The sequence below is a fragment of the Balaenoptera borealis genome, assembly GCF_965194805.1.
Source record: "Balaenoptera borealis genome assembly, chromosome: 21".
Lineage (NCBI taxonomy): Eukaryota > Metazoa > Chordata > Mammalia > Artiodactyla > Balaenopteridae > Balaenoptera > Balaenoptera borealis.
This window is the reverse complement of record NC_138880.1, coordinates 23797082-23927706: the sequence shown is the minus strand read 5'-3', so window position 1 is coordinate 23927706 and position 130625 is coordinate 23797082. Positions and strand designations below refer to the sequence as shown.

At 40.1% G+C, this 130625-nt stretch overlaps 2 protein-coding genes, 2 long non-coding RNA genes and 1 pseudogene across 8 annotated transcripts; 3 read left to right on the top strand and 2 right to left on the bottom strand.

Annotated features, from left to right (window-relative positions):
• Positions 1-28924: 28924 nt before the first annotated feature.
• On the bottom strand, positions 28925-59997 carry LOC309619780. 2 transcript variants are annotated; one of them, XR_014239220.1, is made up of 4 exons: positions 54078-59997; positions 47415-52405; positions 41037-43110; positions 28925-32327 (listed from the first exon to the last, which is right to left on the bottom strand). It is a non-coding gene; the product is annotated as an uncharacterized lncRNA (long non-coding RNA). The 2 variants fall into 2 exon arrangements; XR_014239221.1 differs by having other exon boundaries at positions 52250-52405.
• On the top strand, positions 43107-47326 carry LOC309619740 (beta-citrylglutamate synthase B pseudogene; annotated as a pseudogene). Its single transcript has one exon. The product of its transcript is annotated as a beta-citrylglutamate synthase B pseudogene (transcript).
• A 2062-nt stretch (positions 59998-62059) lies between the features above and the next one.
• Positions 62060-66150, top strand: SLC25A4 (solute carrier family 25 member 4). Its single transcript, XM_082375396.1, has 4 exons — positions 62060-62293; positions 63902-64388; positions 64916-65056; positions 65961-66150. Exons 1-4 carry the CDS (start codon positions 62183-62185, stop codon positions 66116-66118), a joined length of 897 nt encoding a protein of 298 aa, XP_082231522.1. The 5' UTR covers positions 62060-62182; the 3' UTR covers positions 66119-66150.
• Positions 66151-79075: 12925 nt separating this feature from the next.
• CFAP97 (cilia and flagella associated protein 97) lies at positions 79076-126540 on the bottom strand. Of its 3 annotated transcripts, none has more exons than XM_082375286.1 (5): positions 125414-126540; positions 108875-109932; positions 89275-89528; positions 81722-81872; positions 79076-80590 (listed from the first exon to the last, which is right to left on the bottom strand). In XM_082375286.1, exons 2-5 carry the CDS (start codon positions 109926-109928, stop codon positions 80463-80465), a joined length of 1587 nt encoding a protein of 528 aa, XP_082231412.1. In that variant the 5' UTR covers positions 109929-109932; positions 125414-126540; the 3' UTR covers positions 79076-80462. The 3 variants fall into 3 exon arrangements, with proteins under 3 accessions (XP_082231412.1, XP_082231411.1, XP_082231410.1); XM_082375285.1 differs by having other exon boundaries at positions 89275-89543; positions 125312-126537; XM_082375284.1 differs by having other exon boundaries at positions 89275-89543; positions 125414-126536.
• LOC309619784 lies at positions 109940-125301 on the top strand. Its single transcript, XR_014239227.1, has 3 exons — positions 109940-110978; positions 119146-119636; positions 122904-125301. It is a non-coding gene; the product is annotated as an uncharacterized lncRNA (long non-coding RNA).
• Positions 126541-130625: the final 4085 nt, after the last annotated feature.

Genomic DNA, 130625 nt, shown 5'->3' with positions numbered 1-130625 from the left:
TCTGGAAAGTATAATGAGAAAAGTACTAGCCTCAGAGCTAAGAGTGAGAGCCCTGCACCTTAACCTCTCTGAATCTCTTATTAAATCTGTAAAATGGAGATAACAATACCTGCCCTTGCCACCTCATAGACCTATACTAAAGTAAATGATCATTATTAAAATAATGATTTTACTAAAATAAAATTGTAAAGCCAGAAATGACAGTGACCCTCCACACCACAAAAATATTTTGTGTATCTGGAGTTCAAAGCTGCACGTCAATTTGCTAAAAGAAAATAATAAGTAAATGCTTCAAATTCGTATTTAAGCTAGATTAGCTACTTATTTATATCATTCTTGCCTTCTTAGATAATTGTCTAATTTTCTGTAAACAGTGTGAAAAATGATTCATAATTACTTTTGCTCAATTTGTTAATTAAATTAAAGTTGTGAGGAAAAATTTTTTTCTATCACATTTTACAGATAGAGAAACTAAGGCACAGAGACTTTAAGAACTGGTTTATTTGAAGTCAGACAATGACTGAAATAACTCCTTCTTCCCATTATGCTGCCTACTCTAATTAGAAAGATTTGCTGTCTAATTTAGCACCGTCCAATAGGAATACACTGCAAGCCCCATAAGTAATTTAAACATTTCTAATAGTATATTTTAAAAAGCTTTTAAAAAGTTTAAATTAATTTTAATAATTTATTTTATGTAACCCAATGTATCCAAATAATTATCATTTCAACATGTAATCAAACATAAAAATCATTAATGAGATATTTTAACATTCTTTTTTTAATGCTACATCTTAGAAACCTGGTGTCTTACACTTATAAAAAATATCAATTTGGGTCTAAAAAATCATAACAATAAGTGGCCAGAAAACATTATTTCCTTGGAATCTCTGACTCTTTTATTTCATGTACTCAATAGCCACATGTAGCCTTACCGGTTAGTGCAAATTGCTCCTACTTACTGCCCACAGAGGCAGGGTAGTATTAGGAATCAGCCAGGCTGGGTTTGCATACTGGCTCCATCACTGCTAACTGGGTGACAACGGGCAACTGACTTTCTATGCCCCAGGCTTCTTACACATAAAATATTTAATAGGGCTGTTTTAAGAATGAAATGAGTTAATATTTAGTGCCTGACAAGTCGTAGGCATTAAATGTTAGTTATAGCTGTGGCTATCTCACAGAACACATGGGAACTAACTCTTATTTGTGCCTTCCCCCAAAGAAATTAGTAAGACATCCAACACATTAGGTCTGTAACAGGATTTGTCATGTGTTGAATTATCGCCAAAAAGATATGTTGAAGTCCTTACCCCTAGTACCTCAGAATGGGGCTTTATTTGGAAATATGGTAGCTGGAGATATAATTAGTTAAGGTGAGGTCATACTGGAATAGGGTTGGCTCTTAATCCCATATGACTGGTTTATAAGAGGAAAAATTAGAGACAGAGACATGCAGGGAGAACACCATGTGACAACAGAGGCAGAGACTGGAGTGATGCAGTGTCAAGATAAGGAATGTCAAGGATTGCCAGTCACCACCAGAAGCTAGGGAGAGGCAAGGTAGGATTCTACCTAGAGTCTCAGAGAGAGTAGAGCCTTGCTGTCACTTGATTTCAGAAATCTAGCCGTCAGAATGATGAGAGAATAAATTTCTATTACTTAAAGCCACGCAGTTTGTGGTACTTTGTTATGGCAGCCCCAGGAAACTAATACAGGGTTCTTCACCCAAAAGGAAGCACTTTGTCTTACAAACCGCCAAGGTTTGGATGACTGACAACATGGCAATTGCAAAGTCTCCCAGAATCAATGGAGGCTTTTATAAAGTCTGGACAGTCCCATGTTCCAAAGGGATCTTAAGCTGGTCCCTAGCTCCAGAAGGAGAATCCTGCCCTTGGAGATGGTATCTTAGTGGGACAGCTGCCTGTAAAATGAATGAGCTAAGTCACAAACCCAGAGAAACAATTCCATTGGTTCCTTGGGAATTATACTGGTGTGAGCACATCACAAAGTCTAGCTTTTGTTTTTAATGGACTTGGTAATTTTTTGGCCACATTTTTTTCCAGTCTATTTTCATCAAAACATATTAATTTTAATTGGGTTCTTTACGAAGTTTGAGTATTCCTGTATATCCTTAAAAACTAGGGCACTAAAAGGTGGGGCATACAAATAAGTTAAAAAGAATAATCTAAAGTGATATGGATTTTTATATTTTTAATACTCTTGGCACTGTTAACTGTTCTATATACTGTTTTCTACAGTTCTTTGTTCTCCTAAATTATTGACAGCTCCATTCCTTTCCTCCACATTAAAAAAATTTAAAAATTATGCAGGTTTTGTGACAAAATTAGCAAAGAAATAATTTCTTTAAAAGAAATATTTGTTTTCCCGATTCAGGAGTGCTTGACTGACTGAAAACACAGAAAACACTCAGTATATGTTTACTGTATTGATTTTAATCTGGTGATTCTAAAATACTTTTATTTCAATGTTATGTTTTGTTAATTCTTTGTATTTGCCAGGAAAACATGTTTCTACTAGAGCATCATTTAAGTATATTAAATGACCCCTTCAAATCTCCATTAATATTCATAAGAATATAAACTGCTTCAATCCTTGTTTTCTTCCAAATTTGAATGTAGTTTTGGAGGTGTTTTTTGTAAGAGGAAGAGAGGTTTGAGACAGGTTTCCCAGACCACTCCATGGGAACAGATGAAGATTATCTATAAAATCTTTTTAAAAATTAAAATATACGTGTGTGTATATTTTATATATAAATGTAAGGAATTTTTGAATAAATATGGTAAGGAAGAAAATAAATAAACTGCTTCAAGCAGAACTTTAAACCTAGAAAGGACTTCGGAGATATTTTGACCTAAACTTTTCATTTTACAGATGAGAAAACCAGAGCAAGGAAACGTTAAAGACTTGACCAACGTCATAGAGTTATTAAATGAAAGTTCAAACTATAACTCCTATCACCCAAGTCTCCTGAAACCCAGTTCAGGGGCCCTTATCTGACAACACCAAGAAATAAATATGATCATCCTGTCTGGCAGATGAGGTGGATAGTTAGCAATCAATCAGTGAATTTAAGCAGAATTTAGAAGAACGGTCTCTACCATTAAATGAAATAATGCATGTATAGCTCTTTGCACGATGTGGGGCAAATTACAAACGCTAGTTAAATGGAACTATTCTCGTTGTTGTTGTGTAATTCAGAGTTACACTGTGGAATAGTAGAAAGCCTGTGGACTTTCAAGTCAGATGGACCTGGGTTCAACTGGCAGTGTCTACTCACTGTTTTATGTCATCTGGGAAAATCACTTAATCTTTCTGTACATCTGTTTTCTCACATGCAAGATGGCAATAATAATGAGATAAGGAATGCCAAATATCAGATTGGTAGAAGTATTTGTTAATATCAATAATGAAGCTACAGTCTGTTATTTGGTATCTTTAATCAACAATATAAAGAATTAAGAGAGCTGTCTCCTGTCATTAAAACTTATCCACCCAAAACTGAATAAGCCAGGCTGACATCAGGTGTATCGTTATTACCCCTCTACTTCACTCCTTCGCCACCTCACACCGTTCCTTTGGCATTGACACTTCAGCCTAAGTGCCCTTACACTGCTGCCTCTGAGTGTTCAGGAAACACCCCCGAAGCACCCTGCTTGAGTCTCTCTCTATAAGGCTCCATAGTTTTAAAAACTCTCTGCCTTCCTTCACTTCATTTTCTCAGACACCTGATCTTGACTTTCTAAGGTAAAGACTACTTAACAGATTAACTTATCTAACTACGGTAGCTTTCCCAAATTATGTTCTGTGGAAAACTAGCCTCTAAGATGCTCCATGAAAGAAGGTCAAGTAAGTTTGGGAAATGCTGTTTACTAAATCCCGCTGTAGCAGATGCCACCTTTAGATGAGGCCTACCCATATCTCCTCAACACCCCCAGTACCCTTTTACACTGAGGGCTTTCTACTGCAAGCACCTATGGACTCGGCCTCAGGACATTCTCTGACTGGGAGCACGTTCTGCCAGACTCTGTGCAGAGCCAGGTATTTATGCTGCCAAGAGTAGCCCTCAACCAATGTGAGGTGGGAGTTGTTGGAGATCTACTCCAGCTTTCTTGTCCTCAGCTGGCACAGCTCTGAGGCGGTTCTATACAGTTTGCCAGAGGTCGTTGGCAAGAGAGAGCCCCAGATGCCCACACCAATAACTTGCTGTTTAATGAATCCTACATTGGCTTTCTCCTCTTCCCTGTCACTTTACTTCCCTGATAACTTACTAGTATTTCCTGGGATCCTCGTTGACAAAAACTACTTGTCTTAGGATCTGTTTCTTCTCCCTTGGAGATTCACAACACATGCTAGCAATATTAAAGGTTATGTGAAGCCTTCGTTTTCTTTCAGGAAACGAATTCATTTTTAGAAACTTCATTTAATAAGTTTCTCAAACTTATCTGGCCATGGGAACCTTTTTAAGGGTCAGAGCTTTGACCATCCTAGGAAACCAGTGTTCCTCTGATACACTTTGGGAAATGCTAAACTAAACATTAAAGACTGACAAATTAAAGTATCACCCCTCTCAGAGATATTAGTATCTTAACAGCTTCTTCTGCAGATCAGTACCTTCTGACTCCAAGAACTGGGTCTCTTAAGGTGAGAATTTCAGACCCTATGATAGGGATGATGGAAAATAATTTTGGAGAGATGTGTCTTGTCATACCCTTCAAATCAAATCAGGTCTACTCTGCTATCAAAAAGCTAACAGGAGGGCTTCCCTGGTGGTGCAGTGGTTGGGAGTCTGCCTGCCAATGCAGGGGACACGGGTTCGGGCCCTGGTCTGGGAGGATCCCGCGTGCCGCGGAGCAACTGGGCCCGTGAGCCACAGTTGCTGAGCCTGCGCGTCTGGAGCCTGTGCTCCACAACAGGAGAGGCCGCGATGGTGAGGGGCCCGCGCACCGCGATGAAGAGTGGCCCCCGCTTGCCGCAACTGGAGAAAGCCCTCGCACAGAAACGAGGACACAACACAGCCATAAATAAATAAATTAATTAATTAAAAAAAAAAAGCTAACAGGAAATGATGGGTGGGTTTCATGGTTAAGGAGTACAGTTATGTGATTTGGAAGATGGTGTAGGAGATGTATGGGATGAAGACAGTTATTTCCTGAAATTGCCTTGGAGAAAAGAATTGCCTTTAGGAAGAAGGAGACCACCTTTCAGTGGTCTCAGCCAAAAAACAGCAGATGTCTGGGATTGCAATATCCCTTACAGTATTTGAGGAATAATGGTCAATACTAATCAGAATTTTTAATACTTAAGCTTTGAACTACTCTGTAAAATAAAAGATTTTAGAAAACAGTAAAAACTTGGGTTCCATGATAGAGAATTTAGATTGGGAATATTTTAGATAGCATTCTTGCTCTGCTTTTAACACAATCATTGGCAATAGCCATGTACTCTACTGTCCATGCTGGACCACACTGGAAGGAAGTAGTAAGAAGTCTTGTAAATGGGCAGCACCTGGGAGGCAAGTGAGGGGGCAAAAGGTCAGTCACTGGGTGGGGGGGGGGGGAGTGTGTCTAATGCAGTTTGAGAAAGTCCATCTCCAGGACTTGACTTTTGCCACTTACAATTCTCTTCCCAGCTCTGCAGTTTACACTCCTCTCCCTTTGTGATCTCAGTTACACTATCCCTTATCATGTCAGTTTTTCAGATGTTGAGGTATTAAATATTTTTAAATGAATTGCCATGAATCGATGTTAAAAGATTCTACTTTTTTGTTAACATTGCTATTTCGAAAACCTTTGTCACTTGTAAAATATTAATAAATGAGATACAAATCCATAAAGAGAATTTTTAAGTAACTTTAATTCTTTTGGGGGTCTATTCTCTGAATTAAAAACATCAAGAATAGGGACTTCCCTGGTGGTGCAGTGGTTAAGAATCCGCCTGCCAATGCAGGGGACATGGGTTCAAGCCGTGGTCCGGGAAGATCCCACATGCCGCGGAGGAACTAAGCCCGTGCGCCACAACTACTGAGCCTGCGCTCTAGAGCCCACAAGCCACAACTACTGAGCCCACGTGCCACAACTACTGAAGCCTGAGTGCCTAGAGCCTGTGCTCCACAACAAAGAGAAGCCACTGCAATGAGAAGCCCACGCACTGCAACGAAGAGTAGCCCCCGCTCACTGTAACTAGAGAAAGCCCGCATGCAGCAAGGAAGACCCAAAGCAGCCAATAAATAAATAAATAAATAAATAAATAAATTTATTAAAAATGAAAATAAAAACATCAAGAATAGAAAACTACTAAGGAATGAGAAAATGTGAAAGAAGAGCACCGCGAATCAAACATGGCCATGAACTGGAGGTATCTGACATTTCCATCTTCATCAAGGGGGATTCTGTCAAGTAGCAACTCAAACTCTTCATCAGTAATCTCCACACCAAACGTGAAACAAATAGCAGTTAGCATCAGTCACCCCCAAGTTCACATTTGGGTCACCCATACCCACAATACCCTAAGCATATGGCTGCCATTAACGCTTTGTGACTGCTGCAGTCCTCAAGATCAAGAGCACCACGTGAATATCAGAGGTTAATCAGGGTTTTGATGGCTTCAGCTTTCTCAAAGAATGAGAGTCTACCACAGAATCCCTGCATTGGTGGTGCACAGAAATAGAAATACCGGCATGCTGAATTGTGTGTGATTGTCTTCTATAAAAAGTTATTCATTACACTAAAACACTGGTATTGCTTAAACAACTCTGAAAGGCCTTTCAACTGGACTGCTTAGCATGAAAGAAAAGGTAGGGAAAAAAAGTGCCTTTCGAAAAACAGCTTCCTAATGCTTTTGCAAAGCATTTCATAATGGCTTTAAAGACATTCTGCATACAAATATTTTAAAACTGGCAGTGTTTATTCATCAGCAAGAAAGTGTTTTCATCTCTCAAGAACAATCAAAACATAATCCTTGAATTACTGGCATAAATAAGAATGACCTAAGCAATAATAATGAACAAGGCATTCATTCATCATTTTGCAAAGCTGATAAGACCCAGCTGACTTTTGGAAAAGAGTAGAATATATTTTCTTTCGGCAAAAACATGAAAAAGTTTTTTTCCATTTTCCTTATTAATTCCTCAATAATTATAAAACAAAACATATGTGTCATCAAGAATAATGCAACAAGCAAAAATGACTTTCTCATAGGCTGCAAAGAATTAAGTTATCACATATTTGTATTTCACAAGTACGTGAATTTGAACAGCATCTCAGGGACTTTGCAATTGGGTGTCCTTTTTTCACTCGCATAAAATTAGAAAAAAAAGGATAGAATCAAGTATTTAATGAGACATATAACACTTCTTATCTTAGTCTCTGTTACTCTCTTTTCTTTTTCATTTCTTAACAGTGAAGTTACCAGTACTAATGAATAAACATTTGGCACTTTGCCTGAGAAATTAAAATTAATTCTCAGGTTTTATTTGGACTTAAACTCAGTACTTAAACTCTTAAATTCAGTACTTAAAAAAGAAAATAAGTTTTTCATAGACACACTGGAAAAAATACCAGACTGAAAGTCAAGAGAACTGAATCTAGTCTATATCCACCATTACAGAGCTGTGTAATCACGGCAAAATCACTTAACTTTCATATTTCAGTTTTCTCAACTCTCAAATGGTCTACAAGGTCTCTTTATCTTAATTAGTAGTGGTCACAGGATAATGAGATAATGAAAATAAAAGTGCCTTGAAAAAACAGCAAGTATCATATGAACATTATGTATTGTGCATTTTTATTATTGATATAGAGTACGGGTTTTTAAAAATCCTCAAAAAAATATTAGAATAGATTGCTTAAACCTAGCAGTGACGCAAGGAGCCCTTTTCCTCAAGAGGCCTTCTTTTTGGCTGGTAGTATCATATGATGGAGACAGCATGGGTTCAGGGTAATTGGGCCAGCAGCTGAGTCCCAGGTCTGCTACTTAGCAGCTATATGTGGCTTCAGTGATTCACTTAATTCCCTGAACCTCGGTTTCTGTATCTATAAAAAGAAAGGTTACTTTTAAAATTGAACAAGCAAATATACATATATATAATATGCACATACTCTCTTTAATGGGAAATGTATTTTCTTAACAGTTAAACTACCTTCATTTTATTGATAGATAAAATGAGGCTTTCCCTAACACTTAACTTCAATCCCACCTCTGTGTCCTAGTCACTGCCATGTCACACTGTTTTCATTATTACTTTCTTTATCACTGCCTGAAATTATCTTATTGGTTTACTGACTACTTGGGTACTGACTGTCTTTTGTTTCCACTTCTCATGTAAGCTACATGAAAAGAGGTACCTTATTTGTCCTGCTCACCACTGTATCCCCAGAACCTATAACAATGACTGGAAGGTGCTCAATAAATATTTAATAAATGAACAAATGAATAGCTCATGTCTCCCATAAGGGTATATGTACTTCTAAAGAGAGGAACTTTTTAAAGCTACTATTCTATTACCCAGTCTAACAAAAGGTATCTGGATGACCCATAACAGTGAAAAAAATTAAAGTCAGATACGTTTCATTTGGAATACATTTTACACTTCTAATTAAGTATGGATATCTTATATTCACAAATTTAACCAGACTTCTAATGAAATAATAAAACCATATTTAGTCATTCTTCTAGCTAGTCAACAAATATTTGGGGACCACCTACTATATGTTAGGCACTTGTATTAAATGCTTGGAATACAGAGATAAGATATCTTACTCTGTAGCAAGGAAGACAAACAATAAACAAGAAACCCTTATTTAAGGAATGAACAGAGAACGAGGTGCTGGCAAGAGAATCTAAGAAGTAGTAGAATGAATGACAGAAAGGAAGCAAAGAGAAATGGTAATGGCAGCCAAGAACACTTCCAGAAGGAGGCAGTGGTCAGTCATTTCAAAAGCAGTCAAAAGGTTAAGCAAACAATGAGTTTTTATTGAATTGGGACATATGGAGCCAATGACTCTGGTGAGAGCAGTTCTAGTAGAGTGATGGGGTTCAAAAGCATATTGTAGTGGATTAAGGGGTGAGGGGAACTTGAGGGAATAGAAACAGAGAATGAAGATCTCTTTCAAGAAGTTTAGTTATGAAGGGGAAAAGAAAGAGAAGACAAAGAGAAAGGAGAGGTGGAGTCAAAAAGGGAGTCTTTTTTTTTTTTTTTTTCCTTTAGACGAGTAGTACGAGCACTGTTAAACTGTTAAATGCTGACAGGGGCAGTATCGAGGCAGAAGTTAAAAACAGAGAAGAAAGACAGGGAATTACTGATGGATCGGTGAAAGAAAGATCAAGAACACAGGGAGAGAGAGGAAATTAACAAACAATAGGTTTGTAAGCTTTTAAATATCAGCTTCCCTTTTTCTTCCCTTTTTACTGTGAAGTAAGATGCAAGGTTATTTACTGAGAGTGAGGCAGGGAAAGAAGGTAAGTGAGAGGGTATGTGTTTTGAAGAAATTGAAAAAAGTCTGAAATAAGCACAGTGGAGAATGGGATATTGAGCTGACTAAGAGAACACAGTAGGGAGGAACAGAAAATGTTGAGAGCACAGGTGAGGTTGGTGACACTGAATTTATAGTGATATAAATCTACTCAGTAGTGTGATTTTCCCCAGCAACCTGAATACAGGTGACGACAAGATGGACAGTTGGGCTCATCTAGGTCTGGGAATCTGCCAGACAGATGTCAATGAAAGACAACAAAGCAAGAGAGTCTGTAATATTGACAAAAAAATGATTAACATGTTGGAGAATAAAATCTAAGTGGTGTTCCAGCTTAGAGAGGGAAGCGGGAACAGGTGCAGAGCGATAGACTCGGGGAAAAGCAGAGCGGTCAAAGGACTAGAACAGATAGAAGATATTAGCCAGGAATAGGCTGAAAGTATGATTTCATAGTTGCAGTTATTTTGGATGATGGCACTCTCTTGGGCGAGGCAAACAGACATAAGAATAAAAACTAATATTCACTTAGAATTTAATGTGTTCTTGGCACTGTGCTAAGCATTTTGCATGCACTGTCCCCATATAATCCCTACAACTATCAATTAAGTATTATTACTGTCCCCAACATTGTCCTGGTAGTGTCAGTGAGATCTGAGGTGCCTAAGGAGGGTAGAAGAGACATGGTCTGGAATTGGCACTGAGGAGTGAGGACAACGAGCAGCTTGCTATTGAAAGGCTTCCGGGGACCAGATTTCGGTTAAACTAGACTGTAACACTTATAAGAGGTTGAGGATGTAGCAAAGTTTATTCCTTGTGCACTGGGTGTTCTGACAGGCACAGTGGGAGGATTTTAGAGGGAAGGGAGGAATGAGAGTTTGGAAGAGGGAACAAGAAGCCCAGATGAACATTAGGATAAGAGAACACTGAGAGGGTATATAGGTTAGATAAGTGAGGGGGTTACATCATGGGTAGTGTGATAAGGAAAATGGGTGTATGGCCACATGGATTTAGACTTTAGAAGAAACCTTCAAACAGAACCATCCAGCCCCTATTTTTATTTTTATTTATTTTTTTTTCTGTCTTTCCAATGTATCCTTTTTTTTTTTTTAACATCTTTATTGAAGTATAATTGCTTCACAATGGTGTGTTAGTTTCTGCTTTATAACAAAGTGAATCAGCTACACATATACACACGTTCCCATATCTCCTCCCTCCTGCATCTCCCTCCCTCCCACCCTCCCCATCCCACCCCCCCAGGCGGTCACAAAGCACTGAGCTGATCTCCCTGTGCCATGCGGCTGCTTCCCACTAGCTATCTATTTTACATTTGGTAGTGCATATATGTCCATGACACTCTCTCACCCTGTCACATCTCACCCCTCCCCCTCCCCATATCCTCAAGTCCATTCTTTAGTAGGTCTGTGTCTTTATTCCCATCTTGCCACTAGGTTCTTCATGACTTTTTTTTTTTTTCCTTAGATTCCATATATATGTGTTAGCATACTGTATTTGTTTTTCTCTTTCTGACTTACTTCACTCTGTATGACAGACTCTAACTCCATCCACCTCATTACAAATACCTCCATTTCATTTCTCTTTATGGCTGAGTAATATTCCATTGTATATATGTGCCACATCTTCTTTATCCATTCATCCAATGATGGACACTTAGGTTGCTTCCATGTCCTGGCTATTGTAAATAGAGCTGCAATGAACATTTTGGTACATGACTCTTTATGAATTATGGTTTTCTCAGGGTATATGCCCAGTAGTGGGATTGCTGGGTCATATGGTAGTTCTATTTTTAGTTTTTTAAGGAACCTCCATACTGTTCTCCATAGTCAGCCCCTATTTTTAGCTCATATCTCATTCTGTCTCTACAGGCGACAATTTAAATAAGTAACTTAAATTCTCAGACTGTAACAATAGCCAGTACTTGCTGACTGTTCACTACACGTCAAACCCATTACATGCATTAACTTATTTAATCCATACAGCACCACTGTGAGGTATGCACTGTTACCACCATCTCCAGTGTACAGTGAAACCTTAAACAGCTAGTATCTGGTGGAGCTTGAACTTGAGCCCTGCTCACTGACTCTGGAGCCCTAAAGCTTACCATGCTGTAATTCTTACTACTTGATCAGGGCTGTCATTTCTCTCCCTACAATTGTCTTTCCTATACTGTACACTTCCTCTAGCAGAAAAAGGTCTCTCCATACATTAACATTTAAGAGAAACTTAATGACAGATTATGACAATATCAATACATGTGAAACTAACCTTTAACAATATACTCTATAAGTGGATTCTGAAAAAAGGACAGTCATCTTGGACTTTATCCAAGAGAGCTTACATTCTTCAGTACCCAAAGATACACCTTACTAAGAAGATAGTCTTAAGGCATATGGCCCAAACATAGTATTTTAGCACAGATCTAGTGTGTTTAAAAAAATCGTCTGTTGCACAATAACTTTACTCTGTCCTCAGGGTGGAAACTAGTCTCTGATATTTCTTGCTGAGGACAAAAAATAAGTTACTGTCAGGCTTGACATTTTAAATTCTGTAACAGACGATGTCTTGGGTTGTTGTTGTTGTTGTTTTTAGCTCCATACATTTTTATGTTTATAACAAAAAACACTATCAAAGTAGCTTTCATACTTATAAAATGAGCAGAAAACCCATTACAGAAATCCCTCTTTTTTGTTATTTAGCAGTTTTAAAATATCAAAGCACAGCAGTTTCCCCTTATCCAAGGGGGATATGTTCCAAGACCCCCAGTGGATGCCTGAAACCACAGAACCCTATATATGCTATGTTTTTTCCTATCATACATATCTATGATAAAGTATAATTTATAAATTAGGCAGAGTGAGAGATTAACAATAACTAATAATAAAATAGAACAATTATAACAATATTCTGTAATAAAAGCTATGTGAATGTGATCTCTCTCTGAAAATACCTTATTGTACAAATTTAATACCTTTTCCATTTTAACTAAGCACTAATTGTGCTCTGTGGCTGTAACTTTTGCAGTCTGAGGTGTGCCTGCAAAACTAGCACAAATTTCTTTTCCCTTCTTCACAAATTCATGGATACAAGATTCATTCTTACCGTAGATCTTAGCAACCTCAGCATACAATGTCTTTTCTTTCCTTATTAAGTCGAAAATTTTCACCTTTTCATTTAAAGGAAGCCCTTTACGGCTTCTCTTAGGCATATCAGAATTGCCAGCATCACTACTCTTCGTGCTTTGGGGTCATTATTAAGTAAAATAAGGGTTACTTAATAATACAAGCACTGTGATACCTTGACAGTCGATCTGATAACCAAGACAGCTACTAAGTGACTAACAAATGGATTACACTGGACAAAGGGATGATTCACGTCTGGGCAGGACAGAGAAGGGTGGCAAGAGATGCCATCACACCACTCAGAACATTGAGCAACTTAAAATTTATTAATTGTTTATTTCTGAAATTTTCCATTTAATATGTTCAGACTGAGGTTGACTTCTGGTAACTGAAACCATGGAAAATGAAACTGTGGATAACAGGGGACTACAGTTGTCTGTGTATAGAATGCAAGAAGTAATAAAAAGTAGAGATTCAGTACTTCCCTGGAGGCGCAGTGGTTAAGAATCCACCTGCCAACGCAGTGGACACGGGTTCGAGCCCTGGTCCAGGAAGATCCCACACACCGCGGAGCAACTTACCCATGCACCACAACTACTGAAGCCCGCGCGCCTAGAGCCCGTGCTCCACAACAAGAGAAGCCACCGCAATGAGAAGCCCACACACCGCAACGAAGAGTAGCCCCTGCTTGCCACAACTAGAGAAAGACTGCGCGCAGCAACAAAGACCCAACACAGCCATTAATTAATTAATTAATTAATTTTAAAAAGACGTTAATTAAAAAATAAAGTAGAGATTCAGCAAAGAAACAAACCACATTTGGATTCTAACTATCTTAATGTTGATTTAGCAATCAGACTTTGCTTTAAGTGGGTGGCATTTCCAAGGAAACTAAAGGACTTAAATAGAAATGTGGTGTGAGGCTTCACACTTCATGAAGATCTTTTATTTACTCCAACAGGTAACTACAACAGGAAAGCTTAAAATTGAAGTATTTATATACCAATTACTTTTGAGCTCTTCAGTAAGGACTGTAATTTTTACGAAAAGAGTAGAATCTATATTAGCTAAATATATTTTGAAGTAGAGATAATATTATGTCTGCTATCATAAATTTAGGTTTGTTTCATTGTATTTTAGCATTTATTCTTCAACCAAATACCTGGGGATGGAACCATATATTTTCCTGATTAATCTATCTTTAACTGGATACTTAAATTATTTTAGTATGATTAAATCACATTCAATATTCAAAAAGTACTTAAGAATGATACTCTTTTCTTTAAAGGCAGTATTTGGTGTTTGTTTTTACAACTTTAACTTCTTACATCAAGCTTTCTTCCAACTAGACCACTTTATCTTTAAAATATCAACAAGGATATACAGTGCAGAAAAAAAAGTGTTCATCATCCCTGTTCCCTTCATTATTGTCAAAATCTTTAATACCATGTTCTCTCACAAAACATCTGTGTACTATTATAAAATAAATTCTCGGGCTCCAGAAAAAATATCTTAAGCCTTTACTTCAAAATGGAGAAATAATCTAAGGTAATGTTCCAGGAATATATTTTGCTAACATTATTACACGTTAAAACAAAAGCACAATATCAAAAAACACTGATCAAACCCAGGGTGACGGAAAACCCATTAACCCAGACCAAGTATGCCAGATCTCCTGGCACATGACATACCTGCTACCTGTCCCGAGTAATATGTATTGTCTTTTCTCCATCCTGTATTCCAAAGTCAAGCTGAACTACCCTAGGAGATCCATGGGATTGAGCTTGAAGGGTTCGGGGGAACAGACGGAACTGAGCCTAAGATGTGCGAATCACTACTGTGATGCTTGTATTATCAACCCCAAGTGATCAGGGTCATTCCAAATCCCCAGAGGAGCTTCCAGGTGCTTTTTGAGCCATATCACATAGACAGATAGATAGATAGGCAGACAGATAGGCAGACAGACAGAGATAAGAGATGTATATGTATCTGGGGGGGGGGGGGTGTTGCTGTTTGCCTTTTCTTTTTTTTTAATCAGACTGCCCTCAAAAAGAAAAAGATATTTGATATTGTAGGGTAGTCTTTTACTGATGTTAACCAAAATGAACACCCGTGAAGCACTTTGAATAATGGCTTTTTTTCTTTTAAGGAATTTCAGCATGGGTAATAAAGTGGGAAGTCCTGGGTTTCAGTCCTCGGTTCTGCCACTTACTAGGTGTGCGACTTTAGCAAGTCTCAATCTCTGACAGATTGCTTCTTCATTTGTGAAATGAGCAAGATAATCACACTTAACCTACCCACCTACAGGATTATTTCTAGGGTCAAACTGGTTAATAAACATGTAAAACTACTCTATAAATTCTAAAGCAGTGTCTTGATGTCCGACATTCATAATCTTAACAATACCATTGGAAAGTCTGCATCCACTTCAACACTATAACTGAAAGTGCGTGGCTAGTTTCCTCACACTCCCTTTGCATTCCCTGTTCCTCCAGACAGAGTAAAACCTGGTTCCTGAAGAATATGATTTAATTTGAGTTACTGGGAAACAAAGCAATTAGACAATGAATAATAGCCCAGACAGGATACAGCTGAGGATCTGTGCAAAAGAATGAGAAGCTCTTTGATCCTGAGCAGGTGTTCTCCCTAGACTGTCTAACCTGAAGATGATTTAATTTGGAAAATAGGGCTTGTTCCCGGGCGGGTAAGCCTTGGGGCCTTGGCTTTTCGGGACTGGGACCGTCACAGGAAATCCTGTGGGAGGAGGTCAGGGAGATTTTCCAAGTATTAAGGGCCTGGGTGGAACTCTTACCTTGAAGAAGTCTTGTTACCACACACAAGCCCTTTTCCTGAAGTAGCGGCATGAAAACTCCAGTCTGTGCCGGACCTGCCCAGAGACTGCTGCGGAGAGACGCCCTTAAGCCTCTGAGAGAGAGTCTTCTGCAGCGGGGCATGCCGGGAAGACGCGGGGAATGCCGGGAAGGTGCAGGGCATGACGGGAAGGTGCGGGGCCTACTGGGAAAGTAATGGGGTATGCTGGGAAGTCGCCGTGCTGGCCCTGAGGGAGGAAGAATGGTATGCAGGGCCCTGGGACTTTTACGGGACAGAGATGGCCCTGGAGCAGCACGTAAAAAAAAAGCAGCAGCATTTATCCCAGAAGTAAAATTGGCCTAGTAGTGTCCATTTTAGAGCTGTTCTCACAAGACAAGACAGCTTGGATTGTTTTCGACTAGCATCTCTTCTCCAAAGATGTCTCCTCCTTTGGGTTTCCCTAGTACCTCAGCTTGGTCCAGATGGCCCAAAGGGGACTGTTTCCTGTGGCCTTTTCCCACTGTTCCGAATGTTAACGATCCCCACCTGTACTGACTTCCTCATCCTGGCTCGTTAAGCCTTCTCTACCTGGGCTCTAAGTTTTTACAACACTGCGGGGAGAAATGTCTCTGAAGTTTTACTTTTCCACCTGAAATGGATAGTCCAGGCCCTCAAAACTTTCCAAACTCATACTTCAAATCCCAGTGTCTTTTCATTTTAGAAAAATTCATTTTACACTTGCGTTAATTTGGGACAGAGCCCCAGCCCTATGTGAGTGGATTATAGATGAAATCCTATTAAATAGAACTCTATCGGACCTGACTGCAATATGCAAACAAATTGGAACACAGCTTCTGGGTCATTTTGAACACAACAAAGGATAAAGGATTTACACTTTTTCCTCTCTCTCCTACTTGCCCTCCCAGCAATTTTTTTTTTTTTTCTCTCTCTCTCTTTTTCTATATGACTGTGCCTGAGATTGACAATGCACTGGATAGATTCTTGGTCTGATTTCACACTGGAGGTTTTCCTAAGTAAGTGGAAGAATATCCTAACTCCCAGGTGGAATTATCATCATTACTCTCTTTTTTATATGTAATGTAATCTAGTTAGTTCAAAATTTAGGGCAATTAGATCCATCTGTACAGATTAACCATTGCAATCCAGTTAGCATTTTCTTTCTTTTCTTCTGTTTCTTAAAATCTGATTTAAAATATTCTGTTCAGTGTAGTTTAATACACTTTTTAAATGTTTCTTGTTTTCCCTTTCCTCTTAGTGCTTTGTAATTTGTGGGAAGGACTGTCTTTAAGTTAAAAGCAATTAGAGTTGCTTTATGAGATTTAAATATAGCAGAGGAGTTGAAGGGAATAATCCAAGTTAATCAGAAGAAAATATTCAATCATTGACAAAGTATTGAGTACATCAATAGGTAAGTTATGGATTATGTCTAATATTCTATTTTAGAGTGAATACAGTATAATACAGAACACATTTATAATCATAATCATCATCTATTAAAAGTCTATCACTTGTGGGCTTCCCTGGTGGCTCAGTGGTTGAGAATCGGCCTTCCAATGCAGGGAACATGGGTTCGATCCCTGGTCCAGGAAGATCCCACATGCCGTGGAGCAACTAAGCTAGTGCACCACAACTACTGAGCTTGCGCTCTAGAGCCCACGAGCCACAACTACTGAGCCTGCGTGCCACAACTACTGAAGCTCGTGCACCTAGAGCCTGTGCTCCGCAACAAGAGAAGCCTCCGCAATGAGAAGCCCGCGCACCGCAACGAAGAGTAGCCCCCGCTCGCCACAACTAGAGAAAGCCCGTGCGCAGCAACGAAGACCCAATGCAGCCAAAAATAAACAAATAAATAAATAAATTTATTAAAAAAAAAAGTCTATCACTTGTGTCATTTTAAACTAACAAACAATTTTAAATGCAATTAAAACTTTTACTTTGGGATCACCATTTCATGGATAAAAATATAGATATAAGTATAGATATAGACACACCTCTGTATAAATTACTTCAATGTTAAGTTTTACTGCAATATATCTCTTCAACTTTACATGTACTGTTTCTTCTTTGCAATGTAACTTATTTCTATACTTGTTATTGATTTTTTTCCTAATATACAATGGAAATTATATGAATTTTATAAAAACTGTCTGGAAAAGCACAAAAATGTGTAATGTAAAACATAACACCCTTCCACAGTAAAGGTTCCCTTCCTCACCCAGAAATAACTATTGATACCTTTGGCTGCTTGATGCTTCATCCTCCCGATTTTTTATCATATATATACTAACATACATTATTATTTTAAAATCAAATTATACTTGACAAATTATTCTGTCATTTTATTTTTTCCACTAAATCAGTCTCCAGATACCTGTGATAATATTTGTATACTTAATTCTCTTTAAAAGCCTATATAGTATTCCTTGTGTGGATGTACCATAATTTACAAAACCAACCCCTTACTAATGTATATATTGGTTGTGTCTAATTTCTCCTTACATTTCAGCCTCTTGAGCTGTGTCTTTTTTCCTTTCCATTGCAAATCACCACCACCCCAAATTTTGTGTTTTCTAGTGACCAGGACCACTTCATTCCTTTTTCATTTAGCCTGTTTTCTGAAATGTTTTTCTGACTTTCAGGTCTTGTCCTTTTGTTTTGAATATTCTCTTTTTATTCTCCTATTTTTTTTTCCCCATTAAGGACAAAAAACCTCTTATACAAAATCTCTCCTCTCTAGTACCAGTGTGCTGTCTTCACACTCTTCCCAACCCCAGCAGTGAAGAAAAAGAGGTGCTTAATATCAGGTTTCTGATAAGAAACAAGGGGCTGCTACCAGCAGGGAGCCTTGTCAAGATCTCCCTCATTCTGAGCACTCCATTCCCACGTGAACCACAATGAATGGAGATTTCACCCGCCCACCCCACATTGTTCAAGTTGTCCTTTGCCCTTTCTGTCAAATCTTGGCACCCAGGAGACAGCAGAACATGTTCTGAATTCAACCCTGGGGAGCTACCAATCAAAATCACTTGACTCTTCTTACCCATTAGTTGTTCTCTTTCTATGCCTGATGTGGAGTGAGGCCTATGCTGTTCTTTGTCATGGCCCCTTCTCAGTGGGCCCAGCTAACCCCTATAGGGTGGGATGGCTCTGCCCATCCCCTAGGCAGAGTGCCACAGGCAGAGAGTAGAACAAGGGCAAAGTACAAGGCTGAGTCTTAGGACATAGGTTCTCTTATTGCTTCAGCTGTAGGCTCAGAGTCTGTGCAGAAAGTTAGTATAATTTATCTTTTTGTGATCTTAGTTATCAAATACCAGTTAAGAATATTAACTGTCCACTTAACTCACAGAACACTATAAGAATGGAAATCTATAAAACACTTTGAAAATAAAATTCCAAAGAAACAGAGTTTCTTATTTTATATGTCTCTTCTTTTTTGTACATATATTTTAACTGACTTCCTTTGTTTATATCTGCAACTCATTTCTGGTTTTTCCTGCTATACATACCTATTCCTTCCCATGAATTAGTTCTTATTTATGAAACACAACAGTATATCTATATTTATTTCCAATGAGACCTTCTTCCAGTGAGACCAGCAGAGGTTTTGTTGGCTTTTTGTTGTTGTTGTTTGTTTTTGAGGGGAGTGGGGTGGGTTCAGAGGGAGAAAGACATGGCTGTTGTCATTTTTTTAATGTAAAATTTTTTTATGTTCTTCAAATTTTATATCTGAAACATTCTCTGGAATTTTTATATGATTATTAAGGCCTTAGTTTCAAGTGGCAACATTCAAATAAGCAAAAAACTTTATAGGGAGACTAAACTCCTGTCTGATAGTAAGTTAGGTACTTAGAAAATTAGACTAATTCTTCTAAGCCATAGATAAGTTGGTCAAGAAAAACCAAAACCCTAAACCAACTCGGTGTTTGACTCTGGGCCAATGTCTTAATCTCTCTGTATTTGAACCTTCCAGCTTTTTTCTTTTTTTTTTGGCTGCATCGGGTCTTCGCTGTGCCATGTGGGATCTTCATTATGGCATGTGGGATCTATGTTGCAGCACCGCAGGCTGTTCATTGCAGCGCGTGGGCTTCTCTCTAGTTGTGGCCTGCAGGTTTTCTCTCTCTAGTTGTGGCGTGCGGGCTCCAGGGCGTGTGGGGTCTGTAGTTTGCGCCACGTGGGCTCTCTAGTTGAGGTGCGTGGGCTCGGTAGTTGTGGTGTGCGGGCTTAGTTGCGCTGCGGCATGCGGGATCTTAGTTCTCCGACCAGGGACTGAACCTGCGTCTCCTGCTTTGGAAGGCAGATTCTTTACCACTGGACCACCAGGGAATTCCCTGAACCTTCCAACTTTAACACTGGTGGAACTTTGATACCAAATGCCAATTGCCTTCTAATAATCAAATGACAGATTGTGGGATGGTTAGAACAAATCTAAATGACACTGAACTCCTTAGGAAAAAGGTGTTTTAATGCTTTTCAGGTTTAAAATAAAGAAACATTTTAGGAATTTAAAAGGGACAAAATTTCAGAAAGTTGCAGCTCTCGTGGTAAAAGAAAAGGATGAGAAATTCTGTTTTAACTGTCATTAAATTTGTTTTTCAGGGCTTCCCTGGTGGCGCAGTGGTTGAGAGTCTGCCTGCCAGTGCAGGGGACACGGGTTCGGGCCCTGGTCTGGGAAGATCCCACATGCCGCGGAGCAACTAGGCCCGTGAGCCACAATTACTGAGCCTGCGCGTCTGGAGCCTGTGCTCCGCAACAAGAGAGGCCGCGATAGTAAGAGGCCCGCGCACCGCGATGAAGAGTGGCCCCCGCTTGCCACAACTAGAGAAAGCCCTCGCACAGAAACGAAGACCCAACACAGCCATAAATAAACAAACAAATAAATAAATAATTTTAAAAAAAAATTTGTTTTTCAATTATAAAAAGAACCTTGGCTATGTATAACTGTTCTTTTTTTTCCTTAGTTAAGAAAACGGCCCATTTCTAAGCATCCAATACTATCACTTCCTTTCTAATTTAGTTCTTCCTTCCCCAGTGAATTTTAATACCACATCAATAAATTCCAACAATACACTATTGTTTTGGCCTTTGATTCTTAAGGAAGGGGGAAAATGCAAATTTGTCTTTTATTAATAAGTGCATAACTTCTAATAGATTATACACAGTCTCATAACTCATCTCAGTCTGAATAATCAACATCATTTGAATTTTCAAAGGTAACACTTCACTGTAATGAAAGAAAGCCCGGTGACTCAGCATTCAGTAGAACTATACAATAGTGGATATCATATTGCTGATTAAAGTGATTATAATTTAATGATCCCACCAAGTATTTCATCTTTGCTGTGCAAACTACAGAGACTCAGGCCATCAAGTAGAAGGAAGGGCCTTAATAGAATTTGTGACAAGTAACATGAGACTGCCAATGCCCCAAACTTACAGCTCCAGTAAACTATAGAAACCTCATATCTGCCAAATTGGAAAACATTAGTGTATTAAAGATTTCAGAAGAGAGTTGAGTGTAAATAGTGTTAATCACGAGGATAAGGTTCCAAATAACTACATGGCTTTAATGAGGAGATCTGAAATAGGCGGTACCAACAAAAGAGTTGATTACAAGAGTTGATTACATGTAAAATTATAAATCAAGTCCTCACATAATAAAGGGTTGAGGAAGTCACTACAGAATACTCTTTAACAAAAGGAAGACCTTATGAAATGTTGGCAGAGGATGTGGTAAGCCAAATGGCCTGCTAACTGGTTAGATTATCTGAGGCAGTTATGCTTCTGGATTTGTATTTATATTGGTCTAATTTGGCTTAGTTACCCTGGACCCTCCGTGAAGTTACCCAGGCTATCTAGGGGATTAGGAACTGGAAGCGCGAACAGCTCCTACCAAAATAAGTCCTGGCCCTAACCTCTCTCCTTTCCTCCCCTCCCCTCCCCCCAGCCCCTGCTTTCTCCACCCCCTGCCAAAATCTATATTCAATATATCTGAAATCAAATGAGGCCAGAACATGAACGGAGCATCCATGAAGAGCGTGAGTTTGGGAGTTAGACAAACCTGCCTTGGAATCCCAGCTCAGCCACTTACTAGTTGTGGGATCTCAGTCAAGATATTTAATTTCTCTGAACCTCATTTTCCTCGTCTGAATATCTGAATAAGGAGGACAAAAATCTCTATCAATACTTCACAGAGTCACCATAAGGAGTATTTATTTTAGCCCAGTTCCTGGAATGTAGCATCCAGAAGAATGTACCACTATTATTATTGTTTCCTGATTGGTCTTTATATGTCTTCTCCCTCTCTCCCCACCCCCTCACGCACACACACAAATAGAATAGAACAGAAGATAGAATTAATACCTAATTCCCAGAAAGTACTCACCCTTCCCACCAAAGAAGGACTTTGCTGATAATAACATATGAGATACTGTGTAATTTTACTATTAATACCACCTTACTTCATCAGAAAAAAGGCTTTGTAAGTAGATACATCCTCATAATACATCAGTTGGATAACATTTGTAGAATTTTTGGATGGCAGCAAAATAGGCTTAAAATAGTTGGAGTTCACAGCACTATTTTAAAATGTGTTCTTTTGTTTCATTAAAATTAACACTTCTACTCTTCAAAAGATATCATTAAGAAATGAAAAAAGCAAGCCACAAACATATGTTTGAAAAAGGACTTACATTAAAAAATAAATATATAAAGAGAAAACTGGACAGCTACATGTAAAAGAATGAAATTAGAACATTTTCTAACATCATATACAAAAATAAACTCAAAATGAATCAAAGACCTAAATGTAAGACAGGAAACCATAAAACTGCTAGAAGAAAACATAGGCAGAACACTCTTTGACATAAATTGTAGCAACATTTTTTTTTGGATTTCCTAAGGCAAAGCAAACAAAAGCAAAAATAAACAAATGGGACCTAATTAAACTTAAAGGCTTTTGTACAGCAAAGGAAACCATTAACAACACGAAAAGGCAACCTACTGAATGGGAGAAAATATTTGCTAATGTATGACCAATAAGGGGTTAATATCCAAAATATATAAACAGCTCATAAAACTCAACATCAAAGAAACAAATAACCTGATTACAAAATGGGCAGAAAAATCGAATAGACATTTTTGCAAGGAAGACATACAGATGACCACAGGCATATGGAAAGACGCTCAACAAAGTTAATCGTCAGGGAAATGCAAATCAGAACCACAATGAGCTATCACCTCACACCTGTCAGAATGTCTATCATCAAAAAACCCACAAATAACAAGTGTTGGTGAGGATATGGAGAAAAGGGAACCCTCGCACACTGTTTGTGGGAATGTAAATTGCTGCAGCCACTTGTGGAAAACAGTATGGAGGTTCCTTAAAAATGAAAAATAGAACCACAGTATGATTCAGCAATTCCACTCTTGGGTATATACCCAAAGAAAAGGAAAACACTAATTCGAAAAGATACATGCACCCCAGTGTTCATAGCAGCATTATTTACAACAGCCAAGATATGGAAGCAACTTGTGTTCATCAACAGATGAATGAATAAAGAAGATGTGATATATATATACATATATATATATATATATATATATGTATATATATATATATATATATACACACACACAATGGAATACTACTCAGCCATAAAAAGAATGGAATTTTGCCATTTGCAACAACATGGATGGACTTGGAGAGAATTATGCTTAGTGAAATAAGTCAGACAGAGCAAGACAAATACTGTAAGATATCACCTATTTGTGGAATCTAAAAAATAAAACAAACTAGTGAATACAACAAAAAAAAGGAACAGGGGCTTCCCTGATGGCGCAGTGGTTGGGAATCCGCCTGCCAATGCAGGGGACACGGGTTCGAGCCCTGGTCCCGGAAGATCCCACATGCCGCGGAGCAGCTGGGCCCGTGAGCCACAATTACTGAGCCTGTGTGTCTGGAGCCTGTGCTCTGCAACAAGAGAGGCCGCGATAGTGAGAGGCCCGCACACTGCGATGAGGAGTGGCCCCCACTTGCCACAACTGGAGAAAGCCCTCACACAGAAATGAAGACCCAACACAGCAATCAATCAATCAATAAATAAATCTTTAAAAAAAAAAAAAAAAAAAGGAACAGACTCACAGATATAGAGAACAAACTAGTGGTTTCCAGTGGGGAGAGCAAAGGAAGGGGGGGAGGTAGGTGTAGGGGATTAAAAGGTACAAACTACTATGTATAAAATAAAATAAATAAGCTACAAGGAAATATTGTACAGCCAGCAAATATAGCCAATATTTTATAATAACTATAGATGGAGTGTAACCTTTAAAAATTGTGATTCACTATATTGTACACCTGAAACTTACATAATATTGTAAATCAACTACACCTCAATAAAAAAAGAAGAAAATATAAAGAGCTTATAACTCAGTAATAAGAAGATAGACAATCCAATTAAAAGTGGGCAAAAGATTTGACCGGATTCACAAAAGGAGATATATGAATGGCCAATAAACTCATGAGAAGATGAACAACATCCTAAGTCATGAAGAAAATGCAAATTAAAACCACAATGAGTAACTGCCCTATACATCCATTTAAATGGCTACAATTAGAAGGACTGACAATATCAAGTGTTGGAGGAATTGGATTCTCAAACATTGTTGTGGGAACATAAAATATTACAATATTACATTTGGGAAAACAGTTTGGCCGTGTCTTATAAAGTAAACCAATGCTTATCATCCAACCCAACAATTCTACTCCTAAGTATTTACCCAAAGGAAAGTAAAACATATGTCTACACAAAGACCAGCAGCTTTGTCCATAACAGCCCAAAACTGGAAACAACCCAAATGTTCAACAGATGAATGGATAGACAAATTGTTGCATATACAGGGAGTGGAATACTACCCAGCACCAACAAATTACTGCCGAACGATGGATGAATTTCAAAAACATGCTGAGTGGAAGAAGACAGACATCAAATAAAACATACTGTGATTCTCTCTCAGATAGATAGATAGACAGATAGATAGATAGATATAAATTTTAAAGTATATGTCATAGGGGACTTCCCTGGTGGTCCAGTGGTTAAGGCTCCATGCTTCCACTGCAAGGGGTGCCACGCTGCACGGCCAAATAAATAAATAAATAAAACACCTTTAAAAATAAATAAAATATATGTTATATATAAACACGTATCTAAATACATATATATATTCATATATATGATTTTTGCTGGGTCACCTTTGCTCTTTATTGGCCATAGTCCCTCCAGCCTTCAGTCTCATCAGCACACAAGTGGGGTGAGGGGTGCAGGGGGCATGGGCAGGCTGCCCCTTGCTGGGCGGGGTGGTGAGGAGAAGTGGCAGCCCCTCTGGCTGGATCCTTCCTGCCCCCTAGGCCTGGATCCTTGCCTCCTTTCAGCCCTCTCATATATGTATGCATACACACACACACACACAAACACACACACACACACACACACACCATTGCCACACAGGCAACCAGTCATGCCAATGTAATGGAACTTGAGTAAGAACTCTGAACCACAAGGCTCAGGCAGGCTTCCCTAGTGGCAATATTCCACGTGTTACACACAGGTACCAGGAAAATAATGCATACAAGGCCCCACAGAAAGAGGACCATGGGAGCTCTGTATTTAGTACTTTTCTTGGACTCTGCCCTGTGCTCTTCTTCCCTTGGCTGATTTTAATCTGTATCTCCCCCCCCAAAATAAGCTATAACTGTGAGTTTAAGAGCTTTCAGTTTGTTTTTTTGAGTCCTGCTAGCAAATTATCGAACCTGAGGGTAGTTTGGGGAACGCTCCCACTCCACACGTGCAATTAGTGTCGGAAGTGAGAGTGGTCTTTTGGAGAACTGTATTCCTGTTAATTCTGCAGTTTCCAAAACTCCCAAAGAGTTAGCTCTAAATTTTAGCAATATCATAAAGGTGATTTTTTTTAAAAAAGTGGTCGTTTTCCCTCATCTACTATGTATGCATGTGTGCGTATGTGTCTGTGCATCTGTGCATGTAATCAAGTATACACACACATACCCACAATGGAACACTGTTCCATTCACTGTTCCATGTGAATCTCTTAAAAAGGCAATTTTGGAAGCACCTCAATATTTTGTACTTCAAATTTTAAAGGTATAAGTAGATCTTTATAAACTTAGAAGAAATATGAATGAATGAGCATCAACTAATTAACAGAAGGAATCTAGACAAAGTAGGGAGAGAGAAGATAACAGGGGTTGCCATTTACTGTTCTCTAAAAATGTTTAAGTGGTATGATTAAGGGTCATTTTTGTGTTTTTATGTTTTTCAGAATTTTTCAAATTAATGAAAGAATAAATGTATCCTGGACAAATTTAGAAATATATATGTATGTATATTAGAAATTTAGAAATATAAGAATTTCACACATTACTTTATGGTCACAGGAAATATAAAACAATTTATTTCATTTATACACATAAATGTTGTTCTCTTCTTGTCGCAGAGAAGAAAAATAGGGGGATCAAATCTTTTAAGCATAAAACACTTTCTATTAGTATAAAATTCTGTGAAGGAAATACAGTGAAAAATAAGATGCCAAGGAGAAAAAGGTGTGATATTAAGCATCCAACTGTAAAAGACAAGCTCATTTTGGAATTTTTTAAAATAGATGATGATGGCTATCAAACCCCTACAATATTTTGTATTCAATTAGATTTATTTAAAGGAATGACATAAGTTTTATTTTTAAATTTCAGTATTTACAGTTTGCCAGAAGTTACCTCTCTTTAGTTATTTAAACTTTTGTTGAATACTTTTATACATAAACTTAAAAGTTTGTGGAGGGTGTATATGATTTAAAAAATATTTTAGGCATACATGAGTGAAAGGTTTGTAGGCCACTAACATTAGCTATAAACTACATTTGGCGATCAGTGGAAAAATGCAATACTGTTTAAACTAAGCCAAGGATACTCTGCCACCTGGTGGCTTAGAAATTTTCATGGTCACTAGACAGGAATAAAAACCTCTCCTCAGACCAGGCGTGATGATGAATTGATTCATAATATACAGAATCAGGGAGATGAATTCCTTGATTACAAAATGTATGGATACAGAGAAGGAAGCAAAATGATTCTGAATATTATCACTGCAAATTCTGAATATTATCACTGCAAATCCAGGGAATTATCACTGGTAGTTTTTTACAGGGTAGGAAAATATCTAAAATCTCTCACCTAAGATCAACTGATTTCAGAAATGCTTAAAATGATAATTAATACAGTTTTATTCTGTGAACTTGAGTAAAAGCAAATTTCTCTGTCATTTTATTGTGGAGAAACAGAAAAAAAATGTTTTGACCCATTTCTGTGCACTGTAGAAAACTGAAATTACCAAAGATTCCATACTTTATTGAAAAAATATATATGTAAATTCTTACTACCTGCATTTTTTTTTTTTTTGGTACCTTGCTTTACCTTGGTTAATTTTTCCATTGTTTGGATTTCATAATGAAAACAAGAACTCCATTCTAGAAGTTGGTGGGGGATTTTTGGTTTATTTGTTTTGGGTTTTGGCTTGCATTATGGATAATCCTTAAAAGAAAAAGCCCAATTTATTTAAACATATTATGTTAATAAAATAAGATACTAATATATGTGTATATAGTGTTATATAGTGTGTGTGTGAATATAAACAAGCTTTGAAGGTATAGCTCAGCACTAAATGGGGCTAACATTACAAAAATACACCGGCAAAAATAACTGAGAAAGTTTTAAGGAAGAGTAGTGAAGATGACCAGCCCTACCAGATAGTAAAACATAAAGTTACTGTAATTAAGCTGGTCATACTACACGTGACTAGACACCTTAGCAATAGTAGAAAAGGAATGGAGTGCATGTGGAAGTGAGTACATGATAATGCTGGCATTGTTGAGTGAAAACAAAGCAGAAAATAATGTATTGGCACATATTCATTTATGTATGTGTAGCTGTATAAAGGGAATAATATTTTTAAATTATTATTGGACTCTTCTCTTTGTCTTTCTTAGTACAGGCCTAGGACACTTAAGGTATCTACCTGCCCAGGAGAAAGACTGGGATCTGCTTCCTGTGGTAGATGCTACTGTGACTTAGCCAGTTACACTTTATCTTCCCCTTCTTCCACGGGGACAGATAGTCCCACAATAGATCCTGTGGAAATGCCTGACATTTTCTTCCCCAGTCTTCCTTTCAGCTGTGGGTATCCATGTGACATGGTTATGGATAATATGAAAAACAGAGAAATCTGTTGGAACTGCTTCTGGAAAGATTTTTCACCATGATAAAAAGTAGAGAGACATGGGGAGATGTTTCTCCACTATGAAAGCCCCATTTCTCTTACCTTTGAATGAGGCTGTCTGAAGTGATGTCCAGAGCAGCTGCAGCCATCCTGCGACCTTGAGGTGATAAACCTGAAGATGAGACATCAGCACGCTGAGGATGGCAGAGCACAAGATCTGGGCCTTGAATGGCATTGTGGACTTGACAAATCAACTCTGGAGCCCTTAACCCTCAGAGTTTTTGTTTTGTAAGATTATTAAATGTCTTCATTGTTTAAGCCGCATTTAGTTGGATATTGTCACTTGTAGCCAAAATCATTCTAACTTCTACATTACAGAGGAATGTCTAAAGACTGACAGAGGTAATGTGCCATTACTGATATATAAAAACAGAAATTTACCGAGAAAAGAACGTTCAAACTCCCTTATCTGTCCCTTGAGTATATCAGCATCCAAGGTCAGAGGACCCATGTTCACTGGGTTCCCCACATGGTGAAGAAGTTAGCACATCTGTCAGGGACAATCAGACCATGTGTTGTCTTTTAATAAATGACCTCTGGTGCGGGGGTGGGGTTAGACAAGCACGGGTGACAGTGAGGGCAGGGGGAGAAGCTGCCCCCACTCCACAACCCTCTGTCTGACTCTGGGAGGCGCCACCTCACGGGGTGTCCCATTCCAACCTGGTGCGGCCACATCAGGACAAACATCATCGTGCTTGTGGTCAGGTGGAAGGTCTAATGCCAGGGTTAGCTTTGTGGAGCCGCCCTTGGGTCTCACGTGCTGACAGGCCCCACAAGTAACTGAGAACCTGGCTGGGCAGCTGAGCCGAGGCAGCTGCCAGGCAAGAGCAAACTGCTGTGGGGAAGGCTGCAGAATGGGGCATGTCAGCCCAACCCAGGAGGGCCACAGGGCCATCAGAAGCCAGGCTGCAGCCACCAGGAGTGGTGCGCCAACAGCAGGCCACTGACCCCCCTCAAAGGTCTGCCGGGTAGCCCTGACCAGAGGGATAAAGCTCATGGCCCAGAGGCGGGAGCCAGAGGCCAGCGGACACACACCAAATGGACTTGAGAATATTGGCTGAAGGTCACATAAGCTGCCCCCCTCCCCCTGCCCCCCCCGCTGCCTTCCTGAAAGGTACAGGGTGAAGGACAGGCTATTGAGAGACTGACATTTTTCATCCAAGTAAGGCTGAACACCTCTTCTAAAGGAGCAGCTTAAACTACCAGGTAGACTAGGGTTTAAATGAAACTGGACACCGGGTTAGTTTTTTTTGCCGTTAGCCCATGAGTAGGGGCGGTGGAGAGGTGGAGCCAGGGCGGGAGCAGAGGAAAGCCAGATTCATTACAGGCAAAAATAAAGAGCATACATTTCATCAACACATCTAAATTGTAACGTGAGCTAAATGTATGACCTTGCTACACACAATATTTCATTAAAAAGACCTAGGAAAGTGACAGCAGTTGGCCCTGGGGGAGGGGACGGGGAGGCTGAGAGTCCGGAGGAGGAGGCTTACTTTCCTCTGAACACTTTGTGCAGTCTGAATATCTTTCTGTGTATATATTACTTTTTCAATTAAAAAACAAAAGAGTGCTTAGTAAAAACCAGCGAAAGTAAATGGTATGGGACTTCCCTGGCAGTCCAGTAGTTAAGACTCCACACTTGACTGCAGGGGGCACAGGTTTGATCCCAGGTCGGGGAACTAAGATCCCATGTGCCATGCGGTACGGCCAAAAAAAAAAAAAAAGCAAATGGTATGAAAACGGTAAATAAACAGAAGATAGATAACTAATCATTCTTTTTCATAGAAACATTGTTTTAAAAGCCTTAGTGGATCAGCCAAGAAATTATATAACTTGAAAACCACATCTAGCAAGTAAAACTAAACAGTGGTGGAGGGCAGCACAAACGCTCATCGAGTCACCAGGGCACAGGGAAAGACTCCTGCTCGCCATGCACTAAGGTGAACAGTCACTAGCGGGAGTGAGTACGTCTAACTGCCCAGGCCGTGTGCGGAGAGGCAGCGGGCCAGGCGGCTGCACCGATGGACTTGGACGCCACCCTCCTTTGGTTTGATCTGGGCTGCCACTTGCTAGCTGATAACTCTGGGCGAGTTACTTAACCTCTCTTGCCTCAATTTCCTCATATGTCAATTGAGAATAATATTAATATCATAGGGTTGCTTAAGGATTCAATGTAAAGCACTCAAAATTGTTCTTGGCACATAGTAAGCACTCAGCTATCACAGCTATTTCTGGAATTGACTGAGGGGGGAAAAGGTGCTGAGACTTCCACCTTCTAAGCTCAGAGAAGCGCCATGTCTTGGGGCCAGTCATCACCCCAAAGGGGCCAGTCAACAGAACTGGCATCAACACCCTCCCCATCCCCTCAATCCAGCCCCGTCAATATGGCAGAGGACTTGGGTTAAGGAGAAAGCACCGTGTCCATGAAGAGAGGCTATCCCCATCACCTCATCTCACCTGCCCAAGGAGAGGGGGCAGTTTTGTGCATGGGTGGCCAAGGAAATAACATGTAGAGCTGTGGAGGCCCAGAAGCAGGGGGATCCTGACATCTCATTTCCTGGTGAGGCTGCGGCTTGGCCATGGGACTTACAAGAGAAGGGAGGAGATGGCATGGTGTGACAGTTAGAGAAGGGGGCAGTGAGTGCACCTCCTGGCTCTGAGAAGTGGAAGACGGATCCTGCTTCTGTCTCCAGGCCCCTGGAGCTATAGAAGGCAAGTAAAATTGGGGGCATAATCACCCTGTGCTCTAGATAAATATGCTCCATTAATTGGAAAAATTAAAGTAAAATTTGTAAATCCAATATAAATAGACCAAGCCAAAAATGAATTCAGTCTTTAAGGAGTTTGCAATTTAGACACAATTATAATAGAGTATGTAGTGAGTTTTATGAAAGAGTTACAGGAACATGGAGCAGGGTGTCTAAATCAGATGGAAGAATCCAAGAAGTCTTCCTGGAGGAGGTGACACTTAAACTGAATTTAAAGGATGAGAATGAGCTAACTAGAAAAAAGGGGAGGGATGGGAGAGTATTTCAAGAACAGCACATGGAGAGAAGTGGAGGTAAGAAAGCACACACTACATTTTAGAACTTACATCTGGTTTGGAGTGGCTGAGAGGGAGGGTGGATGTGGGAGTGAAAGGAGATGAGGCTAGAGAGGAACGTATATCCAGATAATGCAAGACCTGGCATACTAAATCAAAAGGTTTTAAATTTGTTCTTAAATCAGTGGGGAGTCATTGATTTTGAACAGGGAAGCAACACAATTACATTTGCAGTTTAGAAGCATCATACATCCAGCAGTGTGGAGGCCTCCAGGCTGAGGCAGGAAGGCCAGCTAGGAGGCTACTGCTGCCATTGAGGCAAGATGACACAGTGACAACACGGCGCCTGAGTGAAGGCAGAGATGAGGGAGACGATCAGACTCTATCCTTGGTGACTTTAAATGTGAGATGAGGAAGAATGGGGAGTCTAGGATGCTTTCTAGTTACATGACGTGGACAGATGCCCAGACAGGAAAAGCAGAAGGGGGAGCAGGGGTTTTTTTTCTTTTTAATTTATTTATTCATTTATTTATTTTTGGCTGCTTTGGGTCTTCATTGCTGCGAGCAGGCTTTCCCTAGTTGCAGCGAGCGGGGGCTACTCTTCATTGCGGTGCGCAGGCTTCTCCTTGTGGTGGCTTCTCTTCTTGCAGAGCACGGGCTCTAGGCGCGCGGGCTTCAGTAGTTGTGGCTTGTGGGTTCAGTAGTTGTGGCGTACGGGCTTAGTTGCTCCGCGGCATGTGGGATCTTCCCAGACCAGGGCTCGAACCCCGTGTCCCCTGCATTGGCAGGCGGATTCTTAACCACTGTGCCACCAGGGAAGCCCAGTTTGGGGTACTTTTTGTCCAAAGAATATTATTTCGACTTTTGGAACTCTACAGAACAAGGTATCATAATGACATAATTTTTTCCTACATTTCTGAGAATTATGATCGTTTATTTGTACATATATCCACTAAGTTTCATATCAGTAATATATACTCACAAAGTCATCAAGTAGTACAAAGTGTGAAGCAGTCTTTACCAAAAAAATTCCTGAAGTCATTTTCACCGTGCTTCAGAGGATGCTGTGGGAGAATCACAGTAAAACATTGGAGAGGCCCCTTTCCCTCAAATCGTAACAGGTAGAATGTTGTGTTTCTGTTAGAAAGATTGCCAGAATGTACTGTAACCTCACACTTAGAGAAGAACTCCTACCTTCCAGTCGTAAACAAAACTGAAAGCACCAAGCCAAAGGCCCCTCTCAGAGCAGATTTTAGTCATCCTTTGACATCAACCAAAGGACATGCATGATATATCACAGGGCCCAGTCTCAGGTGAGGTTTGGAATTTCCTTTCCTGATTCTCTCTCTTGGAGAGCAGAAAAAATAATCCCTCAGGGTTGGAACACACTGTCAAGCTTGACATCACTTCGGGCTGGAAACCTCCAGAGTTTTCTCCTCACGATTCAAAACCAGGGCAGGTATTAAGACTGAAAATCATGCTGACAAGTTAATTAGGGGGGAAAAAAAAAAAAAAAACAACTGTTAATAAAAAGGCAAGCTGAGTGAGATTCTCCGTGTCCCTCTTCAAACAAAGCCCACATACGATCCGGGACTGTGTGACATCCTCCGTGATGGATGTACTCTTCTTGGGAGCACTGCCCAGAACCCCGGCCAGGAAGCCAGAAGCAGGCCTCTCAGTTCTAGAACGTTACTAACTAGCTGTTTGACTCTGAGTCCCTCTCTGGGCTTCAGTTTCCCATAAATAAAAAGTCAAAAAATTGACTATGTGATTGCTAACAGCCCTTAACCCTTAGCTCTAAAAATCACTGATTCTTTTTTTTTTTTTTTATCATCTCAGGATATATGTGTATTAAAGTGTCTCTAAATGACAGTAGTGCACATGGTAAACTCATAATACATGTTCCGTGAACTAATTAATTAATTTGGGCACTAAGAAAAAGAGGCTCTTCTTTGGCAATTATTTGATAAATTATAACTACGGACATTTTTCTCTTTCAGACTAGGAGGAGAGAACGCTACATAATAGCAAGCAGCTGAACTGAAATATCTCTGGTACTCTGCTGGTGACTCCACCCCATTAGATTTGTGCGGCTCAGGAATCAAATTCCCCCATTAACCTAAAAAAATCCGTTCTCCTGCCAACAGGAGTCCCATGCCCAGAATGGAAAGTCTTGACCATGCGTGGAATGCGTTTTACAAACAAAACTGAAGAAGCACAATCCCTAACAAAGTGCTGGGTACTTTCTGAACAAAGAAATAACCTGGGCAGATGATTTTGTTTCAAAGATGAAATGGAATATTAGAAGACACAATTGTTTTTAAACAGCTAAATACAGAGGAGAAAATAAAAGCATTAAAAGGGCTGTAAATTGTGTGAAAGGACTAAACATTTACCTCTGTTACTTATTTTTATATTTGTTGGGCTCACTTTTGCCGTTATTTAACGTTTAACGTTGAACGAGTTACTTTTCTATTTCTGGGTCTCTCGTCTAGAAAAAGTAAAGTTAGGGGTGGGGGAAATTGGTCTCGATAAGTTCTAGAGTTATTCTAGCTTCTATGAGTCTATGCAAAACTTCTTTTCTGGTTACAGAGGTAATAGAATTCATATCAAAAATTTGATTTACCATGGATGAACCTCGAGGACATTATGCTAAGCAAAATAAGACAATCACAAAAGGACAAATACCGTACGATTCCTCTCATATGAAGTATCTAAAGCAGCAAAAATCATAGAAACAGAAAGTAGAAAAGTGCTGGCGTCAGAGGGGAGGAGGAATCAGTGTTCAGTGGGTACGGAGTTTCAGTTTTGCAAGATGAAAAAGTTCTAGAGATCTGTTACACAACAGTGTGAATATAATTAACACTACTGAAACGTACACTTAAAAATGGTTGAGATGGTAAAATCAATATTATGTTTTTACCTCAATAAAAATTTTTGTTTTAGTATAAGAAGAAAGAGGAAATGTTAAACCATCCAATATTCAATCACTCAGAGAAAACTTCTATTAACCACGTGATACTTATCTGCCAGATATGGTCACGGTCTATTTTTCACCACTTAATGAGTGCCTACACTCTGGTACAGAACAAAATAGTGGACATGACAGACATAGACCCAGCTCTCATGGGTAAGGAAATCAGCAATTACACTAAAAAGCAATATGTTCTACCATAAGGGGGCATACAGAAGGCAGTGGAAGCACGGAGAAGGAGCTTTTCCAGGGAAATCATTTTTTAAAAAATTTATTTATTTTATTTATTTATTTTTGGCTGTGTTGGGTCTTCGCTGCTGCGCGCGGTCTTTCTCTAGTTGAGAGGAGCGGGGGCTACTCTTCCTTGCGGTGCGTACGCTTCTCATTGCGGTGGCTTCTCTTGTTGCGAAGCATGGGCTCTAGGCATGTGGGCTTCAGTAGTCGTGGCATGCGAGCTCAAAGTTGTGGCTCGCAGGCTCTAGAGCGCAGGCTCAGTAGTTGTGGCGCACGGGCTTAGTTGCTCCGCGTCATGTGGGATCTTCCCGGACCAGGGCTCGAACCTGTGCCCCCGGAATTGGCAGGTGGATTCTTAACCACTGCGCCACCAGGGAAGCCCAGGAAATCATTTTTAAAGGCTGCATGGTAGCTCATTGTATGGATATTCCATGATTTATTTAACTACTCTTCTATTTTTGAAGGGAAAAGCTTCTAAGTTTTTGTTGTTCTAAAACAAGTGGGAAGCAGCCGCATAGCACAGGGAGATCAGCTTGGTGCTTTGTGACCACCTAGAGGGTGGGATGGGGAGGGTGGGAGGGAGATGCAAGAGGGAGGAGATATGGGGATATATGTATACGTATAGCTGATTCACTGTGTTATACAGCAGAAACTAACACAACATTGTAAAGCAATTATCTCCAATAAAGATGTTAAAAAATAAAATAAAATAAAATAAAACAAGTGGGATACATATTTTGGTATAAGAGCCTTATCCACATTTTAAAAATATTTTCATGAATGTTAGGATTATATTAATCTCTTGCAGCAGATGGCAGAAGAGATGTAAAAGAAAAAACATTGTCTTACCAGACACGCAAGGCAATGTTTTTTGTTTTTTTTTTTTAAATTTTTTGCCCCCCACCCCTGCACCTCACGGCATGTAGGATCTTAGTTCCCCAAACAGGGATCAAACCCGTGCCCCCTGCAGTGGAAGCGCACAGTCTTAACCACTGGACCACCAGGGAAGTCCCTAGACACGCAAGGAAATGTTACCAAAGAGGTATGTGTGCATGAGTATCTCTGTGTGTGTGTGAATATAAACCATTTTGCTTTGTCCTAAAAGACCATTCTGGATTGCAGATCTTCCAAAGAAGGCATATCTAACACATACATGCCCTACATTGCATGGGACAGGGAGGCTTATGGGTTTGAGCTCCACAGTACATTGCTCTATACAGGCAAAAGGTCAAGTGCTGCAGAAGACCAAAGCTAAAAATAAAGTGTGGCATTGGGAAAATTAAGGAGTGAGTCAGACCAGATTAGCACTTCTGTATCCTCCCATGCACTGTGGTAACCTCCTCAGCTAGCGAAGGCAGACTGATCCTTCCATGAAAGTCATTGTTATAATAATACTAATAATTTTAGTAACAACGCAGAGTAGTTTCATGTTAACACCTTTGTTCCTAAAGGCCAACTTCTCGTGGACCATCTATGGACCAGACTGCCCCTTGTTCACAATTCAAAGTCTCCAGGAAGACATAGCACCACAAAGGTGAGGAACCTAAGGAGCTGAGTCTCCTTGAAAGTTTATCAGTAGTCTGGTAGGACTTAGTGGATTAGAAGAAAGGAAGTAACAATATGGAGCACGTGGATGGGCTTAGGGAGGATTTTGCGTGTGATCCCTTCCTTCATCATTGTGATCCTGCACATTTCTCAGAAGATCCAAATAATTAATGCCATTGGGACTATTTACAAGGTTGTATCTCTACAGGAAATTGTCTGAATATTCCTCCTGCAGATGTAAGTCAAACTTTTTCAGGACTGAAATCTTTCTTTCCAACCTCCGAGAGAATGAAAGAGAGAGATAGAGAATCACACACTGCTACTTACAGAGTTGCCATATAAATCATAGGTCTGGGTTTTTTAATTTTTTCTTCCTGTTAAGAGTCATGGGGAGGATGGTGGGGAACAATTTGGGGACTGCATTTAGCATATTTTTTTAGAGTATCTACTGTGTACGTATAAGACACAATAGGGCTGTAAAGTCATAGTGACTATCTTCTTGGGGTTTATATTACAACTGGAGAATTAAAACTCCATGTTAATAGTCATTTATATAAGATAACAACTACATATAAGGTGCTACAACAGTCCAGAAGAGGGAGAGCTCATTCCCTGCTAAAACATCCAGAAATAGGAAGGCAGCTGTGAAATTTTTTAGTGAAAGATTATTTCTTTCTAATTAGAACCTGTATATTTAAGACTAACTTAATTTAAAATTTTATAAAATAATGTCATTCATAAAATGATGAAAGAATATATACAAACAAATGCTCAACACTTAAATCAAGTTATCTTTTCCAATTGATAACTTAATCTCTAGGTTCATTCTCAATCTTCATTTAACTCAACTGATTCATACCTTTGGCAGAACTAAAAACCAAAGCAAATTAGGTTGACTTTGCATTTTGTTTACTGTGTCCCCACCTTGCCTAGGCTTCTTGAGATTTCTAAAAATCAGGGAAATGCTTTTCAGAGACTCACAGTAAAAGAAGAAGAAAGCAGAACTCCTTGATAAGATGCAAACTGGATAATCAAGACAGGGAATTATTTACATGAATGACAACTATGTACCTTATGAATCTTGAAATTAAAAAAAACAACTTAAGAAATTTAATAGACTTTTAAGAAATTAATAAAAACAACTTAGAAGAAAATAAGAATTCTAACCAGGCTAAGCCTGCAGAACCTACTAGCTTCTTTGTCTTCAAGTTGATTTAAAAATGTCATTCAAATGGTAAGTATTTACTAAATGCCAATTATGCATTGCCCAGTGGGGTCACAAAGATCAGTAAGACAAAGGCCCTAGCTTCAAGAACTACCGTCTAGTATGGAAAATATAGACATGTCAATACAGGTGAAATGACACAATACCATTTACAACCATTAAATTGATTTTAGAAACCATTGAGATTGATAGACCCAAGTATTGCAAGTGTTAGGGACTGAATTGTGTCCTTCCAAAATTCATATGATGGGGCTTCCCCGGTGGCGCAGTGGTTGGGAGTCCGCCTGCCGATGCAGGGGACACGGGTTTGAGCCCTGGTCCGGGAGGATGCCGCGGAGCGACTGGGCCCGTGCGTCACGGCTGCTGAGCCTGCACTCTGGAGCCCGTGAGCTGCAGCTGCTGAGCCCACGCGCTGCATCTCCTGGGGCCCGCGCGCCTGGAGCCTGGCTCTGCAACGAGAAGCCACCCCGTTGAGAGGCCCGCGTGCTGCAATGAGGAGGAGACCCCGCTCGCCGCAACTGGGGAGGGCCCGCACGCAGCAATGAAGACCCAATACAAACAAAAATAGTAAGTAAATAAAAATTTTAAAAAATAAAAGAAATAAAAATTCATATGATGATGTTGATGTCCTAGCCCTCAGCGCCTCAGAATGTGTCTATTTGGAAAGAGCATCTTTAAAGAGGTAATTTAGGTAAAATGAGGTTGTTAGGTTGGGCCCTAATCCAATATAACTGGTGTCCTTATAAGAAGAAATTAGGACACAGACTCTCACAGACGGAAGACCAAATGACATCACAGGGAGAAGACAGCTATCTGCAAGCCAAGGAGAGAGGCCACAGAAGAAACCAACCCTGAAGACACTTTGATCTTTGACTTCCAGCCTTCAGAATTATGAGAAAATAAATATCTGTTGTTTAAGCTACCCAGACTGTGGTATTTTATTATGTCAGCCCTAGCAAACTAACACAGCAAGGATATAGGCAAAGCAGAAAATTTTATACATTGCCGTTGACTAAATTGCACAATGATTTTGGACAATGATTCCATTTGAGGTGTCTACCCTGGAGAAAGTCTTGAAAATGTGCTCAAGAAAATGTATAGAAAGCTGTTCAGTGTAGCATTACCTCTAATGTGAAGAAATTGAAACTAACCTTCCCTTATGAGAACATTGATACAAATAAGTAGAAATCAAAACACTGCAAATAACCTATAAGATAAACCATTATCTTTAAAATCTCTAATAAATAATACCCATGTGAATATGTTTTTAAAAAATAGGAAATGAGCTAAATAAATAAATGATTCGTTCACACCACAGGATACTACACAGTAGCCAAAATGACTGAACTAATGTATTTGCATGTATCCACTTGGATAAATCTCCAAAGCAATGTTCAGCGAAAAAAATTCAAAACTATTTGTACAGTATGATATGTATGTGTAATTTTAAAATGAAGTTGTATATATTATTTATGGATATATACATATGTATAAAGTACAAATACATACATGGGCATGAGAAGCATATAAGACAAGATTAGTTAAGGGCATGGACTGTGGAGCTTCCTTACCAGTTATATAATCTTTGATAACAAAAAAAAAAAATCTGTCTCAGTTTCCTCATCTGTAAAATGGGATTAATAATAGTGCCTACATTATTGGATTGTTGGGAAGACTGCATGAAAAAATGTACATAAAATGCTTAGTTCAGTGTCTGGCTAATTGAAAATGCTCAATAAACATTAGCTTACTAGATAAGATATTAACTTAGAAAAAAAAAATGTGTTCAACTATACAGGTAATCAAATGTAAGCAAACTAAAATAAAATTGAGTTGTTAGTTTTGGCAAAGCTTTATCAAAATGAAAATATTGTGATAGTCTCCAGATCTTGGTGTGCATGCCCTTGTATAATGCCCTCCCCTTGAACATGGGTTGGACTCAGTGACTTGCTGTAACAAACAGAATATGGCAACATCATGGGACATTACTTCCAAAATGAGGTTATAAAAAGACTGAGGCTTCGTTCTTGGGTACTTTCTCTGTCTTGCTTGCTTGCTCTGAGGGAGGCCAGCTGCTGTGTTGTGAGCTGCCCTGTGGAGTGGCCTACATCACAAGGAATGAATGTGTCTGGTTAACGGCCAGTGCCTGAACTTGGAAGTGGATCCTCCCCGGGTTGAGGCTTCATTCAGCAGCTCTGGCTGACAGCTGAACCATGTCTCATGAGAGCCTCTGAGCCAGAGACACCCAGCCCAGCTTCCTGACCAATTGAAACTCAGAGATAACAAATGCTTACTGTTTTCAGCTGACAAATTGGGGTGGAGGGGGGTTACTTGTTATACAGCAATAGATAACTAATACACCCAATGTAGGCCAGGGAAGCTAATGCTGGTGTATAGTGTTAGTAAGAATGTGAATTGGAATTTCTAAAGAGCAATTTTGGCAAAATTCCTAAAGATATTCAAAATTTTTTTGCCCTAAAGAAATAAATACACAAAAATTGATGCATATTCATTGAACTATTAAATATAATAAATACAATAGTGAATAACTGGTAATAACTTACATGCCGAACACTAGTTGGAGAATTGTGATGTGATATAATAAGAAACACATATTTTGGTCTTTATCCCTGGTTCCTGGCCAGAGCTTCCACAGCCTTTGTAATTTCCTAAGTGATAAAAGTGCTAGGAGCATCTTTTGTTCTAATATATGGTCTTTGACCCCGGTTCCTGACCCAGGGCCGCTGATGAACCTAATTCTTGGAATGTCCTGAGTGATACGAATGTCTTCTGTTCTAATGAGGCAACTCTTGCTGGGCTCCTAGATGGGGGCTGGTCTCCAGAAAGACCAAGCCATGATTAGAAGCTTGGGCTGCTCAGCCCTGCCCCACCCCATCTTCGGTGGAGCGGGGGCTGGAGATTGAGTTAATAATCCATTATGCCCATGTGATGAAGCCTCCATAAAAATCCCTAAAGCACAGGGTTTGGAGAGCTTCTGGGTTGGTGAAAACATGGAGGTGCTGAGAGGGTGGCATACCCAGTGGGGCATGGAAGCTCCGAACCCCTCCCCCATACATTATCTTCTGCATTTCTTTCATCTGCCTATTCCTGAGTTGTAGCCTTTTATAATAAAGTAGTAATCTAGTAAGTAACCTGTTTTCCTGAGGTCTGTTAGCCATTCTACCAAATTCTTGAACCTGAGGAGGGGTCATGGGAACCTCCGATTCATGACCAGTTTGTCCGAAGCACAGGTGACAACCTGAACTTGCACTTGGTGTCTGGAGTGGGGAAAGGCATTCTTGTGAGACTAAGCCTGTAACTTGAGGGCTCTGATGCTATCTCCAGGTAGCAGAATTGAATTAAATCACAGGACACCCAGTTGGTGGCACCCACAGAGAATTGGAGAATTGGTTGGTGTGGAAAAAACCCACACACATTTGGTGACAAGAAGCGAAATATTGGAGCATAGAGTGTTGAGAGTAAAGTAGAAAAAAATAAGTTTTTTTACGGTATGTCATTTGATAAAATCTTGAGCAGACTAAAATTCATGTGAAAATTCTAGTTAATGGTTTGTTGAAATATTCACAATGTAATAGTAACTGTGTTCACAAATAAAAGTAATTGGGGCTGACCCTAATTTTTGTTTTATTTATTTGTTTACTTTTTAAAGGACTTGATAGAAATATACCAACATGGGGACTTCCCTGTTGCAGCAGTGGTTAAGAATCCGCCTGCCAATGCCGGGGACACGGGTTCGAGTCCTGGTCCTGGAAGAGCCCACATGCTGCAGAGCAACTAAGCCCATGCGCCACAACTACTGAGCCCGCGTGCCACAACTACTGAAGCCTGCGTGCCTAGAGCCCGTGCTCTGCAACAAGAGAAGCCACCGCAGTAAGCAGCCTACGCACCGCAATGAAGAGTAGCCCCCGCTCGCCGCAACTAAAGCCCACGCACAGCAACGAAGACCCAACACAGCCAAAAATAAATAAATAAAATTTTTTTTTTTTAAAAGAAAGAAATATACCAATATGATAATGGTGATGGTCACCAAGTAATGGAATTATTAGGTGATGTATATTTTCTTGGTCGTACTTTCCTGTAGGTTCTAATTTTTCCACAGTGAATATGTATTATTTTTAATCTGAACTATTCTTAAGTACAAAATAATTAAATGTGGGCCTAGTATGATTCTTAAAACACATTTACCTTACCTATTTTTTCTGGGTCATATTTTTCAAATTCTTCTCTCAAGTTTCTGAATCCTTCCAGCCACTTCTCAACATCAGGTAAATCTTCTTGTTCTTCCTCTATTCTTGATATTTTCCAACACGGTCTCTAGATATGACTGAAAAGGAAAAACACCAAAGTAAATCTTGATTTAAAATTATATAAAATCTAGGGGTTCCCCGGTGGTCCAGTGGTTAGGACTCTGCACTTCCACTGTAGTGGGCCTGGGTTCAATCCCTGGCTGGGGAACTAAGATCCCACATGCCACGTGGCCAAAAATAAATAAATAAATAAAATAAAATAATATAAAATCTCAAAAAGGTAATTGGATTTGACCCTTTGCATAAAGTATGATTTTACTTCAGGAAATAAAGATTTAAATAAGTTTACATAAAAATCCAAAATGTATTTATATAAGTCTGGATTTCTTAACCCAGGCTCCATGAACGTCTGGGGCTTCACAAGTGGGTTTCAGGTAGTTCATGAAACTTTACACAAAATATCAAATGTATTTGCCTCTTCCTTGGAAGAGAGTTCATAGTTTAAGTAGGTTCTCAGTCAGGGCTGTAATCAGAGTGACAGCTGTCCTGGTTCGACCAGCACTGTTGCTTTTAGCACAGAAAGTCCTGAGTTTAGGAACTTCTCAGTCCTAGGTAAACCAGGATGGTGGTTACTCTATCTGAAATCCAAGAAAGACCGATGAAAAATAACACAAAGATTAAATTAAACTCAATTGAATGTACAAGTAAAAATTAGAAGACTACTTCTTAAATCAGAATACTGCCATTTCTTCTTATTTAACCTATGTCCTGATAATTATTTTGTATATAAACCAAAGCTCCTGGTATCTTTCCTACTTAGTTTCTAGACTAACTTCAATTTGCAAATGACCCCCGCCTTGTTACCATGAACTTTTACCTTTTGTCCTGTGTATTTGGTGGCTCCTGCATTACTAGGTTGAGGTAGGACTGCCCTGGCATGATCACCCCCAGAGTCAGTCCTGAAGGGAAATGCATGTCATCACATAAGAATCCAGATCTGTGGCAGAATGGGGAACTCAGGTGCTCTCCATTGGGTTAGGTGTCGGGGCACTCCCAAATGGTGTATATTAAGCTAATTTCTGCCCTCATTGGGGGTAGGCTAGAAATCAGTAGAAAGGACCCAGGAGAGGCCTTTCCATTTCTGCAGAATTCCATGTAAGGAAGGATGGGGCCTATGAACTCCGGAGATAAGCTCTATCTGATTAGGAGTACTCAAATTATGGTATATCTTTTTATTTCTCTTTTGTAATCCATCGACCTTTGGTAAAGTCTTTTTGAACCATCAGCTTTGTGTCAGCTGTGCCTCAGAGAATCATAGGGGGACTTTAGGCCACAGCTGGGGAGAGCAGTTCTTGTGGAGGGCACAGTGGCAGCAGCAAGAATTAATGAGACTTCGATGCAAAAGTGCGTCTCAGGAACAGAGTCTCTGACTCAATCAAGGAGAGTCTCTTTCCACTCTTCACCTTGGAAGTTCTGGTTTTGTTCTACTAAGAAAAGTGACTTTTGGACTTCCCTGGTGGCACAGTGGTTAAGAATCCACTTGCCAATGCAGGGGACACAGGTTCGAGCCCTGGTCCGGGAAGATCCCACATGCTGTGGAGCAACTAAGCCCGTGCGCCACAACTACTGAGCCTGCTCTCTAGAGCCCACGAGCCACAACTACTGAGCCCACGTGCTGCAACTACTGAACCCCGTGCGCCTAGAGCCCATGCTCTGCAACAAAGAGAAGCCACCGCGATGAGAAGCCTGTGCACCACAATGAAGAGTAGACCCCGCTCACCGCAACTAGAGAAAGCCCATGCACAGCAACAAAAACCCAACGCAGCCAAAAATAAATAAATAAAATAAATTTTTTTAAAAAGGTGACTTTTATTATATGATACTTTACAGTGTCAAATAATCAACATAGGTAGCTTTCTTCCTCTGCTGGTGTTTTTGGATGATGCATTGTGATCTTCAATCCCCAATTTTTTGAGTTCCATCTCTTTTGAGAACACCTATTCTGTTCTCATCATACCTGCATTAGTAGAAATGATACATGTGATGTAACATATAAGTTTTATAAAACTGACAAGTACATGATCTTGAGATGGCAAATGTGAGCCATGTGGGCCACAGATTTCGCCTCCTGGGCCCATACCAGCAACTCTATTAATCACAGAATTATTTCTGTTAAGCCCAGACTCAACCTCAGAAATTTTCACAAGTCCTACCAGACATTTATTTATTTCTGTGTTCATGAAATATATTTATTTATGTGTATATGTATATACATATATGCATACACACATATACATATACATAATGGATTCATCTATTCTTTCCATGTAAAAAATGAATAATTCTTTAAAAATTCTTTGGCAGGGATTTCCCTGGTGGCGCAGTGGTTAAGACTCCGAGCTCCCAATGCAGGGGACCCGGGTTTGATCCCCGGTCGGGAACTAGATCCCACATGCATGCTGCAACTAAGAGTTTGCATGCCCAGGAGATTTTTCAGCAGAGGACTGAAGCTTTGGCCCTAGAGTTCTCGCCTGCCCTTCCTGCCAGCCTGCACTACAGATTTCAGACTCTGTGAGAGCTCCTACATTCCTAGAAAGAGTCTATATTCAGGAGGAAGTAATCCCAGAAAAGGAAGAACAGGCAGATCAAGATGTGTAGCTCTGTGGCCGCCAAGTTGTGGTTTTTGACAGATCGTTGAATCAGGGAAGACTATCCTCAAAAAGAGATCTTACGAGCGTTAAAGGCCAAATGTTGTGAGGAGGAACTGGACTTTAGGGCTGTGGTGATGCATGAGGTGGTGCTAACAACTGAGCAAGGAAACCTGGGTCTTCGTACCAAAGGAGAACTAATTACTGCTTACCCTCAGGTGGTGGTAGCGAGAGTACCAACCCCTTGGGTGCAAAGTGATAGTGACATTACTGTTTTGCGCCATCTAGAGAAGATGGGATGCAGGTTGGTGAACCGACCTCAAGCCATCCTGAACTGTGGTAATAAGTTATGGAAGTTTCAAGAGTTGGCAGGTCATGGTGTTCCTCTGCCAGATACTTTCTCTTATGGTGGTCATGAAAATTTTGCTAAAATGATTGATGAAGCTGAAGTACTGGAGTTCCAAATGGTAGTGAAGAATACACGGGGTCATAAAGGCAAAGCAGTTTTCTTGGCTCGCGATAAGCACCATTTGGCTGATCTAAGCCATCTTATTCGCCATGAAGCTCCATACCTGTTTCAGAAGTATGTTAAAGAGTCTCATGGAAGGGATGTACGTGTCATTGTTGTGGGAGGCCGTGCGGTTGGCACCATGTTACGCTGTTCAACAGATGGGGGGATGCAAAGCAACTGCTCACTAGGTGGTGTACGGATGATGTGCTCCTTGAGTGAACAAGGGAAACAGCTAGCTATCCAGGTGTCTAATATCCTGGGAATGGATGTGTGTGGCATTGACCTGTTGATGAAAGACAACAGCTCCTTCTGCGTCTGAGAGGCCAATGCAAATTTAGGTTTCATAGCCTTTGATAAGGCTTGTAATCTGGATGTAGCTGGTATCATGGCGGACTATGCCGCCTCCCTTCTGCCCTCTGGCCGGCTCACCTGGCGTGTGTCCCTGCTCTCCGCGGTGTCCATGGCCAGTGAGACTAGTGAGCAGGAGCTGGGTCCCCCAGCCAACACTGCTGTCGACAACATGAGCGCAAGTTCCAGCTCTGTTGACAGCGACCCTGAAACCACGGAGCGAGAGCTGCTCACCAAGCTCCCAGGGGGCCTATCCAACATGAACCAACTGCTAGCCAATGAAATCAAACTCCTGGTGGAGTGATTCCACCAGTAAATAATTAACCAACAAAACCCTTGTAAAACTTTCTTTTTCTTCTTTCCTTTTTTTTTTTTTTTAAACCAAATTGCAATGCTGTTCATGGAAAATGCTCAGGAAGATGAGAGAAAATTGAGTAGGATTAGTTAGGAGGGAAGGAGGGGGAGACAGACGAGACCTTTGCTACTAAGATGTTACTGACTTTGATTTACAAATCCTACAGATAGAGGCAGAAGAGGTGAGATACAGAAAAATGTCAGGCTCTCACAGTTACCCTTTTAAATTACTCAAAAATGTGTAGGCTCTCAGGCCACGAAGAACATAATTTTTTCATGGTCTCTTGCTTTCGTTTTTGTACAGCTGGTATAAATTTCAGAGTAGTGTAACTTCACATTGTGTTGTAATCCGTGAGGAAGACATCTACCTAAATTATAATTTTTTTAATACAAATCTGAAAATTCAGCCCATACGCTCTTATCTAGGAGCTTTATGTTCATAGTTAGGAAATCGTGAGGAGCTCTTTTATTGACTTTTTCCCCCTTAATTTGGGTAGGAGGGCAACATGAATGTGACCCAATAAAGGTTTTTTTAATGATAAAGTTGGCATGTTTGCATGATAAAAGGGAGATGAACAGTATTGCAATGTCTGGCACACAAAATAACATTTACTCCATTGTAGACACAATTGCACTAGTTAAAAATATGTGCATTGACTTGTATCTGTTAGTGTTTTAGCCTTTTTTGAAAGATATATGCTCTGTTTATATTGCTTTTTTTTTTTTAATACATGCTAGTCTTAACATTCCCTGATTTATGCCTGCCTCTTTAACAATGCAAAGTGAAGAAAATGCTACCTTTTTTGTTAACAAGACACTGACTTGAAACATGTGCATTTAAAGCCTTTTATTTTTTTCCTTTTTTCTTTTGGTGGTTGGGCATTTAAAGAATAAGGACAAGGAAAAATATTTTGGGGGGGGAGTCAAGGGTCTATAAGTTCCTAAGTATAAAGTTGAAGTGATTTCTAATACCAGAGTTATATATCTGCATTTTTCACATTTTAGGTGGGTGTGTGTGTGTGCGCGTGCGTGTGTGCACGCGCATGCACGCTTGCATGTTTATGTGCTTTGCTTTTTGTTTACACCAACCAATCAAAAAGATTCTAGAAAATGGAGCATGATGGGAAACAGTTTTTTACTTTAAAAAGAAAAAACAACTGAGTTGTTTTCATAACTATAATCTACTGGGTAGAGGTACTCACCTAAAGACATGAGGAGAATAGCTGCTTCTTAGGCTTTTGTGTATATGTACGTTGTTTGCTTTTTTTTCTTTGGTTCTAGACTGTTCAGTGTGTGATTTATTCCACGCTACATGCTTTTCCTCTGCTTCTTGCTGTGCATTTTCTCCTATTACACATAGGTTTTGGGGCGGGGTGGACTGAACATTTTTGTTTGGGGACTTATTTAGCAGTATTGAGTCTTTTATAGCCCTACTCTGAAGCCTTCAATATTCTACTCTTTATATTACTTTATTTCTGAATTTATAAAAGCCCCCAAACTGCATATAATATGAGCCTTTAAACATGGGTAAAACTATCGCAATGAATGGTTTGGAAGGTGTGTTAAGAAATGGAGATGCTCCAGGGCTCAACGTAATTTTTTTAAGCAGCAAGTTCCATCTCCCTACAATCCTCTGAAGCTTTTTACCCAAGTCCCTTCTTGCCTCTCCAGCGCTTTTTTCCTTCAGATGGACCTTAAACATAATTTCTTGGACCCTACTAGAGAGACTTTGAGGCAATAAGATCAGTATTAACCAGCTCTAACAGACGTTTGATCATGCTTACTTGCACAGTTTTCCCCCCATTTTAAAAAAGGAATGCAATAAAACTTGTTTTTTCCATAGAATTAAATAATATTAAAATGGAGTGAAAGGTTGATTGTTGACAAATAGAATAGTACCTCTGATCTGTGCAGTGTCTCATTTCACCTTAGAAAAAGATACATAAGAGGAGTTTCTAATTTATTTTAGGATATTCTCATCTCATCTAAAAGAATTTGACTTGTACAGGGTTATTGTGTGACATATTGTGGAATATATAAGTACCTCTGGCTCACTTGGTACTTCTTTTACTAAATGACCATACTTTGGAAGATGCACACTATTCAGGATAGAGAAATAAACAAGGGAGAAGGAATCGCTTAATTAAATCATCATTCATAAGTGTGTAGAGACCATGTGGTTGCCACAGAGATTATGATACATATACTTTGAATAGTTACATATCACATGTATACAGCTTAGTGAATTTTAAAACACAAATAGAACACCCTCTCTATTTGATGAAAAACTCAAGGTTTCTGTTGGGTGGGATAAGGCACCAGGAAAAATGTAGGTAGCCTTTTAAAAAAATTATCAAATTAACCAAGTACATTAGAAGAAATATCTGAGATTATTTCACTGTTAGTTTTACTCACTATCCATCTTTTGTGCATACACACTATGTTAAAACATAGCCTTACCAAACTATTTCTGGATCGTACTGAATGGACAGGAATGGACATCTTAGAGTTTAAAAACATGAATATCCTCTTGAATTCCCTCAAAAAGTAAGATAAAGAATATGAGCAAACGATATTGGAAGAACCCAAATAAAACAGCCCAGATATTAAGTGAAAGTTAAATATATTTTCATATTGTTTAGTAACTTTCTTAAAATCTTTATTGCTATTATGAGAGGTAAAAATGTGTATTTATCAAATATGCATAGCTGTTATTTTATCATGCAAAAATCTGAATTATTGTAAAACTATTGTACATTGTTAAAATTGTAATTCTGAATTGTATTTAGAAGTAATTCTTTCTGATATTGTTTTTATGTCACCCATGATGAAAAGCGGACTATGTATATACACAAACACACAAATACGAACTATTCCATTTAAAATTTTTAATAGTTATTTTCTTTTGATTGGTCATTTCTGCTGGCTTTAACTCCACTGAACTCTGAAATATTTCTCTATATGCTATCAAATAAGAAAATACCCTGGAACATTAGAAAAATCCATCAAGAGATTTGCTTTCATCAAGCGCTTTATGAGACTTTTGAAAAGGTATCGAAGGCGTTTAAAGAAGTAATTGACTTTCAAGATCATCTCTTCTGGGGCTTCCCTGGTGGCGCAGTGGTTGAGAATCTGCCTGCTAATGCAGGGGACACGGATTCGAGCCCTGGTCTGGGAAGATCCCAGTTGCCGCGGAGCAGCTAGGCCCGTGTGCCACAACTACTGAGCCTGCGCATCTGGAGCTTGTGCTCCGCAACAAGAGAGGCCGCGACAGTGAGAGGCCCGCGCACCGCGATGAAGAGTGGCCCCCGCCTGCTGCAACTGGAGAAAGCCCTCACACAGAAACAAAGACCCAACACAGCCAAAAATAAATATAAATAAATTAATTAATTAAAAAAAATTTCATTTAAGATACATTTAGGTGCCTTTGAAGCTTGGATTTTGGAATGTTTCAGTAGTGGCCAGAAATCTGTTGTTGGAATCTTCTAGTCTTCCGGGTTGAATTTGAAATGTTTTTAGTTTTGTTTTGGATTTTTGTGCGGTATTTTATTTCCTTTATACCAATGCCCTTTTGCCATGCTGTTTTGGGGTGGCTGCCTAACTCTAGGGAAAATTCTTTCTATGTTAACGAAAATGTGGTGTTTTAAATTCCTTAATGTTTTGCATTTTTAAAATTGTTTTTAAAGAAATATTCTAACTGCTTAAAAAAAAAAAAAAGGAGTTTGCATGCCACAACTAAGGAGCCTGCCTGCTGCAACTAAAGAAGTCTGCCTGCTGCAATTAAGGCCCGGTGCAAGCAAATAAATAAATAAATAAGTAAATATTAAAAAAAAATTCTTTGGCAGACCATGTGTCCTGATTTGGGGCTTGAAAAAAACATATTATCACTGTATGCGGGACCACATATACCTTTACATACATAATTATGGAGAAGTACAACTAACTGTTCCTGCCTTGCCCTTAGAGGGTGACTAATAAACCTTTGGCTTGTTAGTTGGTTCATTCTGCCCTTCCTGATATCCAATATATATATATGTGAATCATTTTTGGCTTGAAGTCATGATCAGAAATGCAACATATGAAGAATCGGTACCAACATGGTGGTTGAATAGCACAAGCCCTGGAGTTTGACGCTGAGTAGGCTCTGAATCTCTGTCCTGACTCTGCAGTTTGTAACTTCTAATTCTCTCTCTCTGAGTCTCAGTCTCTTCGCTTATGAAACGGAAGAAATAACACTCACCTCATAGGGTTGTTAAGAAGTAAATGGTACATTGTATAAAGAGCCTAGGACAGAGTGTGGCCATTAACAGGCCCTCAACAAATGGCCTTCATGAACACTATGTTGGAACTAGACTAGAGCTGACAAGAGCTCGAAGCTGAATGTAACACAGGGGCAAAAGCTGAGAGAATATTACAAAGTAAGGCTAGGATTCATCCGTTCAACCAGCATTCACTGAGGGTCCGCCATATGCCAGGTACCACGCTGGGCGCTGGGGTCAGAAAAGAGAAGGGAGGAGTGAGAGCAGAGGCCAGAAGGCTCCTTACCCCTGGACCACCCTCCCTGTTATTACCTATCTGGATGGGTATGTTCACACTCAAGTCACCTGCTCGGATCCCTTGTGACAATGACAGGGACCTGGACAGCCAAGGAACTGACAAGGAAGATAAAATTAGGAGCCAAGACCTCACTAGTGAATGCAGCGTGGATGAGAAAACACGGACTTCAGAATCAGACAGACACAATTGTTTGTTTTTTAATAGTTTATCTGCTTACAGAAAAAATGTTAAATTTTTGGTAAAAATTCATTTTAATAAAACTAATTTTAATAAAAGATTAAAATAAGAAAAGTAATAAATGTAATTTCATTGCCCAGAGATAATTGATGCTAACATTTTGGTGTTTAGCATTCCTGTTCTTTTTCTGTGCATATTTTTTAATGGTTGAGATTATTATGTATATTATCACAATTCATTACTAATAACTATCATCAATTCATTATTATAATTGATATAATAGATAAAAATATATCCTAACATCTTGTTCTTTTCACCTAACCTTATTACATGAACATTTTCTCACGGTTTTACAAACTTTGGGGGAAGGATTATTTTACCAGCTGTGTAATATTCCATCACATGGAAGCTCCACAGTTTACTGTTTCCTTAGCCATTTCCCCAGTATTGGTTACTAGGTTCATTTCAGGTTCTACCTGTTATGAATAACTCTCTAATGAAGAATTTTATTCAATAAGCTGTTCTCTGTATTTCAAACTATTTTCTTAGGATAACTTTACATTAGTAGAATAACTGAGTCAGAGAGACTGAATATTTAAGCCTCTTGATAACATTTCCTTCCAAAAGTCTATAAATTGGTACTTTCTCCAGCAATGTCTAGGAGTGGCGGGATATGAGTTTGAATCTAATTCTACTTCTTATTGACTGAATGATTTGAGGCAAGTTATTTACCTTCTCTGAGCCTCAGGTTTGTCATCTGTAAAATGGAGATGCCTACCTAACAGATTTATAAAATTTAAAAGATGTGACATGTGTAACTTGGCACAAGTTCTGGTACACAGTCTAAGTTCTCAACCAAAATATTAGTTCCCTTCTCACTTTCCCCTATTGCTTTTTCCACTGTTGAGTAAAAAGGAAATACTAAACTTCACGTTTGTTCTACCTCCTATTAGTCAGTCATTTAGAACATAGTTGAAACTTCTTAACCACAAGGCATCTGAAGTAGTTAACTGTACAAATACAGGCACATTGTTTGTATCTGCTTTATAGAACCCACTAGATGCTGTGTCACTGAACCAGTAATAAATATTTGGTGCATCTGTTACTGTTACTGCATTTCTGAACAAGATTAGTGTTTTATATGTTTTTCTTTTTTTATTCTTATGCAAATTATTTACCATCTCTGTTCCCAGTTTCCCCATCAGAAAAATAAAGATCATACCTGTCCTATCTTATTTGTGTAATGAAAGCACTTCTTACTAACCACTGAGGTTTTCACTCACAGATGGACTATATGCACACTGAGTAAGATATGGGTGGGATTCGCCACACATGTCGGAGAGACATGGAAGGGAAGAGGAAGGAAGGAGCTGACCTTTAACCAGAGCCTGCATCTCACACACATTCATCACACACACACACACACATATTCATCACACACACACACACACCAATCATGACAGGTGCTTCAGTGTCTCAAATGTTACAGGTAAAGAAACTGAAATGCAGCAAATTTAAGTAATTTCTTCAAGGTCCCAAGCTACCAGGAGGTGGAGACACAATTCAAATACTAAACTGTACCCTGAGAAGCAGAAGGGCATTTTTATGCTTTAGCAGCTAAGTCATTATTAACACCGTTGTGGGACTGAATGAGAAAATCGTTTTTTTTAACTTCCACTTCTTTGCTTAGAGAGAAAAACACAAGGTAAATTCACCTGCAAAATTTATTTTGTTAGTTCTGAATATAAAATATGTAAACAAACTCCATCTGGAAGACAGTTCTATTACTGTAGCAAGTACTGAGTATGACCTCTGTGAGGGCATCATGTGCCTGTGACCATGTGTAACCAACATGAGCTTCCTGCTAAGATGACAGTCACATGCAGCTCTTGGAAAGGAGAGGCACAGAAGGAAAAGGATTCTTACAGTACCCAGGGCTCCCTTCACAAAAGTATTCTTAGACCAGTCAGAGTGATTTCCCCACACCCCAAAAGGAAGAAAGATGCAGGCCAAAACTGGCCAAGACTGTAAAATAAAATAACTAATATCGCAATAAGTTAAGCCATATGAAATTACGGTTTTGTAGGCCAAAATCAGTCAAATACCATCATTTTCATATGGTTCAACATATACATATGACATTGTTCCAGAAATCGAGAAAGGATTGTTTCTGGAAGTGATTTCAAAAGTGACACTTGGTAGATAGGTTTTGATGAGCTATTCCCTCTAAATTATATCCATCACTTTTATAATGGAACTATGAAATATTTTGATGGATATTTCAAACTACACAAAAGGAAAATAACTTCCTTACAACAAAATCTCTTGTTTTCTAAGTCCTAAACTTCTTTAACTTCTGCACCTGAAAAATTTGCATGTAGAATAGGTGGAATAGTATTTGTGTACATTGTGATGGCTGAAATGTGTGATACTTTATAGGAACTGCAGATATGGGGGGCATTAAATAAGGAACCAACTGCCTTATAGGTGTGTGACCTTGGGCAAAGCTGCTGACCCTCTCTGGGCTTCAGTTTACATCCATGTAAAACAAAGAGAATCACCTGCTTCATGGAGCAACTTGTGATTATGACATGAACTGTAATAAAGTAAGGGAGAGAGGACTTCCCTGGCATTCCAGCGGTGAAGACTCCAAGCTTCCACTGCAGGAGGGCGCCCGCTGGATCCCTGGTTGGGGAACTAAGATCCCACATGCTGAGCTGTGGCCAAAAAAAAAAAGTAAGGGAGAGATCTTTACAATGATAAAGTGTTATTAAAAGTTGGTTATTATATGTCAATAAAGTGTGATGCTATAGATGACTGATGCATTATATCTCTGGTTTGAAAGGAGCTTAAATAGATTGTTTCCAGTCCCCTCTTGCAGGGTAAGGAGAGAGCCACCTACAAAGACAGGCTTCTGCTAGATCCCAGTTGCTGAATTGAACGAAATTCACCCTGAGGATGAACGACGGGGCTTTTAACAGCTACACTCTTGTGGAGGCTGAGACCAGGCCACGGCTGGAGGTGCTTTACATTTCTGCCCTGGCCTGGAGAGGTCACACAGGGCAAGGGCCTCTTCCCAGACTCGAGCAACTTAGTCTCAAAACAGAGGTAGCACCGCCTACCTGGGTTTTCTGAAAGAATTAAACGCGATGATGGATTAAGAGACAAGTACGGTGCGCAGCACAAAGTCATGGCTAAATTAAGTTTGTGGGAGATCGGTGTCCTGCAGGGCCCTAGACTCGAAAACCGAATAAAAGAACCTCTGGGGATGGGTGAGGGGCCGGTAGGGAGCTGGATTTAGAGAGTTCGTGATGCCGTTCGTGATGTGTCGGTGTCTCACGGATGCAGGACGACCCGCCCCGGAGGGACCGCGGAAGCTTGGCGGCGTTGACCCCAGGATGTCGCACGCCCGCACCTGTGGGCCGGGGCCACTGGGGGTCAGCCCGCGGAGGGCTGGGGCCACTGCGGGGCTCTCCGGGCACCGTCTCTCCAGGTCGGTGGCTGCGCAGGGTCCGGGCCGGGCGTCGCGGCGGGACTATGGGGGCGGGAGGGGGCGCGCGCATCCCGGGCCCGCGGTTCCAGGTTGACCCGGGCTCCCTCAGAGGCCGAGAGGCGCCGCCGAGAGTCCAGGCGCGCTGGGCGGCTTGGGCTGCAAACCAGGCACCGAGAACGCAGGGGGCGCTGATCCCACCCGGCTTCCTTCCAGCCTCTCTTCGGCCCCCGCCGTGCCCCTAGTCCACACCCTGGCCGCGTCCCCGCAGCCGCGCGGCTCGGCTGCTTTTCCCCCGGACTCCGCTCTCCTGTTCCGGAGGAGCCGAGAGGCGCTGGGCTCGGCGCCCTGGGCTCTGCTAGCCGCCGGGTGCGGGTTGCCACGGCAACGGGCCCAGCCCCCAGCACCCCGTTCCGCCTCACTTCTCCAGAAGCCCGGGGCAGAGCCCTGGGGCTGAGAGGAGGGATGAACGCAGGAGGCCGACCCACCGCACCCAGGGCTGTGTGTCCGCCGCCCCCAGGCCCGACTTCCCCCGGAGGCACGGGGGAGCGGACAGCAGAGCGGGCGCCAGCCTGGCCCTCCCGGCGCAGGGACCTGGTCGCGCCCCTGCGCCTCGGGGTTGGTGGCCCGGTTTGGGGGACCGCGCTTGAGGCGCCTCCAAACGCAGGGATAGCGGGGTTGCCCGAACTCCAGAAAAAGGCCTAGCAAGAGAGGGTAACTGCAAGAAAGGGGTTAATCTAAAGACAGCTCCGTTCTTTCTACATTAAGCAAATAACCCCGCTGCTCTCTGGGTAAATCAGCCTATGTGGACCGAGTACTGTACCAGGTGCTGCTCGGAAACGCTTTCTACCGCCATCCTAGCCGTCTCTGCTTTCTCAGAACAAACTCTGGGGACTTACTGTGTCCCTCTGTACCCAGCTTTTCGGACGAAGAAGGTTAGAATAGTTAAACAGATCTTCTCTTTACCAGGCCATTCTGTTAGCATTTCCCTGCGACGTCTTTTGTATTTTCTTTTGTTTCTCAGCGGAATGGTGGTCGGTGGAGTTAGCGCATGCGTAGCGTTAGCGGGTACGATCAAATATTTTTCCAAAGTGGCTGTGTCGTTTTACATTTCCACAAGCAGTGTCTGAGGATTCCATTTGTTCTGCATTCCTGCCAACGTTTGGCAGTCTGTCTTTTTCAATTTTAGCCTTCTGAGATGTGTGGTGGCATCTCACTGCGGAGTTTTCTTTAGGTTAAATCATATGAAATTGCTGAAAATTGACTTACAGAAAGGGCAATGTTATACGATTGAGCCAAATTTGCATTTCCCTGGTGAGTAATGATGTCAAACGCCTTTTCATGTGCTTATTAAACTATGAATATAATCCCTTTAGCGAAGGCTATGTTTCTGTTCAAGTCTTCATCCATTTTCAAATTGGGCAAAGTCTTTTTTTTCTCTCTGATTTGTGGTTTGTCTTTTCACTCTTATTGGTGTCTTATGGACTGAACTGTATTCTTCCAAAATTCATATTTTGAAGCCCTAACTCCCAGTACCTCAGATTGTGATCCTATTTGGAGATAGAGCCTTCAAAGAGGAAATTAAGTTAGAATAGGGTCATTGGGGTAGGCCCTAATCCAATATGACTGGTGTCCTTATATGAAGAGGAGATTGGAACACAGATACACATAAGAACAACCCCATCACAGAGGAGCGATGTGACCAGGACACAGCGAGAAGGCAGCCATCTGCAAGCCAAAAAGAGAGGCCTCGGAAGAAACCAAACCTGCTGACATATTGATTTTGGATTTCTAACCTATAGAATTGTGAGAAAATTAATTTATTGTTTAAACCACCCAGTCTGTGGTATTGATACTCTGTTATGGCATCCTTCACAAACTGTTACATGGTATAATAGCTACATGTGATCCCCCCCTAGTGGCCACATTGAATAATGTTATGAAATTCAAGCAATTCTTCCAGAGAGCATCTTATGCACAGCAAGCTGAACGTATTTGACCACTGTGTCAGTTCCTAATTAATTTGACGTTAGTGTTTTCTGCAGCAGCAAATAAACTGGCGTCACAGTCCAGAGAGATACTCAGTGCCTAAACAGACCAAGAGAGGAAACTTGGCATTCTCAGAACCTGGCAAAACAGTAGCCACCTAAAATAATTAATAACCATTATAGTGTTATTAGCACCTTAATATGTAATTCAGAAACATATATAATGGTTGACATAGGATATTCATGGTAGATAAATAATGTAAATGGTAACTTTCAAGGACATAAACAAGGAGGACAAATAGAAATTATAAAATAAAATGGCACAAGTAAAAATTTTAAATGTGTAGTGATTCCCTTGCAACTTCCTGTGAATCTATAATTATTTAAAAATAAAAATTTAAAAATACCAATGGTCACAACAAATGGAAATGGGTCCAAACTCTCCAGCTAAAAGAATGAGTATCAACTTAGACTTTTTTAAAAAGGGGAAAAGAAGATATAAAAGTTTATGGAAAACATACCTCAAATATACAGAATGGTTGAAAGGAAAGGAGTAGAAAAAGATAAACTAGGCAAATACAAACCAAAGAAAAGCAGGTATTGCTCTGTTCATTTAGGGGGTTAAGAATTTAGGGCACAAATATCACTACAGATAAAGAGGACTAAAACTTAATGATAAAAGTTAAATTCACCAAGAAGGTATAACAATTCAAATTTTCTTTGCCTTTAAGAACAAAGCCTTAAAACGTATAAAGGAAAATTTGTCACAGCTACAGGAGAAATTGACAAATCCACCACTGAAGTGACTATGATTTTACATGGCGGACACACATTAGAGACAATCATATTTCTGCTAGTATATTTACTCCTACTTTATATGATGAAATTCTACATACCCACAGTTCATAGTGCTACACAAAAGTTAAGGTGGGTTCTAGGTGCTCCATTATTGAAAAATTTAAGAACTAGTACACTAGACAGAAAGAAAAAGACAAATACCATATGATATCACTTATATGTGGAATCTAAAATAAGACACAAATGAACTTATCTACAAAACAGAAACAGACTCACAGACATAGAGAACAGACTTGTGGTTGCCAAGAGGGAGGGGAGATGGGGGAGGGATGGATTGAGAGTTTGGGGTTAGGGTATGCAAACTATTATATATAGAATGGATAAACAACAAGGTACTACTGTATAGGACAGGGAACTATCTTCAATATGCTGAGATAAACCATAATGGAAAAGAATATATATATATATATATAACTGAATCACTGCTGCACAGCAGAAATTAACACAACATTGTAAATCAACTATACTTCAATAAAAATAAAGAAATAAAACATCATACAGGTTCACTGTAAAAAAAACAAACTAGTGCACTAGAAATTGAAGCTTGATATTTCCCTACTCATTTAAAAAACATTTATTGAACAACTATTATGTTTAATACATCATGGAGCTTGTATGTTAAACGAGTCAATTACTGTGCCTATTTAGTTTAGCCATTTAATAGAAATGCAAAAGTTGGAGTCTCACAGAGATTTATAGAGTAAACTGCCCTGAAGGTCCTCCCTCTCAACACTCCCTCCCTCTCTCTCTCCCTCTCAATTAAGTCTGCATCTCCTTCTTAAAGAAATGTGCTTGACAGTATGAGCAACAGTGGTTTCCGAAACTGTGATATGCCTTTAGTATATTGTTTTTTTTAATTAAGAAAATACTATAGCAAGTACAAATACTGCCCCACGAACTCAGCTGTGCAAAGCAATTTAATTTCTATGAAGAGGCTCCCTTTCACCAAGTGGTAGAAACAGTTTGGGTCCCCTTTTTCTCTCCACCGCTTTCCGGTGGATTCCATCTACATTCCAGGGATGTCTGTAGCACTAAGGCTGGGGAGGAAGGGCACGTGGTCTGGATCACCCCGCGCTGGCATCAGCTGCCAGGTTCTCCCTTATTCCCTTCTGGTCTTCAGTCATTGCCCCGCCAAGGTCACGCCTGACACTTGCCTCATTTCCAGCCACAGGGCTCTTCAGGTCGGTCTTGCCCTCGGCTGACTTTCATGTCCTTGGTTACAGAATGGTATTCTGGTGCTCCCACACCACACAGGGGCAGGAGGAATGTAATGGGTTTTTCTAGGGTCCTTGACCCGAGCAGGCTAAACTGCAGGTGCCTGGGATTTGTTCTCCTGCTCCCTTTCATGCTGGATGAACTCTGCAAGGCTGTCTCTGACTGTGTCCTAAACAACCACCCAGCCATGTCTCCCTGGCTTCTCACAGCCACCCCGGGCTGGGGAGAGTACAGGGCCCCGTCTCCTCTAGACCCAAACGAACACATCACTCCTTGCTTTCTCTCTAAATAACTCTCTTCCTTTCACCGCAGGTTTGGGAAAACTTGAGGTAATCTTTGGAAGGATGTGCTGGGCAGGAAGTTCTGCTTTCCCTCAGGTATTCTACCAAATCTCCTGTGTAGACGTGAATTATTTCTCTTCCTTTGGAAATTCGAATGCCAAGAATAGACTCTTTATTTTCTTTGCTTTCTGAATGTTTTCTTTTTCTGAGGCCATGACACAGAATGTCTACCTGACAGAAAAAGGAAGGGTCATGGGGTAAAAGCAAGCATATGGGGGAAAAGACTTCCTATATTAAAATAGCAACATATTGTTATTCAACAGTACAGATGAGCAAAAATGGCCTCTTGGATAACATTTATTAAACACTGATTTAAATAATAACAGGAATAAAGCAAGTATTAAAAAAAAGCAATTCTAGGATAAGGAAACACTAAATACTGGGGAAGGCAGTTCAAAATGTACAACACTTAGAAAACCAGTCAAGACAACTCCAGGTGAGTATTGGCTTTATTCATAGAGGCTGTAGTTCAGTGAAATCAGAAGCCCGTAAATCATGAAGGGTGGACGGTTATGATCAGAAGACTTTATTACACATCCATAAAAATAAGCTTGACTGTATTACAGAAGACTGAAAATGCTTACTGGGGTCGCGGATAAAGTAAAGAGGGGGTACTAAGATTGGGTGGGAGAGAAGAGGTTATGGGTCTCTTTAGGAAGGGGGTGTCCAACTCTGTGAGTGGGGGACAGTCTGCAGGGGCTGAAAGCTTGCAGGCTCCTCCCGCCAGCAACAGCTGAGCCAACTTCTCCAGCGAGGAGGGACTTCTGGGAGAAGAAATCCCTCTGACCATCTTTTTGATGATTCAGGGGCTCCTCTGCCCCAGAAATCACCTCCTTTAAGTAATAATGCCTAAGATCCTTCTAACAAAACTTTTGTGTCCTAAGCATTCCTAAAATAAAAATACAAGTTCTGACTCAGGTAGCACATTGAAAGTCACTCACCTGGAAGTACAACCACAGCCCTACTTGGACCCTTGTCTCACCACCTTGGAACACCCTTATAGGCAGCACAAGTATGTCTGTTCCTGCCGTGTGAGCTTCTCTAGGGCAGCACTCTTACCTTTCTGATTTTTGTATCACCAGTGCCCAACAGTGTTTGGTGTCTAGAGTAGGCATGCAATAATGCTTGTTGAAAGATGAAAAGGAAATGAATGAATGAATGAATGGTGAGTGAATGGTTCAGATCATTTCTATTTTGATGGATAAAGGAGGAGAGTGGATACCCAAGGGAGTTGATCACTAAAGGGTAAGCAGTTTCTGCAATGAACAAATAGGTTAAAAAGAAGACACATTTTGTAGTTGCATAATTTTCTTGGCATGAGCTAAGTAGGAGCTGGTAGTTGGAGTGTTTTGCATGAATACACATGATTTCTGAAGGCATGTGATGTGTGTGTGCACTTTAATAAGGGCTTTACTATTAAGACGCTTTCTTATAAAGAATTTGTTAATTAAGGTATCGTTCTAATTAATTAAGCTACCCCGAGCGAGAACTGTGGAGAAATATAGCATTTGTTTTGTTTGGTCTTTTGGAAACGATGCATCAATGAATGAAAATGAATGAGTCTACTTCAATCTTTGACTGAAATTCAGCAATTCATGTATGGTCTTATATGATCAAAAAATAAATTTTCAGAATTCATTCCTCTTTGTTTAAGGCCGGAGTTTACCACATGAACAAATAGTAACAGTGTGTTCTACTTCCTTGCAGTTTTAGAGATACACCTACACACAGGCAGTGCATTAGCCCCACCATCACCAAGTCCTTAAGTGTTTTTTTTTGTTTGTTTTTTTAAATTTCTTGTGCCTTTTTCTCTTTAGCAGCTCCCGTTCTCTAGTCCCAATTTGGTAAAAAGAGACTAATTCTTTAAAAGCTGCCACTAAAATCCAAAAAACCGCTCAATACCCTACTCTCATTTCTACATAGCCCTCCCCCCACCCCACCCCAGTCTCCAGGACACCATGCCACATTTGAAAGCAGAGTTTTCTCTCTTATCTCAGATGCCTTGTCCATCCTCAGGCTGGCAGAAAGCCACCAAGTACCGGGATTGGCGGGCAGACGCATGTTCTACTGAGCGCCATTTTCACCCCTGCCTGTGTAAGTGATACCCAGATCTTGTGATCACAGGCAGCTCATGCTCCTGGGGGCATCTGAGGCCTCTCCTTTCTGAGAAAGCCCATGGAGGGAGAGGACAGTGTGCAGATGTCCATGGAAAACCTCTTGTCAAGGATTCCAGCTACAGCTCCTCTGACGTGACAGGATAATTGGACAGAAGCCAAGGAGAGATATGATATCTCCCACTTAGGAAATACTAAAAATTCTGATTGGTAAAATTAAGGGTAACAAAGATGATAAAACTTCCTGAATTAATATAAGTTAATATTTAACTTAAATGTCTGTTTAAAAAAATCTTCTTGTGATGTTTTGTTTTTTTTTTTTTTTTAAAGAAATTCACATTCTTTTATTTATTTATTTATGACTGTGTTGAGTCTTCGTTTCTGTGCGAGGGCTTTCTCTAGTTGCGGCAAGTGGGGACCACTCTTCATCGCGGTGCGCGGGCCTCTCACCATCGCGGCCTCTCTTGTTGCGGAGCACAGGCTCCAGATGCGCAGGCTCAGTAATTGTGGCTCACGGGCCCAGTTGCTCCGTGGCATGTGGGATCTTCCCAGACCAGGGCTGGAACCCGTGTTCCCTGCATTGGCAGGCAGATTCTCAACCACTGCGCCCCCAGGGAAGCCCTTGTGATGTTTTAATAATTGAACAGCTCGACAGTAAAAATAAATCCAGGCATATAAGCAGACAAAACTTTTTTTTTTTTTTTTTTGGCCACATCTCACAAGTTGTGGGATCTTAGTTCCCCAAGCAGGGATTGAACCTGGGCCCCAGCAGTGAACGCATGGAGTCCTAACCACTGGACCACCAGGGAATTCCCAACTTTTTGAGTTTTAAGTGGTTGTGGACTTTTCTGTTTATGCTGAATCCTTGACCTTCTGCCTGCTCTGACCTTGGTAAATTTGCACTTTGCTAGCTTTCATACAGCTCACCTGGATTTCTGAACTCTAGTCTTCTCCAACCTCAGATAAACACGTACCCTTTGTGGTCCTGGCACCCAGCTAAGTGACCTCAGCTCTACTGAAGCCTCCAAACCCAGAGTGACACAAAGCTGCAGCTCACTCAATGCCTAACATGATGTCTGTCTGCATTCAACAGCAAGCTTGTGAAAAAAGTGAATAAACTTTGTCCAGTGTACAAAGGAACATTAACAAACATGGCAAGAGAATTGGATAGTGTAAAGAGTTTAGAGCAATCATTCTAGGGGAAGGAACAGCTGTATTTGAAAACCTGTATGATTATATGAACTGTCTAGAAAAAATGTTAAGGAAAATCAAAGCTCATAGTAATATATTTTCTTAAAAAAAACTCCACAAATTAATTGCAATCAATTCCTAGGACTAGATAGCATATATCTCCCCCACCCCAGGTGTCTATTAAAAAGAGGCAAATACAGTCAAGGATTCGACCTTCTCTTACTTAACATCCCGGTCACCCAGCTACTCCAATGGGAAGGGTAACAGCACTGACCCTCAGAAAGCCACCAGCTGCCTGAGAACATTCCGCCCAGAGTATGTGCTGAGATTCCATTGAGAGCAGAGTGGAACATTAAGCCCTTAAGGGATTTAAAAAAAAAAAAAAAAAAAAGGTATCCTGTATCCTATAAGGTCTTTGGGGCTATGTATCATGGGGTTACAGGCTGACCCAATAGAAAAACAGCACACACACACACAACTTGCTAAAATAAGTATTCACCTAGTGGCCCCCTGCACTCAGCCTGTCCTGGTGGCGCTGAGTGTCCGACACAGAAACATTTGATAGCAGAATGAAGGACTGAACGATTGAATGGTGAGAAGAGGGGATTCAGCAGGTTGCCAAATTAGATGAAGCAACCACAGCATCAAGTGACGTTAGTGTATTTATTTTGGCGGATCTTATTTGTGAACGCACACAACTCTTCAGAGGCCCACATCCAGGCAGGGAGCTCTGGTGAGGGACACAGTTACAAGGAAGAAGAAGAAAAAGTAGCATTTCAGGCCTTGGCCAGGGACGGGTCGCGTGCAGGCCCGAGGCTAAAGCGAGCTGGGCTGGAGGCTGCAGGTCCTGTGTCTGCGTCCAGGTAAGGCCCGGGACTCAGCCTCCTTGTGCTATAAATACAGCGGCCCACATGCTGCACAGACACGGTGTTCCCTCTGCTCGCGGGACAGATAACATGAATTCGCCCTTTAAACGTCCCAAGTAACGGCACAGTCCCCGGCCCACCCCTGCCTCCCGGAAGCGCCTTCGCCCCCTTTGCCCTCTGCAGAGGGGGGGGGCCGGCCGGGGGTGGGGGGGTGGGGTCCACGCACCTGCCCAGCCAATGCGCGGGGCGCGCACGGCCCCGGGGTCCCTACTTCTCTCGCGAGAGGCTGGGCGGGGCATATAAGGCGGGCTGCGGGGCGGAACGACCGGCCCCTTCGCGTCGCGCAGGGACAGAGCCGGGGACTCTGTGCCTGGTCAGGCGAAGAGAGCGAGAGCGCGGCTCCCGGAGGCGGTGTGCGCCCGGCTGTCACCATGAGCGACCAGGCTTGGAGCTTCCTGAAGGACTTCCTGGCTGGCGGCGTCGCCGCTGCCATCTCCAAGACCGCGGTTGCCCCCATCGAGAGGGTCAAACTGCTGCTGCAGGTGAAGACCGAGCGGGCGCGGGCGCGGCGAGCTGGGCGCGGGGCGGGGCGCGCGGGGCCCGGGCGAGCTGCGGGGCGAGGGGAAGCGGGGCGCCGCCGAAAATCCGCTCTAGGCCTGGGCCCGGCGCGCGGCCTGCGAGAAGGGGAAGGTGCCCTCTGCTCAGAGACAGGTCTAGCGTCAGTCAGTAGCGGGTTCCTGGTGTCGGATGGCGCCCCGCGTGCGAGTGTCTATATATGGAAACCCACCCGGAGTAGGTTGCAGCTAGCCAGATCCTGCTCCGGGGACAGCGCGGGCACTCAGGCTTCTTGGGTCGGCCTCACCTCTTGATTTTTAAAGTCCCTCGCACCCTCTTACCTGCATCCACCTTTTACAATAAAAACATCAAAATAATTGTTATTACTCGACATTATTACGATGTCTCATGCGCTGTGCTATAGGCTGACATATCTATTATTCGTTCATCTTTGTATGACCTCTGTAAGGTAGATATTATTTTTCCCCATTTCGCACATAAAGAAACAGGTTTTGAGAGACTAAGAAACAATTTTCAGAATAAACTTAGATCGCTTTACTCATCCTGTCCCCAAATCTTTTCCTCCCCAGCCTGGTCTCTGAATGGCTTGTCCTCATCATCCCATGTACCCTTTTTTTTTCACTTGCCCAAAAGGCAAGGGTCCCTCCAATGAGGAATTGGGCGTTCTCAATTTGGGAGTCAAAATGATCAGTAACAAGAAAAACCCCAACAAATTGCCCACGGCAACAAACCCCTCAATAATTAATTACTTGGATAATCCGCTTGAAAAATTTCAGGCTTGAATGCCTAGTGGATTCCTTCTCCTGCTGTTAGAACATCTACTACTCAGAGATCCTGGTCTCCAGGGAGACTAGAGAGAGACTGAGGAATTCTCATCTCCTGCCGATCATGTCTGTCAAATCAGAGCAGGTGTCCTTTGGGGCAAGGATCTTTAATCATTTCTATCTCCCAGTAAGCCTCTAGTATAGTTCTGGCACCTAGGAAAAAATGCAACAAATAAATGACTCCCTTTATGTAATCAAATCATCCTTTCTGTTTATTTGGAGCAGAAACTTTTCTCTCAAATGCCCTGATAATTGAGGCAAAATTGGGTTTGGGGGGCGTATTATCCAAGTAGCTAACACATTTACTCAATAATCATTTGATTTCCCCATACTTTTTTTTTTTAATATTTATTTATTTATTTTTTTATTTTTTGGCTGTGTTGGGTCTTCGTTTCTGTGCGAGGGCTTTCTCTAGTTGCGGCGAGCGGAGGCCACTCTTCATCGTGGTGCGCGGGCCTCTCACGATCGCGGCCTCTCTTGTTGCAGAGCACAAGCTCCAGACGCGCAGGCTCAGTAGTTGTGGCTCATGGGCCTAGTTGCTCCGCGGCATGTGGGATCTTCCCAGACCAGGGCTCGAACCCGTGTCCCCTGCATTGGCAGGCAGATTGTCAACCACTGCGCCACCAGGGAAGCCCTCCCCATACTTTTTAAACAAGGAAATCCAGGAAGTGCAAACCTTGTTCTCCTGTCATCTTTCCTTCTCTCTGCCCTGCCTGTCCTCCACCACCCTCCTCCTCCTCCCCTCCACAGGTCCAGCATGCCAGCAAACAGATCAGTGCTGAGAAGCAATACAAAGGGATCATTGATTGCGTGGTGAGAATCCCCAAGGAGCAGGGCGTTCTCTCCTTCTGGAGGGGTAACCTGGCCAACGTGATCCGTTACTTCCCCACCCAAGCTCTCAACTTCGCCTTCAAGGACAAGTACAAGCAGATCTTCCTGGGGGGCGTGGACCGCCATAAGCAGTTCTGGCGCTACTTTGCGGGTAACCTGGCTTCCGGTGGGGCAGCTGGGGCCACCTCTCTCTGCTTTGTCTACCCGCTGGACTTTGCTAGGACCAGATTGGCCGCCGACGTGGGCAAGGGTGCTGCCCAGCGTGAGTTCACTGGTCTGGGCAACTGTCTCACCAAGATCTTCAAGTCTGATGGCCTGAGGGGTCTCTACCAGGGTTTCAACGTCTCTGTGCAGGGCATCATTATCTACAGAGCCGCCTACTTTGGAGTCTATGATACGGCCAAGGGTGAGAGAAGGGCATCAGGGGGTGCAGAGTGGGGAGGAGGAGGGTGTGTGCAGAGAGGATCCTGAGGGATCTCTAACTGATAAAGGACTTTGTATTTGTTAATCTTGTTTGTCCCTTGTCCCTGGCCTAAACTGAGGCTTCTCAGTGAGGAGGTGTTGAGGCGTGGATCAATAGCTGGGGGATTCTCCTTGTCCTCTACTGAAATAAACTGGCCCTGAGTTATTCAGCGAGGACGGACGAAGGGGGAGCCCAGCTCCCTCTATCAGTTACCAAGTTTAACTTGGAGCCACTTCAACATGCCCTGTGCACTGGGCACAGCTCTGGCTTTGCGGATCCAGGGAGGGTGCCACCAACTTTTGTCGGCTGCCTGGTTACTCACGAGGCACCCCACGAAGGGCGGACTCTTCTGGAAGGGTAGGGCATGGAGTTGGAGGTGTGGCGGCCTGTTCTCCATCCCCACCTGCTTTTTGCTCAGCTGCTCAGAGGAATCATGTCATGGTCATTTGGTTTCTTGGCTCTGCCCACAGGGATGTTGCCTGACCCCAAGAATGTGCACATTATCGTGAGCTGGATGATTGCCCAGACTGTGACGGCGGTCGCAGGGCTGGTGTCCTACCCCTTTGACACTGTCCGCCGTAGGATGATGATGCAGTCTGGTCGGAAAGGGGGTAAGCCTGAGACCTCTCAGAGTCTTATGTTTCTGCTCAAGGAGAATACCAGTCAGTGCTCTTTACAGCCTTCACTATTCTAAGTTGTTAAAATTGTGCTAAGAATTTAGGAAAGAAAGATGATAATGAATCCTCCCCAACATTCTCAACTATTCCTTTAAAAAAAGATTTTTTATTTTTATCAAAGAAATGATAAGAACACCAAAAATGGGATATTTAGAAGTGAACTTAACTAGGTATCTAGCATCATAGAGGCCTTAGGCCCTTTTCCCTTAGAGCCTGGGTGCAGAAACAAGGGGAAAGAATTGAAGTAGGCAGCTAGTTTATTTAAAAATACTTCTTCTCTTATCTAGTTATTACAAGTATTATTGGGGAGGGTGATTTAGCTGGGGGAGACATGGCCTGAAGCAGTCTGTTGCGATAGGAAAAGTTTTGGCTTCCATAGGTTGAAACATATGAAATTGCCATGTTTACAGTAAAAAACATCGAATGTTGGCAGTTTCTTATGGTTCAACCTAATAATTGCGTCTCTTATTTTAACCTTAGGCAGTATAATCTGAGATTAGGCCTTAGTTTTCTCATCCATAACAAAGGGGACCACCCAGCTTAATACTTCCGCTGTACCCAGCTCCCTTCCTGTTTCACTGTTTGACTTCTGTGAATTAGCTGGTTCATCGCCCCAGTTCTTCAGTTGATCTTGAGTTGAGCTGAAGTAGGAATCACCAGAGACCCCCCCTCAGCAGTTATGCAAGGGGAGGGGACGTCCTGTTGAATGTGCATAGAGCTGGGCGGAAGGCTCAAAGTGACCTTTATAACACTGGTGACAGTGTGGGCAGATGTCTTTTGGAGGAAAAGTCTCTTTCCCCCAGAATTATGGAGCCCTTACCAACGTTTGTTTCCACAGCGGATATTATGTACTCTGGGACAGTGGACTGCTGGAGGAAGATTGCAAAAGACGAAGGACCCAAGGCTTTCTTCAAAGGCGCCTGGTCCAACGTGTTGAGAGGCATGGGCGGTGCTTTTGTATTGGTATTGTATGATGAGATCAAAAAGTATGTCTGATGTAATTAAAACTCAAGTTCATTGGTTCCAGATCCATCGTGTGGTTTAATAGACTCTTCCTAGGGGAAGTAAAAAGAAAGATCTGGGATGAAACCAGATTGAAAGGAATACCTCAGGAAAAAAAAAAAAAGGCTTCATTGAGTATTCATTAAACCACAAATGTATTTTGTATTTATTTTACATTTAAATTCCCACAGCAAATAGAAAATAACTTATCATACTTATATAATTAACTGAAGATACAATAATGAATAACTGAATGTGAAATGTCAGTGAAGACCACTTAATGCATGCTATTTTACTGAATTCTTATTAACTGCCAAATGGATTAAAATCATAAGACCATCAATCTTATTTTCTAGCATGACTCATTTATAACTCCGTGGCCAAGCTTCTAAATGTCAGATATTATACTGTGTATCATGTGAGCACCTACAGGGCTTAAGGTTCTGGTTTTCAAACTGAAATAGGTTATGCCGTCTCTTTTCACCTTACCTCCTGCGATGCTGCTGTAGACTCTTAGTGGTAACACGGATCGTAGCTTCTATAATCTTACCTTACTTTATGCACTTTCATACTGTCTTCAGGAATTCTGAGTTTCCACTAAAAGCTTTAAATCACAGTTTCAAGAGCTTTGCATGATTAGGAAGTGCTCTGTATTAGTGCCTTTAGAGAACTGTGATACTTGGAATTTTCTGACAGGTAGACAGTATTCTTTGAAAATCAGTTAGCAAGCTGGTATTTAGTGCCTATTAGGTCCTGTGGAAGATACAAAAAGGCAGGAGCCTATTCTGAAAAAGCTTAAGTGGGGTTAGGGCAGAGGAGTGACCTGGCATTGTTAAATAATGTAACGTTTAATACAGTGAATCCTGGCTGAGTAGGACTAGGAGCCGGGAGATGAACTGGGGGAAGTGGTAGAAGGTGGGCCTTGAAAGAAAATAACTCGATTTAAATACATGGGTATAGAAAGTATCTGCCAGCACTTCTTTTCTGCAACAATTTATCAAGACCTAGAGGAAAAGTCAGTTTTGGGTTTGACTCTCATAAACCTGTTTGCAAGAGGAAAGTAAGCATTATTGGTCCAGAAGAACATGCAGTTCATATGGTCCTTGCTTGTTGGGAGTGACCTGGAGGAAACAAGTCCCTACCTGCTGGCGAAGCCTGGAGGGCAGGCACATGTCTTTTATGGTTCTCCTGACAGGTGGTTGAGGGGCATCTCGGTACCCTCTGTTTTTTTGTTTTTGTTTTTGTCTACGGGACCTTAGTTCCCCGACAAGGGATTGAACCCAGGCCATGGCAGTGAAAGCGCGGCGTCCTGACCACTGGACCGCCGGGGAAGTCCCGGTACCCTCTGTTCTTTACCCTTCTTCCCAGTCTCTTCTCCTTACTCCCGCCTCCCCGATAAAAAATCGGCTGCCTCGTTTCACTCTAGTAACTAAGGTCTGTGTTTGGCCACCTCCAAGGTTATATCCTTCCTAATCTAGCAGTTGTCTCTGCCTCTGGAAAAGGCCAGAGAGCTAAAAAGAAAGTCTCTTAAGGCCATCTCAAGGCCAGGCCACAAACGCTGTTTGTTAGGCACCTTCTGGATACCTTGTCCTCATTGGCTTTCCAATGCTAAGGATGATAGAAACGGCCCAAATTCTGTTGCTGATGGAGAGAAAAGAAAAGCAGGGCAGGCTAGGAGGACAAATACTTTTGTGAAGTATATCTCAAAGTAAGGCCAGCCCTTTGAGTATTTTCAAGCCTAAGAGTTAGCCGGGGATGCGGGATGTGGGGTATGAGAAGCAGGTGGGCAGTGTGGGCAGCGAGCGAACAGCGGGCCCTCCCTGGCAGGAGCGGGAAGTGGAGAAGGGGACTGAGCATCTATTAGTGTCACTGTCCCCCTTCTGCACGTGACCCAGATGTTGGCCTCCCCCGTCCCCGCGAGTGTTACCCCTGAGGCATCGGGAGCGGAGATTTGTGTAAGGAGCCTGGTGGAATCAGTCCTCAGCCCAGCTCCTGAGCGCACCCAGAACCCCCAGACCCCTCAGCCTCGACAGGCAGTACCTCCCCTTACCATCCTAGCTCTGCAGTCTTCTCACCGTGCAGAGCTGTCAGGCTTGAAGGTCTGGAGGGTTGAGAAGTGTTTAAAGTAACAACTGGGAATGGAGTGTCCCGCCCCCAGGGATTCCTCACTAGCCCTCTTTCCTGCAAAGCTCTCTCCCTAAATGCACCCCTTCTCTTAACCAGCACCCCAATAAGCCCTTTTCATTTTTTATGGATATTCTCCCTATAAGTCTCACCTATGGGTATCTTCTGTCTTTTTAGCCACCTTATTTTGTATTTTGCATGTATGGGAAAAAGTATGGAGGCTGACAGAGAAGAAGGCAGCTCATAAGGGTGTAACTTTGAAAGAAGGCTCGCCTCCATGGTTTGTGTTTAAACCTCAATTAACTGAATAATGGCTTCCATTCTGTTTTACTTTGTGTAGAATATGGACCATAGCCTGTGCTGAGGCAAAATTTAAAAACACCTACAGTGTGCAATGCAAACTCAGGACGGTGATCATCATTTTCACTGCCTTGTGCCTGGGACATGGGTGGTGTTTAATACGTGTTTGTTGAATGCAAGAATGAATGAGGAAAAGGTGCATCTGAAAAAAACACAGAGAACCTGGGGAGTATTTGGGAAAGTCGAGTCCTCCAGTTGGGTGGGATCTTGAACATGCAGAGGGTAGTAAGTGGACAACCACATTGGGGTCATGCATTGACCCCAATATAATGTTATAGATGAAAATTGATGGCTGCCTTAAATTCAAATTTCAAGTCCTTAAATACAATTTTACAAAATCTATCATGCCATAAATTCCTTTCATTTTTCTGCTTCTCTTGAATATCAGTTTTTATCAGTGCATGAAAAAGTACACTTGGTCCTCATTTGCAGATTCCATATTTGCAAATTAGACTCCTCTCTAAAATTTATTTCTAACCCCTGTGTGTTCATTCCTGGACATGAACAGAGCAATGAAAAACTTGCCTGACACGTGCCTTCCCAGCTGAGGTCAGAGTAGTCCATGACCTGCCTTCGTGTTTCTGCTCTGCTCCCACTCTGAAAACGGGGCCTTTCGTGACCTATGCAGTGCCATGTTTTTCGCCTTTTTGTGCTTTCTGTTGGTGATTTCATTGTTTAAAATGGCCCCAAAGCGTAGTGATGACGTGATGTCCAGGGTTTCTAAGTGCTGGAAGGCTGTGCTGTGCCTTATGGAGGAGATATGTGTGTTAGATGAGCTTCCTTCAGGCATGAGGGCTGTTGGCCATGAGTTTAATGTTAATGGATCAACCATTTATATTAAGTATGTGGCTTTAAACACAAACACACGTAAAACAAGGTTATGTATTGGTTGGTTGACAAAAATATGAGCAGAAGCTCAAAGGAACCTAACCTGTATTTCCCTTAGGAGCAGTGAACCAGTATTTGCTAATTCAGTGCTCCTGCTAACACTGTAGGACATGACTACCACAAATAATGAGAATCTACTGTTTTATAATTGTTAATGTACAGTGTGTGTATTAATGTTACCTATGTCTCATAAGACATTTTGTAGAATATAATTTTTCTGTATTCTATTCATTTTTAATTCTTGTAGCCCTTTACTAGAGCATCTTTAAACATTTTATTGTAGTTCAGTTTCCCTATTTCTTGCAATTTCTTGCAAATATCGATGAGCCAGATACTACTGAGTGACACTCTGTGGCCTCACATGTGCCTGGATGCTGTGGCAGATCCAAAAGCGTGATGGGGTCTCTGCTCTCAGGGCTTTTCTCTTGCTTTATTTGGGATGTAAAACACAGACTAAAGTCAATACCTGAGACCATATGACTTAAGTACCAAACCACATGATATATAATCTAAAGTGAGTGCTTCCTAAGCTTTCTCTAGCTAAAAGCCTATTTTAGTAATCCAAATACGATGTGATAAAGGTGTGGATTAGAGGGACGGCAGTGAAAGTGAGGAATGTGTTACATTTTGAAGAATGACAGGACATAATTCAGACACTGAAGAAAAATGTTAATCAACAAGAATGCTGAGCTGTAATGTTTGAGAAAAAATGACACTACCCTGATGGCAACAGAAGTTAGGAGGCAGCACTTGGGAAAGTCAGTGACTTCAGTTTTGGATATAAGGATTCTGAAGTAACTGAAAACATCTAAAAGGGATCCTAAAAGTAAAGAACTATGTAAAAGTAAAGGAAAGAAGACTAGATAGAAATTTGGAAACTATCTTAAATGTAGCATTTTTTGTAAACAGTCCTTAAGAATCAATAAAATGAGTAAGTATAAAAACAACAGAGGGACTTCCCTGGTGGCGTGGTGGTTAAGAATCTGCCTACCAATGCAGGGGCCACGGGTTCAAGCCCTGGTCCGGGAATATCCCACATGCCTCAGAGCAACTAAGCCTGTGTGCCACAAATACTGAGCCTGTGCTCTAGAGCCCGTGAGCCACAACTACTGAGCCCGCATGCTGCAACTACTGAAGTCTGCGCGCCTAGAGCTCGTGCTCCGCAACAAGAGAAACCACAGCAATAAGAAGACCGCGCACCTCAACAAAGAGTGGCCCCCACTCGCCGCAACTAGAGAAAGCCTGCACGCAGCAAGACCCAACACAGCCAAAAATCAACCAATCAATCAATAAAATTTAAAAAAAAAAACAAAAAACAACAACAGAGAAGATGACCGAGATGGCCTTGAAGAAGAGTCACCACCATTAGGGGTTAGAGAGACAGATGCTAGTCCCAGTCATCAGGCAAAACCCAGAGAAAGAATTGAGGTAACCCATGTGGCATCAAAGTAAAGTAGAGGATTATTTCAAAGAGGGTCAATAATAGCAAATGCCCCAGAGAGGTTAGAAAAGAAGGAGGTAGAGAGAAAGGTCTTGGGATTTGGCAAGGAGGGAGCCATCAGTGACCTGAACAGATGATTCAGTATGGTGCTGATGAGGTAAGGCAGCATTTTTAAGAGGTTATGGAGGGAGTGGGGAGTGGGGCAGAAGGGGACAACACATATTCACCCCACACACGGCTGAGCACACGCCAAAGCAGCACGTCAGGCACTGGAGCCAAAGTTAATGCCAGACTGACCCAGTCCCTGTCACTGAGGAGGAGTCTTAACAGAGGAAAGAAGAATGTAAATAAGTAACTGCAGTAACTTAGAGACTACAAGGGCCACAACAGAGGGTTGGTAAGAGAGAAATACCAAGTGATGGGTTATTGGGTGAATGTGGCAGGCCTGCAGCGAGATGTCAGAGGAGAGTACACACCCTTGGGCTTCTGGAATCCAGTGGACCAGGGGAGACAGGTGGCAGCCAAGGTGGAAGGACCCGTGTGTACAAAGAATTCTCACACAGCATTCTCAATTTAGTACAAAGAAATAAAGAAAAACAGGATAGTAGCCAGAGGGTCGGTTAGACAAAGGGAATTTTTGCCCACAGATTTGGAAGATGGGCTCATTTGAAGCCCCATGACTAAGAGGACAGAGAAAGGTAAGAATAAAGGGAATGGTAAGCATGGACACAATTGTTTTAGCTTATCCATCAGTCCTTTCATACCATCATGTGAATACCTACACTGTGCTAGACCCAGAGAACATACAATTCCAGTAAAACATGATGTCTGCCCTTAGGGAATTTATAGTCTGGGGGGAGGCTGAGCTTAAGGAAGGCTGAAAAGGGTCTGTGGGTGTGATGAGAAGTGAGGCTAAATAATGAAGCGCTTAGTGGGCTCTTCTGAAGGACTTCCATTTTTCTACAACAGTCTCTCGAGAGCCGTTGAGCTTTTACAGCAAGGAAGTGACGTGATCAAGTTTCCGCTTCAGCACTTTGGCAGCAGCGTGGAGAAGGGATTGGGGGCAAGGAGACAGCAATGGAGGTGAGAATCGATTACCTGGAATCAAAGCGGTAACAGCAGGACGACGTGAGGACCAGCAGTGGGTTTAAAAGGGGTAGAGAGTGAGCACGGGGGAAGAGGCTGGGGTTATTCCCGGGACTCAGTCACTGGTGGGAACCAGACGAACGGGGATCATGGCCACCACCACCCTCAACCCTGGGGGGCTGAGGGGGGGGGATGAGAAAATGGGGCTGCTTCATCTGACAGCTGCCCAGACCCCTCCAGGCTCAAGACTAACGCAACTCATTTGGCAGTTTCACTGTAACATCGAAGAATCCTCTCTCAAAGCAGAGTGTATTTATGATTCATAAAGGATTTCCATACTGGCAGACCAGGTAGTGCCAACCAATGGTCTCTCTGAAAACGACTAGAAAAAGGGTTCAAACTATTTAAAATAAAAATTTGCTTGAAGGCAGCGGGGAGCTAACAGGGCATGGGAAATTGGGGCCAAGATTTGGGGGAAGACATCCTGAGAAGAGTCTGGTGTTTGGGGTCCATTTCCCCAGGAGGTGGGAGGTGTCTGAAAGTCGTGGAAATGTGGCTGGAAGGCTGAGAACTAGAAAGCGATTCTGAGAGCCTCTCAGGGAGGGAAGCGGGGCCCGCTCAGGGAGGGAAGCCCTGGGAGCCCTCCTGCAGCAGGAAGAGGGAACCGGAGACCGGCTGGCCCCTGCAGTCACTGACGCCAGCCTTCAGACCATCTTGTCCCTTTAGCTGGATTAGGGCGATTTGAGATTGTGAGCACCCCTGCTGCCTGCCAGAAGCAAAAGTAAATCTCGTCTGCAAGAAAATATCATCCAGAGCAAGGGTCAACAAACTTTTTCTCTGAAGGACAAGGTAGTAAATATTTCAGGCTGTGTCGGTCAGATGGTCTTTGACACAGCACAATTCTGCCCTATTGCAAAAGCAGCCCTGGATAAGACAAATGAACCCAGCGTGGCTGGTCCATAAAACTTCATGTACAGACACTGAAATGTGAATTCCGTATAATATTCACACGTCACAAAATATTCTTTTGACTTAAAAAAACATTTAAGAAGGTAAAAGCCACGAAAATGGGCTCTGGGCTGCTGAATTTGGCTAATGTGCTGTTAACTCGCTGAACCCTGATCTAGAGCTTCAAGTTTTTCCTACAATTTTTCATATAAACTAAACCAAAACCACAAATATAACTTTAAAACACCCTATAAAAATATATTCTAAAGGGCCATGGTGTAAAAAGTGGAAATCAGAAGGGCAACTCAAAAATATTTTGAACTTGAAAATAAAAATACCATGTTATCAAAACTTGTGGGAAACAGCTAAAGCTATGCTAAGAAGAAATCTATAGCCTTTGATGCATCTATTGGAAAAGAAGGGCTGAAAATCAGTGAACTATACATCCATTCCAAGAAGTTTAAAAAATAACAGCAAATTAAACCCGAAGAATAAAGCTGGAAGTAAATAACTAAAGTAACAATTAATGAAAAAAGAGACAATCAACAGTGCCAGGTGAACTGCATATCTAAGTGTGAAAGGCAAAACTTTTAGAAGATAACTGAGCAGCATTTTTCCATGTCCTTGGGTAAATGAAAATGTATAAAACCCAACATTTTAAAAAGTACTAATCATGCAAGAAGAGACTGACAAACTGGACTAAACTAAAATTAAGAATTTCTGTTCAGAGACACCATTTATAGTGAAAAGGCAAGACAGACTGGGAGAAAATTTTTGTAACATGACTCCACTGGGATTGATCATATCCAGAACACATAACTGCTCCTATAACAAGAAAAAGACATCCAACCAACAGAAAAACAGGCCAAAAGCTTGAAAAGGTACCTTACAAAAGATATCCCAGTGGCCAATGTTCAATCTTATTAGCCAGAGTAATGCAGTTAAAAAAAAAAAAAAAAAAAATCACAAGATGGGGACTTCCCCAGCAGTCCAGTGGTTGACTCTGCCTTCCAATGCAGGGGGTGCGGGTTTGATCCCTGGTCGGGGAACTAAGATCCCACATGCCGAGGGGTGCGGCCAAAAATTGAAAAAAAAAGAAAAATCACGAGATACCATTACATACCCACCCAAATGGTTAAACCTTAAAAACGACTGACACTAAATATGAGTAAGGATATGGAGCAACAGGAACTAACACACTTCTGCCAGAGAGTAAACTGGTACATTCACTCTGGGAAACTCTGGCACTGTCTATCAAATATGTAGACTCTGTTCAGCAACTCCACTCCTAAGCATAGGCCCAACCAAAATGCACGCGCAGGTCAAGGCACATCTACAGAAATCTTCGTATTGGCATTATTTATAATAGTCAAAACCTGGAAACCACTTGAAATGTCCATCAGCCACAGACTGGATAAATGGATCGTGGTATAGTCATACATTAGAATACTACACAGAAATGAGCACCAACGAATTACAGCCACAGGCGACGACGTGGAAGAATCTCACAATCGTAAGTACATTCAGCAAAAGCATTGAGACACGAAAGAATATAATTCCATTCGTATGACATTCAACAACAGGCAAAACCGCACAATGGTGTTAAAAGTTAAGCCGGTGGTTAAAAGTTAAGCCGGTGGTTAACCTTCTGGCAGGCAGAGAGGATGGTAACAGGGAGGGATCCCCATGGGATCTCATGAGTTCGCCCCACAGGCCCACTGAATTCAGGTGGTGGAAATCACAGCCCAAGAGGTGCAGACAAATGACTCAAGAGAAGTGGTCAATAAATGGATTCCAGACAGCACTGGACAAGACACAGAGAGGCTTGCCAGCCTATTTATCTGCTCCATGAAGACTTGTTAGAAAAGTAAAAATGCTAAAGAAGCCCAAGTTTGAACTGGGAAAACTCATGGAGCTTCAAGGTGAAGGGAGCAATTCTGGACAAGCCTGGGGATGAGGGAGGTGAAAGAGCTGGTGGAGATGAACCACCAGTCCAAGAATCTGTTTAAAACTCAGACTCTGAATGGTGACAAATAAAAAATCTCATTTGTGAAAAAAAAAGTCGGGGGGGTGCAGATTTGTGAGTTCTTGGCAATATTCTAACTCTTGATCTGGTTAGTGGTGACCCAGGGGTTTGCTCTGTGACAACATGAGTTGTACATTTGTTTTGTGCCCCTTTCTGTATTTCTGTAATACTTAAACAGCTATCAACAAAATCTATGGAATGTCATTTTCTTGTGGATATTCACCTAAAAGACCACATTCCTCTCACATTCCCCGAAATATAATTTAAAATGAAATCTTCTCAAATTAACAGTAGAATTAGGTTTTTCTAGTTTGTATACCTAACTACATGGGAAGCAGATATATTTGCTTAATTTTGGATATTTTCTTCATGAAACATAAAGATTCTCCTAATGAAATAAAGAAACCAAAGCATACTCAAAACTTGGAGATCAGCTATAATCCCCAAATATATGAAATAAATGTAACGTGATTTTTGGTGAAGACTATCTTTGTAATATACATACTCTAAGAATTTCAAACCTTAGTTTTTAATCATTTTTTTGGTGACTAGCCAAATTCTTTTACTATAATAGTGGATACAAAATTAGGTTCATAGGAAAAAAACCCCGTGTCTCATTAAATTATAGTAAAATAATGACATGTTACCTTGTAAATTTTACTTTGTAAAGCAGTAAAACCTTAAAAATATCTAGAACAAACAGTGCAATTTACCTGAACTTACAAACTGGATTCTGAAATAGAGACACAGAACATTAAGATTGTATTATGGTGGCTCCAGAAATATCTCTAAGTGGACTAAAAAACAGTCACCAGAATTTTAGAACCAAACAAAATTTTCTGCTATAATGTAATCTTATTTGCTATAAGCATCCTTTAACTTCCTAGCTGAGAGCTCAAATATACAGCAGAACTACTCAGTGATTTACTCCAAAGGTATTGTTATTTAACCCTCATCAAAAAAATTCCGAAACTAATGTTTTAGCAGCAAGTTTTAAAAAGAGTATTTCTTATCATTCATAATACATATATTACATATGAAATGTTGATGTGAACTTTTTAAAAAACATTGCTTCAAGCTATAAAAGAGTGTCTGTTGTAGCATCATAACAATTTTACAGGACAAATTAGATGATGTGGTTTGAAGAGATGAGGATCAAGAATGTAATTTCTTTTTTTTAATTTATTTTATTTATTTTTGGCTGCGTTGGGTCTTCGTTGCTGTGAGTAGGCTTTCTCTAGTTGATGTAAGCAGGGGCTACTCTTCGTTGTGGTGCGCGGGCTTCTCATTGCGGTGGCTTCTCTCGTTGCGGAGCACGGGCTCTAGGCACGTAGGCTTCAGAAGTTGTGGCACGTGGCCTCAGTAGTTGTGGCACACGGGCTTAGTTGCTCCGCAGCAGGTGGGATATTCCCGGACCAGGGCTCGAACCCATGTCTCGTGCACTGGCAGGTGGATTCGTAACCACTGCACCACCAGGAAAGCCCAAGAATGTAATTTTTTTAAATTAATTAATTTATTTATTTTTGGCTGTGTTGGGTCTTTGTTTCTGTGCAAGGGCTTTCTCCAGTTGTGGCGAGCGGGGGCCACTCTTCATCGCGGTGCGCGGGCCTCTCACTGTCGCGACCTCTCCTGTTGTGGAGCACAGGCTCCAGACGCGCAGGCTCAGTAGTTGTGGCTCACGGGCCTAGCCGCTCCGCGGCATGTGGGATCTTCCCGGACCGGGACACGAACCCGTGTTCCCTGCATTGGCAGGTGGATTCCTAACCACTGCGCCACCAGGGAAGCCCAAGAATGTAATTTTAAGCAAACACTTTGCCACATAAACGTCATACTTTCCAAGATATAAATATTAATATCCTCTTTCCAATTTCATTCTCGCTAATTCTTAGTCATTTAAGGCACATAAAAGTTATTATTCTGATTTTTAAAATGGGAATAAGAGAGTGCATTTGAGAGACAGACATAGGATCAAAACTCAGTTATGTTTCATTCTTTTCTTTCTTTCTTCACTGTGCCAAGCTAGTTCTTCATGCCTAAAACACATTACAGTGGACTGGAAAATTAAAAAAGGATGTTGATTTTTAAGTTTCTTACTATCTTTATTCATAGAAATAAAGTATTCATGAGCATTAAGCACATTTTCTAGGATGGTTTACAATCATTTATAGGTTTAGACTTTGGCATTTAAAATATTAAACATTTTATGAATTTAGTTATTAAAATAGAATAACTTAAACTTGTGTCCCCAGCTTTATATTGGTCATAATCCTTTTCACACTGTGCAGTACTTGAATTTGAAGATGAGAAGTACACAATCATATCCATCCCAATGACCTCTTTTTAAAGTTATCTAGGACATTTTGGACATTTGGGTTAACAAGCTGAAAACCACTGCATTACACTACATTTATAAGCAAACAAGAAAAATTTTATTCGGAGTAGTAGCTAAGAAAGCAGCTTTTTATGGAGATTGAAAAAAGGAAGTAGGGGAAGTATGAGATAATTGCTATCCCTTAGAAATAACTTTAATAGTTCAAAATCTTTCATAGAATCTTATTAAAAAGGATGTAACATCAGTTTAACATTTGACAGATATGAAAATAACTCTCAATAAGAACCTTGCCTAGTAATTGTAGACCTTGGATTAGTATAATTTCTAGTTGCACGTGTAAATCTTCAAAATATATATCTTAGGTACAAGTGAACCAAATGTAAAGTAGTGCTAGAGGATCCTTCACTTTTTTTATGTTCTTGAAAATGAAAATAGTATACTTACAATTCCTTCATAAAAATACCCCTTAAATCATGACATCTTAAAAGTACCTTGACTTATATCAGAGAATATCACATTTTTCAACTCCTATCCCTCTATTTATACTTATCATATAAACGAATCATGACAACAGAATTGTAAATTCCACTTTGAAAAGATGAATATTGTTGCTCTTCCTGACTTTTTCTTCAAGTTGAACCCCTGTTATCAGAAATACTTAGATGAACCTCCCCTGTTAACGCAGTAAAAACTAAAGGCATTATATTAGTATCTAAAATCAAAATACAAAGAAAAAAAATTTTTTAATGATCAAAAATAAAATAAAAGTACAGCTTTACCTATAAAATTATAATTGTATCCTGACATATGGTAGCAAAGACCATACAAAATGTATTCAGAAACTAATGCTATTACATAAAAGGTTTCATACTTTTTTTTCTCTAACAGCTTAAAAATCAATTTTAAAAAATTGGCTAACTCACTATTGAGCAGATATTCAAATGCTGAATTTTAAATTCAACATTATCATATTGCTCCTTAAAGATAGGTTGTTATACAAACATTAAAAGTGCAATAAGTTAAAAAACAAAACATAAACCTTGGTTTAGTATAGCTAAAATTTATATATAAAGCAGAGCACTAAGTAATGTAAAAATCTGTTCACCAGGGCTTCCCAGGTGGCGCAGTGGTTGAGAGTCTGCCTGCCAATGCAGGGAACACGGGTTCGAGCCCTGGTCTGGGAAGATCCCACATGCCGCGGAGCGACTAGGCCCGTGAGCCACAACTACTGAGCCTGCGCGTCTGGAGCCTGTGCTCCGCAACAAGAGAGGCCGTGATAGTGAGAGGCCCGCGCACCGCGATGAAGAGTGGCCCCCGCTTGCCACAACTAGAGAAAGCCCTCGCACAGAAACGAAGACCCAACACAGCCATAAATAAATAAAAAAATTAAAAAAAAAATTAAAAAAAAAAAATCTGTTCACCAGAACAGAATATCAGATAGCAGCGAATGAACACTGTAAGCTCAAAGAAAGCAGCAGAAAAATCTCACAGTCAGCTTGTGTTCACATAAATTTTTTAACCCTATTCTTCCCACGTTTCACATGCCCTATCGTAAACAAAATCTATCAATACAAACTAAGACCAAGAAATTCTGAATTGATGTTCAGTAAAATGCAGTTTGGCTTACTGCCAAAGGTATTAAGAAAAGTAAGTTCGGCGTGCACGCTACAGAGCTTGAGTTAACCCAGAAAAACAAAGAACAAATCTTACTGTGGTTACAGATCAAAAATTCACACTAAGAAAAAGAAAGATTTGGCATTTAATATAGAAACTTTCCAATACATTTTAAGGTATACAGAAAAGGCCAGTAATGAAAACAGTGACAATTAGGACAGCAGAAGCAACATGACCTAGATATACTTTGTTGTATAAGAGCCTATAGATTGACAGAAAAATATTCTAATTTTAAAAGTCAACTATATTACACCCTACTCGCCATTACTAATTCCATTTAAGATTATTAGGACTTTAAAAGTGGGACAGATAAAAATGATACTTCCAGGGTTCAGCACAAATGCCCAAACCAAAACAAAGCCAGAAAGTTAGCTGACATTTAAAGTAGCCTCAACAAACGTGATTTTTTTCCCCTTTATCATTCATATTTTTAGTTTTCTTCTTCAGCCCTTAAAAACACTAGCTGGAATTTCTAAAGCTGTGAGACAATGCATTTCTTTCTTTTCTTCTCACTTAAAACAATAAACTCTAAGTATAACACAACTCATTAACAGCATCCCTTAAAACACTGTCCTGACACAACTCAGGATCTGCTTCTTGGCCCTTCAAACTGGTGGTGCTATTTTGCTGATTCAACAGATACTTGTTTTTGCTTATGATGATCTGGTCCTTGGACAAACTATTTACAATGCAGTAGCTCTAAAGAAACCTAATTTCTCAGAATCATTAACTACTTTCCCTGAATATATAAAAACATGAAAGAGGAGCTTCTAAGTTGAGCTTTCTAATACTCACAGTTTGAAATGGTTCAGAATGGTTGATAAAGTGTTTGAGATCTAACTCAGTTCCCTTATACAGAAGTAGTAGGTACCTCTGGTGAATCACAAGGACGGCCCCAGTTCAAGCTTCACTCAATCTGCTCATCAAATCTAAATCAGCTCCACCAATGAAAACAAATTTCAAGATTTGTTTCATAATAACTGTCTTACAATTAAGTTATAAGTCACACTGCCCAAGTTCTGAAGCAAAGAGAAAACAAAGTCAGTCAGGAGCTATGCTCATGGTATAAAGCTTACAAGAAACGAAAAAAACAACACATCAAACAAGAACTGTATAGCTAACATCTTGGGTCCAACGTTCAGCGATGCTATCACAACTGTTTTGTCAGTCTGACAGCTGAACCAATTTCTATGTTGAGAAAATACACCGGCATACTACCATTTCTCTGTAAAATACATACAAGTCTCATATAAACTCCTCCTCACAGGAAACACTGATTTTATATTAAATTGTCTTTTTCAAAACAATTTTGCATCGAATTACAATAAATTACAAATCACTGTTGTACACCTTAAATTGCTTAAAGCAGTATTTAGATGTTTATACAGAGAATGATAGTAATATACAAGAGCACTTCAGTAAGAATTTGATGATCAATGTTTAAAGTAAAAAGAGTTTTTTATAACCAAGCTGTACGGACATTAGAGGGCTTAGGTCTTAGCAACAGGCCATTGGATGTGTCAAAAGCTGATCGCTCACTCTTACAACTGAGACCACTGGTAGCACTGGATGTCCTGGAAGCTCCTCCTGAAAATATATAAAGAATAAGAAAGGATTTGAATTATTTAAACTAAATATATAAATCATCATCTAATAAACTTCCTCTCCTATCTTGAAGCCCAGAATAAAATTTTCTTCCCTATCTCACAGGTGTTTTTAATAGTCTAATTTGATTCTCAACCAGGAATGTACTTCTGAATTCCCCGTGGAACTTAAAAATAGAATAACAAACATGCCCAGACTCTATATTAGGGCATTTTGAGTCAATAGATTTGGGGTGGGAATAAACGTTTTTAAAAGCTTCTCAAAGGATTCAAGTGGGAAAAAAATCTCTATGTATAACCATTTATACATTTATTCAACAAATAATTTACTGCTTTCAAGGCATAATACTAAGTGTGAGTAACTGGAATAAGACCCTTTCTTAGTCATGAACTGTGCCAAGGAAATGATGCTTGAGGGATGAGTGAATGGAATTACTAGTCATTTGAGTGTCTAAGATTACAAGCGGTTCCAACTTTCTCTTAGGATTAGCTTCTACAGACTTTATAGTTCTGAACACATACATGAACCAACAGCATAGACTTCTGTAGGGAAAAGGGTCTGGCCTTTCCATGCGTCACACACCCTAGCACTCAGTGGTCACTCCCACCTGCGTTCTCCGGGACACACTACCGGCCAGGCATGTAACGGATCGTATGTTAAGCATTAAGAGGGATTAATCTGATGACTACAGATTGCTAATTCTTCTTTTAGTTACCAATGAGGAAGAAAAAGCACATATTAGGGCTGGAAGATACTACTAAAAATTCTTAACTGGCTAAAGAGAATGTTTCAGCAACTTTTAAAGAGCATATCTGTTCATTTCTTCCTTAAATAAACATATTGAAAGTAAAAGTCTCTCCTCCATGATCTAAGAGATAACTGATATTTTCAACGGTTTTATCTCCCGGTTTCCTTCCTATGTTGCCATTAAACACTGTAAATGAAACCTGAAATTAACGAAGTAACACAAATAAAACAAAGCATGCCAGTGAAAAACAACAGACTGCATTCCAGAAGTCAGCATTTTAAAACTCTATCATAAGAACCGAAGTTATATGTTTTTAAAAGGACAAAAGACACGAACAAGTACAAAATAATTTCGAGTATGCTTACGTAACGGGCTGTACTGGCCAAGAGTGGACCTCACTCGCCTGGAGGTCGGGGATGAGCTGAGAGGACCCATGTTGCGGTGATAATCCATCAGCTGTTCTGAGCGTTTCATACCAACTGTTGGTTTCACAGCTTCAAGCCTTTTCAATAAAGCCTTCATTTAAAGACAACCAATTTAAAAGCCAACGTTAGATAAATAGCAATAGTTTTTTAAAAAGGCGAATACTTTCTAGAACCTGAAATTCACAAAATAAAGTAGAAAAGACTTAAAGTCACTGTGAAAAAATATTTCAAATAATGTACTTTCAGGAAAATCTAAGGGTTTTCACCTATCCTATGGCTAACCAAAACCGCTATGATTTTAACAACCGACTGTAGGCACATCTCTCTTCTTTGTCGGGTTACAATCTTAGAAAAGGTGCTGTAAGCTGAAATACATTAAACCTGATTTTCTCATAGAAATGACATAACGGGAGCAATAATGCTAAGAGCCCAGCGTTCCACCGTAGAAATGACTGTGAACATCGCTAAGCTACTATAAGTTCTATCTATATATGCGCACAGAGCAGTGACTGCCAACCTGTTTACTTTCCAGTGGTGCCTCAGGGCTCCTAGGACGTTGAGGAAAGGCCAAGTGGGCCGCCCTCTCAGGTCTCCCACTCCTAACTTCTACCAGCCCAACTATGCTTTCTGTATTGTCTGTTTTATATTGAAGATTCTGCATAAAATTGTTTGGAAAAAAAAAGTTTTTGCTCTTAAGAAGTTTGAAATCAACTATATAGAACATAAAGCTTTTTAAAGATTGTATAAACCAACTAGCCAAGGCAAGATAGTATCCAGTAGCGTGGTATGTGCATTAATAACGATTCTGTAACAGAGGCTAATGTGTAATGTCCCTAATTTTATTCATAATCCTTCCTTCACAAATCAGAAGGTGAAAGAGTTTCTTTTGTTTGATTTTCACAGGCTTCGGTGAGAAAGGAATGTTTCAGGAGACCAAATGGATTGGGGAACTGATCCATGGTTGTGTTTCATTATTTTCTTTATTGACTTAAACTTTCTCTGTAGCAAGTTGATCTTTATTTGAGAAGAGAATCCTGTCCTGCACTAAGATTCACATTATAAAGTTAGCCTCATGAGTTTAGTCATAGGACAAGTTTTCTCTGGACAATCTTTTTTCCTTCTCCCTCAACTTAGTTTTTTCTTTGTATTGTGGTATAATCCACATAAGATTTACCATTCTAACCATTTTTAAGCCTACAGTTCACCACCACCAACCGTCTCCAGAACTTGTTCTCAACTGTTATCAGCCCCCTCCCGCCCTGCTATTCTGAGGCTCCATTATCAGTGTTCCTACGCGATTCCAGAGAAGCCAAAATGTTCAGGGAAGAGCTACCGAGGAAAGGAGAGCAAGGGCTGTAGGATGAAAGGAGCTTGCAGACGAACGGCAGAGGCGCGGGACACAGGAAGAAGCAGCTGGACCCACCCAGAGGACTCAGCCTGCCAGCTCACCTTCCTGCATGAAATGCCCTTCTTCAGTTCTGAGCCTTCAAAAGCTAGAAAAGAGTCAACTCCTCAGTGAAGTCTTACACAATTAGAGTAACGGTTCTCTTTGCTGAGTTCAGAGTCAGGATTTATCTGTGGTTCCACCTGACTATAAAGTCTACGGTCTTTCCATCATAACATGCTGCCCTTCTCTCTTTGTAGACACAGAACCTGTACAATTTAGGTGCCAAGACCTACCAACTAATATATCTCCTCCACCTGCAGTTTATAACTGAGTAAGAAACTTGCTGGGTATCACATCATCAATGTGTTTTACTGGGTAGAGAACCATTCGCTGTTTTATCTGATTATCCTATTAACTACCCATTGAGCTGTGCACGGTGGAATGGACAGCACAGAAAACTTGGTATTTTCAGTTACCTACTAATTTTGTTTTTTTTGCTGGTAGAAGTCTCAATGTTTTTTAGATAAACTGCTAATTCCCTAAATTTATTCATTTGGCTGTATGTATATTTTTCTTTTACAAACTTTAAGAGAATTGCAATGCTTATTTATCAGATATAAAACATATAAAGTAATGTGATCAAAATCAATTTGGAAATAAGTTAACAATAAGGCAAAAAGTAAACCCATTCTGTAATGCTGATATGTCACTTATCAAGTTTACATGCAGAAACCTGGGGAAATAAGAGAGCAATGATTTGGTTCAGCTATCCAGATCACACGGAACCGTGCCAGGTATCTGTGTGCGACATGAACACAACAAGCTCAGCAAAAGCTAAAGGGATGATTTCAGATACAAACAGCTCTTACTTGTAGAAACAATATACTGATAAAAAGATGAAGGATTACAGTAGAAACCCTAAAGTCAAAAGTATATACATTTCAATCTAGTCATCAATTTACAACTCCTGAGTAAGACTTAAAAATGATAGCTCAAAATACTGTAACACTTGTAATTGAGTGATAAAAAAATATAAGTTTTCTAGCCAGAAAGACCTGGATTTAAACCTTTGCTCTGCCATTGATTGTGTGACCTTGGTCAAACGACTTAATAGTGATATTAACAATGAAATAAAACTCAAAGAGTCAGTTTAGGGTACTAAGTGAGATAATGCATATAAAATGCTCAGAACAGTGCCTGGCATATAGTAAGGACTTATTAAATATTAATTGCTATCCTTAACACTGCTTTGATTATTTTCTAGTTGTTTGACACACTCTAGTATTATCTTCATAGCTAAGTTATATATTAAATGACAGGGCAGTATTTTATATTTTTTCTTATATCCATTCCAGTTTCTTACATAGCTCATAGCAGACATTAAACAAATATCTGTTTAATGGATTGAAAAATGTAAGAATGGTTACTTATATTCCCATTTATGGTTTACAAAATCTTAGAACTGCTGCTACTCAAATCAGATTCTAATAATGAATCCAAACAGTTTGTTCAAATATCTCTGTTCTATGTAGGAAGTATCACTCTTTTTCGAAAGAAAATTAACCCAGCCTGAATCCTGTCTTCTGAGGTAGAAAGGTTAAAACGAATGAATGGACAAACAGTGAGTTAATGATTTCTGCAGCTGTCGGCAGAGGAGAGTTGCTTTATTGTTTCTAAAGTGAAAAAGCAAAGACCCCGAAGGACATTAAAGAGTAACAAGTGTCCTACAGTCTGGGACAATCAGGACTGTTCTACATATTTGTCTATAGCTGGAGTCGTATTCAGTTATCATTAGCTTGCTTTCTTCTATGGAAGGAGATAATAGACAATAAGCAGAGGAGGAAGACCAGAGTGAGTGAACTGTAAATTATTTCAAGACCTTGGAACAAAGGTACTGACTAATCCACAGATGATACTCATACTTGGTATGAGATTTGCTATAAACCTTCATCTTTGTGACAACATATCACTCTCTCTCTAATAGTTTTCACATCTATCTAAAATTACCTCCCTAAACCAGCAGACAAAGAACAGAAGAGGGAAGAAGGATTTTATTGCTCATTTAATGTTTCTAAGACTGGTTTGAATTTTATAAATTTACATTGGGTTGGCCAAAAAGTTTGTTCGGGTTTTCTGTAAGATGTTACAAAAGCCCGAACAAACTTTTTGGCCAACCCCACACATGCATTACTTTTACTTTAAAAATATTTTAACACAGTAACTCCTGAGTGGAAAGATTATGGTTTACTTTATTCAATTACTCCTCTCCCCACCCCCTTTTCACAGCTCAGGAAACTGACATACATACATTTAAGAGCATGAAATAGCCTCATTACTTTTAGAGTAAGGTGAAACTATAAGTATCCTCACTGACCCCTTCTCCTTCTGCTAAAGTTATTCTTGCACTCTTTCATGAAAACAGAATTCATATTATGTCCAAATGAATATAAAGAGACATGGTTTAACAAGAATATTTCAAAATTCATGAATTAAAAAATTTGTTCCCTTTTGAAATAATGAAGTTCTAATATAATTGAGTCTATATGTAGCAAGCACGCCCTCTACTGGATAGAGGGCTCTCCTTTTCTACCTCTTCTGCACAAGTCTAACAGCTCTGGAATACTAAGGAACTAATTTGAGAGTACTGGAACAGAACTGCTTTAGTCATCATGCCTGTTAGCCGCCTGAACTGGCCTCTATCATTGGAGATGGAGCAAATGAAGGATTATAAATCATGAAAATTATAAAGTAATGGACCCTGCTTGTGCAGTACACCTGACACAAAAGTGCTGTGTGAGCATGTCTGTACCCATGCACGTGTGTTTTGACTACGAACAGTTTAGCAAACAGGTTAAAAGTATATCATCTCACACTGAGGAACTATTAGAGCCAATGTGGCTCTAAATAGGGATTTGGTAGGTGGCTGCTTATATAATAAATATACAAAAAGTGATGGTTTACAAAAGTAACCAATTAGAAAATGTACTGAAAAATTTCATGGCACTAGCATAAAAATATATAGTTTTAAAGAAAACTATAAAACCTTACTAAGGTAGAGTATAAGAAGGCTTGAATAAATGGAAAGACATACCATATTTCTAGATAGGAAGGTAATATTTTAAGAGTGCCAAACACTCTGCAATTAAAATGTAAAGTCAACACAATTCCAACAAAAATTTAATAAAAAAACTTTTTATAAAGAAAAAAATCAGTTATTATGAAGAATAAACACAAAGGAATAGCCAAGAAAAAATTTTAAAAGGTATAGAATTAGTTTTATTTTGGTATAGACGATGAAGAGTTAAGCATAAATCTGGAAGATTACTTTTCCTTACAATAACGTAATGATATTTTATAATAAATTATGTTTATTTTCCTGTTTAGCTTTAAGCTACTTTTTCCACTTCTTATGAATTAAGCTTTTGTTTCAGAGCTGCACTGCCCAAGGCCACAAGCCACATGTAGCTACAGAGCATTTAAAACGTGGCTAGTCCAAATTGAGATGTGCTCTAAGTATAAAATATACAACAGATTTCAAAGACTTAGTACCAAAAAAAGGTAAAATATCAATTTTTTATATTGATTACATGTTAAAATGTAATATTTTTGATTTAGTCAGTTAAAATATTATAGCAGAATGATTTCACCTGTTTCTTTGACCTTTCTAATGTGGCTACTAGAAAAATTTAAATTATACATGTGGTTCACATTATATTCTACTGTCCTAGAGTATAACAATAAGACCTTACTATGAAATGGAGAAAAATATTGCTCACATATACATATTACTAAGCATACAAAGTAAAAAGAATAAAATAGTGGTAATTTTCCACTGTTTATTAAAACAGCTGAGATGTACAATTGATATGGGGGATGATAAAAGCTGTAAACAGAAGCTGCTTAACGGTTTTCATCCTGTTCGTACTAGTAAAGCCACTAGCCATTATGGCTTCAGCTTCTCAAAAGTAAACCCAAGTTCCTCAAAAAGATAAACCCAGAATTACCATGTGACCCAGCAATTCCACTCTTAGGTATGCACCCAAAGGAACTGAAAGCAGGGACCTGAACAGATACTTGTAGTCAGTGTGCCGTGCAGCAGTACTCACAACAGCCAAAATGTGGAAACAACCCAAGCGTCCACCATCAGATGAACGGGGAATCAAGATGCGGCACATACATATACGGAATATTATTCAGCCACAAAAAGGAATGAAGTTCTGATACAGGCTACAACATGGATGAACCTCGAAAACATGCTAATAAGCGAAATAAGCCAGACACAAAATGACAAATATTCTATTATTCCACTTATATGAAATATCTAGAATAGGCCAATTTATAGACAGAAGGTAGATTAGAGGTTACCAAGGGCTGAGGAGAAGGGAGAACAGAGTGTTATTGTTTGGTACAGAGTTTCTGTATGGAGTGATCAAAAAAGTTTTGGAAATAAGTAGTAGTGATGGTTGCACAACATTGTGAATGTAATTAATGCCACTGAATCAATCACTTAAAAACAAAATGGCAAATTTTATGTTACGTATATTTTACTACAACTATTTTACTACAACTTATGAACTGTACACTTTAAATGAGTATGGTATGTGAATCATATCTCAAAAAAGCTGTTTAAAAAAAGTAACCCCAAAGCTAGGTAACCGGGACATGATTCTGCCACCTGCTAGCTGTTTAACCTTAAGGAAGTCCCTGCGCCCTACTCAGTGTCTCATTTTCTCCTCCACAACAACAGTAACTCTGTCGTTAGGTTGCTACGAGGATTAAATGACCTAAAATTGTAAAACAGTATGCACTATGCAACTGCTTGTTAAATAAACAAAACAGACTCCAGAGCCATGTGGGAGAGTGAAAATAAGGTAAAACCAGATGTTCGTGACACACACTAATTCCAAATTTTCTTAAATCATGAATGAATCTTGAAACTGCCAGAGTGACATGCAGGAAGTTATGTAGCTCACTACCCACCAACCTCACTTCAACTTGTTTTGTTGTTACCTACTTCCTGCCACATTCAGGGTGACTCTCCTGAAGGGCCCAAGAGTTTACTATTTTTGTAAATATACCAACCCAGCTGGCCAACTCCTGGTGCTAGTGATGGTGACAAAGAAATTCACAAGAGTTGTTACTCTTGCAAGTTCAGGTTAAGTACATAGTTAAACAGAACTGTACTGATGATGAAACATAATGAGGGTGAATTCTGCGAATTATTCTAGTAATTTTAATAATAGCTTTACCAATTATTTTAGCTCCGAATGTATGTGCTCATTAAGGGTCTAATTTTAGTTTAAGATGCTACCTGGGTTTAAAATCTTGGCTTAGCCACTTCCTTACCAGCTCCTTGTCCATGGGTTAATTATTTAACCCTTTTAGGTCTCAATTATTCCATTTGTAAGATGTGGATAAAAATAAAGTACCTACCTGAAAGAATTATTGTCAGGATTCAATAAGCTAATATTTAGAAGACACTTAGAACAATGCCCAGCATTAAAGAGCTCAATAAATATGAGCAATTACTATGAATTGCATTTTATAAAGAAAATGATATGCTATGAATAAATAGTTTTTAATGTGAAGATTTTCAACAGTTTCCATATGTATTCCTTAGGACATCAAAGGGTACTTACATGGTTTTTAACAATCAATGTCTTTCATACATTCAAGCAGCAGGGCAACAAATTTGACCTCTCTGAGAATGTATTTATTATTTAAAATAAATGATATATAAATTATTTTAGCTTTCGAGGATAAAATGAAGTGAAATAGATTTAGCTCTCCAGAAGAGAGATGTATCTCACCCTTGGACACCATTTCCTATACTACTATAGTGATTTCACAGATATAGTCAAATAAATAACGGAGCTTTCAGTATTTTCATTTAATATTCCCTTAAAATATAGTTTCCTGGATAAAAAAGCACACATTGTACCTTCCAGGCTCATAGCTCATCATGTATTTCAGGCTATACATATCTATTCCTACTTTTATATAATTAAGTTAGAAAATTTCGCTGTATTGGGTTTCCTGAAAGTTGGGCTAACAAATCAGTACAAATGCATTTTCTCTGATGACTAAAAAAATCTCAGTTACTTACCAAATTTTCTCTTTCAATCCTTTGTTGTTCCCTCTGTCTGTTGAGAGCACTATGATATAACTTAGGGGGAGGACCAGTCGATCTTCTTGGAATCGTACTTTTGCTTCCTGGTTTTTCAGCCTGTCTCGACAGTTCCTTCAAAAGCCTCTGATTTTCCCGATCAATCTGTCTCACCTCCTCTCTTGTGAAAGAGTAGTTTTTCCTGGGTGCTACTGAAGGCTGATCAAAGTGATGTTTTTGTGGTCCCTTTTTATCTAATTGCAGAAAAGCTACAGAAGTGAGCAAAAAAGGGGAAAATGGCTAAACAAAGTAGCACAGAAATATGATAGTATATGCTTTAGCTCCTATAAATGGAAACTACATTAATTCATGAAAAGGGATGTATGAAATAATGCCAATGACATCCAGGCTACAGTTGGGTAGAAAAAAATTCAGAGGCAGCTTAGAGTTTTATGCTCGTTGGTTTCTTTGGGAATAAAATGCTAACATAAAACCATGAAAATATTTTAATGAGAAATGTACATGGCACTGGTTGTACGCTGCTGGTATAATTTATGGAAAATGCCTTTGTCACATTCGTTTTATGTTCTCCTAAGGCGGTTTAAAAGTTAGAAACCTCTGGTGGAGTGCACTGACACAATACTTAGTTGAGATGGTTTTTGTTGGTTGGAGGGTATACTTCAAAAAATAAAATGTCCTCAGCATTGCAAACAACGGCCAGAAAATGGCAAAAGCAAACACAGAATATTCTGAAACCTTCAACTTAACCTGAAAATATTTTACTACACAAGATTTATGATCTTAATATTGGCATTAAAACAAATACTTGTATTATAAAAGTCAAACTTTTATTCCTGACTAAGCAAAAGCCAAATAAATACATTATATAAAAGGAGTTTTTAACAAAGAAAAATATTTTGCATACTATGATTATCAAATGAAGCTTTTATCAACATGCTAAATTCTTATATTTTCATTATTATAACAATATTCAGTGTCACAATTATTACTAAACATTTGTCAGAAGTTTCTAAAAATATTAAGCTGGCTCAGTGTTTTGGCTTAAGTCTGTGTTAAAAATGAATACCTTATATCAGATTAACAGAATGGTACATTTGTTTTAACAATATTTTTTTAGAGTAACCATTATTTGTTTTTATTAGAGCGTACCTTTATGTAAGCTCTTTTACTTCCTTAGTATTTTATGCTGTTAAAAGCACAGTGCAAAGGCAAAGAGGCATTTTAAACTCCATTTAAAAATGTGACTGGTGCAAAAAAGTTAAATCCTTTGAGCAAATTCACAAAAACTAAATCTACCTCCCAATGCTTAAACTGAACACTATCAAAGATTACAGAAACTTTAAAAAAAATGATTAACAGTGGCTTCCTGACAGGAAAAATTAGGAAATCAGTGGTTGATAATTTGTTGAAAACCATACCACACTAATGACAAAACCTGAATAGGAACCCATTTAGAAAGATATACATGGGGTTCAAGATGGCGGAGTAGAAGGATGTGCCCTCACTCCCTCTTGCGAGAGCACTGGAATCACAACTGACTGCTGAACAATCATCAACAGGAAGACACTGGAACTCAACAAAAAAGACACCCCACATCCAAAGACAAACAAGAAGCTGCAATGAGATGGTAGGAGGGCCGCAATCACAATCAAATCAAATCAAATCAAATCCCATAACCACTGGGTGGGTGACTCACAAACTGCAGAACAATTATACCACAGAAGTCCACCCACTGGAGTGAAGGTTCTGAGCCCCCCGTCAGGCTTCCCAACCCAACCCGCAGGTCCGGCAACAGGAGGAGGAATTCCCAGAGAATCAGACTGTGAAGGCTAGCGGGATTTGATTGCAGGACCTCAATAGGACTGGGGGAAACAGAGACTCCACTCGTGGAGGGCACACACAATGTAGTGTGCACATCAGGACCCAGGGAGAAGGAGCAGTGACCCCACTAGAGACTGAGCCAGACCTACCTGCTAGTGTTGGAGGGTCTCCTGCAGAGGCAGGGGTGGCTGTGGCTCACCGTGGGGACAAGGACACTGGCAGCAGAAGTTCTGGGAAGTACTCCTTGGTGTGAGCCCTCCCAGAGTCTGCCATTAGCCCCACCAAAGAGCCCATAGGCTCCAGGGCTGGGTCGCCTCAGGCCAAACAACCAACAGGGAGGGAACCCAGCCCCACCCATCAGCAGACAAGCAGATTAAAGTTTTACTGAGCTCTGCCCACAAGAGCAACACCCAGCTCTACCCACCACCAGTCCCTCCCATCAGGAAACTTGCGCAATCCTCTTAGACAGACTCATCCACCAGAGGGCAGACAGCAGAAGCAAGAAGAACTACAATCCTGCAGCCTGTGGAACGAAAACTACTTCACAGAAAGATAGACAAAGTGAAAAGGCAGAGGACTATGCACCAGATGAAGGAACAAGAGAAAATCCCAGAAAATCAACTAAATGAAGTTGCGATAGGCAACCTTCCAGAAAAAGGATTCAGAATAATGATAGTGATGATGATCCAGGACCTCAGAAAAAGAATGGAGGCAAAGACCAAGAAGATGCAAGAAATGTTTAACAAAGACCTAGCAGAATTAAAGAACAAACACCTAGAAGAATTAAAGAACAGACAGAGATGAACAATACAATAACTGAAATGAAAAATACACTAAAAGGAATCAATAGCAGAATAACTGAGGCAGAAGAACGGATAAGTGACCTGGAAGACAGAATGGTGGAAATCACTGCTGTGGAACAGAATAGAGAAAAAAGAATGAAAAGAAATGAAGACAGCCTAAGAGACCTCTGGGACAACATTAAACGCAACAACATTCTCACTAGAGGGGTCCCAGAAGGAGAAGAGAGAGAGAAAGGACCCGAGAAAATAGGTGAAGAGATTATAGTTGAAAATTTCCCTAACATGGGAAAGGAAATAGCCACCCAAGTCCGGGAAGCGCAGAGAGTCCCAGGCAGGATAAACCCAAGGAGAAACACGCCGAGACACACAGTAAGCAAACTGACAAAAGTTAAAGACAAAGCAAAATTATTAAAAGCAACAAGGGAAAAATGACAAATAACGTACAAGGGAACTCCCATAAGGTTAACAGCTGATTTCTCAGCAGAAACTCTACAAGCCAGAAGGGAGTGGCACGATATATTTAAAGAGGTGAAAGGCAAGAACCTACAACCAACAATACTCTACCCGGCAAGGATCTCATTCAGATTTGAGGGAGAAATCAAAAGCTTTACAAACAAGCAAAAGCTAAGAGGACTCAGCACCACCAAACCAGCTCTACAACAAATGCTAAAGGAACTTCTCTAAGCGGGAAACACAAGAGGAGAAAAGGACCTACAAAAACAAACACAAAACAATTCAGAAAATGGTCACAGGAACATATATATCAATAATTAATTACCTTAAATGTGAATGGATTAAATGCTCCAACCAAAAGACACAGGCTCGCTGAATGGATACAAAAACAAGACCAGTATATATGCTGGCTACAAGAGACCCACTTCAGACCTAGGGACACATACAGACTGAAAGTAAGGGGATGGAAAAAGATATTCCATACAAGTGGAAATCAAAAGAAAGCTGGAGTAGCAATACTCATATCAGATAAAATAGACTTTAAAATAAAGAATGTTACAAGAGACAAGGAAGGACACTACATAATCATCAAGGGATCAATCCAAGAATATATAAAAATTATAAATATATATGCACCCAACACAGGGGCACCTCAATAAATAAGGCAAATGCTAACAACTATAAAAGAGGAAATTGACAGTAATGCAATAATAGTGGGGGACTTTAACACCTCACTTATACCAATGGACAGATCATCCAGACAGAAAATTAATAAGGAAACGAAAGCTTTAAATGACACAATACACCAGATAGATTTAATTGATATTTATAGGACATTCCATCCGAAAACAGCAGATTACACTTTCTTCTCAAGTGCACAAGGAACATTCTCCAGGATAGATCACATCTTGGGTCATAAATCAAGCCTCGGGAAATTAAAGAAAACTAAAATCATAGCAAGCATCTTTTCCGACCACAACGCTATAAGATTAGAAATCAATTACAGGGAAAAAAATGTAAAAAACACAAACACGTGGAGGCTAAACATTACTAAATAACCAAGAGATCACTGAAGAAATCAAAGAGGAAATAAAAAAATACCTAGAGACAAATGACAACAAAAACACAACCATCCAAAACCTACGGGATGCAGCAAAAGCAGTTCTAAGAGGGAAGTTAATAGCAATACAAGCCTACCTCAAGAAACAAGAAAAATCTCAAATAAACCATCTAACCTTACACCTAAAGGAACTATAGAAAGAAGAACAAACAAAACCCAAAGATAGTAGAGGGAAAGAAATCATAAAGATCAGAGCATAAATAAATGAAATAGAAACACAGAAAACAATAGGAAAGGTCAATAAAACCAGAAGCTGGTTCTTTGAGAAGATAAAAAAAATGGATAAACCTTTAGCCAGACTCATCAAGAAAAGATTCAAGGGAGAGGACTCAAATCAATAAAATCAGGGCTTCCCTGGTGGCGCAGTGGTTAAGAATCCACCTGCCAATGCATGGGACCCGGGTTCGATCCCTGGTCCGGGAAGATCCCACATGCCGCAGAGCAACTAAGCCCATGCGCCGCAACTACTGAACCTGCGCTCTAGAGCCCACAAGCCACAACTACTGCAGCCCGTGTGCCTAGAGTCCGTGCTCAGCAAAGAGAGGAGCCACCGCAGTGAGAAGCTTGCACACCGCAACGAAGAGTAGCCCCTGCTCACCGCAACTAGAGAAAGCCCATGCGCAGCAACGGAGACCCAATGCAGCCTGTCCCTGGCCTCCAGCCCCTGGGAGCAGCTGGGAGGGGGTCCCTGGATCTTCCCTACCCCTCCCATATCTTTCTGTTCATTGTCACTCCAGCTGGCTGTATTGCTTTTTAATATTGCACCAAAGGTTTTTTAAATAAAATTAAAAAAGAAAAAGAGAGAAGAAAAACAAAACAAAAAAAGCTTTACAGACAAGCAAAAGCTAAGAGAATTCAGCTTTTTTTGTTTTTTGTTTTTAGATTTATTCACACTTTATTTTAACATAAATTCTTTGATCTGGGGGTCAGACATAATTTTTCATTTCAGCAGGACTTTCACATGATTACAGTCACAAAATTGGCACACTATATTAAAAAACTAAATCAGAGCTAGACAAAGCATGCAGCTTTATGCCAATTTAAATCTCATCATGCACCACCCCTCATACATGATTTTGGAAGAACTGGCTGCGAGCTTACTAAAATATTAACCAGAGAATGTCTGAGGTCACAGTTGACTGTTTACAAAATAAAACCTATTTTTCTAGTGCTACTCGTTTTGTTATAGAAAAACGTTACAAATAAAAATTAGTGCTATTCAAGGTGTTCATTTCAAAGTCACATATGATACACAGGTCCAAGCCATTTTTTCCTCTCATATAAAGATATCACAATACACAATGTGGAGACTGAATTACTGAAATACAAAGCATCATAAGAGACTACTACAAGCAACTCTATGCCAATAAAATGGACAACCTGGAAAAAATGGACAAATTCTTAGAAAGGTATAACCTTCCAAGACTGTACCAGGAAGAAACAGAAAATATGAACAGACCAATCACAAGCAATTAAATTGAAACTGTGATTAAAAATCTTCCAATAAACAAAAGTCCAGGACCAGATGGCTTTACAGGTGAATTCTATCAAACATTGAGAGAAGAGCTAACACCCATCCTTCTCAAACTCTTCCAAGAAACTGCAGAAGAAGGAACACTCCCAAACTCATTCTACGAGGCCACCATCACCCTGATACCAAAACCAGATAAAGATACTACAAAAAAAAGAAAATTACAGACCATTATCACTGATGAATATAGATGCACAAATCCTCAACAAAATACTAGCAAACAGAATCCAACAACACATTAAAAGGATCATACACCATGATCAAGTGGGATTTATCCCAGGGATGCAAGGATTCTTCAATATATGCAAATCAATCAATGTGATATACCATATTAATGAATTGAAGAATAAAAACCATATGATCATCTCAATAGATGCAGAAAAAGCTTTTGACAAAATTCAACACCCATTTATGATAAAAACTCTCCAAAAAGTGGGCACAGAGGGAACCTACCTCAACATAATAAAGGCCATATACGACAAACCCACAGCAAACATCATTCTCAATGGTGAAAATCTGAAAGCATTTCCTCTAAGATCAGGAACGAGACAAGGATGTCCACTCTCGCCACTATTATTCAACATAGGTTTGGAAGTCCTAGCCATGGCAATCAGAGAAGAAAAAGAAATAAAAGGAATCCAAACTGGAAAAGAAGAAGTAAAACTGTCACTGTTTGCAGATGACATGATACTATACATAGAGAATCCTAAAGATGCCACCAAAAAACTACTAGAGCTAATCAATGAATTTGGTAAAGTTGCAGGATACAAAATTAATGCACAGAAATCTCTTGCATTCCTACACACTAACAATGAAAAATCAGAAAGAGAAAGTAAGGAAACAATCCCATTCACCATTGCAACAAAAAGAATAAAATACCTAGGAATAAACCTACCTAAGGAGGTAAAAGACCTGTACTCAGAAAACTGTAAGTCACTGATGAAAGAAATCAAAGTTGACACACACAGATGGAGAGATATACCATGTTCTTGGATTGGAAGAATCAATATTGTGAAAATGACTATACTACCCAAAGCAATCTACAGATTTAATGCAATCCCCATCAAATTACCAATGGCATTTTTTTTTTTTTTACAGAACTAGAAAAAAAAATCTTAAAATTTGTATGGAGACACAAAAGACCTCGAATAGCCAAAGCAATCTTGAGGGAAAAAAAATGGAGCTGGAGGAATCAGACTCCCTGACTTCAGACTATACTACAAAGCTACAGTAATCAAGACAATATGGTACTGGCACAAAAACAGAAATATAGATCAATGGAACAGGATAGAAAGCCCAGAGATAAACCCACGCACCTATGGTCAACTAGGAGGCAAGGATATACAAGGGAGAAAAGACAGTCTCTTCAATAAGCGGTGCTGGGAAAACTGGACAGCTACATGTAAAAGAATGAAATTAGAACACTCCCTAATACCATACTCAAAAATAAACTCAAAATGGATTAAAGACCTAAATGTAAGACCGGACACTAAAAAGATGAAAAGACAACCCTCAGAATGGGAGAAAATATTTGCAAACGAATCAACAGACAAAGGATTAATCTCCAAAATATATAAACAGCTCATGAAGCTCAATATTAAAAAAACAAACAACCCAATCAAAAAATGGGCAGAAGACCTAAATAGACATTTCTCCAAAGAAGACATACAGATGGCCAAGAGGCCCATGAAAAGATGCTCAACATCATTAATTATTAGATAAATGCAAATCAAAACTACAATGAGGTATCACCTCACATCGGTTAGAATGGGCATCATCAGAAAATCTACAAACAACAAATGCTGGAGAGGGTGTGGAGAAAAGGGAACCCTCTTGCACTATTGGTGGGAATGTAAATTGATACAGCAACTATGGAGAACCGTATGGAGGTTCCTTAAAAAACTAAAAATAGAATTACCATATGACCCAGCAATCCCACTACTGGGTATACACCCAGAGAAAACCATACTTCAAAAAGACACATGCACCCCAATGTCCACTGCAGCACTATTTACAATAGCCAGGTCATGGTAGCAACCTAAATGCCCTTTGACAGATGAATGGAGAAAGAAGATGTGGTATGTATATACAATGGAATATTACTCAGCCATAGAAAGGAACGAAATTGGGTCATTTGTAGAGACGTGGATGGACCCAGAGACTGTCATACAGAGTGAAGTAAGTCAGAAAGAGAAAAACAAATATCATATATTAACGCATATATGTGGAATCTAGAAAAATGGTACAGATGAACCGGTCTTCAAGGCAGAAACAGAGACACAGATGTAGAGAACAAATGTATGGACACCAAGGGGGGACAGTGGGGGGCGTGGGGGGGGGGAAATGAACTGGGAGATTGGGATTGACATGTATACACTAATATGTATAAATTAGATAACTAATGAGGACCTGCTGTATAAAAAATAAATAAAATAAAAAGATATATTTGTACTATATATAATTGAAGTATCTTCTTCCAAGAAATATCCATTTTTTAGAATTTAATAAGGTTTCCAGATTAATTTAGCCATTTATGAGAGCCTTTAAAATTAAATTCTAGAGGGAATTAAAAGTAAGCTATTTTCCTAATGTCATTTAAAAAAAGGTTTTAAAAGTAAAAGAAGGCAATAGCTAAAAAATAAAGGAAGAATTTCAGTCTAATTCATTTAAAAAGATAGCATTCTAACTCTCCTTGATGGAAAAGTATATGTTGGATGTTATTTACTGACACCAGGCATCACTAGCACATTTTTCTAAAGTGGCTGCTATGTGCTTTAGCACAAAGCAACCTCCAATATATAATCCATTGACTTTCCAATTAAGATCTAAAAAAAGTTAACTTGAATAAACTTTCAGGGATACAAACATATTTATATAAATTGTACATATTTAAAGTCACACATTTAAGAAATATTGCTTTTTCCTAATTTTCTTTAATGAAACAATTTTGCTCAAACTCTTTACAGTATTTCAATATGTCCATCATAGCTAGAGCCACTTCTTGACTCATCTAACACCATTTACTGGAAGTACCAGCTTAACTTGCACCTAAGCTAACTGAGATACAGACAGCATTTAAAAATTTTATGTGTAATGCTATTAATGGAAAATTTACCCCAAGCCATATTAAGTCCTTATTCACATAATATTAGTTCTTAAAAAAAAATCCATCCTGTAGGCATATTCATGATCTCTATTTAAAAAAACCAATGATATTTGCTTTTTAAAATGATTTTTAAAGGTTTAAAAAAAATCCAACTCTTATAATTGAGAGGTGACAATTCAAGGAATAATAACTAAATTTACTAAACTTTTGTCTTCTTTATGAACATCTTGTCAGATGAGAACTTCTGTGACATTCTTCCGGTCTCCTTCCTTTGCATCTCGGCAGGCCTGTGATGGCGTGGACCAACACAATACAGCCCAAGGCTCGGCAAAAATGGAGACAGACACAGGCCACCCCCCCTTATTGGCTGGCCCAGGGGCCCAAGCACAAGGATTCCAGCATCCTGGAAGTATCAATGGTTTATTTTACCACAATAATAAGACAGGATAGAAAGAGATGAACTAGAAAAAGGAATTGGGGGGCTTCCCTAGTGGCACAGTGGTTAAGAATCCTCCTGCCAATGGAGGGGACAAGGGTCCGAGCCCTGGTCCGGGAAGATCCCACATGCCATGGAGCAACTAAGCCCGTGTGCCACAACTACTGAGCCCGTGCTCTAGAGCCTGCGAGCCACAACTACTGAAGCCTGCGAGCCACAACTACTGAAGCCCACACGCCTAGAGCCTGTGCTCCACAACAAGAGAAGCCACCGCAATGAGAAGCCCGCGCATCGCAACGAAGAGTAGCCCCTGCTTGCCTCAAGTAGAGAAAGCCCGCGCGCAGCAACGAAGACCCAACAGAGCCAAAAATAAATAAATACATAAATAAATAAATTAATTTAAAAAAATGGAATTGGTCACTTTTCAAGCAAAATTTAAAGAGAATATAAGAGTCAGGACTTCTGGGGTTCAAAAGTATAACTACTACTTCAGCTTCCTAGTCTCTCCCAGCAGAAGGTTTTCAAAGTACTCGAGCTATAACCGAGGAACCACGCCCGAGGAGCCACAGCTGCACCTGGACTTGATTTAAACCCTGAATCTCCAGGTTGGAGGGATCTTTGGAAAGGGGGAACATATTTTTGCACTGGGGAGGAATGTAAATCAATGTATGGCCAGAGGCTGGACTGAAGAGGTTTTGAAACGTGTCCATGTTATTTGGCACTCCTCCCATTAAGAAGGAGGGTCTATGCCCTGGGAAGGTTTATAACCCTTTAAACCAATAGAAAATGGAAGAAATGATGCTATGTGACTTCCGAGGCTAGGTCATAAAAGGTGATGAGGTTTGTGCCTTGTTTCCTGGAACACTGTCCTTGGAGCCCTGAGCCAGCTGCGCTGAGGCTGCGGTATGTGAAGAAGCCAGGCCACGGGGAGAGGCCACACGTGGGTCCTCTGCTCAGCAGTCCTGGTCTTCAAGTCACCCCAAGCCCAGATATCTGACGTGTGAGTAAACCAGCACTCAGATGATTCCAGACCCCCAGCTGTCAAGTCACTCCTGCCTTTGAGTCTCTCCATACCCTAAATGTTGGGGTAATTTGTTATGTAGCAACAGAAACCGATATTTCATCACTTAAAAAAATTTTTTGTGTGATAGACAAACAAAATACCCACGGCCAAGAGCAGTCTACAAGTTTATTTATTTATTTATTTATTTGGTCTAACTGATTTGGTCTAACCAACTTCTTCCACAGTGATTATGGCTTTGTCAATTTGATCATCTAGGTCTGTTTTGCTTTTATTATACATTTTAAATCAATGGCTATTAAATCTTTTTAGTATATTTGGTCAGTTTATTAATGTAAAACACTCTTGTCCCTTTCAGTAATTTTCACATCCTGAATTCTATTTTGTGTACGACTAAGATTGATATTTCTATTTTCTCCTTGTTACCTGTTCGGCATATCTTTTTCAAGCCTTTATTTTCATTCCTCCTATGCTATTTTAAATATCTTTGCAGGTGGATTTGATTAAAACATTTTAACCCCCTCTGATATTATCTTCTGATAAAACCATTTACTTATATTGTTTGATCTCTTTTCTCACAATTTTATTTCTTTAAAAAATGCTTTTTTTGTTATTTCTTCTTTTTTCCCTATTTTTCCCCCTTTTGGAAGACTGACGATGATAAATTTTTTTTTCTCTAATAGACTACAAATGCTATATTCTAATTCCATTCTTCTAGAATAGAAGTTCTTAAACTTCTTGGTCTCAGGACCCTTTCATTACATCTAAAGATTATTGGGGACCCCAAAGAATGTTTATGTGGGTTACAGTTATCAATATTTATCATGTTAGAAATTAAAAGGAAAAAAATTTAAAGATATTTATTAATTCGTCTGAAAATAACAATAAACCAGTTATATGTGAACATCACATTTTTATAAAAAAGAAGTTTAGTGACAAGAGTAGCAGAGTTGAACATTTCTGCAAATATTTTAATGCCTGCCTTAATAGAAGACAGCTGGATTCTCATATCTGCTTCTGCACTCACTCTGTTGTGCTGTCATTGTCATGTAGCCCCTGGAAAACTCCACACGTGACAGGAAAAAGTGAAAAGCAAATCATGCCTTCGCTTTACGAGTGAAAATAGTTCTGTCCTTGCAGATCCTCTCTAAAATCGTTGAGCTTGCTCCTTTATTAGGTTCTTCACGTGAGTCTGGTGCCTCTGTTGATTTGAGCTTTTCTCAAACCTTCGGTAGTATCTGGTGGTGGGCCGAGGGTATCTGAGATTTCCTGCCTGCCTATCTGAACCCTGTCTGCTGCAGCCTGCCAGCAAAGGCAAACAACGTGCTGCCAAGGGATGTGCCAGCAGCCACTAGTCCCAGCGTGGGCATCCCCTTTCTTACCAAGGGTAACAGGGTCTGCATCTTCCCCTTGAACACCGTACTGCTTCATTTCCTCCTATGTTGCTATCAGTTTAGCAATAGGTCTGACAGGTTTCTCTGCTCATCAATGCTTCCTTATCCCGTTTCTTTCTCTTATATTAGTTTTTCTTCCCAGGATACACCCTCTAATAATGTATCTAATTATTTCCTACAGAATCTAGGTGGTAAAATCTGAAGTGGTGCATTTCTAAACCCTCTCTGTTTCGCCCTCTGGATTCTTCCTAAACTGACCTCATTCTACCATTACAAAGGATGAAAGGTACTTTAAAATCTAGTCATGTCAACTTCACTGCTCTCCAAACAGGAGCCATTCATGCCATAAGCCAATGCCTCACTTTGGTTTCCTCCACTACTCCACTTTTTAATGCCCTCTCTGCCTATTCAGGGATAAACAGCCCAAGGCCAAAGAACTAATTCCAATCATACCCTTTCAACATTTGTACAGCAAAGGAAGGCTAGGGATGGGAGTGGGAAGTCCCCCCAAAGTAAGATGTCTAATAATTCTAGTCTCCACTGACTTTCCCTTCTCACATTCTCACAGAACTCCAGAACCCTGAATTTAGAATGGACCTTAGCAACCTATATCAACTACCCTCATCTTACAAATGAAGAAACTGGGGCACAGAAAAGTTACTGCTTGTCTATGGTCATGTGGATGACACCCAGAAGCCTAAAAGTTTCTTTTTTTTAAGTCTTTATTGAATTTGTTATAATATTGTTTCTATTTTATTTATTTTTTAAATTAATTAATTTATTTTTGGCTGCGTTGGGTCTTTGTTGCTGTGCACGGGCTTTCTCTAGTTGCAGCGAGCGGGGGCTACTCTTCGTTGCAGCGCGCGGGCTTCTCATTGCGGGGGCTTCTCTTGTTGCGGAGCACGGGCTCTAGGCGCGCAGGCTTCAGTAGTTGTGGCATGTGGGCTCAGCAGTTGTGGCTCGTGGGCTCTAGAGCGCAGGTTCACTAGTTGTGGCGCACGGGCTTAGTTGCTCCGCGGCATGTGGGATCTTCCCAGACCAGGGCTCGAACCCGTGCCCCCGGAATTGGCAGGTGGATTCTTAAACACTGCACCACCAGGGAAGTCCCTATGTTTTGGTGTTTTTGGCCCCGAGGCATGTGGGATCTTAGCTCCCTGACCAGGGATCAAACCCACACCCCCTGCATTGGAAGGAGAAGTCTTAAGCACTGGACCACCAGGGAAGCCCCAGCCTAAAAGGTTCTGATTCTGCTTTCAGAATTTTCTTCACCCCTCTATGTGAGTATTCAAGTTCAACACTGTTTCATTATTCCATGGCCTATAATTGGGACACTTGATTTTATGTTCTTTTATTATTAACTTTCCTTTCACAGGTTTAATATTTTTTAGTTTGAACTCACAAACTTATTAACAAAACATTTTTAAACCAATAAATAATGTTAACAGTGTTAGCTAACAGAGGCATCCCTATCTAAAGTCTCACCCAGTATTTGCTGTAATAGCTTGCAAAATTTTTACCTCAGAATTCACTGTCTGAACGAATGAAGTGCTCTACTGTAGCTGTACTTGAGCTAGTGAGAATGTTTAAACTGAGAGGAAGCAGAGCCTGCTGTGTTCCTACTCAGCTGGTCTCTGATGGGATCGCAGGTCCTGCTCATACTTTTTAAAATGTGTTACGCATTATCACTATCATCTTCCTCTCATTAAGTGAATTTAACTTCCCAGGAAGTGGAAAAGGCTGTGAAGAAATTAGGTGAGCCAAGAGGCCTAAAAGGCCCACAGAGTGGGATAAATGTTGGAAGTAATAAGGCTTATTGAGATATGAGTGCAGAGGGGCATAGCTTGGCCATGCACACATCGCATCTCACATGTCCGTGGAAACTGGGCATGTGAAAACTTAATGAAAGAAATGAAGAAAACTTAATGAAAATATTCTTGGATCTGAACAGCTTCACTGGGTAAACCGAGAATGAATTATAATTTGAAAAATCTAAAGAAATACCTTATGCAATAGACTGATCTCCATAATTAGCATTTAAAATACTTTACTACTATAAAGAATCTTTGGTGGGTTATTACTGACTCCAATAACAGATGTATCAACGGGCAGAACGCTGCTTTGTTCCTGTGCCTGTAAAAGCCCTGAACACCGCCTACTGGCAGGTCACTGCGATCAGGGCTCCCTACGGTGCAACAGTATGAATAAAGCTTTCCTTCTACGTTTTAGCTCAGTTTCCAGGTTAAAACAGTGTTTCAGTGCTTCAATTATATTTGGGAAACGGATAAGGGATTTGGGGTGGATTATCATTTTTCCAACTTAAAAATATATAGGCTTTCTGTATCTAAAAAGTTTCAGAAATGGATTAGATAAGAGTTGTGAGGGATACCCCTTAATTATTTTCAATGGAACCAGGTAGTTTTTTTTAATGTCTTGATACTCAGACTAGGGTCCCTGAATCAGCAGCATTGGTATCACCATCGGGCTGGCTAGAAATGTAGCTCCTTGGATTCTACTCTAGATGAACTGAACCTGAATCTACATTTTAACAGGATCCCCAAGTGATTTGTATGTATATTGAAGTTTGAGAAGCTCTGGCCTAGTGGATAAAGCTGGCTGCCCAATTAGCATATATTCCTACTGTTGGGGTTCTGGGCAGGTCACCCCCAAATATGCCAAAGTGCCATATTGATGATTTTGAATTAAAGTTACTTAAGAAAAAGCTGGTGCAAGAAGGACACTTTGACCCTCCTGTCTCCCTGAAAACAAGAACTGAATCTCTCAATGTGAAAGGTGCCCTCCCTGTACCAGGAGGGAGAGAGCCAACCTTATCACCAGTGATAGGGAACTGGGGACCAAGAAGGCTGTATAAACAAGCCTGTTCTTCTTTGCTGACTTACTACTCCAAGCCCAAATCCTGTTAAGATTCTTCACTAATTAAAAACCCAAACCTAAGGTTCTTTGTCCTGTCAATTCCTCACAAAATTTATTGTTTCTTTGTCTAAAAAGTATGAGAGCTGCCTGCCTTGGTTACTTCTTAGCTCTTATTTCTCTGAGACCTCCATAAGTATGATTTAAATTTGTTTTTTTCTCCTGGTAATGTTTTGCCTCAATTTAATTTTTAGGCCAGCCAAAAGAACTCAAGAAGGAGAGGGGGGAAATTTTCTCCTCCTTGACACTACTTTCCTCCTTCTTACTTATTAACACATCCTGATTTTTTTTTTTTTTTTACAACATCTAGCTCCTCCCCATGAAGCTATGTCCTTAAGAGGAAGTTGACCTCCCTCTCTGGACTCCCAACCCTGACTCCAGAGTGAGTTTATTGGCCTGGAATAATCCCGTTCACCTTGCCAATCACTGTTTCAGGAATGGGAGTGTAACTCAGTTCTGAGCAATGAGACGTAAGTGGAAGTCAGTTCAAGGTTCCTCCACTCTAAGAGCCAGAGGTAAAGGCAGCTTCCGTTTCTCTGGACAGTCATGTCTGCATGTGGATACTAAAAGTTGCTCCAGACATCTCCTGGTAGCCTAAGGATGAAGCCAACACCAGGGCTGGGGGAATACAGTGACAGAACCTGGGTCCCTGAGGACATTTTTAAGCCACTGAGTCAGTCAACCCTCAAGCTGGTCTATCTCTGGACTTCCTGTCATGTGAGAAACACTTTCATTAGGAATTTCTGTTTCTTACATCCAAAATCACCCTAAATAATACAAAGAGATAATCATTGATGGTACTGAACAAAAAGCTCAGATATCACAGACTATTTTCCATTAGATGGTTTTTTTAAAACCTGACAATTCCAAAAGGGTCAAATGTTTTCTTCCTAAAGCAAGATTTTTATTGGCTGTGTCCTCTCTCATTCCTAGAATGGAGTGATGCTTATAATTTGTGGAATCAAATAGTACTTATAAAAATAAAAAAATGGAACAGTGGGCCCTTAAAATGAACCTACAAGTCATATTATACATTTTCATTTATCTTATGTAACATTTATTTTCAATATACTTACTTTTCTAATCTAAGAAAATTTTGTAAGATACTTTATAATGCCAAATGTTTGGCTGCTACATTTTTTTTTTTTTTGGCTGCTACATTTAAACACATATAAATCACAGTAGAAATTATTAAGAACAATGTAGCAATAGACATTCGACACAGAAGAAAAAGCAAATATATTAAGATGCATATTATTAATACAAAATATTAGGAGCAGTCTGCATTATCACATCAGATAGATTTTTATGGTTTAATTTCAACTACCTTCCAATTTTTTTGCATTACAAATATGATTTTAAGAAACCTGTCACTTCAAGAAAAACTGACAGTATCTGTTGGCAATCGTAAAATCTGAGCATTTTAGCAAAAATTAGAATTTTTGATAAACCTGAGTTTGATAGCTTCCCAAGAGCTTTCTAGTGAGATTGGTAGTGATATTAACAACTGTGATTTCTGTATGGTATATTATGAAATATGTCAACATTTATATGCTCAGTGAACCAACATTTTCCAAATAACCTATACATCATGTTACAAAACCATGCAAGGGCAAACAATACATTCAAAATGTAAGACCGAGCAATAAGTTCTAATGTAACGGACTACAAATTAATATCAGTTTCAAACTGCACATTGCAACTAACATTTAAGAAACTACTACTGGGCTTCCCTGGTGGCGCAGTGGTTGAGAATCTGCCTGCTAATGCAGGGGACATGGGTTCGAGCCCTGGTCTGTGAAGATCCCACATGCCGCGGAGCAACTAGGCCCGTGAGCCACAACTACTGAGCCTGTGCGTCTGGAGCCTGTGCTCCGCAACAAGAGAGGCCGCGATAGTGAGAGGCCCGCACACCGCGATGAAGAGTGGCCCCCGCTCGCCGCAACTAGAGAAAGCCCTCACACAGAAACGAAGACCCAACACAACCAAAAATAAATAAATAAATAATTAAAAACTTAAAAAAAAAAAGAAACTACTATTTGTGGAATCTTGGTGTGGTATCAAAAAAAAATCTAAAATTAACGGAAAAGGCTATTAAAACACTCCATTTCCAGTTATATATCCTTGTAAAGCCAGATTTTCTTCATACACTTCAACCAAAACAATATATCACAATAGCTGTATGCAGAGGCTGACATGAGAATACAGCTATTGCCAGGCATTAGAAACTAGCAAAAATCACTAACTTTTTTGGAACTATAGTTACGTTGTATAGAACATGTTACTTATATTAATACATAATGGGGCTTCCCTGGTGGCGCAATGGTTAGGAATCCGCCTGCCAATGCAGGGAACACGGGTTCGTGACCCGGTCCGGGAAGATCCCACATGCCGCGGAGCGACTAGGCCCGTGAGCCACAACTGCTGAGCCTGCGCGTCTGGAGTCTGTGCTCCGCAACAAGAGAGGCCGCGATAGTGAGAGGCCCGCGCACCGCGATGAAGGGTGGCCCCTGCTCGCCGCAACTAGAGAAAGTCCTCGCACAGAAACGAAGACCCAACACAGCCAAAAATAAATAATAAAATAAAAATAAATAACTTAAAAAAAGATACATAATGGGTTTACTATTACTATTCTTAAATGAACTAATAAATATTTTTTAAACTTCTGATTTAATTTCTAATATGGTAAATATTTATATAGATATAACCCACTAAACAAAAGCTCTCTGGGGTCCTCAATAATTTCTAAAAGAGTGCTTTTAGTCTTAAGGCCAAAAAGTTTGAGAACTGTTATGCTAGAGCACTGGGACTGGTGCTGGAGATCCAGAAGAGATGAAGACAAAGGCAGCCCTCAACCTGACAAATTATCAACCCGATTCGTCATACACCTGATCTTACAGACTGCAAAGTGGCCATTACAATTTTTTTTTTAAGTGAAAACTGTTACACTAAATGGCTTGATAAAAAATTAGAGATATTCCCTAGAGAAGAACACTAATCAAATATATTAAAGATTATAATGCAGACAGAGGCACAGACTTATTCTGTGTATTTCAGATGGCAAACCTAAAGCTAATGGGTAACTGTTACAAAATCAAATTTCAGTGAAACATGACAAACACTTCCTGACCATCAGAGCTGTGAACAACAGAAGAGTCCTCCCAGTCCGTCAGTTAATAAATACTGTCTATTATGTGCCAATACTTGCTAGATTTGGGGATTCCATCAAGGAATAAGATGCTGCCCTCATGTTGCTTACACTAATTCCAGAGTCTCATGGAAGGAAATATGTTTTTGTGAGAGAGAGGCAGGGATGGGGTATGCAGCTTCTACACAGAATGTTCAGAAAGAGTATCCCTGAGAAGGTGACATAGAAGCTAAGACCCTAGAAACAGACTGAAGTAGCCTCTACAAAGAGAAAGGCCAATGGCAAGTGCAAAATGCCTCATGAATGCAAAGTATTCTGAGAACAGTAAGGAAGGAGTGTGACTGGACCAAGAGGTAAGGAGAGAGACAGAGGAAAGGAGATGTAGGCAAGTATCCATATGATGGGCAGCAGTGAATCATTCATCACTCTTAACTGCATATTAGACCAAGTGCATCAGAATCTCATGGCAGAGCCTAGGCGTCGGTATTTAACAGTTTGTTTTGATAATTTAACAGTTCTCCAGGTGATGCTAATGTACTGCCTCGGGTGAAAATCACTGATATAAAGTCTGTTAGCCTATGAAAAGGAATTTGGATTTAACCTAAGAGTAAGCCCACTGAAGAGTTAAGAAGGAAACTAGTAGGATTGATTTATTTTTTAAAAGATCACTCTTGGTTGTTAGGGGAAGAAGGAGAGGGGCAAGAATAGAAAACTCAATCCTGAAAGTTTTAAGAGACTGAATGAGCATTTATCAGGAAAGATGTATTGAGTAGAGGCTTAACCACTAGATGGTAATAGCCAATGCCAAGAATCTGATTTTTCAGACACACTAAACATCAATAGGTACGATCAGAGCAAAGAAAACATATAAAAGAGGGAATATTCACAAGTGTAAACTGCTCCAAAATACACTTTATCAATCTGACCATGAGACTCATTTGACTAAATAGGGGATTTATTTATGCCCTTACATTGCCACCATATGTAAATTATGTAGCTGAAGATTTATTCTTTCAAATAACATTTCAAACAAACGAAGACAGTGAGTCCTATTTACAACTTAAAAATTTTATCTCCAACTGCCCCAAAACCTAACCAGCAAGCTCAATATTTTTACAGTTTTATATTAACTAGTCAAAGATAAAGTTCAAAGTTGCTTTTATTTCACCTGGAATATATTGTTCCCTTCAAACTAAATAATGGGTAATAATAAATTGAGACAGAAATACAGCAATCAGGATTATCCTAATTCTAAAATACTTCTATCTTAAAGCAACTAAAACTTGAATTATGCTATTTCATCAACTTGGTAATTATTTTCAAGTAATGCTCTTTCGCCTTTAATTTAAAATCTGAATAGTCTCCTACAGTTTACTCTGAGTTCTCTAATTTGCCAGCACTCTTGCCACTTTCCCCGAAACAGGTCAGGTTATTTTAACCTTAGTGCTGCTGCCTTTCTCAAAGAAGAAAGTGAAATATATCTTAACGCCCGTGTCTCTACCAAACGTGGGAAAACATCTGGCTCCCCTTCTCTTGTTTACTTTATCCATCTGGTCTCTCCAGGCATTTTGAGTTTGTAAGGCACTAAACAGAATCAGTATGAAGTAGTTTCTAGTCCTAGCTGAGTAGCTTTGCAGTAATATAAACAACGATATTCCAGATATTTTAAAATGGAATATTTGGTAAAGTTATGATAATATCAATGATCCCAAACAATAAAACGTACCTACTAGAAAAATCAAGGCAAATTCATATCATTTAATATTTAAGCTCAATATAATATTAAGTTTAAGTTCAATACACAGTTTTTAAAATTACCTTTTAAAAGATGATTCAGGTCCATTGTGTCATGTAAGACGTTTTGCTTGTATCTGTGGTCTAAATGGGAATCCAACACTGTCGACATTGAGGCAAGACTGGGCTCATGTTTTTCTTTCCCTGTTTTGGCTGATTTCAAAGATTTTGAATTATTTTTAAAATCCTCAACATTTTCATATACTTCTTGACTCACGTTCTCTTGCCTTTTAACTTTCATTTTTTGATCGTTTGACGCACCCAGTTCAAAAGACTGAACAGGGCTGATGTCCGGAGTCGATAAAGGAGTGACATCTGTCACAGTATCTTCAGATTCCTCGGTGTAGTCACCGACTTTTGGTTTAGTACTTGAAGTCCGTGCTCCTGTTGATTTTTCTCCCAGTTTATATTTCTGTTTTGGTGGCAAGTGGGTTACACCAGACAGACGCTTCTTTAATGATGGAGATGAATCAGATAAACAGACATCAGACCCGGTATTTGAACAGTCTGTATCGGAACTTGAAGACGAGGAGGACAGAGAAGAAGAGGAGGAAGAAGAATTACTTCTGGTATACTTTTTACTTATGCTTTTCTTGAAGTTATTAGATGGTTTAGCTGACTTTGATCTGACATGATGGTTTTTCTCATCATCACTGCTTTCCTCTCCATCTGTAGAGTAATCACGTTCACCTTTTAGAATTTTGGGAATGCTACTTGGGATGGGCAAGTGTATTTTATGTTCTACTGTAGCATTACACAATTTTGATCTTGAAGAAGTGGTCAAGGACAAAGAATTCCTAGCTTGTACATTATCATTTTCTATGGGGTGTTCTTCTGGAGGAATTTTCTCATTTCTTTCAATTCCCTTCTCAGTAAGATCATTTTTCCTTCTTTGTATTCCAAATTTCAAGTTTACATTTTCCGTATCTTTATCTATTCTCTCTTCATCGTCATAATTTTGCTTGTCAAAAACTGAGTTGCTTTCACATTTCTTTGCTTCTTCAAAGTCACTGTCAAAGAAAGAATGGTCCACTTCACCTTCTGATATATCTCCAAACCGATCCATGACGGCAAACATATATCTGAAAAGAGGGAAAGTGTAACCATCAGATGAAAGAGTAACTTCCAAATACTTTTCATTTTGCAAATTTTCCAAAACTGAGAAGTTTGGGTAATAGAGAAAGAGAAACATGAAACAAACAAAAAAAACACCACCAAAAAACCAATAACTCGGACTTCCCTGGTGGCACAGTGGTTAAGAATCCACCTGGCAATGCAGGGGACACGGGTTCAATCCCTGGTCCGGGAAGATCCCACATGCCGCAGAGCAATTAAGCCCGTGCGCCACAACTACTGAGCCTGCGCTCTAGAGCCCGTGAGCCACAACTACTGAAGCCCGCTTGCCACAAGTACTGAGCCTGTGCTCTAGAGTCCGTGCACCACAACTACTGAAGCCAGCGCGCCTAGAGCCCGTGCTCCGCAACAAGAGAAGCCACCGCATTGAGAAGCCTGCACACCACAATGAAGAGCAGCCCCCGCTCGTTGCAACTAGAGAAAGCCCGTGTGCAGCAATGAAGACCCAACGCAGCCAAAAATAAATAAATTTATTTTTTTAAAAAAACCAATAACTCAGTGAAATGATAATGGGGCTACAGGGATAATATCAAGTAGCACCAATGATCTGAACAGTAAGTAAGTCTAATAGTTTGGTTCACAAGAAAATAATAAGAGATCAGGCATATCACAAACATGGATACCTAGACTGAACTCCAAGGGAAACCTGAATTCTATAAATTAAGTACAATTAGAGTTTAGAATAAGAAAGGATGGTGTTAGAACCTCTTCAGATCAGCCTAGCCAGCCCAAACACACATCATTCTGGTAGAAATAGTTCAATGGGGATTAACAAACTTCCCTATTTCAGTACTTGTCTTTGTCCTATTCTGTTCCTTCACTGCCTTTACTGGGGGAGCAGCAGGAGATAACTCCTATTAAAAGTAAAAGCTCCCTCTGTCCCTTCTTAAAGAGGAACAAAAACTCTAAGACACACGTATACACAGTACAGGGAGCTTGGAGGAAAAACTTCTGAATATTTAATCACATACTGTTACATAACCACAATAAAAAGGTGTGGTGGCCCCCAAGCTGTAAGCTTATTCAGCTTTCTGCTTTGCGGAGAACTGCTTGTCTCTTTCTTGGTATGCACTCCTGACGCTGCGGTATTGAGCGTAAAAAAGGAAAATGGCTTGCGGCCAGTTTCGTTCCAGGTGCCTGCTCTGGATCTAAGAGCCCCTGGTTGCTCCCCAGAAGAAGGACGTGCTGCCCTGAGGGGGAAGTCTGTATCTCCAAAGAATGGCCCATAAGGCATGCTGACGCATAGATAGTGATGCATAGATAATGGCGCATAGATAATGGCGCATAGATAGTGGCGACAGAATTATGTGGAAATACAAGGTTTGCTGATTTGTTGTCTGGTATTCGTTCCGTACTAAACCTATATATACATTCATGCTCTTTGAATAAACTAGCCTTGCAACCATCAGTTGTCTTGGCCCTTCTGACCCCATACTGGTGCTTTTCAGTTCCTTACCCCTCACCGCCAGGAACTTCTAGCTTTCTGCAGCCGGTCTGCGGCAAGTGGCGCCCGCACAGGGACCTGAGTGCGTGAGGCATTTCGGAAGATTTCAGGTAAGTAGAACTCTCGAGTGAGATAGTGTGGCCACAAGAAATAATTTCGTTTTTAGGACGGTAACTCGAGAAAGAGTCAGAAGTAAAATAATATGGGACAAAAGGGCTCTAAGGAGCGTGATTTATTTGCTCAGGTTTTGCTTTCAATGTTAAAAGCCCGTGGAACTAAGGTAACTACCTCACAACTTCTGGAATTTTTGCAATTAGTATATGATGCTTGTCCTTGGTTCCCTGAAGGAGGATCAGTGGACTTAGCAATTTGGACTCGTGTAGGAGATGAATTATCTAAATATCATGAAGCTCATGGACCATCTTCTGTTTCAGTTTCCATTTTTAGCTTGTGGAATTTAATAAGAGATTGTTTTAATCCAATTTATGATTCAGTTCCAAAATTAACAGCTAAATCTGTAGAACATGTTGCTGCAGTAGCTACTGCTCCTCCGTTGCCACCGAGGATAAAAAGTGTTAATTCACTTGATGATGATGACTTTTCTTTTGATTTAGCGGGTGAAGAAGCCAAATATGAGGCTGAAAAATATCCTGATGAAAATATTCTTCCGCGGTTACAGCAATTACATGTCTCTGTCCCTATCCCTCCTAAGCTTAGTCCTTTACAACAAGCAGTACGGGGAGCTCTTAATAGAGGGGAGGATCCTTTATTCTGCTGCCCGGTGGTGGAACGACCCAATCCTCAAAATCCACAACGAAATAATCGGGAATATCAGCCTCTCTCCTTTAAGGTTTTGAAAGATTTAAAAGCAGCCTGTGCACAATATGGGCCTACAGCCCCTTTCACTATTACTATGTTGGATACTATTGCAACAGAAGCATTGCCTCCAGCAGACTGGAAATCTATTGCTCGTGCTTGTCTCACTGGTGGCGACTATTTACTTTGGAAATCAGAATATTATGAAAAGGCTGCTGAACAAGCTGAAAGAAATACTGCACATAATGTGCTAGTAAATTATGAGATGTTGATTGGGGAAGGACAACATCAGTTATTACAGGATCAATTAGCTTTCCCTTTTGTGGCTTATGCTCAGATCAGTCATATAGCTCTACATGCATGGAAACATTTACCTGCCTCCACTAGGACTGAAGACCTTGCTAAAATAAGGCAAGGGGCAGATGAACCTTATGCTGATTTTGTGGATAGATTATTACAGGCTGTTGATAGAATTATTTCTGATGGTCCTTCTGGAGCAATTATCGTCAAACAATTGGCTTTCGAAAATGCTAATAATATTTGTCAAGCAGCTATACGTCCATGGAAAAGGAAAGGAAATTTAGAGGATTATATTCGAGTTTGTTCTGATATTGGATCATCTTACTTACAGGGAGCAGCTATAGCTGCAGCCCTAACTAAGGCAGGATTTGGGCCAAATGCTAAAAGTAAAAACTGTTTTAAATGTGGGAAGCCAGGTCATTTTGCAAAAAATTGTACTGTTGATACTCCTAATATGCCTATCGTAAGTTCTGTGCCTCAAGGTAAATCTCCTCCTCCCACAATTTGTCCCCGATGCAAAAGAGGACGGCATTGGGCTAAAGAATGTCGATCAGTGACTCATAAAGATGGAACTCCCTTGTCGGGAAACTTCCGGAGGGGCCTGCTCCGGCCCCATCAAACAATTGGAGCAATGTCAATAATCCCCCCACAACCTGCTCCACCGCCTCCAGCTCAGACCTTTGTTCCTCAGGGAATGGAATCTCCTCCCTTCAAAGGGCCACGCCAAATAGTGCAGGACTGGACCTCTGTGCCTCCACCCAATTCTTATTAACCTCGGATATGGGACCCCAAGCCCTTCCTACGGGAACTTTTGGGCCTTTACCCCAGGGAACAGTTGGTATAATCCTTGGAAGAAGTAGTATGTCTATGAAAGGCTTAACTATTATTCCTGGGGTGATTGATGCTGATTATGAAGGGGAATTAAAGGTTATGGTTCAAACATCAAAAGGATCTTTTCTTATCACACCCGGTATGCGAATAGCTCAGCTTCTATTAATTCCATTCATACCAGAAGGAAAAATTTTACAACATAACAAAAGAGGAACTGGGGCTTTCGGTTCCTCTGATGCAGTTTACTGGATTCAACAAATTGGTAGGGAAAGACCACAATTGGTATTAAAAATAAATGGAAGGCCTTTTTCTGGGTTATTAGATACTGGTGCTGATGTTTCTGTTATTTCGTTTATACATTGGCCAAAAAATTGGCCCGTGCACCAAACCATTACACAGTTGCAAGGTATTGGCCAATCTAATTCTCCACAACAAAGTTCGCAATACCTACATTGGCAGGATGCTGAAGGTAATCAAGGAATATTCAAACCCTACGTATTGCCCGGACTGCCAGTTAACCTTTGGGGAAGAGATATATTACAACAAATGGGAATCCTATTGCTTAGTCCCAACCCTACTGTAACTAATATATTGTTAAATCAAGGTTATGATCCTAGGAATGGTTTGGGAAAAAATCAACAGGGAAATAAATTACCCTTACAGACTGATAATAAACGGGATAAAACAGGCTTGGGTTTTTTCTAGGGGCCTTGGATTCTCCTCCACCACATGCTGACCCTATAACTTGGATTTCTGATAATCCTATCTGGGTGGACCAATGGCCCCTTTCTAAGGAGAAATTAATGGCGGCTCATAATATAATTAATGAACAGCTTGCTTTGGGCAGACTAGAAAAGTCTAATAGCCCTTGGAATACTCCTATATTTGTTATAAAGAAAAAATCGGGAAAATATCGTTTATTGCAAGATTTACGTGCTGTTAACCAAACTATGGTAATTATGGGAGCTCTGCAACCAGGTTTGCCTTCTCCTGCAGCCATACCTAAAAATTATATGATTATTATTATTGATCTTAAGGATTGCTTTTTTACTATTCCTCTATTTCCGGCTGATAAGTTGCGATTTGCTTTTAGCTTACCCTCTTTAAATTTTATAGAACCTATGCAACGTTATCAATGGAAAATGCTGCCTCAGGGTATGGCTAATAGTCCTACTTTATGTCAACAGTTTGTAGCTCAAGTTATTGCCCCTGTTCGTAAACAGTTCCCTCAGATATATTTTATTCATTATATGGATGACTTATTACTTGCTTATTCTGATAAACATATTTTACTTAAGGCTTATAATTCCCTTCAAAGTCATTTGTCACGATCAGGACTAGTCATTGCTGCTGACAAAGTACAGATGAACCCACCTTTCTCATATCTTGGTAAGTATATCACAAATTATAATATTACACCTCAGAAGATAGAGATACGGACTGACGTTCTTAAAACTTTAAATGATTTTCAAAAGTTATTAGGAGATATTAATTGGCTGCGACCTTCTTTAAAATTAACTACGGGTCAATTACAGCCTCTTTTTAATATCCTAAAGGGAAGTCCTGATCCTTCTTCCCCTCGTATTTTAACTTCTGAAGCTCAACAAGCACTCAAGCTTGTAAACAAAGCAATACAATCTGCTCAGCTAACTAGAATTGAGCCTTCTTTACCTATACTATTAATAATCTGTGCTACGTCACATACCCCTACCGCCTTATTATGGCAAGAAACAGGAATTCTTGAATGGATTCATATGAAAAATACGCCTAATAAAGTCATTACACCTTATTATGAGTTAATAGCAACCCTTGTTCAATTGGGTCGTAGAAGAAATATTCAGTTGGTAGGATATGAACCAAATTCTATTATTATACCTTATACTACTTATCAATATTCTTGGCTATTATTTGTCTCTGATTTTTGGGCTCTTGCTTTTGCTGGATATTCAGGAATTATTGATAATCATTATCCTTCTAATAAGCTCCTTCATTTTGCTACTCAACATCTATTTATTTTTCCAAAAACTATCTGTTCAACTCCTATTCTCAATGCCCCAAATGTTTTTACTGATGGTTCTGCCAATGGCATCGCTGTGGTTATTTCTGATGACTTACTTCATAAAGAACAAACAGATCATACCTCTGCCCAACGAGTTGAATTACATGCGATTTCCTTGGCTTTTCAAATCTTTTCACATTGTTCTTTTAATCTCTATACAGATAGCCATTATTTGGTTACTATTTTGCGTAACATAGAAACTGCTATAATTGGCAATACTGTTGATTCTCAATTGTTTCAGACTTTCTTTCAACTACAAAAGATTATTCGTCAGCATGAGTTTCCTGTAGCCATATTACATATTCGAGCCCATTCAGGTCTCCCTGGCCCATTGTCTTTGGGAAATCAATTGGCTGACGAAAATACAAAGATTATAGGCTTAAGTTTATCTCAACCTCAGGATCTTGCTACTCAATCACATAATTTACATCATCAATCTGCTGCTATGCTTCAAAAACAATTCTCTATTTCTAGAGAAACAGCCCGATACATTGTTAAGTCCTGCTCTAAATGTTTACCCCACCTTCCTGTTCCACAATTTGGAGTCAATCCTCGGGGTTTACTCCCTCATCATCTTTGGCAAATGGATGTTACTCATATTCCCTCTTTTGGTAAATTACAATTTGTTCATGTAACTGTTGATACTTACTCTAATTTTATATGTGCTACGCCTTTGGCTGGGGAATCTACTAAATATGTAATTACTCATTTATTTCATTGTTTTGCATCTATGGGAATTCCTAAAGCTTTAAAAACAGATAATGCTCCAGGATATACGAGTAAAGCTTTTGCCAATTTTTGTGCAACTTTCCATATTTCACATAAAACAGGCATTCCCTACAATCCTCAGGGTCAAGGTATTGTAGAACGTGCCAACCGACAATTAAAAATTACATTACAAAAAATAAAAAAGGGGGAATATGATAGATCTCCTCAGATTATGCTTAATCATGCTTTATTTATTTTAAATTTTTTAACTTTAGATGCATTTAGTCACACGCCTTATGAACGATTGTTTACAGGTCTTTCTGGAACCCCTCCTGAAAAAGCGCTTGTTAAATGGAAAGATCCCATGACTAACCTTTGGCATGGACCAGACCCTGTTTTAGTATGGGGCCGAGGCCATGTTTGTGTTTTCCCTAGGGAGGCAGACTCTCCGCGGTGGCTCCCGGAGCGCTTGGTTCGACATTATCATGCCATCACCAATAAACACCCTGACTCGAAGAATGCGTCGCCTGAGGCTCTCGCAATCGACCACAGCACACCCCAACCGGTTCCCCCGGCGGACGAGAAGAATGCGGCGACGGAGTAGGAGACAACTTGTCAGGGAGGCGAGGGGAGATCGAAATCAAATTACTTGGTATCAATTGCAATGTTTAGTATTTCAAGCACGTAGGATTATGGAGGAGAGTGCTCATCCTCGCTCTCCTCTTACCTTTTTTTTAGCCATGATAGCTGTATTGGCAGCCCCACCTATAGAGGCTAAATCTTACTGGGCTTATGTACCCGATCCTCCTTTATTACAACCTGTTACATGGTCTGAAGCTGACCTTCCAATTTTCTATAATGATTCTACTTTTGGAAGAGTGCTAGGAAATTTGCCTATTACTAATACTTCTGTTAATTACTCTAATTGGCTTAATACTCCCCCTGTTTGTTTAAGTCCTATGAGTACCAATTCTGGTTGTGTTAAGGCTGTTGCTTTAGAACATGCTATTTCTTACCAAACCACTGTAAATTCTCAATTTTTTACTCATTTACGTAAAAATTATAAAGCTGTGGGATCTAATATTTGTCTTCCTTGCAAACAGACTGTTCCTAGACGAGAAGATTTATCCACCTTTGTATTTTGGTATAAGGATAACGTTCCCATTCACATGAATGCTAGAGTAACTAAGCTTGCTTCTAATACTTCGTTGGATCATTCTCTATGCATATATCGCTTGAGAATTGAAGATACTGGACATTATTTGTGTATTGAAACTACCATAGGTAATCAAGGGACGTTATTAGCTGGACATCAAATTACGGTCGTAAAGACTGTCACAGGACTACAATTTCCTGCTTTTATGGCTTCTGAATTCCCGCAGTTTGATTTTCCTGTTTGTAATGATACATGGACTAAAGCCTCTGTCTGGTGTACTTTAGATTATGATAATGGCACCATACTAGTTTCTTCTGTCCCCGTTAATAATAACAGCCTTGTTTTTTACAAGCAATGGGAATTCTGGAAACTTGCCTTATCCTTTTCTTATAGACCGGTGATTACTTGCGTCGCTCCTCCTTATGCTTTATTGATTGGAGATTTAATTGTAGAATACACTATGAATCCTATAGGTTATAATATTACTTGTGTTAATTGTATCTTTAGTAGTTGTGTTTTGCCCGTTAAAGGATCTACATCTGTTATGATTATGAAGCAACCTTCTTATGTAATGTTACCTGTTAATTTGTCTGAACCATGGTATCATAACACTGGCATGCAAGCCTGGCTGGAATTGACTGAAGCATTAAAACGACCAAAGAGATTTATAGGTGTTCTAATATGTGCAATCCTAGCCTTAGCAGCTTTAACTGCTACTGCGGCCACTGCTGGGATTGCTCTTTCACAAACTATTCACCAGGCTCATTATGTTAATCAGTTATCTAAAAATACTAGTGTAGCATTAGCCCTACAAAGTCATATTGATACCCAACTAAAAACGGAAGTAGATGAATTAAAAAATGTTCTAATAGGAATAGGGGATCAAGTTATGGCTTTAAAATTAAAAATGCGTTTGATTTGTCATGCCAAATATACCTGGATTTGTGTAACTCAACATTTATATAATGATTCACAATGGGATTGGGAAAAAGTAAAAATGCATATATTAAGTGTATGGACTGATGGACACATTAGCCTTGATATTCAAAAGTTAAATGCCGAAATACAAGCTATTCAAGAGGCCCACCTGGACGAAGATGGACCCCAGAATTTGATTCAAGGATTATTAGATCAACTACAAGGGCTAAATCCGATACAATGGATTCATGGAGGGCTCTCAGGCCTGATATCAATTGGTGTACTACTTTTATTGGTGATCGGTTTATTACCTTGTATTGTTAGATTTGTAATGGGGCGCTTCGCTGTCTTGCGTCAGGATGTTCATGGCTTAAAACTACATTATCAAGCTTTAAAAAATAATAAAAAAGGGGGAAATGTGGTGGCCCCCAAGCTGTAAGCTTATTCAGCTTTCTGCTTTGCGGAGAACTGCTTGTCTCTTTCTTGGTATGCACTCCTGACGCTGCGGTATTGAGCGTAAAAAAGGAAAATGGCTTGCGGCCAGTTTCGTTCCAGGTGCCTGCTCTGGATCTAAGAGCCCCTGGTTGCTCCCCAGAAGAAGGACGTGCTGCCCTGAGGGGGAAGTCTGTATCTCCAAAGAATGGCCCATAAGGCATGCTGACGCATAGATAGTGATGCATAGATAATGGCGCATAGATAATGGCGCATAGATAGTGGCGACAGAATTATGTGGAAATACAAGGTTTGCTGATTTGTTGTCTGGTATTCGTTCCGTACTAAACCTATATATACATTCATGCTCTTTGAATAAACTAGCCTTGCAACCATCAGTTGTCTTGGCCCTTCTGACCCCATACTGGTGCTTTTCAGTTCCTTACCCCTCACCGCCAGGAACTTCTAGCTTTCTGCAGCCGGTCTGCGGCAAAAAGGGGAAAGTGTGCATGTCTCATTGTGCTAAAGGGAGTCCAGCGTAAGGGAGATTTAGTATCTACTGAGATAGTAGACAGGCTGTCTAAAATGGAAAAATTAAGGCATATTATTTAGACACATGGAGTTAAATATTAGAAATGGATTAAAAAGTTCAAAGCAATTGCTGCTAATGTGGTGCCGGGACCACTATTTTGGTTATAAATCTTAAACTATTAGTTGACCTGTAAATTTATATGTGTACTACTAAGGTAAAAAATTAAAATTGATTTTAAAGTATTTTAATACTTCATGCAATTGGGATTAAACTGGAAATGTCAGTATAAAGTCATATTTTTCTTTCTCTCTTATTACAGGGGTCTACGCAGCAGTGTCACAGAATCTGTCACTAATAATCTAAAATTCAGAGTTTGACCTCTCTAATACTATTCTCCACTAAAACCACCCCTCAAAACCAAGATCCTTTGGAAGGCAGCTGATTCCATTTCTGGAGGTAAAAACAAACAATAAGCCTAGAGTAGTAATAAAACAAAGGATTCAGTTTATAGGGGCTTCCACTGTCCAAGCTGGACAATTCTGCACTGAAGAACAAAAAAACACAAAATACACTTAAAAATAAAAAAGTAATTCTGTGGAAAGCCATTAGTTGATAATGATATTCAAAAGAGGCAAATAACATGAGCTATGTCAAGGGAAAGGTATATACAAAATTCCAATAATAATAATATGTAGCCAACAATCCAATTATGGGTTCACTATATTCAAATCATGATTAATTCCATTACACCACATCAAGCAATAAAAGACTATGTAATCTGTATCCTAAATCAGCCATGATACTCTGCAGCCTTTGTTTAAGTGACCCTGCAATCTATAAAAACAAGTAGGTAGAGACATGATTTAAAAAGCAACCAAACATACTATTAACACTAATGTGACAGATTAATATAATAGGTTAAAGTTTCTGCCGTTAAAGTTTTGAAATACTGAAGAGATTCTGATATATTAAACTTGCAAAAATTTAACTGTAATCAACTTTTAAACACTTAAGGGAATCTGATTAAATCAGTAAGTTTAGACTTAGGTTTATAAAAAACATCTAAGTACTTAGGTTTCCTTTGTGAGATCTATAAGTGTGTCTTGTTAGCTGTTTGAGGTACTTAAGAAAATCAAATATAGTAAAACTGTAATTGTGCCATTAATTAAGCAGGTTTGCAAATGGTATACAGTATTCAGGAAAATTTAAGCTAAGTGAAGATAAATTAAGAGAGGATTAAGTACAAGTGAGTTTTAAAATTCTAACACATTATTATATTTAAACTGAAATAAGATGTAAGTAGATTTTAAAGATTTCAGAAAAATTAGACTGTAAAACTTATTCCTAATAAATATTAAATACAAGAAATATTATTTCCTGTAGCACGGATTAATGGCCTCTTTACGTTTTAAAATTCAAATCCACAGAAGGAAGCCTCCTCCCCAAAGGTTTTACAATATGTTAAAAAAAAGAAAAATTCAAACAAGTAAATTTTAAAGATCTAATTGGCTTTATTGAACAATTCATGAATCAGGCAGCATCCCACCCAGAGAGTAGAGGGGAGCTCCAAAGGGCTACAGAAAGGGAAAAGTTTTTAAAGGCAAGACAAGGAACTCATATATAAAAAAGACTATTTCAGGCTTAGGTAACCTACCCATGGGGGACGAAAGGGGTCTGTGTGGCAGTTTACCTCATCTCCCTTTGGGGGATGGAAAGGGCCCTGTGACAGATTACCTCACTGGTGCTGACCAGAACATTTCTGACTGACCGGTTAAGACTACATTTCTGGGGGAGGTTGAAGCTTCAAGTAGGTTAGGTATGAAGCCCCGGTTTGGCGGGGTGGCCCAGCAGACGTGACTCCATCTGGAGCCTGTAGTTTTCTTTTTAACAACTCCCCCGTTTTGATCAGACTCAGCTTAAATGAGAGATGTGATTAAAATCTAAGGCATTAGCACCACTCTCAGCTACTGCTCTGAAGTTCTCAGAGTTTGTTGTTCCTTTGTGTGGCATCCAGAGGTTATGACGTTTTTGCTTAACCCGTGTGATATTCACAGGTCACAGCTTCAGGCTCAATCTTTAAGTCAGTCATTTTCTTCTTTACTTTTCTGACGTTCAGTCTTAGGGAGATCATTTCCTTGATGGTTAGTGGCTGTGACTGTGCGTTACAGCATTTCTTTTAATACTGAAAAAAACTTGAATATAGGAATATTATGAATCCATTAAAATAATTATTTAAATCAGGGGTCAGCAAACTACTGTGCCTGGGCTAAATGCGGCCGCCCACCATTTGTTTCGTAAATAATGTTTTATTGGGACACAGCCCCACTCACAGGTTTAGGAACTGTCTCTGACAGCTTTCCCACTACACCTGCAGAGTTAAGTAGCTGTGACCGATACCATAGGGCCCACAAAGCCTAAAATATTTACCAGCTGACCCCTTTAATGAAAAATTTTGTGGACCCTGATTTAGGTGCTATTATCGGCATGAAAAATGCATAATACAAAATTGTTATCCATCTTGGGTTAATAATACAATTTAGACATTTAAACAAAAACTAGGGGAAAAAAGAACAAAAATGAAGAGTTGAAAAATCAACAATCCCGTTGCATTTTTAATATTTCCATTACTGTTATTGTAATAGTGTTCATGCAATAAGCTAAGCAAGTAAGTGATAACAGGGAGTCTGCACAGTGAAAAAGAACAAACTGAGTCAGACACTCAGGCTCAAAACTTGGTTCTGCCGCTTCCCAGTTGTGTGTTCCTGGGCACAAGTACAAGATGTTCATCACAGCCCTGTCGGTAACAGCCCTGACTTAGAAAAAACTCAATGTCTAGTAAGAGGAAAATGGATAAGCAAAATGTTGTATATGATATATTATATATCAGTCAAAAAGGATAAGCTGAGATCTACAAAAATTATATTTACCAAGAGAAAAGAATTAAATGAATGACAATACAATTATGAAAAACAACACACACACACAAAACAAAACTAAATTCTCAAAGGCACAAACATATAAATAAAATTCTACAGCATGCGCTGGGAGGACGTACGTTAAACATCTAAGAGTATGAGCCTATGAGCGGAGGGAGGAATGAGGCTGGGCAAGTGGACAAAGGAGAAAAGTTAAGAACCTGGGCAGAGGCCTGTGATTACAGGTCATCACAGAGTACGACTGTTCGTTATCAATCCAATTCTGCCCACCTGAGTTCAAAAAGAAAAACTACAAATCAAATCAGCTACTGAATGATGGACAGCTCTTATTAACATTGTCATTAAATTCTCCCCAAAGTCACCCTTTTTTGTAAGATAATTCACCCTTTAATCCAAAATGTCAAGAATAAAAGAATAAAAGAGCTGTGGTTACTGTTTTTCCCATGGTTAAGACTGCCTTTAGGACTCAAGAAAATTTTTTACAAGTTTCTTAAAATTTTAAAAGCGAATGGTTTCATAGCACAGCCCAGAGCACAAATTTTCCTAGCCAGTTTAAAAAACAAATCTTTTAAAAAGCTAATCATCCAAATCATTCCAACTTCCATCCCTCTGCAAAACTTGTTTACATTTCTATAGAAATAAAATTACTAACATAACTAAGTCTCACTTGTACTAGTGCTGTTATTCTACTACTACTAATAGCCAGAAGTATTGAGTACTTACATGTTAGCATTGTTCTAAGTGCATTACAAGTATTAACTCATTGAATCTCTACAATAACTTTAAGAGATTTCGTCACTCCCATTTGGCAGAGAGGAAGCTGAAGCAGACCAAGAACTTGCCCGAAGCCATACAGCTAAGAAGTGGCACAGCCAAGATTCTAAAGCAGGCTGTCTTGAGGATCAGGCTACTAACCACTGTTCTACTCTGCTTCAAAGTATGGTCCTTCGAAAAGGCTAGGAACTGAGACTTCCTTTTTTGAACTTTAAAACACATTGTTGTGATATCTATTATTTATTTGATGGTAAACAGTGGGCAAGATAAGAAGACCCTCCCGTCACAGGGATTTTTAAGGGAAATGGGACTTGTTTAGCAATAGAGCTTTAGAAACAGTTCTTTGCAAAAAAGGGTGGTCTGTACAGTTAAAATTAGATACATACGCCAGTGTTTGCCACACATTTTACTAGATATATTTGCTGTGTAGCAGTTTCCCTCTAATAAATTAATCTGGAACAAATTCCTTGGCATTGCAAATTAAATAAACCAGTCACCTTAGGTAAATTTAGAAGTGTTAACCTAGGTAATAGGTTTGAATTAACTTGTGACTCTCTATCCCAAGCTGAGCTTGGGACCCAACCCCCTTTCCAAAGAGAGTAATGAATTCCAAAGGTATTTCTGGCAAGGAGAGTGACATTTCTGGAAGTCACTAAACCTGGGGTAGCAACATACAGTGTAGGACAACTTGCATTACATTCTGCTTGGTCAAACCATTGGGTTGGCCAAAAAGTTCATTCAGGTTTTTCCGCAACATCTTTTTGAATGAAGCACTTAGCCCTGGGTGCTATGGTGAAGAGTCTAGAACTGAAGTTGTGATTAATTTTGGTTTACAGACCAAGGGCTCATAGGAATAAAAGAAATGACTAAGAGAAAGGGTGTGTTCAGACTTGAGAGCTATTATTTGTAGCTCCAGAGGTAGAACTTGCATCAACAGATGGAGTGCATACGAAAGCTGTTTTGAGTTTAACATTAGAATGGAATGGGCTGCCTTCTAAAATTAGGAGCCGTAAATCACTACATAATGTTGGAGCAAAGACTGGATGGCCATTTGCTAGGATGCTGCAGAGGGAATTATAAATTTGGAGGCTATGACCTTTCCCAACCCTAACATGAACTAGGTCTAAATCCCAAAGTCTAACCGTAAGCCAAATGATTACAGATCCTTCTTTTGAAATCCCTGTTTTTCAAAGCTGTTTCCCGCCTTTCCTGTCTTACCAGACTAGGAACTCCTGCTATCTTGCTCATCTTTATATCCTAGTGCCTAAAATAGGACGTGACAAATACTAGACATTCAAAGAATGTTTATCTGATGAAGGAGTTTGGAGTTAGGAGATTTAAGGCTGAGCCCTAGTTCTGCTCTTTGCTAGCCAGTTACGTAAGCAGAAAAATCACCTCTTTCACCTGAGCTAGTTTCCTACAGCTGTCCCTCATCCCCCCTCTCTCACACACACCGGAATCAACTATCCCCTTACCTGCATTTACAAGGCTCCTATAGTCCCCAGTACGTGTAAGCATCTGTCTCTCTAAGTGGTCACAGTTCGTGAGAGGGGTGCATAGCCCATTGCCTGGGAGACTTTTCAGGTTTAAGTTTAGGTTCATAACATCCAACAGACCGGTTATTGTAAGGACTTAAACATTCAGGTGATTTAATTAACGGAAAAATTATCCAACTGTCCCACTAAGCAATCCTTTTGATAACATTCACTTCAAAGTTAGTGAGATTCAAATCAAATGACAGTTCATCAGGCTGCAATAACCCTGCTCGTGCTCAATGAGGACAAGTACTTGCCAAAGGTGCCCGGGAATCACTTGGACACTCACAATTTGTACAGCCCCTGCAGAACCAGCAATAGAAATACTGATGCTTTCAGGTTACATCAGGAAAACACACAAATAGGAATCTGGCATTTTTAACTGCCATTTTGATACTGTGACATTACATTTCTGTAGTTTGACATATGATTTGGTCCAAAGAAGGTAACCGATTGGGTACACGAAAATCTCGGGCCAAAGTAAACACCCGTATTCCAGGAACTCAAGTTCCTTACACGACCCCCTCCTGATCCCGCTAGGTAGCGGATAATAACTGACATCCCCCTCCAGCCTCAGGGGTCAGGGGCAAGTCCCCGGAGGTGGGCGGCGGTGACCTGAGCCGGGATCCCGGTCGCGACCACGTCTCAAATTCACGGCCGACCCCGACCACCAAGCCACCCGCAAACGCGCCCCAAGGCAGGCCGGGCCGTCCCACCGCGGCCGGCTGGGGCTGCGGGACCCGTGGTCCCGCCGGCCCGGACGCCTCCGCGGTGGTTACATCCGCCGTCCGAGGGTCTGCCCGGGCCGCAGAGGAGGCGGGTCGCAGGGCTGGGGGCCCGGCCGGCCCGCCTTCCTAACCTCCCGCGCCGGCTTCCGCATACCGACCCTGCGTGCTCGCCGAGGCCTGGGCTCCGGAGAAGAAAACGGATCCCGAACGGGGGGCGGGGGCTCTGCGAGGGGAGGAAGGGTCGCCCGCGCGCCGCTCACCTGGGCACCGCGACCACCGCAACCTCCCAGCGCCGCCCGCGGCGTTCCGGCCTCGCGCACGCGCACGCGCTCCCGCAGCCCCTCCACGCGGCCCCGGCGGCGGCTCGAGCTTCCGGAGGCGGAGAGAGCGGAACGGGAAAAGAGGTCGCAGGGGCACGCGGCGGGTCCCTTGGGAACCGGGCGGTGCCAGAGGGCCGGCGCGGCGCCGCTCCTCGTGGCGGGCGTCACAGAGCGCGGCGGGCCGGCCCGGCTCCGGCCGGCGGGGGGCGCGAGGCCTGCCCGACGACCCTCCTCTCGAATGGCAAGGGACGCGGGAAGAGAGTGATCTCCGCGCCCTCGGCTGCCCGGTGCCCCTCCAGGGTGTTAACTGCTGCTGCCTCTCGGCTGTTAACCGCAGTGCGGGTGGACCTAGTTGTTGCAGTGGCTGATGTCATGGGGAAAGCTGCTTTAATTATCTTGTACCCGAAGAGCAGCAATGATAATAAATACGCAAGCGGCTGTGTCTGTGATTATTTCTATCAGCAAAGTTAAGTTCAAAGAATTAGTTAGCTTTATGGGCCAGGGGCTGGTAACACATTAGAAAGTCCTCTGACTACTGGTAAATGAGATGGGTAGTTAAAACAATCTAAGAAAAATAATTTCTGTCCAATGTATTGAATGCAGCAATTTTTCGTTTTTGAACTCTCAGGCACATAGTAGGTGTGGTAGAACAATGGTGCCCCATAGATGCCCACCTCCTATTCCCAAACCTGTGAATATGATACTTTACATGGCAAAAGGGACTTTGTGATTAAGGATCTTTAGATGGGCAAATCAACCTAGGTTATCCCAGGTGAGCTCAATCATAAGGGTTCTTATACGAGGGGAGGCAAGAAATTCGGGGTCAGTAATAAAAGACATGGCACTAGAAGCAAGAGGTTGTAATACACAGCATGGTGACTATAGTTAATACCCTGTTGTATATTTGATAGTAGCTGAAAGAATAGATCTTAAAAGTTTTCATCCTAAGGAAAAGAAATTTGTATACATGTGAGGTAATCAATGTTAACTAGACTTGCAGTGATCATTTCGTAATATGTACATAAATCATTTTGTTGTACACCTTAATGTTATATGTCAATTATACCTCAATAAAACTGGGTTTAAAAACATTTTTTTAAAAAAAAGAAGCAGCAAGAGGTCGGAGTGATGTAAGGGGCAGTGAGCCAAGAATTGAAGGCACATCTGGAAGCTGACAAAGGGAAGAAAGGGGATTCTCCCCTTGAAGCCTCCAGAAGAAATGCAGCCCAGCCCGTACCTTGATTTTAGATTTTGACCTCCAGAAAGGTAAGAGAATAAATTTGTGTTGTTTTAAACTGCTAAGTTTGTAGTAATTTGTTACGGCGGCAACAGGAAATTAATACAATAGGTACCCGATATTTTTTACATGAAAGTGTAGGGAAAGGAACTCCTGGTTACCCATATCCTAGGGAGTCTCATTAAGAAATTGGCTCTATTTTTGTTCTTCATTATGCATTTCGTCCTGTGGTCAGAAGTTTATTATACAAAGGAGTTGAATAGCCATTTCTCCAAAGAAGATGGCCAATAAGCACATGGAAAGGTGTTCAATATCATTAATCATTAGGGAAATGCAAATTAAAACCATGAGATACCACCTCGCACACATTGGGATGGCTATTAAAACAAAACAAAACAAAACAAACAGAAAATAACAAGGGTTGGCAAAGATGGGGAGAGATAGGAACCCTTGTGCATTGCTCCTGGGAAGGTAAAATGGTGTTGCCACTGTGGAAAACTATGGCAGTTCCTCAAAAAATTGAACACAGAATTACCATCTGACCTAGCAATTTCACTTGTGGATGTATACCCAGAAGAACTGAAAGCAGAGTCTCAAACAGATATTTATACACCCATGTTCAGAGCAGCATTATTCACAATAATGCTTCCAAAAGATGGAAGCAACCCAAATGTCCATCAACAGATGACTGGATAAACAAATGTCCATCAACAGATGACTGGATAAACAAAATGTGGTATATACAAGTAATGAAATATTCAGCCATAAAAAGTAACGAAATTCTGACACATCCTACAACATGGATGAACCTTGAAAACCTTACACTAAATAAAAGAAGCTAGACAGGAAAGGACAAATATTATATGATTCCACTTACATGAGGTACCTAAAATAGGCAAGTCATAGCAACAGAAATTAGGATAGAAATTCCCAAGGGGAGAAGGGAATGGGGAGTTATTGTTTAATGGGTACAGAGTTTCAGTACGCAATGACAAAAATATTCTGGAGATGGATAGTGGTGATGTTGTGCAACAATGTGAAAGCATTAATGCCACTGAATTATATTAAAAATGACAAATTGCAAATTTTGTGTATATTTTACCATGATAAAAAAATAAGATTATTATATCTCAAGCTTTAATTTTGGCTCTTTTCTGTGCTATGAATTTGTAAGTTTTGCCCTTTCCCTGATTTTCTTTTCCTGAAGGAGTGTCTATATTGAATGAATGAACCAATGAACTATACTGTAAATAAGCTCCTTCAGGACACAGATTTTATTTGCTTTGTTCCTCTTCATAGTTCATATGAGGTCATCAACTCATAGGTGAAAAAAGGTCTTTCCCCAGATTCACTGAATCTGTACTCTTTTGTCAGAAAAGATGTAAATATTATCCCTCCTGTCCTTTTTAAAAATTGTTCCTCACTTATTTGTAAACCTCCCGAAACAATATAGGCTTGACTGTTTCTATAGAGAGCTATTAAAAGACTCTTCCATTTTATCTGGCAGTTTTTTCACTATGCTAAACTTCCTTTAGGTTATGAGCAAATGTACACCCATTGGAAGACTTTTTTGTTTTTTAAATTTAGGAATCAAGTTTTGAAGGATGAAATATTTACTGCGTTAAAGTTTATAAACCAGCTTAAAAATTGTGTAGTGTAGTCCCATATCTTTTGAGTATCTAAAAGGTTAGTTCAACATACCTAAACACTATAATAAATAGAAGAAATTCAGAAAGCAAAATGACTTAGATTCCCAGGAAAGGTAACATTTGAAATTTCCTTAACTCCCACAAAGCAGAAATAGTAGCTCTCCTCTTGTCACCCTAGAACTCGGTAATACCTTTCTTATAATATGTATTACATTGCTTTATGCCTCCCTTCCCCACCCCAATTAGACTGTGAGCTCTTCAAGGACAGAGACCGTATTTTATACTACTTTCTAGCAAAGCCCCTGGCTAATATTTTTGGACTGAGTGAGAGAATGACTAGAAGTCACGTACTGCCTTTCAGAAGTTTACAATCTATTTAAAAGCCAAGTATGGAATTCCCTGGCAGTCCAATGCAGGGGGTGCGGTTTGGATCCCTGGTCAGGGAACTAAGATCCCACATGCCTTGTGGTGTGTCCAGGAAAAAAGCCAAATGAATGCCATTATTATTGTATTGGTTTTGTAAGGACATTTTCATGTAATGTAGAAAGCAGTTTGTTTTGTCCTTTGACATTACTTTTAACTATTGTATTTGAAGGATAGCATAATGAAGGAGAATCCTATAATTTAGGTCCTACCACCAACTAGCTATGTAATTTTGGGCAAGTCATGTAACTTTTTTGAACCTCAGTTCCCTCATCTGCAAAATGGGATTTTAATATTTAACTCTATATTCCTTTATAGAGTTATAGTGAGAAACATATGTTTTAAAAAGGATTTCTGAAAGTTCAAGTTCCTGTTCAAATATGAAATATTTTTATTACTGTTATTTTGTCTGTTCAATTATTCTAGATATATTTTCCTTAGAAGGATAACATTTATTCATTGAAAAATATTTAAATTAAGGGCCTACTCTGTGCCAACCCCTGTTCTGAACTGTGATTAATTCTCTAATACTAATTTTTACTTCCCCAAAATATGTTCTCTTTCCTATAGCAAATAAATGACAAATCAGAGACACTGACTTCTTTTAGGTAGTGTATAAAAGCTTTATATAATCTTAAATGCATAGCGTTAATCTTAAAATATTCAATATCCTTTCCTAATTTATGCAAGTACATGTAATAATTGTGTGCTGCCTACTTTATATTTTACTCTGCTCATGACAAATATGAAACAGCATATAAGTCAGTTCAAAGTTTTTCAGCATGCATATATTTTGGAGAAATTAGATAAAAAGTAAACAATTTATTTTCTTTCTCTATAATCTGCTGTCCAATAATACTGGATATCAAAATCTAAATGAGCTTAGAATTTTCTTTTATGCTTTGTGTTTCATAACTTGAAAATATTAGGGTAAAATAAAGCTAACGGCTACATCACCAAACTTCCAGCTGACAAACACAGTTGTACACTGCCTTCTATGTCCCTATCCTTATCCAGGCTCTTTTCTCTATCTCATAGGTAGATGGAAGCAGATTATGAACAAGAACAGGAACAAGAAATGTGAACTTTAACATGTTTGAGGGATAAGTCCTTAGATGCTACTGATTTTGGTGACCAGCCGGATGATCCACCAAAAACTGACTAGTAGGGCTTCCCTGATGGCGCAGTGGTTGAGAATCTGCCTGCCAATGCAGGGGACACAGGTTCGAGCCCTGGTCTGGGAAGATCCCACATGCCGCGGAGCAACTAAGCCCGTGAGCCACAATTGCTGAGCCTGCGCGTCTGGAGCCTGTGCTCCGCAGCAAGAGAGGCCGCGATAGTGAGAGAGGCCCGCGCACCGCGATGAAGAGTGGCCCCCGCTTGCCGTAACTGGAGAACGCCCTCGCACAGAAATGAAGACCCAACACAGACAAAAAAAAAAAAAAACTGACTAGTATATTCTGTCAAAGTAAATTGTGGTGGGTTGTTAAAGTAATGGAACCAATGAATTACACCTCCCAATGTTTAAATCCACGCCTAGGCCCCCTCTCCTATTTAACTCCTGGTTGGGCCATATGATTTGCTTTGGCCAATGGGATGTTAGCAAACATAACACAAGCGAAAGCTTAAAAAGAACTTGTAGTATATATCACATCTCTGAGATTGTCATGTGAAGAGGCCCAAGCTACCTCTTGGAGGATAAGAACACAGGGAGCAGAGACAAGCCATCTCAATGGAGGCTCCGTAGCCCAAGCAGCCCCAGCTTAGGCACCAGGAGATCACAGCGTTGTTAGTGACCCAGGCAAGAAGAACAGAACTGCCCAATGACCCCAGCCCAGTTGCT

Bases quoted from the DNA above. Each gene is read 5' to 3' on its own strand.
- SLC25A4 (XM_082375396.1), top strand. From the start codon at position 62,183: ATGAGCGACCAGGCTTGGAGCTTCCTGAAGGACTTCCTGGCTGGCGGC. The intron at 62,294-63,901 runs GTGAAGACCGAG...TCCCCTCCACAG, and splicing joins GGGTCAAACTGCTGCTGCAG to GTCCAGCATGCCAGCAAACA. The intron at 64,389-64,915 runs GTGAGAGAAGGG...CTCTGCCCACAG, and splicing joins AGTCTATGATACGGCCAAGG to GGATGTTGCCTGACCCCAAG.
- CFAP97 (XM_082375285.1), bottom strand. From the start codon at position 109,928: ATGTTTGCCGTCATGGATCGGTTTGGAGATATATCAGAAGGTGAAGTG. The intron at 89,544-108,874 runs GTAATTTTAAAA...TCACTTCTGTAG, and splicing joins CCTGAATCATCTTTTAAAAG to CTTTTCTGCAATTAGATAAA. The intron at 81,873-89,274 runs GTAAGTAACTGA...CTTTAAATGAAG, and splicing joins GGATTGAAAGAGAAAATTTG to GCTTTATTGAAAAGGCTTGA.